The 144,179-nt window shown below is 39.1% G+C and overlaps 7 protein-coding genes across 8 annotated transcripts in view; 3 read left to right on the top strand and 4 right to left on the bottom strand.

The window, feature by feature from the left end:
* The window catches only part of aldh1l1 (aldehyde dehydrogenase 1 family, member L1), a 17,099-nt gene extending 16,707 nt beyond the window's left edge, over window positions 1-392 (top strand). Inside the window, 1 exon segment of the mRNA XM_018667521.2 lies at window positions 1-392. This exon segment is cut by the window's left edge and continues 177 nt beyond it. The gene's annotated coding sequence lies outside the window, so the exon portion shown is untranslated.
* A 2,360-nt stretch (window positions 393-2,752) lies between these two features.
* LOC108877472 (probable C->U-editing enzyme APOBEC-2) lies at window positions 2,753-15,339 on the bottom strand. Its single transcript, XM_018667525.2, has 4 exons — window positions 14,878-15,339; window positions 6,244-6,468; window positions 5,323-5,631; window positions 2,753-4,198 (listed from the first exon to the last, which is right to left on the bottom strand). The coding sequence occupies exons 1-3, from the start codon at window positions 15,105-15,107 to the stop codon at window positions 5,328-5,330; spliced, it is 759 nt and encodes a 252-aa protein (XP_018523041.1). The 5' UTR covers window positions 15,108-15,339; the 3' UTR covers window positions 2,753-4,198; window positions 5,323-5,327.
* On the top strand, window positions 8,949-66,233 carry LOC108877469 (dihydropyridine-sensitive L-type skeletal muscle calcium channel subunit alpha-1). Its single transcript, XM_051074756.1, has 44 exons — window positions 8,949-9,053; window positions 18,922-19,138; window positions 20,245-20,667; window positions 20,927-21,032; window positions 24,831-24,970; window positions 27,438-27,580; window positions 28,106-28,258; window positions 29,780-29,985; window positions 32,287-32,390; window positions 32,580-32,725; window positions 33,945-34,026; window positions 34,168-34,328; window positions 36,767-36,992; window positions 38,741-38,948; window positions 39,478-39,598; window positions 39,714-39,828; window positions 40,371-40,473; window positions 40,573-40,642; window positions 40,740-40,872; window positions 41,861-41,990; window positions 42,114-42,173; window positions 42,835-42,941; window positions 43,699-43,786; window positions 43,877-43,984; window positions 44,098-44,150; window positions 45,833-45,979; window positions 46,149-46,350; window positions 47,712-47,870; window positions 48,095-48,205; window positions 48,476-48,559; window positions 48,906-48,953; window positions 52,794-52,820; window positions 52,913-53,038; window positions 53,121-53,186; window positions 54,101-54,192; window positions 56,127-56,286; window positions 57,948-58,075; window positions 59,621-59,717; window positions 60,482-60,584; window positions 61,272-61,373; window positions 62,801-62,935; window positions 63,790-63,911; window positions 64,370-64,521; window positions 64,886-66,233. Exons 3-44 carry the CDS (start codon window positions 20,480-20,482, stop codon window positions 64,893-64,895), a joined length of 5,022 nt encoding a protein of 1,673 aa, XP_050930713.1. The 5' UTR covers window positions 8,949-9,053; window positions 18,922-19,138; window positions 20,245-20,479; the 3' UTR covers window positions 64,896-66,233.
* Window positions 66,234-68,811: 2,578 nt separating this feature from the next.
* optc (opticin) lies at window positions 68,812-80,270 on the bottom strand. 2 transcript variants are annotated; one of them, XM_018667523.2, is made up of 7 exons: window positions 79,724-80,270; window positions 75,959-76,186; window positions 73,403-73,559; window positions 73,118-73,276; window positions 72,825-73,027; window positions 71,137-71,232; window positions 68,812-70,341 (listed from the first exon to the last, which is right to left on the bottom strand). In XM_018667523.2, exons 2-7 carry the CDS (start codon window positions 76,175-76,177, stop codon window positions 70,174-70,176), a joined length of 1,002 nt encoding a protein of 333 aa, XP_018523039.1. In that variant the 5' UTR covers window positions 76,178-76,186; window positions 79,724-80,270; the 3' UTR covers window positions 68,812-70,173. The 2 variants fall into 2 exon arrangements, with proteins under 2 accessions (XP_018523039.1, XP_018523040.1); XM_018667524.1 differs by lacking the exon at window positions 79,724-80,270 and having other exon boundaries at window positions 75,959-76,258.
* A 594-nt stretch (window positions 80,271-80,864) lies between these two features.
* kiss1 (KiSS-1 metastasis suppressor) lies at window positions 80,865-84,007 on the top strand. Its single transcript, XM_051074546.1, has 3 exons — window positions 80,865-80,898; window positions 82,579-82,704; window positions 83,683-84,007. Exons 2-3 carry the CDS (start codon window positions 82,614-82,616, stop codon window positions 83,901-83,903), a joined length of 312 nt encoding a protein of 103 aa, XP_050930503.1. The 5' UTR covers window positions 80,865-80,898; window positions 82,579-82,613; the 3' UTR covers window positions 83,904-84,007.
* Window positions 84,008-84,488: 481 nt separating this feature from the next.
* golt1a (golgi transport 1A) lies at window positions 84,489-89,977 on the bottom strand. Its single transcript, XM_018667507.2, has 5 exons — window positions 89,820-89,977; window positions 87,874-87,965; window positions 85,196-85,374; window positions 84,822-84,885; window positions 84,489-84,684 (listed from the first exon to the last, which is right to left on the bottom strand). Exons 1-5 carry the CDS (start codon window positions 89,842-89,844, stop codon window positions 84,655-84,657), a joined length of 390 nt encoding a protein of 129 aa, XP_018523023.1. The 5' UTR covers window positions 89,845-89,977; the 3' UTR covers window positions 84,489-84,654.
* Window positions 89,978-90,594: 617 nt separating this feature from the next.
* plekha6 (pleckstrin homology domain containing, family A member 6) lies at window positions 90,595-142,277 on the bottom strand. The gene is given in 28 exon segments (XM_051074788.1): window positions 90,595-94,609; window positions 94,876-94,983; window positions 96,307-96,455; window positions 96,643-96,776; window positions 97,248-97,400; window positions 98,236-98,394; window positions 99,544-99,647; window positions 99,965-100,040; window positions 101,087-101,254; window positions 102,894-103,033; window positions 103,177-103,288; window positions 103,990-104,085; window positions 104,741-104,890; window positions 105,085-105,165; window positions 105,763-105,834; window positions 108,046-108,126; window positions 108,413-108,466; window positions 109,865-109,951; window positions 110,345-110,831; window positions 111,791-112,032; window positions 112,034-112,364; window positions 113,032-113,231; window positions 125,046-125,146; window positions 132,024-132,096; window positions 134,574-134,678; window positions 135,097-135,211; window positions 139,186-139,269; window positions 142,231-142,277. Coding segments are annotated over 27 exon segments (3,684 nt in total). The 5' UTR covers window positions 142,263-142,277; the 3' UTR covers window positions 90,595-94,609; window positions 94,876-94,885.
* Window positions 142,278-144,179: the final 1,902 nt, after the last annotated feature.

The raw sequence follows: 144,179 nt of genomic DNA, 5'->3' as shown, positions 1-144,179 counted from the left end.
CCGACTTAAAGTCATGTCCCAAGAGTTGGTCTCTCACTAGTGACTACTGTGCGTTAGCTAGGTGCCTTAACATACTAATTGATTACATAAAGACCTTAAATTTGTCTAACACATCAATATCCAGCCCTCTCAAAAACACACACCTGAGCCATGTTGTAGTAAATATTGTCCTGAAATATGCAAATGAAATATGCAAATGAAGTATGTTTCTAGATAGCCCAAGTAACTTCTGAGATTGTTTTGTTATCAGTGTGTTATCAGTGTGATTGAATTACCAGGTAGGATTTTAAACAGATTGCATTAATTTCTTATGGCTTACATCAAGTCAGAAAAATCTTAAGAGATATAACATTTCTAATTATTTTTATCAATGAAAACTGCTGAGCACCCCACTGCTGCAGACCTCTTTATTACTTTTGTCATTATGTCTTTTTCATTATGCATTTTAAATACATTTATTTGCTTGAGAAGATTGATACAACTCTCAAATCTGTACACTATATAAAATGAAAAAAAAAAGAAAAATAGAAATATATGAATATAAAGCTGCAGGCAGGAGGCAGTTAGCTTAGCATAATGACAGGAAACGGAAATAGAGCTAACTTGGCTCTTCTAGAAGGTTAAAAAAAACGGACGTTCTGGTGCACACTAATTCTACAGTGTAGAGATGGGCTAACAGCAGGCAAACAGCCTAACAGGAAACAAACAGAGGAATATAAATTTTAAAAGAAAGGCTATGATCAGGCCCAGGGGAAGACCCATATTAACATTGGTGCGGCTTTCAGCAGTGGAGCAACATCCAGGAACTGAAAGTCCTAAGACACTGATGTTGCTCTGTTTCTGCTTGATAGGTGGTTACATTAGTTTGCTGTGTTTCACAGAGCCAGTGGCTCAGTTTTGTTTTGTCCTGTTTGTATGTTTTCTTTGTGTAATGTTAGTTAGACTAGGAGGAGAGGTATCCGTATCGCTGTCTGCAGTGACTGTACTGGCTCTTAGAAACTGATTTAGTTTGCTCTGCATGTTCGCTTTAATGAATGCACCACTAGAATTTTCAAACCCACTCATTTTGAAAGTAACTTTGGTATTCCATTACAATAAGATAACTTTCACAAAAAACAAACAAACAAACAAAAACACCAAGCACACCACACAGCTGACTATAGCATAAATAAATAAATTTAAATAGATTACCTAAAGTCTGATTAATAGCTAGCTTCCATGCGGTGTTGGTGCTGACGTAAATGAGACAAGTAAGGCAGAAATGGTGTGGTCTGTTCCTCCTCACCTGTTTCACACAGTGATTATGCTGACTCAAAAGAACATTCCTGTAGCATGTCCACTGCTTAGGTATCAGATGCTAGCTTCAGTAGGGAGGAGAGGCACATTTCCTCATATGCTTGTACCACACAGGTCTCAGGTGCAGGTGATTCAGTGCCTTTTCCATGCTCGGCATTTGGGCCCATTCTCTCTCCAAGTGTCAGTTTCCTCATATTTCTACTTATAGATCCACTCCTGCTTACAGTGGCAAGATCCACCCAGAGTGGGTGCAACTCTGTGGCCCTCTTTCTTCTGGCTGAACAGGACACTGTTACAAGTCTGCTGTCAGCTTCCACCCATCAATGCGCTGCTGTCTTGCCAGCGAGAGACCTGCGTTGAAGGAGGTAATAGCCTCTCTCCTGAGAAAGGAGAGAGACTGAAAGGATTTCTCTCCCCGTACTTCTTAGTGTTCAAGAAATTGTGGTGAAATTGGTGTGAAGCCCATACTCAACTTGATGAGTGCTTGGCAGACATATAGCGCAGTCTTTCTTTTGTATGATGACAACCAGGCATTTCAGCTAGGCGACTGGATCTAACTGATGCATATTTCCTTTCACAAGGAAAACCTGACCTTTAAAAGTAGACATTTTCTCAAATAATGGAATATAGAATGCCACTCTGGTATATTTTCTGATCAAAATTCTTAAGTTGGAACAAGGTTTAGATGTTTGTGTATCTTACATAGGCTAACATCCTGACAATCTGAGCTTAGTTTGCTGTAGTTTAGCTGTGTACAAGGCACAGCTCTGGAATGTTCTGCTCAGAGCTGGTTACCTGCATTCAGGGCTGTAATGCTACTTGGGAGGCACAAAGAGGGACTACATAGGAGTATGGAATCCTGTGCACCTTAACTCTGGGAGCTGTCATCTTACAACAAATGTATATTGTTGCATTGGTGTTATTGTTTTTAGATAAGAAAAAAAAAACAGCAGCAAGATGATGCTTATAGAGGTGATGACTAAACAAAGTCCAGTGAAACAGCAAAATGTGAAAAATGAAAATGAGGCTCTTTAAAAAAAAAAAAAAAATACAGATATTCACTAACAGACCATTCTGATTCAGGTCTCACACAACTACATTGGGGTCATAAGGTAACTTCAACTTACATGTATTTTAGCTGCAGTTCAGCTAAATCTGTTTGTTTTGACCCAGCTGCCTTTAAGCTCCCACAAGTTCCAGTTTAAATGGACCCATTCTAAACCACTCTCAGCTGGTCAGATGGTAGGTGACAGAGTGAGCAACATTCCCATTAGACCTATCTATTACCAGTGAATGTTTATTTATTTATTTTGTGTCTACAGATTCTTGCGAGGAGTGACTGTAATTAAAAAAGGAGGTGACAAATAGAGACAGATACTGTAGAGTTGACGGATTTCATCAGCTGCATAAAAACTGATCAAATATTATTACTGTGTCAAAGAGAAAAATAACAACAAACTACTCAATCTGTTTATTAGTGAAAGAACAGAGCAACAGCAGTTAAATACAGATACATGATTTGGATCTGAACAGATGACTCTGAACAAAAAAGACTGAACTAGCCCCAGAGCCTCACACCATATCTACACAGGAAGCATAGTGTGAGCAGAAGCAGCAGCAGCATCAGCAGCAGCTTCAGTGCTCTGTTTGTGTCGGCACAGTATTGAGTTGTAGGTCACGTTTTGGAAGTGCTCAGAGCCCAATACACAATCACTGCAGTTACATTTACAAAACACAGGAAAATGGATTTTGATCACAAAGCTACATTTTGGGTCATGTTTACGTGCATATAGATGTAAGACATGCAAGCAAGACATTTTAATCAAATTGTTACACAGGGGCTACATAGCTGGCTATGTAACAACTGGATTGATTAAAATAGGATTAGTTCTATCAGATGTGTGAGACAGACGACTAAAAAATACATCTGAGATACTCTGATACTCTGATGCAGACACACAGTCAGTGGCCTGGAAAGCCATATGTTCAATGTGTGTCAGCTGGCTTCTGGTGGTTAGATTCAGTTCAAATGTATTTGGGAATATGCACTACATTCAGATTAAGTTCTAATGACCTTTTCACGTCGGGGGGCAAACTAGGAGCTGTCAGTCAATGTTTTTAAAACCTAAGTTCCCAAACAGGTAAACCTGTCATATAAACAGATATGAATGATATTCATTTGAACTTTCACAGTTTGTAGTGAGAGTGTTGTCCAGAAGACTAAAGGTGGAGTTCAGTTATTTCAGTGCCATCACTTTCTCACAGTGCTCAACTCAATACAATGTTTATCATAGTCAGTTAACTTACACAGTCATACGAACACACACACACACACATACACACACACACACACACACACACACACACACAAACCAAGCCCTACAGAGAGTAGGTTAACTGCTGCTGGGTTAACTCTAAATATGGAGGAACCTTACAATCAGGTCTACAAGGATCTGGACAAACCAGCATCCTCTGTATTCTATACATGATATATGCGGATAAGCCACAACATTAAAACCAGTTAATAGTTTTAATATTGTAGTTGTACCGGTTTCAGTGTTGTGGCTGTTAGTGTACAACACATATGAACATCTTGAAACCAGAAATATTCCAAGTAGTTCATTCAAATCACTTTGTGCAAAAATGTGCAAAAAACAAAAACTATTCCAAACAAGTAAAGCACTAATGTATGATAGCAGGATGATCCCAGAGTGGAAACCACATGTTGGGGTCACTGCTAGATGCTGTGGGCACAGAAAGTGTGTTTATAGCATTCATGAACACACTCAAAAAAAGGAAACACATTGACTCATCCACACACAGCTATTCTGTCACATCAACATGAATCATCTGTAAAGCAGTAATGCTGATGATCAGGGGGCACACACTCCATACTGGATCCCTGTGTCAACAGAGACAGAGAGAGAGAGAGAGAAAGGCAGAAAGACAGCCAGAGAGAGAGAGAGAGAAGGAGAGAAATGTTCATTTATTACACTCTAGCTAAATGTCCCATTTTATCAACACAAACACATGATGCTACCTTATCAGAAAAAACTGATGTCATCATTATTGTTAAAAGAGAAAAAAAACAACCTCAATGAACTAAATCTTTTTGACCATATCTTTCAATTTACACATTTCCTCTGCTTTCACTCAGTTCTTAATATTATAAAAGAATAATCTTCTTCTGCCTTGTTCTACTTTTTTTTTTTTTGCTAAGGTAGATGGGCAACTTCACTTGTCCAAAAAGGAGGTATATTAAATGAACAGAATTCTGTGTAAAAAAAAAAAAAAAAAGTGTCTGAGACAAGGATTTAAGATGTAATAAAATGCAATGTAATATACACCTTTGTAAATCAGCTCATGCCCCAGCTGTAGTGTGATCAACAGGGAAGCTTTTATCAAAAAATTTTGGTCATAAATGATCAAAAATAGGATCTGAAAAAATGAATATGAATATCCTAAGAATAGTAACATTAATAGAAGAATGTCTGTATATACTCCACCACTAATGAAAGTGCAATCCACAAAGAAAGGAGAGTCCCCCTTGACACCTCTTGATATTTTAAAGTACCTAACATATCTTGTTTTGACACATATACAATACATTTACTGTTGATTTATGCAACTCCTAATTATGAATTATGAAAGTTTATTCCATTGGAGTTCTAAGTCTTTTTATTGCTAACCTTGAACCAGATGGAAACACACAGAAGTATTTTTTTTTAACTACCTGGCTCTTAAACATTGCCTACAACTTTTCAAAAAATAAAATACAAAGTGTTTGACATAAAATATAATATGAACTTGTGAATAAAATAGGAAAGGAAATAACACAAAATAAGGTCCACGTGGACCCATCTTCCAACAAGTAGCACATCATATAATCGCAACATCCATAGCTCACGCCCAGCAACCTGGTAACATGCAGTCTCTCTTTGTCTCTCTCTCTGTGTCCTCCTGTTTGTATCCTTACTGTCAACATCAAAGGCAAGATGGCATCACAGAGTGTCCTTTAACACTTACTGTGGTCACTGTAGAATGTCAGCCAGCTTCTCATGGTAATATTCATAGTTTTCTTTGCAGTCCTCCCACAGGTTCAGAGGTTGATCCTCATTCTCCACAAACGTGTCCCAGGTGTAGGAGAAGTCCAGAGGCTTCATGACCCTCAGCTTACAGCCAGCAGCATGCAGGGCCCTCAGCCCTGCCTGGATCTCTGCTTCCTCCCACTCAAACAGCCGAGCAGCAAAAATGCTCAGCTTGATGTTTTTCCTGGCTTTCAACACCTCAGCAATCTTTTCTGCACAAGCAGTGCAGGGACTAGAGGACACATACCTGAAAGGATGGTGGCATAAACAAGAGAAAAAACATTGTATCAATGCATTTTAAGGATTAAAGACTAAGATGCATTTTATTTATTTCCATATTACTTGGATATCATGAAAATGTGTCATATATGTCATAAATCCAGTATTGCAAATCATTTAAATAGTAAATTACTATTCTAACAGTATAAATCTTGTGTATCTCTCACTCTAGTTCAACACATGCAATCACAATCATGAGGAAGACTGCTGACTTGACAGTCGTGATTTGCTCCAGTTCACTGAGTGCACTGCTCTCCAGTAGCCAGCAGAGGGTGACAGCAGTACCAAGCAGTTTAAGGTGCAAACTGATCACTGTCCAAACACACATCTGGCTTCAGAGGAATGAGTCAGATTTTCATTGCTTAAGCATAATGTTGGTTGTTTTTTTTTGTTTGTTTTTTTTAATTGCACCAGACAATGCCACATTTATTGTGACGGAGCCAAAGTATTTGATGTGCATATATGGCTACTCAATCTATAGCCATAAAGAAAAGAAGATACTGACTTAAAATATACTGCCTTTTAATTTGCCTCATTCTCAATGCCACATACCATCTAACAGTTTAAGAGGGGTATGTACCAGGTGATTGTGTATTTGAGTGCAGGGTCGTAGTGTGGCAGGCACTGTGTGAAGAAAGCTTCCTCAGCATGAGAGCCGGTATGCTCATCCTCCAGATAGCCCCTCAGCAGCCCATCGGCTGTGTTCCCTTTATCCACCAGATAACATAGGAAGGTCTTGTTGCGGCCTGAGGAGTATTCCACATTTTTAAACTGGAACTTAAAGATGTGCGGATCAATCCGGTCCCTGCAGTAAACAGAAGAAATTAAAGAAACATTGGCATATTCATTTTCACATTCTGACAAGATTATAATACTAGCAAGGGGGTGTTATTATCAGTTACTTTTTACTTATTCTCTGCAGTTCTGCAGTGGGGCCATTTCCCCTGTGACAACAAGCCAGGGCTCCAGACTAACTTTTTTTCTAGTAGCACCGGTGCTCCTTCCTGAAAATTTTAGGAGCACCAGCCCAAAAGTTAGAAGCACCACTTAAAATGCTGTTGACCATGCCCTCCATTCTACCTTCCCAGAGAGTTCAATTTGGTTGCCGTTTCTGCAGTGTGCATGCTACCATGGGCCAGTGCCGATGCAGTATTGACAGAAATGAATGCTGTTCTGTGCGAAACACCAAACCTGGAAGCTGGACACTGTTTTCATTGTGACTGGGGACTACTGTTCTATCAACACATTCTATGTCATTACATAAGTAAGAGTATTACGTTTCACCATTCATGCAGGGTGACAAGAGTAATACGCTCACATCATTCAGCAAGACACATTATGGCACCATCTAGTTTACTCTGGACTTTACACCATCCACACACTGCTCAATCAACCTCCACAACTTCACATCTTGTAGCCAAAGAGAATACTTCTTCAACAAAAACAAAGAGCTCAGATCAGTCTGCAGAGTCTTTTTCAGTCTATCCCTCTCAGATATTATTTTTAGATTTACTGTGAGATATCCAGAACCAGCTATTTAGTCACAGTCTTGTAAACTGTAGTGAGCCCACATAGACATCTCAAGATCATACTGTATTATATAGCAGCTATCATAATTTTTTAGCCAGCCTTAGTGACAACTAGGCTATGTTGCAGGACTTACTGATGGATATATTCTAATCCAGCTGTGACAGCAACAGTCAGTCTACTAGTGCCTTCACAACAAAGCTGGCCATCAATATCATCCCATTGGTGACTGTACAGTCATTTATGAAGCAGAAACAATTCATTCTGCACACACTGAAAAATATGAATATGTGACAAATAAATACTTGAATCTTGAATCATAACACGCAACCTGGACTTACAAACATTATGATAGCCCATGATTGATCTACCTCTGTAATGGCAACATTTTGTTTAAGCCCAAGTCTTAAAGAACATGGCTGGGCAGAGCAGAACACGGACGGAGAAGGAAATCTCCACCAGATGGTAGACAGAGACAGCCACTCAGGAGGCTGGCCAGGAGGAGTGGAGTGGGTTACATTACCCTCATTCATATCCTTAAAGCTAGAGCAGGTGGCCAACACAAGAGATGTAAGATGTACTTTTTTCCTCCGTTTTGAGTTCACCATTTCATTTCTATTTTATAGGCTAAAGGACTAATCTATTAAGAAAGGAAATGGTTGCCTTTTTGTCTATTAACAGTGCCTGTTAAAAAAATGTGCCTGTCGGCAAGGGCTGATTGCTTGGCCTGTGTTGGTCAAGTGTATAAAATTACCTGTATCAGAAACATGTAAAATGCACTGAATCCCCCTGGGATCAGGAGGGGAAGACATCTTCCATGTTTAGATGTGTAGGCTTTGGGTTTAGAAATCTGTTTACATGGTTTTATAAGTTGTGATCTTAGTAATTACAAACTGCCCTCCAATCCATGCACTCAAACAACTTGGTATGCAAGTGAAAAGCACAGTAAATACCATGTGACACAATGAAAGGGGGGGGATTGTCAAAACATAACACACAGTTAAGTTCTGCCTTTCTGAAAACCCTAGAATGCGTGTGCCAGTTTGGGTGCTGCCCTTGTTGTGTACTTGTAATTTTCCCTTTACAAAAAACAAATGGAAATGCAAAGTAAATGGATTGCACTTACACAGCACTTTCTAGTCATATCAACCACTCAAAGCACTTTACACTGCAGGTTGCATTCACCCATTCATACCATCCATCTATATCGTTGCCCAGCAATGGGCAAGAGGCAGGGTACACCCTGTATGGATCACCAGTCCATTGTTTAACCTATACAGACAAACAACCATTCATACTCACACTCACACCTACGGGCAATTTAGAGTCACCAATTAACCCAACATGCATGTCTTTGGACTGTGGGAGGAAGCCAGGGTACGGGGAGAATATGACCAGGGCTTAAACCTGGAGCTTTCTTACTATGAGGCCACAGAGCTAACCTCTACACCATCATGCCACCCAGCCCATTCATACACACATTAAAAACAGCATTTGCACAGGGCTCCCACAAAGCCCTGTCCACTAGGGGGCCCCAAAGCTGGGGAGAATTAAAATGACCTGTCTTTATCCCTTATATGCTTAAAAAATAAATGTAGGATATAAGAATAAACGGCAATAAAAAGCTGTGGCTAGTGTTTTTGGTGGCATAACTAATTCAAAATCGTTGGACTCCACTGTCACGCGGTGAGTGACGTCCGCCGACAGGTACGATGGGAATGATTGACAACTCCCGCAACTCATTCCCGCTAGTGAGGATATGAGTGGCAAGCGGAGTTATGGCATCAAAAAGAAGTTATCCTAGTGGGGTGGAAAAACGTAAGAGGAAGAAAACGGAGGAAGAAAGACAGTCAAAGGATAAAGGTAAGGCATTTATTCGTGATGTGGGGTGGATGGGTGGAGGTGTAACGCCGAGTTTTTAGCAAGTTTGTTATTTGTCCTGCTAGCTAGTTCAGCTAGCCTCGGATAAATGCTAGTTAGCCGGCTAGGATTTGTATGCTTATAAACCCAGTTTGAGTGTTTGCTTCATGAAAGTTGGCTAAAATAAAGCAAGTAGTTAACATGCTACATGTGAATGGACTGTGCAATCCTGCCATGGTACTGACTGACTGACTGACTGACTGACATCAGACCCGTTTTGTCAGATTGTAGCCGGGGTGGTGGTGGTGCTGTGCAGATGTCTGCTATGTCAGCGTCCAGTGGAAGTTGTTTCTCAAGATATTTGCCAATTAACATTACTTTAGGATTACTTATGATTAACTTATTAAGTTTAGAGTGTATTTTATAGTGTGCTACTGCTTTATAAATAACACTAATTATTTATTAAGTGACTAATAAATATTAGGCCTATTGTTGATTATTTTGGATTATTGTGGCAGTAGGTTATTGCTCTGAGTGGATTATTGCTAGCTCAACTGAGTTAGTTGCAGTCTCCCTCTTTGCTACACTTATTAGATTTACATTTGCATTTTTTATAAATATTCCATATCTGTTTTATTTATTGACATAGAGGATTGTTGTTTTCCTTGCATTAACATTTTTTTCATCAGTTATCTTGCTTGAGTGGCTCAACATAAGATGTTTAATTTTAATATGAGAGGTTATGAGAGGTTGTCATGACTGTAGTCTTTTGCTCGTGAAGTGTAATAGATTGTGGCATGTTCGTGGATCATGTAAGGGATTAGGAATCTCTCCATTGTAGTTTGGCAAACTAGGTCCCCCCAAACAGCATCTTGCATAGGGACTCCACAAAGCTAGAAATGGCCCTGTGTGATAGTCTCATTTCTTAACACTGCGCTTGTGTTTTGTCTTCCCCATTTTCCCCCATTCTCATTCCTAATGCCTCTGTTCCTGTCTTCTTCCTGTGCACTTGACGTTAAACAGTTAATGTAAGAGAGCTAGCTCTTTACATAGCTTAAGCAATTTTAAACTTAATCTGTACCTTACAGAGCATTTATTCATACAGATATTATATGATGTTATATCATATAATAATATATTATGTTTGTGAGTCAGTTAGTGCAAAAATGTGAGATACTGTGTCAAAGAAGCCTTAACTGGGTATAGTAAAGCCTTTTTGAGGCTTTACTATTTTGCACATGCACCATAGAACTATATGAGGTGACATACTGCACTGCCCACTGCGCCATTTTCTCCTCTGTAAAGTGTAGCTGGGCTTGACTCAGCATCTGTTTGTTATAACGATATTGCTGGGTGAAGCCCTGTTGTCACAACTTTGGCACATTAATATGCCACTAGTTTTACTACTCTAAAACTCATTAAGTTCAACATAAACTAGAGCAGATGTATCTGTCATGTCAAGAGAGTTTTAAGTTTTATAGCATACAGAAAAGAATGGAAAACATTGAATTATGAAAATGAATTAAAAAAATAACAGTGCACTTGCAGGAATTGGAAATAATTATCAACAACATCAACTGTAAGTCTGTTGTAGTTATTTGGCTGAAAAGTAAAATTACATTGATGTGGTCCTTTATATAGACAGCAGGATCTACAGCAAGATGAGATATAACCACAGCACCTGTTTGTGTTGTATGAGTCAGGCAAACATGAAGGATAGTGAGGAGGGTATCATGTTGAAACTAGGTCTGTCAGGCTGGGGGCAGCATGGCAGCAGCAGGCAGAGCAGAGCTAATTTTACACTGTCTGCATTGCTGAGACTTGAATTCCACTGCATTATAATTAGACAGGCTTTGGTATAACCCAGCTCTTATTAACCAGTACAATATTCATCTCTCTCTCTCTCCCTCTTTTGAGTCAGTAAATAACTTTAAACATCAGTATCAGTAAATGACTGGAAGGATGTGTGTGTATAGTTGTCTTTTGGCTCTTAGGCCTTGTTCAGACTGCAGCCCACATCAATTTTTTGGCATGTCCAGATGGTATCCATATTGATTTTAGAAGGTCTGGATAGCAAAAAACCACATAAAATGTGATTTTTGCAAATCAGAGCCATTGTGGAGATGGTTTGAAATGCGATTCCAAACTGGTTCTACCAATGCGTCTCAGTCTGGGCACTCTGACCACTTAAACTGGATTTTAAAGTGAATTTTGCACCATTCTCAATGCAACACACAACGATGACATAAAATCTAGAGGGACGAAGGAAGCAAAATCCATGCTGTTACTAGCAGAGTGCTATCAGAGAGCATAGTGTTTTTAGTATAGATTTATATCTCTCAGTTATATTTCAAGAGGATCACATCAATATCTTAATCACCTTAATGAGGATCTCTGGACTTTCAGGGCTGAGCTGCCAGCTGCTCCTGTCAGTCTGTGAAATTACAACATTTGCTAACTTTAGCTAATGTATAGTTTGTTCAGCAGCTAAATGAAGCCAATCAGATGATGTCATGATCATTTTCAGACAATTCATTTGTCTGACATGACATGATAAAATTTCCAAAAAAATTCCACATTTTTTTTTCTTTTATCAAATTTTTCAATATTCTTAATTGATTAATGTTTTGTGTCTGATATTGGTCCACGTTTAGGTCACCACCTGACTGTGATAAAAGAGCTGGCCCAGTGTAAGTCTGATCTGTTAGCGGTTTGTAAGGAGATAAAGGTGACCCAGCCGTCAACTTTCATCACCGCCCATTGAAGTATAAAATGATTTGAGTATGACTGAGTAAGAGCTTATTTCTTAATTCTTCTACTGTCATGATGCAACATACCAGTAGAATTGTGTAAAGTTTGCAAGTTCTCCTGTGTCTGTGTGGGTTCCCTCCAGGTACTTCTGGCTTCCTCTCCACAGTCTAAGGACATGCAGGTTAGGTTAATTGGTGACAGCCTTCTGACAGACAGGCAAACTGGCCAGGATGTACCCAGCTTCTCGCCCAATGTCAGCTTGGTCTCCAGCTATATTCATGGATGGATAAATTATTGAGATGACATGAATCAAAGTTGCAACTCCTGAAACTGCTGTGATGCAATCGACTGGATACATTAACTTTGTAATAGGTACTGGAACAGAAAGACAGTTCACTCACAGATTTTGCTTCACTTATGGGTGCTCACACAACAAGTCCTTGAACCTATGACACAAACACATTCCACACCTGTTCTCAACAAAAAATGATGGTAAACTCATGACAGCAAGAAGAAGAGCTCCCTTGTTTGTTGGTATGTGGTGCAATAACATGGAAAGTCAAAAGGCTCAGCCTGGAGCTGGTCTGGCTGCTGGTTCTGCTGCTGAGCCTGTGGTTAATGTTAATGTTTCATCATTCTCATCTGCCTGGCCTGATCCCCTGGTGAAGTTCTGACCTGATCCCCTAGTGAAGTTCTGAGGTTACAGCTCCAAACCTTGAGCTAATGTTTATGAACAGGATGTGATTTGCATTCTAGCCCCTGGGGACCTCAGGCACTGCATGTCCTCTAAACTCTCCAAGCACTACCAATCACTGATTAACTAACTGACTGACTGGTGTATTCACCAGTGCTTGACTGTTGACTGTTTGTTTGAATACTCAAGATTGCACAAAACAGGTGTGGGCAGAAAGAAAGTGAAAATATGTAGGATCTCCAGGATCCTCATTTCTATAGAGAGTAGTTGTAGGTAGCCACAGAGATATAGTGGTCATTGAGATACGTTTACTATATTTGATAAGGATGCAACCAACAATTACTTCCATTATCATTTCATGTTCATTACTTTTTAGAATTATTGATTAATTGTTTTGTCTATAGAATGTCAGAAAGTGGTGAAATATGCCAAAAGAGTCCAAGGTGATGTCTTCACGTGTCTTGAGTCAGGTCATGTCTTCACATGTCTCGTTTTGCCTGATCAACAATCCGAAACCCAGAGAGATTCAGTTTATGATAATTTATGACAAAGAAAAAGCTTTCTTACATTTGAGAGGCAATCTTTTCTTAAAATGACTACAACCATGATTAAATTATTAAAACAGTTGCAGATTCATTTCTGTTGATCAGCTAATGATTAGAAATCATTGAAGCTTTATTTTTGGTGCTGTCTTTTAAAATATTGTTGAAGACTAATATTTAACATTGATGCCCAAAATAATGCATTGTATTTTCATAGTTTTGTCTTTAAGGGTCAGGCCTACATATGCTTAGAAGCCTAAAACAAGTACAGAAAAGACAATGAGCTGACTGTGATGTAAAACTCTGCTGCACAGAGTAAGTGACATAATTTCGCTTTGACTTACAAAGCATTTTGACAAGTCCTGTCTGTGGTGCAGACTGGTTCAGACTGCATAGAAGTCATGGACATAAAGTAAGACAAACAACTTAAAAGACACTGTCTCATCTTTTATAATGTTGAATAATGATGATAATTAGGTACTGATGGCCCACGAGCCAGAGCATTGCTGATGTTTAAACAGCTAGTGGATTCCACTCACTGGTTTCAAACACTGCTATGGTTGCACTCAGCCCTACTCACACAGAGTTCAGTTCCATTCATACACATGTAGACTCTGCTAGGGACTACTCAAACTCCAAGAGTGACTCAGTCAGTTACAGTCACTACCCAACCAAAAGCTCAAGGCATTAAATAATTCACTCAAACACTAAATTGGTTCAGCTGGTGAAAACTAAATAATTAGATACAAGATGACTAGAATGGTTAATAGTAATTTAAAGTGGTAATCTGTCACAGCTAGCCAGTCTCTCAATTCTAACATATGTGCCTATTGGGGGAATGACATCAGCACTGTTTGTGCTGATTGACATCTCATTATTTCAGTTGTCCACCACTCATCTGTTTTGCTTTTACAGTAGGTCATATGTACAAAGAGGACAGGGGTTTGTATTCTAGTAGCATTAATTCTCATGTCATTCTTTTTTGTTGAGCTCAACATGCCACATTTGTGACTCAAAATGATAACAAATAGTAGTATTATAGTATATATATATATATATATATATATATAGTAGGCTGTGCATACTCCACACCTTTTGTTGAAGTGATAAAATCTTGTTCCCAGATGACTTAACTATTTGAAATGGTAGCCAAAATTAGACTAAACAACATAAATAATGCTTGTTAATTCAAACTCAGGCACTGAACTTGGAGTTTGTTTTGTTTTTTTTATCTTAGGCACCCAGGCACTTCATGAAGCTTTTTTCCCCCTCAGGAAAAGCATCCCAGAAGTCTGTATGGCTTTTATTTTGAAGGACTAAGACTTGAAAGACTTGAAGTGCTAATTGGTAGTCAACAGCAATAGTTTGCTGTAGGTCAGTTGGGTTTTGATCAAAATACTATGTGAAGTTAGAGGAATCTACATTTGGCAATTTTATAACAATGTACCACCCAGATTATGGGTTAGATTATATTATTAGACACATTACATGAAATGAATTTAGTACAGTATCAGTTTCTGTAAGTTACTTTTCCTCATGTTCACTATGTCACACATATGAATTTCATTTCTGCCTTGTGCTGGAAAAGGTTATGATTCACATCAGCACTGCTAGATGTCTGGCAGTTCAGTTCTCAGTGTAAGTTTGTGGGATCAGAGGATCCTCCTTGATGTTCACTGCTGTGATTTCAGAATTGGACTCAGACACAATAATGGCATCATCAGACAAACTGGCCATAAAGCAAACATATGATAATGATAATGATAATAATAATAATGTGAATAGGAATGATAATGATGTAAAAAGCCTCCATGAACCATACTTGGTGATGTGGACCTACCCTGTGATGATTTCAAATGGAGGGAGTTCCATTGGCTCCACCTGAAAATCTCCATTCTGACCATTTGCTACTGCACCACTGGCTGCTGCCGCCTCAGCTGACGGGGCCTCTCCATTATTCTCGGTCTTCTCTCCTTCAGACTTCGCTTCCTTTACATCCTTAGTCGTTTCAGCCACTTCTTTGTCTTTTCTCTCTTTTCTTTTCATTTGCATATGACTTTTGTCAGACATGGTGAATGAATGACTGTCTGGAGAGTTTGCAAGTTTAGGAAGTCTGTGTAGAAATTATTATGGAAAAAAAGATAAGACTTGAAATAGATAAAGACAAGAGATAAGGACAGAAGACTTGAAACAAAAAAAATGACTAAACAGAAGGCAAGCAAAAAGGAAGGGAGAGCAAGTGAGGAGGAGGAGTGGAATGGTAGTGAGGGTAGGGGAGCGCAAAGGAGGAAAATAGTACAAGGAGCTAACTAAAGAGAGACTGAGAAAGAGAGGTGGGGGGAGGTAGAGTAGGGTGGGGTTAGGGGGTAGTTCATAGGTTTGTGTACAGTTCATCATTTATCTCCTAGATGTCTCACTAGGGATATAAAAATAAATAAATGATGATTTGACAGGCTTTCAGATGGGAACATTGGATTCTGGAACACATACAAACATACTCAAGATAAAACTCAGCATAAAATGTTGTTTATCAGCAGCTTCTGTCTAAAAATATCAGTTTTAGCACTAGCCTTTAAAGGCTCATATGGGTCAAACCGTGGTAGACGCACATAGGCAGCTGCAGCTCACAGACCAAGCAGGTCTATTTAAAGACTTTGAAGGTGGGGGTGTCTAAAGTGAAAAAACCCCAGCTCTTCGCTGTAGACAGTGTGTGTGTATACTGTGTGTGTGCTTATCTGCTTTTTGACAGTCTAAGACTACAGCTAATGTTATTCACTAATCATACTATACAGGCAGTATTTGTCCTCTGTGTGGCAGTGTGCAGTACAAGCTGCTTACAATGATTCCGGATAAAGTGATGGCCTGATGAAAAATATTAAAAAGTTATCAAATAGTTTGCCTGATAACAGAAGAGTTCCTTGTCAGTGAGTCAGCATCTAACAGGAGTTTTGTGTTATTGAACAGAAACATGTAAAGATACAATATCACCTCTTGTGTATGAGTATTCCTTTATAGTTTGTGCCTTTTAAGGGATACATGCAAAGCTTCATGTAGATCACACTAACAGCCTAAGACTGATAGGATTATTTTTTTTTACTTATTTCAGTATTCAGAGCGATTACACATTGGGTTCCCACCACTGCTGATACTGGGAACCATGCTGTTTTGCATGTGTGACCCAAGCCTATGTGAGCTTAGACCCATAACTATAACTGTAGGCATGGCATTAACAGAGTCCAAGTGACCCATGCAAGTTTGGACTGTTTCTGTTCAATAAGGTAGGCTTCACATTTTTTCCAACTTTGTGTAAAAGTGCCACCTATAGTGGCCAATATGCACCAAATTTTGTACATAGATACATTCTGATATGACAGCAAGGTTCCTAAGTGAGTGAAATGACCCAGAAGTATCTCAGTGGTAACCATGATAAGAGCTGGTTGAATTCTCTAAATGTTAAGGAAAGGAGCTTCAGTGCTTCATATCTTATCTCCTTTAGCATAGGATACACTGGACCTTCCTTTATGAAGGGAAAGGAAAGAATGCCGCCCCACAATTCCTTGCATCTATTAGGTGCGTTCGACTTTATGCGGCGCTGCGCAGCTCTGACTTGACGTGATGCATGCTGGGTTTAAAACAAATGCATGACAAGTTAGGAATTCTGTCCTGACTTTTCTGCAGTTGCTTTTCTCTGGCTTCCACTGACTTGGAGCCACCTCTGTGACAACAGCACTTTGTCTGTCTTGTTTGTTTGTTTTGTTTTCTGATTGGCTCAAACCTTCCCTGACATCATGACGTGTAGTACGTTTTTATTCTAAGAATTCAGATCAGATATCTCCTGTGGTTATCTCCTCCAAAGTTGATCTCAGTTATTTGATCTCCTTCTTTCTGACAGCTCATGTTTTACATCTGTGCACCAACACTACAGTTTTAATTTCCAGGTAGTAGCTGTTCATCAGTTTAGTTCAGGAGTCTGTTATTGGAGAAGTAAAGCCCTTTTAGATCACATACATATTCTTCATATTTCACCTCTTTTCGCTCTCCAGGCAATATTGTGGCCCTTGTTTTTTATTCTCAAGTCTATGGTTCTTAATGAAACAGATTTTTTTACTAAAATCTGTTGCTCTCCATTTGTAACTTTTCCCCCATACACCTGAACACATTGCCCTGAAGGTTTATACTTTTAGTTTTCTTATATTATTATTATTATCATATTTTTCTGGCCTGAAATGTTTAGAACAACATATCTTTGGTTGAGTAGACAGCGTGTATAACAGTCATATTTTGAATAAAAAAGTACAGAACAGCTGTGCAGGTTTTCCACAATAAGATTGATAGATAAAAGTCAAGCACCGTCACTCAGTCACGCTGAGGGAAGTGTGTGTGACTTGACTGCAGTCGTTTCCTGGCAGTCAGCGGCAGTTCACATTTGACCATCAAGTCAGCCGCAGTCAGCTGCAGTTGATCTGGAACGCACCTATTATTAGTGTTGGACAGGAAACCTTATTGAATTGTAGCCTACAGCACTAAGTTTCTCACTGTACATCTTCCTTGTGTTATAAATAAAGTTGGTTTAAAAAAAGACGCCTAGTGTAAATGCAGTCGGTTTCTCTCGGCCTTATCAGTTCTCCCTTGCATCTTTCCATGACCTCATGACTTTTTCCATCGAGGTCAAGGAAAAGTGGTTAGCAAAGGAGATTTATTTGACTGTTTGACTGCAGCCTAAGTTTTGTATCAAAACTAAGTTTTGTATCAAAACTTAGTCCCTGTAATTTGTTAGATTGGAGGGATTGCAGATATTGTTACCAAGATATGCAAGTCTTTAAGTTTTGACAGAATTACAGGAAGTTGTTTCTTTAAAACTAATAAAATGCCATACACACTATGTTTTGTTCAGATTGAACTCACAGCCCAGGAGCAGTTTCAAAAAATAGGTTTTGCACAATGTGGCAATTACTGGCCAAAACACCCTTATCTTACTTATAGTGCCACCTGCCGGTGGTACCATTCTATACCTCCACTGAAAATTTCACTTGCATAGATTCACACTCCATTACATGGAATCCTTGATTGAGCATATTGAGCCAACAGTGTGCTATGTAAAAAGGATAGCGGATATATACTGGTCAATCCAGGTAGTACTTTTATAAAGTGGTTAGTTATCTCTACTTTTTTCTTTTTCTTAAATTATTAATTATTGTTAATTTGACATGTTCAGGCCCTCTTTACTTATTACTGAACTTCTCTTTTCAGTAAGTCTTGCTTACAGTGGGACCTGTTGTGTTATGCATGTGAAATCTAGATCAAATATTGGCATTAACTCAATAAAACTACACAGTTAAAGGAGCAGTGGGGGAATTAGTGGCATCTAGTGCTGAGAACGCTAATAATTTAGTTATACTCCTATCTGTGTGATATGAATATTATTTATTCAACATGCTTATCCAGCTTTGTGCTTTACATCTAGCAATGTCGCTGTAGTGTTTGTAATCTTAGTGTAAGGTGAGTCACTGTTACCTGTCAAACACCAGAGCTGCTATTGAATGGTTGTATATAAACTATATACAGGGGCATAGTCAGGGGTAAACCCAAGTAAACTCTGTTTATCAATCTCTTTTAAATAAAGCTGAGAGTTTACTCACCTATTTTCATATCAGTCAATGAGGGAAAACAAGGTGGGTAAAATACACTTTACCCAGTTTACCCACTTTTACCATTATACCCTAAGTCACAGTATCATGCCATATACACACAACATGTTGTTTTAGATGTGTTTAGGAAACACTGGACAGCTACAAACTGTAATCTGGACTGGTATTATTGTATTGCCAACATAATGTCATGCAATTTGCAAAGCCTTATCAGTATTTTTCTTTTTTAATTTTAGAGACTTCTTAAAGACATAACTCTGGAGGAGCACAGGAGCTCACCTCCCAACTCCTGGAGAAGCAGCTGCGGCGCTACCTTTTAATACCTTGGTGATGCATCAGCACAGGCATGGTGCCCCACCTTCTGCTGGACTGGGGGTACCGTGGTGTACTTGTAATGTAGCCATGCCTACAGACCAGGAAAGGAAATGCTGTGGCCAGGAGCCAGCAAACTGTGTAAGCTAACTACCTCACTTCTCCCAATACTGTGTTGAAGGTTTTTTTTTACATCTTCACAGTCAGTACTTGGAGGATGTGACAGCACTAGGCCAAGTTAGGGAGCCTGGGGATGATAACCAGGAGTACCGTTATGCAGCATATAGGCATTATATTTTTTGGCAATCTGGTTCTTTGGGAGAGGGAAACTGACGTGTCATCCCCATTTGCTGTGTTTGGTGCATCAGGGACAAGTTCCCTGATCTCCAAGCACATCACAGGTTGGATACCTGGTGTCTGCGTTTCCTCCCTGACCCTCTGCTATGTAAATACAGTACCACGAGTACTCACAGACCTGCATGTGCAATCATCAGGGCATCAAACCAAGTTTTACTTGTTCTGTTTTTCTAGTTTATTTATTGTTGCTCTTCAAACTACAGTATCTTCATTTGGCAGGGAAGGGGTTTAGAATATACTGTATGCGTCTCTTCTACTTTTCATGCCTTAGAGGGAAAATGCAAAATTGACACTGAACCAACAGATCTATTGAATGCTTGGGCATGCTATTGCGCTGGAGAAGAACAGTCAGTTTTGCAATCGGCCTCTACTTTGGCTACAGTTGGGGTTACACTGGGGCTGTTTGTGTGGCAGAGGGACTGTCTTCTTTTTGTCTTTAACTCAGTGCAATCAGCAATGAGATTTCTGGTTTAATGAAACAGAAACAGGTTCCCTCATGTGGAATTGGCTTCTGTGATGAAACTAAACAATTATGGGACACAGACAAAGAAAACTCATTTTAATGTGTTAAACCTGCTTAAGAAAGAGGATTTTTTTTGTGGTGGGTGTCCTATATATGCATTCTTTTAGCAACTACAACTGGGCAAAGTCTTGCGTCACAGCATTTTTCAAAGTTGACATGAGTCTGGTTGACTTGCAGTACCATGTTACTCTGCTTTAAATGTTTTGTACTTTCCTTCATGCTCTGTACTTCTACCCCTCTCAGTTTGGGACATACACTTGTAAAAAATATCATACACCAAGACTATATCTGAGCAAGTGACCTCTTTTGTTACTCCATGCTACAACAGCCATGCTCATTGTCTATATTTATTCTCTTGTCCAAACAGCTGTTCAGTAAGCTAATCTCTTACAAGTAGAGGGGACAGCTGCCATTCCACAGACTGGGACAGAGTAAGAGAGGGAGCTCAGTCAAACTGTATGAGAGCGATGACTGAGACAAGTTCAGAAGGGTTGTAAATGAGTGGAATGAGATCTAGGCAACAGGACTACCATATTTTGTAAAAAACTTCAACAGACCCTCCAATTCAAAGTAAATTTGGCACACATACTCTGGCGACCACAATGGCAGACAGCAGCAGTCCTCCATTGTCATCCTACATCATGGATGAGGAAACTCTGAAGAGAAAACAGAAGGAGAAGCTGAAGAAGCTGATGGCTACAGGAGGCAACCCAAGGCCTGCACGCTCTCTCCTTTTCTTGACACTGAGGAATCCCTTCCGCAAGGCATGCATTAGTATTGTGGAGTGGAAGTATCCTGCTGTAGTAAAGGGTCATTAGGTAGAGGGTGGATCAAACATACAAGCCAATGTTTCTTGTGATTGTTGCTACTGCAGACTATTTAATTTCAACAGGTTATATGTTTGGTGTTCTGTTTATAGCACATCTAGCTGTAGGTGTGTGAGAGAGTGCGTCAAGGTATTTGCTGTTTCCTTTGTTTGATATGGGAACATCTATATGTGAACTACTATAGCTGGCATGAAAGCTATACATCCTATACATCACTTTCAGACCTTTTGAAATCATAATCCTATTGGCCATTTTTGCCAACTGTGTGGCCCTGGCTGTGTACTTGCCAATGCCTGAAGAGGACAGCAACAACACCAACAGCAACTTGGTGCGTAAGCATGCTTGTGTTGTGTGCATAAATAAACACTATAAGTTTTTTTTTTTTTTTTTAACAGAATGTTCTTGGTTGGGATGGAGGCAGATGACCAGGGTGATGAGTTGGCGTTGGCGAGTTAACCAGCGTTAACCATCTCTTCCATTTTCTCAGGGTATCCCAAAAGGGATGAGGCAGGTGACAGTGAAGGGGGTAGGACATATCTGGTTGTCAACAGGCTGACATTGAATCTGTGATGTTTTCTTCATGGTTTCAAGGCTGCCAATGGGTGCAAAATTATAAGCTTTAAAAAAACGGAAAGTTGTAAGCCAGCTCTTGGAGGTAGAGAGGATGTTTGCATCCTGCACCTAAACTTGAAGAGGGCTCCACAGTAGAGGAGACCTTTCATTCTACCTTTGGAGACTCAAATAAGTCTGCATTCTGGGAGTGCAGTGGTCCAGTTGGTTACCGAGGTGCTATGGGCTTTGCTTGGGGCTTTTCTGTGTGGAGTTTGTGTGTTCTGCCTGTGCATGCATGGGTTCTCCAGTTCCCTTCCAAGGTCCAAAGACATGCCGATTAATTGGTGACTCTAAATCGCCCGTAAGTGGGGATGTGAGTGTGAATGGTTGTTTGTATATCAGCCCTGTGATAGATATATATTGGCTGAAATACATGACTGAAATTGTTTTTTTCTTTTTTTTCCTCAGTATTTCAAAAAGTAACACTAAAACTACAGGTTCTACACTTAATTTTGATTATAGCGATCATACAACGGTGATTATCAACTCAGTGAGTCAACTAGGGATTTTCCAGTTGTTAATTACAAGCAACATGGTCAAAACCATGAATAAAGTATGCTGATACCTGCAGGTTGTTTACAGCGACATCCAGAGGTCATATTCAATGAGGTGAAATATAAACAGTATGATTACATGACTACAGAAAGAGAAACAAAACACGTTCCAATTATTAAAGTAATATACTTTGTTAAAATTTTAAAACCAGAGTGGGCACATAGGAAGTCTGGAAAGCAAGACAGTTCCACTGATCTATAACAATATCGCTTGCTTATTATAAACTGGCCATTAGTTAGGCCATTAAGTGGCATGGTGGTGCAGTGATTAGTACTGTTGCTTCACAGCAAGAAGGTCCGGGGCTTTTCTGTGTGGAGTTTGCATGTTCTTCCTGTACCTGCACGGTTTCTCTCCAGGTACTCTGGCATCCTCCCATAGTCCAAAGACATGCAGGTTAATTGGTGACTCTAAATTGCCCGTAGGTTTGAATGTGAGTGATTGTTTGTCTCTGTGTGTCAAACTGTAGATAGACTGGTGAGGGTGTGCCCTGCCTCTTGTCCAGTGTCAGTTAGGATTGTCTCTAGCCCCTGTGTGACCCTTAAGGATAAGCGGTATATTTGATTAATTAATTATGGATGGTTGGAGGAGACACACAGAGATGGACTACTTTTTGTAGCACCTCACATGTCTAAATGAGGGCACTGGATTGGTGGGTAGGGAGGGTGATAAAAAAGAGGACGAGCAGCCATCTGGAAGTAATGAGTTGCATATTCACTGTAGCAACCAGGCAAACAAGAGGCCTCTGGCTGGCACAGGTCTATTGGCATAGCAGGTCTTAACTGACATTGATTATAACAGCACGGCAGTAAAGGCAGTAATAAGTAATCTGTTAAGTGAGAAGAGATGCACTCTACAAACACAAAGTGATCAAATGCAGAACAGCTGAACTGAAATATTTAATGTGTACAAGGTATGGCTATTAAATAACAAGACTAATGCTGTAATACAATTTTATTGAACAAAAACATTTTTCAGTGTCTTTCTCCTTCAATATACTCCCTTTCTGCATCAATACACCACTTCATTTAAGTCTTCCTCTGATCAAAGCAGTGCAGTCGATCTTCTTCGGACAGTTGTACCAGAACCTCTGTCATTCTTTTCTTAACTTCTGACACAGACTTAAAATGTGTTCCTTTGAACACAGATTTGATCTTAGGGAAAAAAAAGTCACATGGTGCTAGATCAAGCAAATAGGGAGAGTGATCAAGCACTGTGATTTGTTTTTGGGCCAGAAATGTGACATGCAGTGTTCCCCATTTAATGTATGAAAAGATTGGGCTGCTGTTTTGTTCAGGTGCACAAAAAAATTTATAATTAATACTTGCTCAACTTTTAAGATGATAATTTTCCGACGCCGTAGCAAAAACACATGCACTTTGATCAGTGAACTAAAAATATCAGTTATTGGAAACAGCAGTTGGGTATGAATACCTAACCTTTAATATATAACACTCTGTGTGACTGTCAACCACGTGGTTTTATCCTCATAAGCGCAGTCTCATTATTTAATAGCCATACCTTGTACACATTACACAGAGAGCACTGAAGAACACACACTTAACCAAACTGCTTTTAATATGGCAGCAGCCTTACCAAATAAATCACATTGCAAAAAGGAGCCTCAAAATACAAGGTGAGGGACATATATAAAGAAATACATCAACAGCGTGTTCTGTTAGCTAAGATAGCTTGAACTACATTAAAATAAATAAAATATAAATCCTGACAAAAATAATTCATAAAGGCATATGTACATTTGTGTTTAGGGATATGCATGCAGGAAAAAAAGTCCTGGAAGCTAACTAATATTACTCATAGACAGAAGAAGCCAGAAGCTTCAGTCACTTCTTGCGCAAGCCAGAGAATTGCGTGCAACTTTCCATGTTAACTTTTTGTTTCTATAACATGGTTTGCAGTGCTGTTTTGAAGACAATAACAAAAGATTCAACATCTGTATTTTGCTCTTTTTTTTTAGGAACTACTGTCCCCATTATAGTGTACCAGAGTCATTATTGAGTGACATATTTGATTGTTTGAGGTTGAGCTGATTCTGGAATGTGTAAAACATGATGATATTGTTAAAAATCACAACTTTTTGGGGCAAAACACCCATGTATGCAAAAACAGAAATGCCTTAATATGGGTCTCAGAAAGTTTCTAACTTGTAGATAACAGGAAAAGAATGAGGGAACAACTTGTTTTAGGCCACAGTGAACCATCTCACTGGGGGTCAGTGGTAGGGGGTGTGACCCCTGTTAGCAAAAATGCAGTGAATATTCAGATTGTTTAAACGTATACACATGACACCTACTCACAATATACATAATGAAAGCACTTGCTTGTTTACAAGAAAAGTTTTGGTCTTGAGACAAGATTAAGAATTACGGTTTGCCTTATATTGATCTACTATTTTTATTTGTTAGTTAAAACCCATTAAGTTATCTTAAGTAGGTTGTATCCAAGGACAAGGATACAAGGACAAAATCAGGCTCACATATCAGTTTAACACTAGTAAAGGGCACTGTCAGTGTGATGTGTATTTTAAATAGACATTCACCACATGCCTCTGCTGAAATGAGAGAGGCCATGAAACACTGTAGTGTTGTGGGAGTTTGTAAGTGACAAGAACAGATAGAAGTATGATGTGTAACATAAACCTACCATGAAGTTATCAGAAACAGCAGGGAGATGATATGACCTTTCAACCAACAGTGGAAGCCCTGAGAGAAAAAATTACAGATTGATGGATCTTGATTCATGTAAACACCAGGTTCAACAATGGAAATTAACTTATGGCTTTGAAAACATAAAGTCTGACATGTATTTTTGTAAATACATCAGAATGTAGTCAGTAAATTAAAACCAAAAGCTCTACATAAAATAACACTACTAGAAATTATTTTAGATTTATTTACAAGGGAAACAGAATAATCAAATAAAAGTTACTGTTGTTTTACAGGAAAGCCTGGAGTATATCTTCCTTATCATCTTCTCTATCGAGTGCTTCCTGAAGATTGTTGCCTATGGATTTCTTTTTCATGCGGATGCATACTTAAGAAACTGCTGGAACATATTGGACTTTGTTTGTGTATCTGTTGGGTAAGTAGATACATTTGTATTTGGCCCTACTAAGACATGCTGTTTTCCCTTGCTAAGTAGTGGTGAAGAGGAAGTGTTAGGAACATGAGGGCTCAGTCTTCACAGCTGTATCAACTTTGGGTTGATACCATTCCCTCTTCATTCCCATAGCCCTAGACATAGACACTAAAATATATGGTGTACTGTAATCAAGAGAGGCAGATTTGAAATAAGACAGAGACACTGATTGGGTAAAACTAGGCCTCCAGTAAAATATGAAGAGTTTCATTAACTGTCCCTGATAACTGAGATATAGAAACGATCCATTCTTCTTAAGAGTTGACATTAGAAGTCTTTGGTTTGCCACAGTAAAAAACAAACAAGCTATAGGCACGTAGAGCTGAGTATCATCAGCATAGCAGTGAAAATTTATTTCACGACTGCAAATGATTTGACCAAGAGGTGAAATATAGAGAGAAAAAAGCAGGCAGCCAAGCCCTGGCATACTCCATGTTTCACATCAGAAAATGTTGATGAGGTATTATACTGAAAAGGCTCAAAAAGATTTGAAGATTTGACAAGTGAGTGGAAAATGACTGAGATGCAAATCTTTTTAGTATTTTTTGAAAAGAATGGACAGTTCAAAATAGGCTGGTAGTTACGTAGAGATGGGCCTCATTTGTAGCAACCCTTTTCCTCTGTGGCATGCTATGCAGGAGTAGTTTCCTTCTTCCTGAATATTTTAGCGATTGATAGAGCATGTTAGACTCCCACACTGTGGGAGTGGTACTCTCCCTCGATATTTCTCCTTAACTTGTGATGTTTTTGGTTTAGTTTTATCCATAGTTGAGCCACTTTCAGTTCTACCGGCTAGAGCTAGATGGGCAGTGGAGCAAGATTTTTGTTGTTCTGCTTGCTCTTTATAATCCCTCAGTGGCATTTGTTGGTGATACTTCTTTTTCCCACTTGTATTCCCAGTTGTAATTAACTTTCATGTCCTTGGCCTTACAGTGTAGCCTTGTCTTGAACTGCTTGCCAATGTTCGGGGATTTTCTGGTTCTCTGTCTCAACCTTTTGTTCATATTATCACAATTTTTTTTTTTTTTCAGATGTGACTCCTGATTTGTATTTTCATTCTCACTAGCTGCTGACCCAGGGACTTTTCAGGGACTTTTTTTTTAGGTTGCCAAAACTTTCTTGTTTCTCATTTAACCTTCCTGGGACTCATAGTGAGTTTTCAAGTTTTGAATATTTGCACCACAGAGTTTATGAAATCATAAACCACTCTACCGATTCACACTTAAGTGAAGGTCCAGGATATGGTGTTGCAATTCCATACATCTAAGAAACACTCCAGGCAATCTTTAATTTTTTCCCCTCCATCCTCTGCTGTCATTGGGTATTATTACTCCATTCTTAGCGCATGTACCTTTCTGTGTATCTGTTTGAAGCTTGATTTTAGGATCAGTCAGAGAACAGGAAAGCGTGAAACTACAGGAGAGGGAAGATGTTGAGTTACTAACATGCCTTTAGGGGATATGAATACCTACAGTTAGAAAAGGAGAAGGTCAGAGCATCATGGTAAGTTCCCCAGCAGTCTAGGCTTATGCAACATAACTAGGAGGTGGTTCAGACAAGCCTGAGCCAACCTTAACTAAGTTTTATAAAACAGGAAAGTTTTAAGTCTACTCTTAAAAGTGCTAAGTCTCCCATTCTACAACTCTTGGAAATTCTAGGAACCACCAGTAAACCTGCATTCTGGGAGTGCAGTGTTATAGTGAGATAATAGGGTTCTATTCTGTTTAAGATATGAAGGTACTTGACCATTAAGGGCTATGTAGGTGAGGAGGACAATTTTAAAATCTATTCTGGATTTAACAGGGTGCCAGAGTAGAGAAGCTAACACAGGAGAAATATGATCTCTTTCCCTAGTCCCTGTCAGTAATCGTGCTGCAGCATTTAGGCTTGATTGGTCTTTAGAGACTTGTTGGGGCAGCAGCCTGATAATAATGAATTGCAATAGTCTAGCCTAGAAGTTGCAAATGCATGGACTAGTTTTTCTGCATCCTTTTGAGACAGGATGTGCTTGATTTTGGCAATATTATGTAGGTGAAAAAAGGGAGTCTTTGAAGTTTTTTTTTTTACTGTGGGAGTTGAAGGACATATCCTGATCAAAGATAACTCTGAGATTCCTTAGGGAGAGAGAAGGGACACAAGACCAGACTTCACTTACACACAGACATATACATATATGTATATATTCATATACAGTCAGTTGTCACATGACACCGCCCTTTATAAGAAATTCAATTATTAGTTAAGGGAAATGAAATTTACCAATGAAGCAGAAGCATTTTGGCATCTGTCAATAACAGGACAGGACAGATGTTCACTGTTTTTTACAGTTCGTAACTTTTAATGTTGGAAAACCATTCTAGCAAACATCTGATCAGATAAAATATCATATGTTGACTATGTATCTCTCCAGGTTGTTCACTGTGGTTGTGGATGCTATTAACCACATAAGTGGCGTGGAAGGTCCAGTGGGAGAAAAAGGTGGTGGCTTCGACATGAAAGCTCTGCGTGCATTCAGAGTCCTCCGACCACTCAGACTGGTCTCTGGAGTCCCCAGTAAGTAATTGGTCTGCTGTTGGTTTTGTCATGTCATAATCAATAAACTTTATTTTACTATTGTTATTATTATTTTTTTTGCAGTACTATTTATTATTATTAGTAACACAGGTTTAAGTCAGTGTTCTACAGTCACAACACATTTGCTTATATTATTCAGTAACCATAGGGGAACAACTGCTTGTTTGGAGAGAAAATGCAGTATGGGTACGGTACATACATTGCATTCAGAAAGTATGCGCATTACATTTGATGTTGCAGCTTTATGCTAAAAAACTAAAAAAAACTTTCTCTCCTTTCAAACCTAATTAGTCCAGCATACTTTCAGCTAGAAACTTCAGAAACAGCAGTTTATATTTCATACTTATTTCTGACAGTTTCTAAGTTTATAATGGGTGTCTATGGGTCTGAAGTGTGAATGTGATATTTCAGGTTCAACATTTCTGAGTACTGTCTGAATGCACTTTATGTGGCTCATGGCAATTGGTGTGATTTATTCCAAGATGCATCTTGTTTACCCCTCAGGCTTGCAAGTGGTGATGAACTCCATTCTGAAGTCCATGCTGCCACTGTTTCACATCACCTTATTGGTCCTTTTCATGGTTACCATTTACTCCATTATGGGACTGGAGCTCTTCAAGTGCAAAATGCACAAGACCTGCTACCACACTGGCACAAGTACAGTATTCAACAGAACAGAGTGGAATTAGTATTCAACACAATATGACAGGAATACTTGGGATGCACCAATCTGATTTGTGGATAAGGGCCAATACTGAACTTGTTTAGTAGATCATTGTGTAATTCTCCATTTTCTGGAAATATGGCTCAAAAGCAATCGCAAGCAAAATCTCCAGGCACACACACCAATCGACAAGACCATCAATTTTTTTGTAATATTGGTGATCGCAGGCCTTCGCACAGAGGCTGTATACATCATAAGAGGAAAAAAAATCAGCATATGGAGTTCATGAAGGCTTCAATAATAACCAATCTTAATTAATCTTCTTAATCTTGGTAATATTTCTTGAGGAAAACAGGACTGTACAGTTATATTAACTTCAACATGTGACAGAGCAAAATGGTATGATAAACCATGTCCACTGCAGCACTAAGGTCCAGTCACCGGTATCAGACACAAGAGATAGTAACCTTTCAAAGGCCAGTTTTTGTGCTATCATGACATTCTTCCCACTAGCTTTAATACTGGCGTGTATCTTCACATAGCTTAGTGTGGGGCCTTAGCCCACTCAACATGGAGGATGAGACTACATGGCTGAGTTGTGAAATCTGCCTATGGACCCAGACAATCAGCCCATTGGTCACTGCGTGGTATGTGACCAGTAGTGCTCTTTTCTCTTTCTCTGCCCTGTTTCTCAAGAGAGCAGGATTTTCTCTCTTTCCTGCTTGCTCTTCACTACAGCTAAGAACTGCTGCTCTCTGACTTTCATGCAGCCTATTTAGAGAAAAGGCCTGACTTTTCCTTAATGGCAGCGACACCAGTGCCAGCCTCAGAATTAAAGCAATAAACAAGTATTTTAGCACCAGCAAGTATGACACAAAGTCTGCCATTTGATTTTAGAAGCAACAGGAGCTACAAAGTAGAGTTAGCATTATGCTCCTAACTCTGCAAGGAGAACAACCACTGATCTCTCCATTAGCACTGAAGCCACACAGCCAGGACAACTGCAGCATACTGGACTTGCAAGGTAGCAAACTGGAGGTTAACCAGTTTGAATTAGCCATTTTGCCTTTGTCTGTTTCTTCACAGACATACACACCACACGGAGTCGATTCGAATAGATGTAATCTGTTTTTACTTTGGTATTCATTAAAATAAATACTTTTGAATATTGAATATGTTGCTTCTGTGCTTAAAGTTTAATGAGTATTGGCAACCTTTACTCTGTAGAACTCTAGATGATCCAACCCTCACTAACAAATTAATGGTTGGTATATTATAAGACTGAATTAGTACATTTTTCCTGTTCAGGATGGTGCCTCCCCAGGAACTTTAATGTTAATATAAGTCATTATAAATTTTATATACTTAAATATATTAAAACATTTCCGAGAATTAGTAACCAATAACTGATTAACTGTTATCAGCTAAAGGTGCCAAAGAAAATCTCTTACAGTCTCCCACATACACAAACAAATGCAGGCTAACCATTACCATTACCCTCTTCTGGCCTTCAGACATTATTGCAACAGTGGAGAACGAGAAGCCGGCTCCATGTGCTCAAGCGGGGAATGGGCGTCGATGTACCATCAATGGCACAGAGTGTCGCTCTGGCTGGCCAGGCCCAAACAATGGAATCACCCACTTTGACAATCTGGGCTTTTCCATGCTGACTGTCTACCAGTGTATCACCACACAAGGGTGGACCGATGTCCTCTACTGGGTAAGATATTAGTCTTGTCTAGAAGCACTCAAAGTTTTTACGGTCCTTTACAGTCAACTTTGAGTTAACAGTTTATTAATATAAATGTACAGTTACCACTCAACATCCAAAAACCAGTACCAAGTAATAACATATATAAGGCTTAACAAAATCCATCAAATCCACAACATAGTCTGCATTTGAGGGTCACAGGTCACACAGGAGTGGATTTTCACTTCAATTCCATCCCACAACCACAAAAATACTTCTGTCCCATCCCATTCCCTTTTTGTTGTTGTTGTTGTTGTTTTTCCTTCAGGCAATTACATGTCTTAAAAACAGAGTTTTGACACCATCACTCTTGACTCTTCTTTAACTCAAACTAAAACTTTGCCCAAAGGCTCTGTCAATAGTGTTTCCCACAGGCTGAGAATTTACTTAGGGTAGTCAGTTGCACACGTTTGCTTGCAGAAACTAATGCAGTTTATAGAGACAGAGTGTAACCCCGGTTATTTTATGTAATTACAATTTACAGATGTTCTGTTAAATTTCCCAGAGGCCTGTATGCCATTGGTAGACACTAGCTAGGTGGTTGCGCACAGAGAAACCTCTAGTTCCCACAACGTTACTGCAACATGTGCAACTCTGACAGGAGTGTGACAAAAAATTCTTAGTTTGAAAATGAAAATAAGTGAAATATGGCAATCTAATATAGGATTTAATTGAAAGCAAGATATTTTATCTACCCCTCCAGGTCTTGTTTTTTTTTCCTGTCCCCTCCTAGTCAATCACCCAGGAATCCCATGATCCCTGAAAAATTGTCAGTCTCTTGTCTGCATACTGAGGGAACCTCTGTTCTTTTCAAAGTTACCTTCTCAGCCAGCTATTATGACATTTTCCATCCCAATGCACTAAAGATCTTTAGGGGAATGGTTTCATTTTTGCAATACACATTTCAGTGATACACAGTGAACACTCCAATATGGTTTTACCCACAGTGTATGGACTGGGCATATAAATGAAATCTTGTCTCTCTGTAAGTGTCTTTTCTCACCAGCTTGTTTGTTATACTTTTGGCTTATGCCTTATGATATTCTGTTTTATTTCTAATTTTTCCTCTCCTCTAAATTTTCCTCTGTTTCCTCCTCTTCTTTTTTTTAATAGTTTACTTTTGACGTGATAAAAATTTTGAAGTTTCGAAGTGTTTTCTTTCCTATGTATGTTTTTTATTATTCCATTTTTAATATGTAAAGGAAATATGCTCAAGCTAAGCTGAGGCTCTTTGATGACATTACCTGAAATATTTGTACATGTTCTTCTGCATAGTAAACAAATAAGTATTTAGCTTCATGACAGCAAATGACAGCTTCAGGGGGTTGTTTTTGACTTTGAGTGTATGCCAGTGCCTCTTAACATATTTTTGATTAAAGAAGGATAAGTGTGGAGATTTCTCAGCCCAATGCACAGCAGACTTTCATTCCAAACAGCTGTTACTGCGGCTAGTGCATCAAAACTAATTACAGACTGAGTGGGCCTAAGTATATTTCCCCATTGTTTAAACATTACCTAAACGTCTACTGCAAATATAGAATGGATATTGCAGGGAAAGCAGAAAGCTCAGTTAATTTGTAGGCTAGTTTTACAATATTGTTCTTTTTGTCATGTTTTTGTCAATAGAATTTTGCGTTTTAGCAGTAATAAACACGTTTTAAATAGAATGCTCTTCCTGTCCTCCAAGCACGCACGCAAGGACCCACAGTCCGAAAACATGCAGGTCGTGTTAAGTGGCAACTCTAAAAATGCCTTTGTGAATGTGAATGGCTGTTTGACTGTATGTGGTCGGATGGGTTGTGTTGCACAAGTTGTAATCAGTTTAAAAAAAAAAAAATCAAGCTTGATGCAGCAGAGGCAGGGATATCTTGAGTTATGGTCCCTAAAACTGGTCGAGTGCCAAAAACAATCAATCCCAATCCAACACTGTAACATCTCTATGTGTTGTTGTGCCCTCCCTGCATGGTAAACATGTCCAGATAACCCTGATGACATCATAATAGAATGCACACAGAGCTTAGTGTATCATGACCTTTTTTTAATGGTAATTGGTCAGCATTGTCGTGTGCTGTGACCTTCTCTGTACGCACAAAAATGAAACTAATATTGACATCCTGCTAGAATCTGTGTAAGACACTTAACAAAAGTCTTGTCCCCATGCTTTTGTGCATTTCTCAGGTAAAGAGAAGTCTAGCAGTGGATTTTTAATTTACATATAAGTTACACTTAGCTATTTCTTACCCATTTCTTTGATAATTGATTGTCTGACAGGTAAATGATGCTATAGGAATGGAGTGGCCATGGATCTTTTTCACCACACTCATCCTGGTTGGTTCCTTCTTCGTGCTCAACCTGGTTCTTGGCGTGCTCAGTGGGTAGGATTTCTCAAAAACTCACTATTAGTCAATCTTACATTCATTTTTTTTTGTGTAATCACGATTTACTCTTTTCTCTGTTCGTTTGTCCCCACCATCTTCAGTGGCTGCTCTGCACATTATTTCTTACTGTTGTGTAGTTTTAGTTTGTTTTTTTTTTTTAGTTTCAGCTGTTTTGTTTCCCTCTAGTGAGTTCACAAAAGAGCGAGAGAAGGCCAAGTCCCGTGGAGAGTTTCAGAAGCTAAGAGAAACCCAGCAGCTAGATGAGGACCTCAAAGGCTACATGGAGTGGATCACTCAGGCTGAGGTCATGGACAATGACCAGGAGGGACAGGGTAAGAGACAAGGCACACAGAACAGAATACTTGTAGAAAAGAATAGAATATTGTAGAAAAGAATTAGACTGTGCTAGTCTGGTACAACTGTCAAAACTCAAAGTAGTCGCTCCCTCTTTTAAATTAGTTATTATTATTTCCAATGCCAATCTTAATCATGTGTTCCTTATCAGTTTTTACTGGAATTTTCATTTGGTGGATTTCATGTTTGTCCACATTTCTTTTTGCAGACCACCATTTCGTGGTGCATTGGAGCGTTTCTCCTTCAGTGTGTTTGTAGAGTGTCCTCAAGATAGGAACTTTTGCCTCTGCCCTGAAACATACAAAAAGTTTGTCAATTGTAATGTAAAGATACAGATTTGAAGGTGGTGCAGCCCTGTAACAAATCTTCAAATATTTTTTGCTGTCTTGTGCACTGATTTTCTGTTGTGAATGATTATTTGTCAGAAAAGTGTAAATATTCTTTCAGTGACCACTGTGTAGGGTTTAGTGGTATCAGTGAGAACTGAATACTCACTCCCTCACTCCTCCCTTTCCGAATGTGTAGGAAAGTCAGGTGACAAAATGGCATCAGCTACTGCATTGACTAGTCTGTCAAGTGAAGAGGTTTGTTTATATATCTACATCAGTGTTTCCTCTATTATTGTCTTGGGAGGGCAAACAGAACTGAGTCACATCACCAAGGCTTTGTTGCATAGGGCCCTAGGTGTTCTCTCTCTTTGGCTGAGGCTGACCTCCCCTCCCCCTTTAATGAGAATGGAGGAACTAGACCTGCCCTCTTCGCCATGCCATTCCTCCCTGATTTTTAGAGGGTGGTACGGGGACAGGGAATCCCTCCTAGGCCACCCACCTCTCCCAAGATATTTGCTGCCTCTAGAAACCATGGGAGTATCTGCTGTGACCAGATGTCCCCAGTTGATCAGGCCATGGATCTCTGATTTCACCTCTGAAATCCATCCTGGGCATAGCAGGCACATTTCAGACTGAAGACCAGTTAATTGGGGACAGTATGTGCAACTGGGCACATAAGCTGTGTCCCCAGTTGGAAAATTAGATTTTTGAGTCAGTGGTTAAGGTTAGGGTTAGGAAAGTAGTGATTATGTTTAGGATTAGGGTAAGTCTCCAGGTCTAAGTAAATTCCCCAAAAATGACTAAAGTAAACGTGTGTGTGTGTGTGTGTGTGTGTGTGTGTGTGTGTGTGTGTGTGTATTTTCATCAGGCCTTCTCCCCTTGGAAAATGGAGGATCACAGACTGGAAGTGTCAGCAACATGGACACAATGCAGCGGATTATCTATTACTAGTCAGTAGTATGTTTTTTCTTCAGAAGTAATATAATTAAATATTATATAAAATAATCAAGATCATCAAAGATATTGAGAAGTCATTTTAAGGGCACAAAATGTCTCTTAATTGACCTGGTTTTTCTTCCCTTTTTATGCAGTAAGCTGGCTCGTAAGTGGAATCGTTGGTTGCGACGTAAATGCAGAGTGTATGTGAAGTCCAAACTGTTCTACTGGTGGGTGATCATGCTCGTCTTCTTCAATACGCTGGCAATTGCAACAGAACATCACAGGCAGTCTCAGAGACTCACAGACTGGCAAGGTCAGAGCAGCACACACCTAACAATCCTACTTGCATCTCATCCTGTGCTTAGTATGTTACAGTTTTAATTGATCAGCCTCCTTTTAGTGAGAGTAAAAGAAAGTAATATAGTAATACTGGAAGTGTTACTATAGAGAAGACACATGAATACAGTACAATATGGCCACACGTGGGATCAGATGCAGAGAGAACTGTAGGGATTTCTAAGATCAGTATATTTCTGACTGTTGTTATGAAATATATCCAACCATCCATTATCTACACCACTTATCCATTAAGGGTGCGCGGGGGCTGGAGCCTATTCCAGCTGAGGTGGGGCACACCCTGGGCACACTCACATTCACAGCTATGGGCAATTTACGGTCATCATTTAACCTAACCTGCATATCTTTGGACTGTGGGAGGAAGTCAGAGTATGTGGAGAGAACCTATGTAGGCAAAGGGAGAACATGGACCAAATGATAGAAAACAGTATTTTGTCCACAGGAACCTGGTTAAAATCATCCAGTACTGGACAGAACAGAGGCTGTAGCTTCTACATGGTCTGAGGGATGATTTCTCAGGCCATCCTTTCATTTGTTTTGGGAATGATTCCTGTGGTGACTACAATGGGCACATGGATACAGAAAGCAACTTGATATTCTTTATGCATAGTCTTACTTTTACACTAGTGTAACATACCTTTACACAGAAACATACCCCAGTGCTCGTAGCCTATTGGTCCATTTGCAAAGGCCCATCAAATCTGTGGCCAGCTTGCTTCCACCTCCCTGAGCCATGGCTCTGTTAGAGTAATGAGCACAACATAATTGAAACACCTCAGTTTTAGATGTGCAAGACTGTTGCATTAGTTACAAGGCTGTCATCTTTCTGGATCAAAAACTACAAGTTATTCCTCACAGCTATGGATTGACATTCACAGTTTAATAATCACTTTCAGCACAGATAAACAGAATCTGAAAGTTTGCCAAATGATCATCTGTTCCTGCTCTTTGTCTCTTGACAGCAGCCCTGTTATTTGCAAACTTCTGGTGGGCTAGTATTAGTTATTGTGTGTAGCATGAGGACAGACTGACCCAAGCAGAATGTGTAGTCTGTTCAGTTGACTACTTGAGATAATATCTTTCCAACAAACACAACCTGAGCTTGGAGTAGTGTGTAGAGTGTTTTGACTGTGATCTATGTCAAATCTCAGTAGCTCGTCTGACATTGTGCTTACATTTGTACTGTTTTGCCATCAGCTTGTCAGTCATGTGTAAAGCACCAGCTTGTATAAAAGTGCTGTAAAAGTTTGTTGGATTGATCAATTGATTGAGCCTTCCCATTGACAGGTTATGGTTAGGAGATAGTTACATTTGTTATGAAATAGACACAGCTAGCTAGCCACCTGGAGTCACAACAGTCCCATAAACTGCAGCAGGTATTGATACAGTGTAACTGTTACAGTTTACAGGATTAATTGAATTAATGGACTCCTTCAGTATTTGGCATGGTCCTTTCTACAGCTGTTATTTCAATATCTCATACACATTTAATCAACATTGTACATTTTCTGCAACAAAATGAACAAAAGCTGATTACAGATTTCAACTGGATTTTGAATAAAATATTGAAAGTTGAATCTAAACTAATTCAGTAAGGGAGTATGGATTTGGATTTAGATTTACTAAAATGCCCTCAAACCAACCTTAAGACTAGTTCCATCCATCCATTCCTTAGCTATACTGCTTATCCCTTAGGGTGGCAGAGGGGCTGGAGCCAATCCCTACGGTGGACTACACTTTTTAATTTCATATTTTTTGATTGTAATAAAACAGTGGAGGGCGGTACGGTGGTGCAGTGGTTAGCACTGTTGCCTCACAGCAAGGAGTTTCCAGGCTGGAGCCCTGCTTCACCCAGGGCTTTTCTGTGTGGAGTTTGCATGTTCTCCCCGTGCCTGTGTGGGTTCTCTCTGGGGACTCTGGCTTCCTCCCACCGTCCAAAAGATATGCTTTAGGTTAATTGGTGACTCTAAATTGCCCGTAGGTGTGAATGTGAGTCTGAATGGTTGTTGTATGTATATGTTGGTCCTGCGATGGACTAGCGATCTGTCCAGGGTGTATCATGCCTGTTGCCCAAATAGGCTCCAGCCCACCTGCAAACCTTAATGATAAGCGGTATACATAATGGATGGATGGATGGTTGAATGGCTAAAACTGTGTCTTGTTATTTTCCATAAAATACAAGGAATGCTATCTAAATCAAATTTATCACTTTATAAATTGTTTTTATTAGTAACAAATTATTATGATTAGCTCATGAAAATGTATAACATTATATGGAAAATGACATATTTTCCATGCTTTTGATTACTCATATAATCTTAGAAATCACTCTGTCATTCTGTTTTTTGTCTTCCTCTTCATGCTTTTGGCCCAAAATACATCCAACATCGACAGACAATGCCAATAAGCTGCTGCTGTCTATGTTTGCCCTTGAGATGTTCATGAAGATGTATGCTCTAGGCTTGCCCTCTTATTTCATGTCCCTCTTCAATCGCTTTGACTGCTTTGTGGTGTCCACGGGCATTATGGAGCTAATTCTAGTACGCACGGGCATCATGTCAGTCATGGGTATCTCTGTGCTGCGCTGCATACGACTGCTCCGCTTGCTCAAAGTCACCAGGTGAGATAGCTTTGATTTTGTGTAAGTCATTATGTGCAGTGTGTATGTAGTGTATATGTTCATTATCCATTACATCCATCCATGATATCCATCATTATCCCAGAAAGTCTTCTTCAGGAATATTTGATGGTAGAACTTGTTTACTAATACAGCCTCTTTGTCTTTATTGTAATTTTTTTGTTTCACTCTTGAGTGATAGTTATTGTCTTATTCTTTGAGGTTTTCCTGTTTGATAGTTGATCCTTCAGCTCCCATGAAGCACAGTACACACAATATGCATATGGCTTAACAGAAAGTTTTAATAAAACATTTGAGATTGCTTATATTCATTTTCTTACTTTTATTTGGAGGTCAGCAACAACAAAGCTAATCAGCAAAACAAATTAATCAAATGCTAAATTCAGGGTTACATTAAAAAAACAAAACAAATCAATGCCTAGAAATATATAAACATACTTTAGGTTATTGAAGAGTGCAGCCGATGAAAATGTCTGTAAAGTGTTTTTATCTGTTTTGACTATATTGACCTGTGCAGGCAATAGTGGTGTATGGTAAATTACAATTTTAACCTTTGTCTTTTGTATCACCTCCCAAATTATTTTTATCCATCAAAGAAGATCCATTTAATCTGACTGTTTTACTGAGTTTAACATAAAACAGGAGAGAAGCGTATTTCATTTTTATATTGTCATTGTACATTTGACTTTGGCTTGTTAACAACTTTAGTTCAATTAGGTGTGATCAGTTGGAAGTATACAATGATATTTATAGATATAACATATGAAGGCAGGATATAAGAAAGGATCTTAGGAATCCAACATCAGACCCAGCAAGAAGGATAAGTGAGGATAAAAGAGCAAGGGTCACCATGACATAGGGCATATTGGCTTTGAAGTGTTGCCAATTTAGTGTAGAATACAGTCCATTTATTTACACAGTCCCACCTTGGCCTGCTCTCTCTCTCACTCTTGCACCCACTCTCTCGCTCTCTTGTGCACTGTCTCTCACACAAACACAACAGCAACTGTGTCAAAAGGTCTCATGCTGAGGACGCATGAAGGCAGGCTGGATCAGAGGTAGCACAACATAGTATCTAACAGTCCTACCAGTGAGATTAGTTATCCAGTTAATTTATTTGGAATATTTTCAGGCTTTAACCAGTGCTGCTTAGCCAGCTCAGATATAAGAATAATAGCATCAAAACAGGTTACACTTTATCAATATTTCCCACCAATCAGGACTGCATTCTTCAGTGACATTTCTCGAATTACAGATTTTAACCATAACTCCTCAGTGAACTGCCTCAGTGGAGGCATGAGAACACTTTCTATTTTCTAATATCTAGTTATCATGGATTTCCCATGTTTAGAAGTATGCTCTAACTGATATATGGTAATAAATAATAACTTATAAAAGAGTGAAAATATTAAACAATAAAAGTATTAAGTCTTTTTAATTGAAAGTGCAGCCCCCTTTGTGTCTGCTTAGAAAGAATTCTGTCCTTTGGACAAATGTAGTTGATGACCCCTGAAATACAGATGCATTTCCTTAATTTAATTAATTTCCCCATTTTCCTTAAGTTTGTATTATTTAAGAACTATGATGAAGATATGGTGTGAATGGGACATTTTAAAGTCAAAATAAACTTGTCAGTGCACTGGACAAACTATGCAATTTTAAAGTTAAAGTTAAAACTATGATACAGCTGTGAAAACTGATGCCTGTCCAACTGATGTTTTGTGCTGTAGATACTGGACATCTCTCAGTAATCTGGTGGCTTCCCTCTTGAACTCAGTCCGTTCCATTGCCTGCTTGCTGCTGCTCCTCTTCCTTTTCATTGTCATCTTTTCCCTGCTGGGTATGCAGGTGTTTGGAGGGAAGTTCAACTTTCCCAACCAACCAAAACCTCGCAGCACCTTTGACAGCTTCCCTCAGGCCCTTATCACTGTGTTCCAGGTATTCCAGGTTTTTTGGCATCCACCGTTTTGAAAGAAAATATATGTGTGAGCACCTCTAAGGCTTGAATGGGTCCAAAACTCTCCTGGTAGGAATTATTAGTAGGACAGATTGGCAGCTTGAATGATAATCTGTTTTTTGAATTAAAAAAAAAAATGCTGTTAGCTGATGCTAACATGCTCAGTTGAACTCTACACCAGACGATCGACTTTTCTTCTTAGTTTCAATCTGCCTGAATTGGCTTCTGATGCTAAGAGGTCCAAAAGTATACAGAACCACTTATCATAAATTTATCAGAATAAAGTGATTTCTCAAAAACAAGGTTGGGATTTTAAAATATGTTGAAATTGTTTGCAGTAATTTACAGTTACTCTTTAGTGTTTAATTATTCAAGAGAATCTCAGGCAGCAATGTTTAGGAAGACTGAGGTTGCCATAACAACTGTAAATTGTTTAATAATATAATTTTAATGTTTACATTAATCAACAAACAGTGATAGTGATGATGTATAAATTATATGTGTTTTCAGATCCTGACAGGAGAGGACTGGAATGCTGTCATGTACGATGGCATTATGGCTCATGGAGGACCCAGCATGCCTGGAATCTTGGTCAGCATCTACTTCATCATCCTCTTTGTCTGTGGAAATTGTATCCTCATCATGTAGGGGTGTGTGTGTGTGTGTGTGTGTGTGTGAACTCCAACCATGACAAGTGCAGTTCAGTTCAAATCACTGTCATAATCTTTGACTACGCTTTCATTCAGTCATCCTTCTAAACGTCTTTCTGGCCATTGCTGTTGATAATTTGGCAGAGGCTGAGTCTTTGACTTTAGCCCAAAAAGAGAAAGCGGAGGAGAAAAAACGCAAGAAAGCACTCCGGTAAGTCTTTTTATGTTGGCAGGAATTGGCAGGGCAAAAAATGTTGAATGTCTTATAATGTGTGGCAATGACTTATTAGCCTTCCATCAAACAATTTTTATACCCAATACACAGGGGTTTTCAGCCTCTGAATGGGACATATCATGAAGAGAAAAATTGTTATGGTTCTTTTGTCAGACCCACTATTCTTAACTAGACAGTGACTTTCTTCCCCTCAAAGCTGAGCTTTTATGGATTCCATCTATTAATTTTCATCTGAGTCAGAAGAAAGTAAACACTTGGTAAATTGATACTTATATGTAAATGTTACAGCTAGGATAATCAATGGCACCTCCTGCGTTTTCAGTTTTGGAAAATGAGAAACAATTAAACATTATTTACAGTATTTATTTTATAAACGTACAACCATTTTATAGTGCCTACAAAATAGTTTGCAGTTACAGTATGTAATGTATAGTTGTTTTGATCAGAATAACATGATGATTAAAGTTGTAAAATAAATGTAATCAACCATTTGAATCAAGCCCTCCGTCAATTTATAGGGCTAACATGCCTGACAAAGCAACAGAGGAGAAAGCAAATCTAGCAAAGAAGTTGGCTGAGCAAAGGGCCAAGGGCATAGAGGGCATCCCTACTACTGCAAAGGTGAGTCATCCAATCATTGACCATGTAAATAAATCTTGTAGTACTAATTATTACAATAATCCTTTCTTACCTTTCATCTGTTTATTTTCAAATCTGCAGCTCAAAATTGATGAGTTTGAGTCTAATGTCAATGAGATTAAAGACCCTTTCCCTCCAGCAGACTTTCCTGGTAAATTCCAATGCCTCTATAGTGTATTGTGAATCATTCTATTCCAAACTTTGAAAGAGAATGCTTCTGCTTATCTATTCCTCCTTCTGTTGGCCAGGTGATGATGAGGAGGAGGACCCTGAGATCCCAGAAAGTCCCAGACCTCGTCCAATGGCAGACCTGCAGTTGAAGGAGGAAGCAGTACCAATGCCAGAAGCCAGTTCATTTTTTATCTTTGGACCGCAAAACAAGTATGGTGCTAGTGATTGTTGGTGTGGGTAGTAATGAGAATCTCATCAAGTCAAATCAATTTTATTTATCTATATTTAAGTCCAATGTCACAATTCATATATTTTCATTAAGGGTCAACCCAACCAGTCAGTCAGAACTAAAGAAACTTCTTCTGCGAGAGGTGACAACGTCCTCAAGTATCGATAGCCAAGTCTGGTTGCCCTCGATTCAACCCTGTGTGGATAAATATTTAGAGGTTTCTGCCTGTGTGGTGACCACCCACAGACTAAGAAAGCAACCCAAGAGCAGCAGCATTTAAATGTGAGGGAAAAGTGATGCACTTGACATCAGGTCTTCTATTGGGGGGTGCCCCCTAGAGCAGATAAAGTCCAAGCTATTGTCAACTTTCTTGCTCCACCTACCTGAATACAGCTAGTTGAACTGACTTTATCAGCGTGTGATTTTTAATAGTGTTTTGTTCCCAACTTTGCTGCCCTTTTCATGAGCCCTAAGCTCTGGAAAGTCTATTTTATTATCAAGCTCCCAATTTTAGCGAGGCAATTGGACTGCTGTGGATGTGTGTAACATAGGGAGCAGAGCTCCCTCAGTTTGGTGAGGACATTTTGGTGTTGGAACTGCATATTATTGAGGATGAGCATATTCCATGTATGAAAACTGTAGTTGCCTATGCCCTAACTAGGGGCTGGGAGAGATCCCAGTGAAGGCTGATGAAAAAGAATGACTAGTTGAACTGGTTAAGTGGGACCTCGCTTGCTGTAGGGTATTAACCAGAGGTGTTTCATGTAGTTGTTCTCCTAACAGTCAAATATCATCGAGTCATACAGGCCATTGTGAATATAGAGAGACGTGAGACGTCTTTCCCTCCTAAAATCCTAAATTCACTCACCTGCTGTACAAAGACATCATGGTCTGGAAATGTTATGCCACTTTTTGACTGCTGGAGGCATTTCAGTTTCAATGAATGAACATGTCTTTTAACCATTTCAGGTTCCGGAAGCTCTGCCATCGTATCATCAATGCAACTACTTTCACCAACATCATCCTCCTCTTCATCCTGCTGTCATCTATTTCTTTAGCTGCTGAGGATCCCATTGATCCCATGTCTTTCAGGAACCAGGTGACAAAGTGCATACCTGCCCCATTGTAACTGAAATGTTATATTGTCATTGCAAAATTCACATTTTTAGCATTAACTTGATGTATTATATTGTTATTAATATTACAAATGTGACGTTTTTAGGTGTTGGCCTATGCTGATATAGTCTTCACTTCAGTGTTCACAGCGGAAATTGTGCTCAAGGTAATAATAGGCACCATAATTAATAATGTTGATGCAGGTGGGTGATTCCTTTTTTTTTTCTTTTCTTCATTCATTATCTATTCCGCTTATCCATTAAGGGTCAGGGGCAGGGGGCTGGAGCCTATCCCTGCTGTCATTGGGCGAGAGGCGGGTACACCCTGTACGGATTGCCAGTCCATTGCAGGGCCAACACATATAGACAAACAACCATTCACACTCACGTTCACACCTACAGGCAATTTAGAGTCACCAATTAACACCTTGGAACACCTTTGAGGCACTTTTTTGTTTACTATGTAATAGTATGTATATTCCTTCATGATTTTGATGTCTTCTATATTAGAAATAGTAAAAAAATAAAGAAAAACCATTGAATGAGAGGGTGTGTCCAAACTTTTGACCGGTACTGTATATTGTTTCCTTAATTGAATGTCAAATTTAAACACCAAATTTTTGGAACACTTCAGACAACCTCTGATCATTATAAAGGCAGTTAATAGTTTTGAGATGCAATGATAATAATTAGTATGTTTCTGATATGTTTATTCTAATGCAATGCCTGTTCAAAATGTGCTAGGGGCTGACTGATACCTACTGTACGAACATGTTTTTCAGTAGAGCTGTTGTTTTCATAACGTGATAATAAATATGTCATTTTCAGATGACGACATATGGTGCCATTCTTCACAAAGGGTCTTTCTGCAGGAACTCTTTCAACATCTTGGATCTTCTGGTGGTCAGTGTGTCTCTCCTCTCAATGGGCATGGAGTAAGTGAAGTCTAGACATGTACCTCATCACTTCTTACTGACTGACATCCTCTCTCTTAGACTTAGACAGACTTTTATTGTCATTCAGTATGCAGCAAGTGTATACAGAATGAAATTTCATTTGCATAGGCCTCAGTTTTTTACAGTTTCAGTGCAGTATTTGTGCAAAAATTTTGTAAGCAGAATATGAATAAATATATATATATAAATATAAATATTATATATGTACAGTAGGATTTTTGGGGTGTATGGCGATTTTAGCAGCAGCAGTATGGATTAAATATTAAATATATAAATATCTATATAAATGTACAACAGCAGTCTAGTGTGAGACTAGTAGCACTGAGTATTTACAGACAGAAGTTGAAAAAGAATTTTAAGTGTTTAACAGTCTGATGGTTTGGGGGACAAAGCTGTTGTAGAACCTGGTGGTCCTACACTGCATGCTGCGGGACCTCTTTTCGGAGGCCAGCAGGGGTAAACAGTCCGTGATGGGGGTGAGAGGAATCGCTGCAGATCTTCCTGGCAACAGAGTAATTTGGTCGGGAAATCCGAAACTGTCGTGAGCCAAACAGGGCGCTGCCATCTTGAAGTTAGTTAGTTACTCATTACATGAGTTAGTTACTCATGCAAACAACTCTGTTCTTTATCTTTTTATGTGCTGTATTTGATTTAGTAATGCCATGTGCCATCACACCATTAGACTAAAAAACAGATGCATCAGTAAATGAAAACAATGTGTGTGTGCATCATCTAGATCCAGTGCTATCTCAGTGGTGAAGATTCTTAGGGTGTTAAGGGTATTGCGGCCCCTGAGGGCCATCAACAGAGCCAAAGGACTCAAGGTATGAGGCGTTTTTGAATAGATTTCCAGTTTTACAAATGGCCTCAATCTGACCAGATTCATCATCTATTTGTAATATTTGTCTTTGTAGCATGTAGTCCAATGTGTGTTTGTTGCTGTCAAGACCATTGGAAATATTGTACTGGTCACCATGCTACTGGACTTCATGTTTGCTTGCATTGGAGTCCAACTTTTCAAGGTGAGAAGAAAAGCAAATAAAGTGACATACTGTTGCTTAGTACTGTATTTTGTAGTGTAAATTTCTGACTTTTTCTGTCTGCCTTTACATAAAGATTCTTGTTGCTTTCCCAGGGCAAGTTCTATTCCTGCACAGATCCTGACAAAATGACTGAAGAAGCATGCAAGTAAGGACTCTTTAGAACAGTGATGTTTCATATTACTGCTGTAGGCTCTTTATGCTTTTTAGATTTGGAAATCACAAGGTTTTTGCTTTTTCTTACTGGTATTAATTTAGAACGACGTTAAACTTGACTTGGCCTGTGCTCTCTGTATTTTCTGTGCAAAATTATTCAAAGGAAAAAGTTTAAAATGATTTTAACTTTGAAATTAGACAAAACATGCAATAAACAAAGCACATTTGACAAAGAAAATTTGAAATTAATTAGACTCAATAACTTATTCCAGTGCTTTTGACCATATCTCAGGTCATCAGCAGGTGAGTTTGCTCAGTTGTCATCATGTGTGACAGCTGTGAAGTCTCTGTATTAGCAAACAAGTAAAGATCCTGGACAAGAGACTGAGGGTGCTTTCCATTTGGCAAGCATGGCTCCTTGCTTCCCTAAATAGAGGACATGTGTTTGCCAAACCGCACATCTTTGTTCCTTTGTTCCATTTTGAAGAGACGGCAACTACCGACACACAAAATCTTCACTCTAAAATGTGTAGAAATAACTCTGTAACATTTTAAATGGAAAATGTGCCTTATGACTGCTGCCTAAACAATTAATAAAGACATACGCAGTGTCAGGGTATCAGAATGTAACTAACTGAAATAACACAACTAGATTATTGACTGAACAGAGGAGATGCAAGGGGGCAAGAAAAACAGCTGTAAATATTCTGAATAAAATATACAGCCTAATTAATTGTGAAAGACCACAGGTACAGTCAGTCTGTAGTCCTTTTCAAGTTTAGGCTGATATTATAGGACTATAATAAGAAGTGGGACTGAGTAGCTGTATTGTCTGTAGCTATGTATTCTGTGTTCTGAAAGAATTAAGATGACCCTGGAATGGAAAATAAGAAAGGAAGAAGAAAAGAAAAACATTTTGGCTTATGAGGAAGAACTACTAAACTGATCTGAGAGGAATGTTTTTGCGATTCACTCATGAACAGCTATTTTTTATTTTATGAGTAAACATGCTGATATTGCAATTCCTGTTTCTACAGGTATTTTTCTTACAGTATTATAAAACATGCATTGTTATTAAAACTATTGTGAAGTTTTTTCCTCTACAGCTGAGCACTCTTTTGCTATCCTATTAGATCAGCCAACCAATCATTACACAGATTCTGACTGAAGGAGTGTTGCCATTATATGCATATGGCATATACCTGTGGTTCCTCATCAATGTTCCTTCAGGATCTCCTCTTTCCATACTTCATGTACACACTTCCGTAATACAATTCACCAAGTGGAACTCAATGATGGCGGATCTCTGTCTGTTTGAACAGAGACATTACCATTCCACTCCATGTAGGACATGTATTTGGTCATGTGATGACAAGTGTACAAACTCCATCCACTGATGGTGCCTGTGATATGTAGTTGAAAGTTCTGGAAAATGTAACTAGACCTTGCATTTAAGGTCTGTTTATATTGACAAGTTGTTTCCAAGTTCAATATGTGTGAGTAATATGAGCTGTACATGTAAGTGAGTTAGGTTGCTCTCTGTTTGCTTCACATGACAATACACCACTGGCGTTGACTTCACCAGATACTTCTCCTTAAGGCAAAAGCAAGCCCCTGGTCTTTATTTGGATTTGAATGTAGCCCTGCATCTCACCTGTTTGTCTTCCCACTCAGAGGCTGGTATATAAAGTACCAGGAAGGAGCACTTCATGAAATGGAGGTCCGTAAGAGGCAATGGACCAACTCAGAACTAAACTTTGACAACATCTTCAATGGCATGCTGACTCTCTTCACAATTTCTACTTTTGAAGGATGGCCAAAGTGAGTCATCATTCTTTAATACTTCTATTCCTATTTAGCACTGACAGTTTAAAATTCAGTAATCTATCTAATTTATTCTCTATATGTATTTTAGTAACCATTATGGGAGAAATCCATAATCCAATGTGTCTGTGTGTGTACTTGGGGCTTGTCCTTTTAATTTTTTTAGGATACTATATAAAGCCATCGATTCAAACTCAGAGGATAAGGGCCCTGTGTACAACAACCGGGTGGCCATCTCAATCTTCTATATCATCTACCTCATCCTTATTGCCTTCTTCATGATGAACATATTTGTGGGCTTCGTCATTGTTACCTTCCAGGAGCAAGGAGAACAGGAGTATAAGAACTGTGAGCTGGACAAAAACCAGGTATGCTAACACACACTCGCAAATTTGTGCTAAACCTTGATGGTAGCACAATTTATGAACACCCATTAGACAAGCAGAACATACATTTGCAGAAATCACACAGCAAATCTGTGTGTTATTCAGTGTCAAAAAGCAAATGCAATGATGATGATAAAGGATTTTCTCAATGCCTCTTGTACCGCACAATTAAAATGCACCTGTGCAGAGTCAAACACTCCTATATCAGCAAAGAGGACACAACATAACTGAACACTTCTTTCAACTGCACAGTTAATGCCAGTACGGATCGAACCACCCATCTTCTGATTGGTGGGCAGCCGCTCTACCTCCTGAGCCACAGTTGCCATTATGAGTGTTAACAATCAACCCAGTCTTTAAGTATACTTTCCATTACATCTGTGTGTTGTGTCAGTGTGTTGCTGCTCACTGCCAGTTTCAACACAAATCATTGTCATTAAGTTTCCTGATGACATGACAGTGGTGGGTCTTGTCAATAATAGTGATGAGTCAGCATACAGGATGGAGGTGGAGCAGCTAACAGCATGGTGCAAACCCCACAATCTCACCCTTAACGTGGAGAAAACAACAGAAATGGTGATTGATTTCAGGAATGCTGGTAAGCACCCCTACATGCCACTGCCCATCAATGGCACCATTGTGGAGAGGGTCAGCAAGGTCAAGTTCCTGGGGGTTTACCTTGCAGATGACATAACCTCCTCTACCAGCACAGGCCCAACAGAGGCTTCACCCCCTCCAGAGACTCAAGAAGGCAGGGCTCCCGACACTACACTTCACCACCTTCTACAGGGGCACCATTAAAAGCATCCTGCCTCACTTCCAGCTTTCAGCTATTTTTTTATTTCTTTTTTTCATTCCTATTTTTCATCTTACATTTGTCTTCTAATGATTTTTTTTTTATCACTCTTACAGCACTCATTGCTGATGAGAAACAACATTTCACTTCTCCATGTATGCAAGTACTTAGTGAAATGACAAAGAAATCCTGAATCTTGAATCTTGCTTGACAACCATTCTGCTAGACATTGCTGTAGAACTACATTGTCTGGAAGAAGACTGATTATTTGTTATCATTTTTTTTTTTTTGCATTTTTTGTTGCTATTTGTTGTTTTTTTTTAATGAGACTTTTCCAGGTATAGGCAGTAAATGTTTTATAAAGCAATAAATCCCTTGAGGCAGTGATTTGCAGTGATTTTAGAACAACTAAGAGAGTACTTATCAGCTTCACTCATCAGTATCAGATTTTGTTTTACTCTCATCTGCATTTTGTTGCTATCGACCTCAAAAAGTGATCATCATGTTTGAAATCATGATTTATCATGTTTACTTTTTTCCCCTCCAGCGCCAGTGTGTGCAGTATGCACTTAAGGCCCGACCACTGCGATGTTATATTCCCAAGAACCCCTACCAGTATCAGGTGTGGTACATCGTCACCTCCTGCTACTTTGAGTACCTTATGTTCCTCCTTATTATGCTCAACACCATGTGTCTGGGAATGCAGGTATGAATACAACACACGTCACACACACATTTAACACTTCTGTCTGTCTCATGTTGGAGAGGAAATTGCGGTGTGGCAAAATTCAGCATGTTGCTCATAGAGTTAAAGAATAAAGAGAATTAAGCTTTTCATCTAAATTGCTTGCTGAGAACATACAACAACAGTCACTCTGTATCACTTTATATTAATGCAGCTGTCACAATCTGTACCTCTTTAACCCACAGCACTGCAACCAGTCAGACCATGTTACCCACCTGTCTGACATGCTGAACGTGATTTTCACAGTGCTCTTTACTGTGGAGATGATCCTTAAACTCATGGCCTTCAAAGCCAAGGTTAGTCACACCTCAACATATTACTACATTTCCAGATAAGTACTGTAAGGGCTGACTCTGTGATTCAGTGACAGTACATTTACTGAAAAATTGTGCGAGTGCATTAGTGGTTCAGCTCTCTAAGTACCCCCACATACACAGTTTACAGTATGGCAGTATGTTCCAATGGTTAAGAAACTAGAATATATATTGTGTATATGTTTTATATGCACAGTATATATAATGTATGTACGACACATACACATCCACAGCTCTCTTGTTTTCTCAAAGGGTTATTTTGGAGACCCCTGGAACGTCTTTGACTTTGTCATCGTCATTGGAAGTGTTGTGGATGTGATGCTGAGCGAAATTGATGTGAGTACTATGTTTTGCTCTCTCTTTCTCACTCTCTCTCTCTGTTTCTTTCATGCACACACACACACATACACACATACATTTAAGCAAAAACAGATAAGAATTTGTTCTCAGACAGCACACCAACTCAAGCAAAGACAAAGACAAGGATGATTGCAGCTCTGTAAGGCGGTGTCCTCCATAATGATGATGTTTAGCAGGTGATATTTACCAGGTTCAACATCTTAGTTTACCATGTTGGCAACATGAAATGTTTTTCTTCTCTGCTTTCTCTGTTCAATAAGCTGGTAGTTCCCTTTGTTTCCTCTCTGATACCACTTCATGAATTTGTGTTTCTCTCTCACAGGCGGCACTGGCCTCCTCAGGAGGACTTTACTGTCTCCATGGCTGCGCTGTAACTATTCACTTATTTCAGTTTTGCATGGCATTCACATGTTGCATGAAAAATGTCTGAACAAGGCCTGGATTGTCAGGTATATTTAAAAGCCAAGGCCTCCTCTCCCAAAAACATTGTAAGGCCGAGATGATGGTGAATCAATCTCAATCATCTTATGCAACAGTGACAGAGGCAAACAACAGTTCACCCAAAAATAGTACAAGTAATACACAATCAAACATTGACTGTTGAATCCACACTACTAATAAGAAAACAGGACACAACTGCTGATTATGTCTAAAGTAGTGAGACAGGCTGTGCAAAAGGGTGTGTATGAGAAAGAGAGGGTGAGGTGCATTCATGAGTAAGCAGCTGTGTGTGCATGTGTTGTGTATGGAAGTATTCAGACTACAAAATACTTAAGAGTGTACAAAACAAACTCTGAGATCTTCTCCAGCTGCAGGCCAACATCTGAGAGCTCACAGGTATGTATTTGAAAGAGCAGAATCAGATTTGAGATACACGCGTTTCACGTCTGCTCTTTCTGTTTCCTACAGCTGTTTTGGTTTCTCAGCCCTCAGGTTGAGAGGTCTCTTGCCAACCATTTTTCGACTTGGAAGCTGCAACAGGACACACCCACATCCAGACATTAGGGTCGTGTCTTTTTCTAAAGTCTTAACAAGGAAAACCCCAATAAAACAGCAACAATGGTTGCAACACCTTGCCCAGAAAAGGGAAATGGGGGTCCTCCCACTGGAGCCAGATCTAGGAGGGGAGCTCATTGACAAGCATCTGATCTGATTGGGCACAGCCCGAAGAAACAACACGGAGTCCACCACCCACAGGCATAGGGATTGGGGTCAGATGCATTGCAAGCAGGGTGGCAGGCACAGTCGTGGACATAGTCATGTCATAGTCACTCCTGGCATCCGTTGTCTTGGAGTCTCTAGTGTCCTAGGTAGTATTCTGCCTAGGGATTGTTGTTATGCTTGGAGGCTTCAGTGCTCACATGGATGACATTGGAGAAACTGTGAGGGTTGTGACTGAAGTGGAACAGCAATGGCTTCATCTGAACCTGAGCAGTGCTTTTTTACTGACCTTCTATGCTGGCCTTGGATTGCCACAATAAACACCATGATCAAGAATAAGATGGTTCATACGTGTACATAGTACTTAACTGTCCAGTTATTGTTCCCTCTGGGTTGGAGATGATTTCCTGCCCCAAGTGAAGTGTCTCCGTATCTTTTTTCCCGAGTGACAATATGATGAGTTGCAAGACAGACAGGCAGGATGCCTCCCGGGCACCTTCCATTGGATGTTTTCTGGTCAGAGACCCTGGGGTAGACCCAGAACTTGCTGGAGGCATTACATATTCCATCTGGCCATGGAATGCCTCAGGATCCCCTAAGAGGAACAGGAAAAGAGACACCTGGGATGCTCTGCTTAACCTGATGCCACAGCAGCCTGACCCCGGATAAGCAAACGCAAATGGATGGATGGATGAATGAACAAGGCAAACATTTTTGAACTTAGTTGATTTTGAATATATTGCTCCTCTGTAAGGAGTGACGTTTGACGAGGAGTCTGAATACACTTTATGTACATACTACAAATGAAAGTTAACAAAAAGCCACTTAAATATATAGCTACAAACAATTTTTAGTTAATTAATTTGATTCTGAAAATGGCTCTGCCGTAATGGCTTTAAAAGTAGATCATTTACAAACAAACTGAATGTGCTTTTAGTCATTTTGATTTTTAATGTAACACAGACACCAAATACTATTATTTGTCTCCATCTGGTATTTGAAGAATGCCACTGTCTCAGCTTTTACGTGGAAAATAGGACAAGTCTAACGGGATGATCCATAACTTCCAGGTCAAACTGAACAAGTGACACTCTCAGTTTGAGTTTCTGTTCTGAAAATGCAGACTGACAAAAGTAGCAGTGAGCAGTATTGCTGGCTTAGGGTAGTCCCTCTTATATCCTCAAATTATCTGTTGTGCTCAAAAATCTGATTCTGTTCTAATGAATACATGCCTGTGAGCACTTAAATGCAGACTTTGCAGACTGAGTAGCACTTAAATTTGTTTTGTGAATTCTCAAATCTTTTGGCATTAAATATACTTCAATAGCTGTACTGGAGTGCATATATAAACAGATGCCTGCATAGACAATCTAGGTCTATAGGAGCATAACTAGGGGGCAAGCCTGAGCCAGCCATGACTATAAGGTTTATCAGAGAGGAAAGTTTTAAGGCTACTCTTAAAAGTGCAGGGGGTGTCTGCCCCCTGGACCCAGACTGGAAGATGATTCCACAGTAGAGGAACCTGATAGGAGCCACTAGTAATCCTGCCTTCTGGTAGTGCAGTGTTCTAGTGGAATAGTAGGTAACTATGAGCTCTTTGAGATATGATGGTGCCTGGCCATTAAGGCTTTGTTGGTGAGAAGGATGATTCTAAATTCAAATCTAGGATTTTACAGGGAGCCAATGTAAAGAAGCTAACACAGGAGAGAGATGGTCTTTTTTCCTAGTTCCTGTCAGCAGTTGTGCTGCAGCATTTTGGATCAACTGGAGACTTTTTGGGGTAGCCCAATAATAATGAATTGCAATAGTCCAGGCTAGAAGTAACAAATGCATGGACTAGTTTATCTGTATCCTTTGTGTCTGACAGGATGTGCCTGACATTGGCAATATTATGCAGGTGGAAAAAAGCTGTCCTTTCTTCACTTGTGGTCTGGGAACTTGATTTCAGTTGAACCATGTCATTTATTATAGGATTAGTGTTAACTGTTCATCATTACTGTTAGTAAGAGGAAATTCAGTGGATGGAGTTGTACAAGGGACTGTAGCAAACAGAGTACATGGGCACCAGTGTAGTCTTCACAATACAGAAGGCCTAATACAGAAATGATGACAGAATAACATAACCATAATTGATGATGTGCATATTATGAGGCTTTTACGAACAATCACTGCTTGATTTTAGGTTTGATTTGATTTTAAGAATAAAATCTGCCTCAAGGAGCAGCTACATCAAGTTTGCTTTGTTAAATTAACTTCGACACAGAACACAAGTCATCAAATTGAAAGCTATTTATTGCACAGTAAGCTTCGGTTTCATACAGAACTATTACTGTTATCTATGTGCTCAGACTGGAAGCTATTGAGGTCTAATATTTTGGCTGCTACCCTTACAAATGTAAACCTGGGTGTTTTGTGATACTTAATTTTGTAAGAATGGCAATAGTGGCAATAGTTGAGAAAAACCAATGATAGTGAATAATTTTCACTCACATTCACTGCTTGTGTTCAGATGAATCTAATATTATAGTATTAAAATATGATTAATGTTTAACTTTTTTTGAACTAGGTTTTTCTGAGATAACCTCATAAGGCTGCCTGCTTAAAAACTATTTGGCACTAGTCTCCCTTTGGAAAGACCCTTCATATCAACAGTGACTTATGCTGAGTGGACTGATATGTTTGGTTAATGATAACAGTAACTGTTAGGCCCATACAAGTGCATATTGGTTCAACAGTCTAGCCCTAGTGTGAGAGAATTATGAATTATCCTTTTGCACTGTATAATCCTTTAACTGGAGATTGTGACAATAATACTTTTTTTCTAGCTTTTGTTCAGCACTAATACTTATCTGCATGTCAAATATCTTCTTTTATGTGAACAAGCTCAGGTAAAAGCATTTCTCCGTCTCTCATGCAAGAGTTTACTTTATGAAATATGTGGTTACGTTGACACTAACAAACTTTGCAACATGAGTGTGAAAATACTTTGAGCATGTAAAGCAATTTGTCAGAGGGCAGCAGTAGAAAAAAAATGTATCTGTCTCTGCAGGCAGTGGATCCCATGCAAGCTATTGCGGTGAGTTGCTTTGACTGTTATTCAGTTTGAGTTGGGTGGAATTAAGCAGTTGGCAATGTGTAATGTCCCACTTGTCCTCTCTCTCTGAGAAGTCCTCTGAGAATATGAGTGTATCAATCACATTCTTCAGACTGTTTCGTGTCATGCGTCTGGTGAAACTTTTGAATCGATCTGAGGGGATACGGAATCTTCTGTGGACCTTCATCAAGTCCCTTCAGGTCAGTATTTTTACTGAGCATCACTGAGATTCAATTTAGAAGTACTGTCTATCTCACAGTGGCATTGGTAATTTTTTTTCAGGCTCTTCCCTATGTGGCCCTGCTCATTCTCATGCTATTCTTCATATATGCTGTGGTGGGAATGCAGGTACACACACACACACACACCCGTTATTGATAAATATACCATGATTAAAATCATATTTGTTCTCAATTTTGATTTACTTGAAGGTGTGGATTAACTTACAGTAACTCGACACTTTGCCAATTTTCAGTTCTAAGTTAACATGCCAGTATTCTAGCATTTACTATGTGCTTTCAATGCGCTTATTTATCTCCTTTCACATAGGCTTATCTAATAGATTTACTTCCTTGTACTTACTTTAAAGTCTCCTTCTGCACTGAAGGTTTAGTGTTGTCCCTCACTTGTTTGTCACTTTATCTGTGTAACCAGCTACAACAACCAAAGGACAAATAGCTTCACACTGAGAACCATGCCAGTGTAATTTAAAATGTATTGATATTTTTTATGAATCTGGACATCAAAATCACCACTTGGGGGAGAAAGGAAAGTTAAGATGCACATAATCTTTGTCACAGTGAAGTTGGTAACTTACTTGCTACAAAATCTTTTCATCGATGCTGATTATGTCTAAAGTAGCATCGTTTCTATATCGTGTAGTGGAATGTGGTGCTGTTCTCTGTTTCTGAAATTGTCAACAATCCATGCATTACTCTATCTCTCCTATAGTCTCAAAACTTGTCACAATGTAAACCTCTTTCTGTTTAGCTAACACCAACAGCAGAAATTCTTTGGCTATAATTTAAGGGACGTGAAATTAAAGATAAGAGTGAGACAGAAATTAGTTGTAAGGAAGAACTGATTTTTGAAATTTGATCGCATATGGTGTTTTGTTGGCAAGAGGCATTTTACAAATACAATAATAAACTACAGGTTTGTAGGTTCCATGATATGAATACTGTGGGGCGAGGAAACACACAATTTAAAGCAGGTAACACGAGATGAGTATTATCATTAACCAAACATTCTCTTTTCTACAGATATTTGGTAAAATTGCATTGGTTGACGGCACACACATCAACAGGAACAATAACTTCCAGACATTCCCACAGGCTGTGTTGCTGTTATTCAGGTTGGTGGCTGGTCTCTCTCTATTAAGGGTTCAGAAAATGTATTAAACAGCACTCTCTCAGCAACACTAGTACTACTCCATGCTTTGTTACATTTCCTACAACCTTTGGACCAAAAAAAAAATCATCATCATTACACACCAGACAATCAGTGAAGTTAGCATTTACATTTGTAGCGTATGTCAGGGAGTGTGACCTAGACCTGAGGTTTTTGGAGCTTTAGATGGCTCAAAAGGTAAGTTAATTGTTATTGCATTACAATTAGTGATACAGAGAAAGTCAGAGAACCAGCAAAACTATCCTTTGCTATCAAGTAGGAATGCACACTACTCAACATTTAGTGAGAATTCTGTAGACATAAAGTACCTTTTTGACTGTTAGATAAAATAACTACAGAAAGTTAATGGCCTCAAGAAAAAATTGCCTTAGTGGGAAAAGCTCAGGCAGTCTCATAGGCTTTGAATACCATGATTTGTGGAAAGCAGTGCTGGGCACAAACAGTAGTGTTCCAGAAAACCCCAGAAGGAGGTTTTGTGAATTATAGGCAACAAACTGAGGAAACCTACTTAGATTTGTGGAGGAAACTGGCAGTAGCAACAGAGTGGAGTAATTCCTGTGACACCTGCATAAAACAATTAATACTTCATTTTACTGGCGCAATTATGGTTAAGTGTGCCACATGAGGTAGAAATCTATATGAATGAGCATGAAGCAGGGGACTGTGGAGGTTCTGTCTGTGAGCAGGTAGGGAAAGCAGGGGCCATAGGGGTTCTGGGTTGAGCAGAACTGGATATCAACAGTGACTAAGCAGGTGACATCGAGGGTTTGGCTGGATGTGGCTGGTTGGAGCTGTTGCAGATCTGAAGCACAGGGGGAAAAAAATGAATAAGTCAAGGTCCACAAGGGCAGGTAAGGCAAAAACATACAAAACCAATCTGATGTTAGTTGGCTATAGCATTTATAATAATAATAAAATATAATATAATTTAATAATTATTAAGATTATAAATGCTGGATCAGATTGAGATCTGGGGGGTTTGGAGGCCAGGTCAACACCATAGGCTATTTTTCATGTTCCCTGAGACACCTCTGAACAGTTTTGTAGTATGGTTGAAGCATTATCATGCTGGGAGCCCTGCCATTGGGAAGTGCTTTTGCCATGGAGCGGTGTGCTTGGTCTGTAACAATATTTAGTTGGTGGTATGTGTCAAATTACCGTCTAGACCAATACCAGAATCCAAGGTTTCTTAGCAGAACATTGTATTGTTACAATTGTTACAATTCACTTCACCTGTCAGTGGTCATAATGTTATGGCTGATCGATGTATATACGTATTGGATAAAAAATGTGTTAAATTTGAGAAAGAAACATTTTATTTATAAGCATTTTTGAGACAAATGGTCATGTGACAGTAACATAAAGTCATCTAATATGCATTGCAGTGTTTTTAGAACGACATCAGACTATGTTTTGGTGTGGGATCACTGTATTTTCCTTCTTGTGGTTTCCAACAAAGCATTACTGCTTTGCATTCAGACACAAGAAAACCTAGTATTTCTTTGACACTTCAGTCTACACACACCGTTTGCACTGAAGTTGCACCAGTGGAGCATGGTCTAACTCTTAATAACAACTTACAATACAATATTGTGTTGTTAGCTGGTCTTATTGAATTATTTGTAACAAATGTCCAAAATGATCTGATAACAATTTTCAAGAAATTTACAGTGGGATAATTTTACATCTGTCAGTAATTGTTTACAGGTTAGCTCACATATCATGAATGGTGAATCTGAAAAGTGATCACATTATAAAATCAATACTCACAGGAGAAAACTGCATTTTGCACAGTGGAAATCTGAGTACTAGAATAGTGACAAATTGGCTTGTCAGTGTGAGTATCCGGATAGAGGTGTGATTGCATCTGTTTTGCAGATGTGCTACAGGAGAGGCCTGGCATGAAGTGATGTTAGCGTGTATGTATGGGAAGAGGTGTGACCCCAAGTCGGACTACCTGCCCGGGGAAGAGTACACGTGTGGATCCAACTTTGCCATCATCTACTTCATGAGCTTCTACATGCTCTGTGCCTTTCTGGTAAAATAACGCACACATTCAGATGCACTCAACACACATTTAAAATCAACTTTACACACTACTTTTGGCTTGAACACTCTGCCTTCACATATTCAAAATGCAGATGTCTACACTAACTACTTGATAGCTGGCATTTCACTTGTGTCAGTGTGACTACACGGAACATATAAGAATAGGAATGTGTCCTCTGCTCCAAAGATACTGTCCCTTAGTTTAGTACAGGTCAGTCCTCCACTGAGCCACAGTTTGAAAAAAAAAAAAAAAACCCCAGATGAATCCAACATCATCCAGGCTACTGCTCATGCTGGAGTGTTTCTGATACCTTCAAATTAAACAGTCAATAATATTTATTTAATTACATGATTTTTGCTCAACACTGCCATCAAATAGACCGGGTCATAGTCTGTATGCAGACTCCTCTCAGCATCAGCTGAATATGCAGCGCAGTGTGAGCAAGTTTTTCTCTTAACTAAGTGATATGTGCATAGGACAGAAAGTAGACTAGGGACACCTAAAATTAATTAAAGAAGATTCCCACTCTCTTTGGTGGCTTTCCAGCTGGTGTCATTCTAGGCAACTTCCTAGCTAACCTGTACCTGAAAATGGCCTTGACCAAGATAGTGTATCAGTGAGATCTCATACTGCTCCAGGAACAAGTTTGTTATCACTTCATTTATGATGGTAAAGGTGGTGACCCGATGGCTGAATGGTTAGGGCGCGTTCCACGTGGGTCCCAGCATTTCCTGTCTATCTCCACTGTCGCCATCAAATAATGGCATCAAGGCAGAAACCTGTGTCATCACTACACAAGTACACAAGAACAAAGTGGACCATGTTACGGTCACTACTTAATATATTCACTTTTTTTTTAGAGAAGACAGAAGAAGGAAAAAACAAATACTACATTCCCATATATCACCAACTGCTTTACTGTATTGATAAGGTAAAGAACACTTAATACAACAAAAGATATTGCAGTGGTGTAAAGCGCTAACAAAAGATTGATATTTGCAATTTGGAAAATCATTAATATCATTAAAAATCGTTAATATTATCTCACTGAAGATTCACTGTAAAGTTAGAGGACTGGTGCAGCACTGTCAGAACAGTCCTCTCTTGAACTCAATGAGACTTTTGTACTGTTTATTAGTGTCTGGTGTTTTGTCTTGCCTTTGCCAGACAGTAGATATCACTGCACTGAACAGTATCAGTATACAGTTTTCCATTGCTTTCTCTGACAAGCACAATTTATGACTACTATACCCCTGGAAAACTCACAACCTGGAAAGCATGTTGCATTACTATTCAACAACACCAACATTAGTAGCACAGCAACTATACATTGTATATGGAGAGTTTTTGATTACTAAGATTTTGATGTTTATTGATTATTTCTCTCATTTTAAAATACTTGAAATGTAAAAAAAAAAAAGTAGCTGATCTAAATGTCTAACCTTTGTGTGGTGGCACAAAAGGATAAAGGACAACACTTTGCATACTACTGCAATAAACAAGTGAAAAATACATAATAGTGATGATAAAAATAATCAGTATTTTTGAAACAAAAATGTTTTTGATAACTAAAAGAAGGAACTAGCAGCACCACAATAATACTCACACAAACATACAGTAAAGACAAATATTGCCTCTATCCTTCACAGATCATCAACCTCTTTGTGGCTGTCATCATGGACAACTTTGACTACTTGACACGTGACTGGTCCATCCTTGGCCCCCAGCACTTGGATGAGTTCAAAAAAATCTGGGCTGAATATGACCCAGAGGCTACGTAAGTGTTTATTTGTCTATGTATATGGTTCTAACAGGAGTGTAGGTGAAAAGTACTGTTTATCTTTGCTACCAATTATTTCATTATTGTGTTTCCAAAAGGAATGTGGATGAGGATGGTTGATCTTGTGATCTGAGAAGATGTTTCTAATTATTATGGTTTATGAGCTGCTGTCATGTTTTGTTTTATATGTCCTTACGTAATTATTGTGTGTGGATTCAACTATCTGTGCTCTAGAATCACTGACCAATGGTTAATGAGTTATTGCCAATATTCCCTAAGCCCCGCCGCTTGCAAAGATATTTTGGTAGATTGTGGAAATGCCGTTTGACCAATCAAGTCAAGTCAAGTCAAATTTTATTTATATAGCGCCAATTCACAACAGAAGTTATCTCGAGACGCAATCCACCTCATTTATAATGGAAATATGTCTGTCTGAGTCCCAAAGCTGTATACCATATTTGGTGTCGATAAAGGTCAAAATTGAAAAAAGTTCTATTCATTTTACTGTTTTAACATAATGGTAATTAGCGAAAAATCAACAACACATTGAGCAGCTTGTATGTCAAATGTCAAGTCAGTCAGACCTTTCAAAAATCAAAAATACAAGATATACTAGTCTCTACCTACTAAACATTCACCAAAGCTACTGTGCTTTTCTGATGATCTCAGATATCCTGAAGGACAGTAAGTAAGACTCCAGACACTGCTGACGAGGTCTGACCAGTGAAGTCTCAAACGTATTCACTTTCACTATATCGCTTCCCTAATTTTACCAGCTGTTAGTTAACTGTGTCAGTACACTACTATTATTTTTTTTATTTTTAAGATTAATGTTAATTGAATGCTTTCCAAAAATTGGAAAATGAAAATCTGAGTGAGATCTGCTGCCGTTTATTAATGTTCCACATCATTTTTTCAAAATCATTTTGCCACTGAACCTAATTTAGCCACCAATTACTTTTGTCACCGTAATGTAACTGGTAAAACAACTGGTAGTACTAAGTAAACATAATTTCAAGGAGATGGCGGCAATCAAACTCTGATATACTACAGTCTACCCTGCCTTCATATTTCAAGCAGCACAATATGTTTTCCACACATAAGTGATGCAAAAGCATAAAACGTTGATAAACCACAATCAGGGTTGTTTCCCTGCTTCTGCTGTGTTATTGGCCAGCACACCTGGGGGTGGTTGAAAACATTACTGGTCCTGCTAAGATATTCCTGAACTGTCTGCTCTTGCAATTTGAGGGGAGGTTCCGCTACATATCTATAAACACGTTTATGTAACGTATAAGTCAGTTGTGAATCTGTTTTGATGTCCCAATGATAAAACACATTATCAGCTGAATTCAAGATTTCACAGTTTTAAATGTTGGTGTCACGAAGCCTCAAAACTTAGTAATTAAGAACTGCTTCTTTGGCAAGTTGATTTGAATTTTAGTGGCCTGGTCGTGCTGATAAACACATACTGTATAACCTTTATGAGGTAGTATGAGGTAGTTCCAAGGTTTGAGAAAGATTGTTTTATTTTTTTTACAGTGGGCGTATTAAGCACCTTGATGTGGTGACACTCCTACGGAGAATACCTCCTCCTCTGGGATTTGGCAAGTTTTGTCCTCATCGTATTGCCTGCAAGGTGAGAAAAATGTTCAGCCTGATGCCTGCTGACATACTCCTAATGTCATGTGTTCAATTAGAAGATGGTATGTCCTAACTGATCTCTGTGGTTCTTCAAGTCCAGCTGTTCTTTGTGAATTGCCAATTCAGTACTGGGCTTCATCCATCAATCAATCAATCAATCAAACTTTATTTGTATAGCACCTTTCATGCACCTTTCATACAGGTTAGTGCATTTCAAAGTGTTTTACAGTCGACTGATAAACCAATAATAAGACAAAACAAATGATAAAAGACAAAACAAATACAATGCTGAACATTAAAAATCTGAATTTTAAAACTGTAAAAGCAATAGTTATAAAGCAAAGTTAGTTAAAACTGTCAAAAAAATGGTTTAGTTAAATAATAGATGCCAGACCTACAGATTATGTATACTTGATTACTTGACTGTGATCTGTGCTGAGTTATGGGGGTTCAAGAAAATAGTAATTTGGTACTAAAAAGACTGTAACTTTGGACCTACTTGAGTTGGAATGCATTTTGACACAAAATGAGGAGTGTGGATTCAAGAAAAATTCTGAACCTTTAAAGAGGAAAAAATGAATGGAAAATGTATATGGAATATTTCATTCAAAAGGGTTCATAGTCATAATAAAAGGGGAAATTAACTGAAACTGAAAATACATGCAAAAAACACATTTTAACATTTGTAAGTAACTTCTAAAACCAACTATGATTTACATGTTGTCTTGCATGTGTGTGTGTGTTGTTTTGTTTTTACAGAGGTTGGTCTCCATGAATATGCCTCTCAACAGTGATGGAACAGTGACCTTCAATGCCACGCTGTTCGCCCTGGTTAGAACTGCGTTGAAAATAAAGACAGAAGGTGGGTTATGAACAATGAATGTGTATAGTCATTTTTATAGTGATTTCTAGTGAGTATGAGTTGGAAATGTATTAAATTAATTTTCATAGCATCTATTTCAGTTGCGGCAGGCAGCTGTTTTCAAAAGACACAGTTAGACACTAGCTGGTGAACATAGTTGAACATTAAGCAGCTAAACAGCCAGATATTTCCCTCAGTTGATAGAGACCAAGAAGAAAGAGCTGAAAAAGAGGGAATACTGGACTTACATTCATCACCTGCAAGAATGTAATCAGACAGTGGTCATGCTCATTACATACCCTTACTCTACTCTGGATAACAGCACTAAACATACCATCATTCTCGCAGGGATGACACACCACCTTGCTCTTGCAGGGGAATTTGAGTTCAGATCCAGTCCTGATCCAATCCTTCAATAAAGTGCAACCACTTTTTCGCACTGGAGCTGATAATGCGCACAATAGCAAGGATGACTACAAGAAAGTAATAAGACATCAAACAATTCAATCACAATTTGACAGTTTTCTTCCCACTTCCTGCTCCCTCAATGAGGATGACCTGAATTAGGCTGTACCAGATATTAACCACATATTTGACAATGTGACATATTTATCCACACTCTCCTTTAATTGTCTTGTACTTAAGTAATTTCCTTTGTCTCATTATTATACTTCTTCCATTGGTCAGGTAATTTTGAAAAAGCCAATGAGGAGCTGAGGGGAATTATCAAGAAGATCTGGAAGCGTACTAGTATGAAACTACTGGATCAAGTCATCCCACCTATTGGAGGTCAGTATTCATGAGGTTTAAAAAAAAAAAAAAAAAAACACTCAAAAAAAAAAAAAAAACACTCATCAGGGAACACACACATCTATACATTTTGACAGGTACAGGGTAACAGTAAGCACCCACAAAGTAACTTGTTCCCATTTCCTCTTTACCCCCTGACTTGACAACATCTCAATGACAAATGTTTTTCTACAGAATTAAAGAATTGGAACAAGATGGCAGTGTGTGGGGAACTCTTTTCTTGCAAAGCAATAAGAGATTAGATTTTATCTCAAGGAAGCAGCGATTTTGTAAATTGTACCAGGTCTACCATACTGTAAATACAGTATGTTTTGTTGATATTGTTGTGTGAAAGTGAAAGTTGGCTTGGAAAATTTCCTCACAGCTTTCTTTCTAACTAATTTTCAACTGACAGTGACGTGATCTGACTTTCAATATCCCAATACACAAGGGGTGAAAGAGTAATGTTACATTAAATACATTGTACTCTCCAACTCACTGCTCGGAAAAGGAGGAAAAGGCAGAAGAAGGCATAAGCATGTTATATGTCAGTAATGCTGAATGGTAACTATTAAAGGCTGCAAGATAAAATGTATTGAATTATCAGTGTATATGTGGCATTCCCAGGTAAGGAAGGTACCAAGCTCTTATGTCCAAAACAATAACACATTTTGTCTGTGTAGACACTTCGCACCTCGGGCATACAACTGATTATCAGTCATAAATGTATAACTACTTCTGCATTGCTTTAGAGAATTAACCAAAAAAGAGGATAAAACTCAGATAATTAAAGACAAATGATCAACAATGGTGACCTACCCTGGTTTAAACCAGCCACCTGATACCAGATGAACAGCCAAGTTCCTTTAATGATGCAAAACAGGGCCACATGTTTTGTCACTGTGAAAAACAAAATTGTGAATGAAAAGCTAAAAATCATGAAACTGAGAGCTGAAGTATTGATCTTGGAACATGAAAAAATAACATAAACAAGCTAGTAATACATGTCTCAAAAGTTCAATAGAAATTACATTTTGATTAATTTAGGCATTCATAGATTTTTTTCATTTCATATACAGTTCTCCTAATGAAAAATATGTTTTTCCCAATTATTTTTTATCACATTTTTTCCCCAGCTTCAGATCATATTTCAATATTTCAATGATATTTACACATTAAAATTCATAAAACCTCAGAATAACTGCAAATTTTTCACTCAAGTTGAAACATTTTCTAGTTGCATTGATGCCTCATTACATTTGTACTGCCTAAAATTCACCTTGCTTTCTGCCTGAGCTCACCTTTATACGGTAAAGTTGAGCCTGACAAGTCTGAGGTGATCACTGTGCAGTGGTTGTGGATTGAGCATTTGAAAACTATATTGCATGGCTTTTCCACACTTTGCATGCATTTATGTGTTTTAACAGATGATGAGGTGACAGTGGGAAAGTTCTACGCCACCTTCCTAATCCAGGATTATTTCAGGAAATTGAAGAAGAGACAGGAAGAGTACTATGGCTACCGGCCCACCAAGAAAAGTGCTACGCATGAAATACAGGCAAGTAGTTAATGGTATTGAGTGAATTATTTGGTTATTCTTTAATCTCAGGTAATTCAATTCATTTAACTTTAATCCAAACTGTTAATTAAATTCCACATTTGTTTCTTTAATCCCCTTTAAATTAAGGGCATTTTCTGTCATTATACATTATACTTTGGGAATCCTGTGGAGTTTTTCTCAGATGAAATGCATTATTGTGCAAAATTTGCAAATATGAATACAGCTGTTACAGCTGTAAACTTGATTGCTGGACCTATTGCCTCCCAACCACATCAATTTATATTACTCAGCAGTTAAAATACACAGGGAGAGGACAAACATACAAGACAACAGTTTTCATTATTGATCTGTCACATCAGTAACATCTATCAGGGCTTCACAGCTGCACAGATATTATTTAAAGTATCCTCACATCCCACTTGTTAGCAAACATTTTGCGAGGCTTAATACATTCTAGAATTAAATGCACATGGCCTATAGCCAGAGTGCATACATAGTGCGTCAAACTGTGCAGGCAAAGCTGAAGCAAGAGGTTTTTTCTCCATCACTAGAGCCTGTGTCTCTGTTGGTATTTGCTCATTGTAGCACTTACAGTTGTACTGCAGAAGCTAAGAAACATCACGCAAGTCTCTTGTTAGCAGAAAGATTGGTGACGACAGTCTTCAAATGATGAAAGAGAGGGTCAAAAGTCAAAGTAAAATACACAATGTACAATTATGAAAACACATAAAGTCCCTCACATCTAATGTTGTAAGGTATGGTCTCAAACATACAGACATGCACATTAGGCCTGAATGAGTTTCATTCAAGAGTTTCTTTTTCTAGCCCTGTCTTATGTCTATGTCCATTAGGCAGGACTAAGGAACATTGAGGAAGAGACAGCTCCAGAGCTCCATAGGACCATCTCTGGAGACCTAACAACTGAGGAAGAGTTGGACCGAGCTGCTGATGAAGCTGCTGCGGACAGCATCTTCAGGGTAAAAGGACAGGATGGAAAGTTGAATGGATAGGTGTGGAGGGTGTAGGGGGTTGGGGAGTGGGAGTAGGGGGTGGATGGAATGATATGCGGTTTTACAAACAACTGAACAACCTTCCCTGTTTTCACTCAAACAGTAGTCTGGGAGAGCCTGTAATCTGAAAACAGTGGCAACCTGCTATTGGAGTCAGTGCTTATATTTATAAACTCAGATGTACATTTTGTTGTTTCTAAACATCAAGGAACAAAATTTAGGAATTTGATGGTACTTAATCTCTTTAATTAGGGTGTAATAAAGCATGCAGTACCACACCTCCAGGCCAGGCCTATCTGAGCAACTGGAATTCCTCACAAATGAAAACATAAGGAGATGAACAAAAAATTAAGTACTGACATGTGTGACGTATGTGTCAATCATGAATATTGCTCACAATAACTGTGCTATCTCCTACAAAACAGAGACAAGGTAGTCTTTTTGGAAACCACACCGACCCTTTTTCTGTTGAGGGTGAGATTGCCAATGCCCACCAGGCCACCAGCCAGCGCCCCCTGCAGATGGCAGAGGGAGTCATTAACAACAATATTAACACCAACAGTACCACAAGTCACAGGTCTGTGTGATCATGCTTATGTTTGGTCATCTATTAAAATTCTACTAACTAATATTACAAATATACATAATTCTGGAATTAATCTAATGCTCAAAAGTCCAACTTCATACCTTTATAGCCATATTTTATTTGTCCCTGGGGTGGGGGAGACAGAGTCCACCCTTCCACTGATTCGGTTTCTCAGACTGAATTTCTGGATCCCAAACTGCTTTGCTGCCTGCTCAAGTCAAATCATGTCAATTTAGGAGTTAATACATTTTGTCGTATTTCAATTTTGGGTAATTGAAAATAGCAACTGAAACTGTACACTGTTCTTTAGCATAATGGTGATCACTGTTTCATTCCTTTCCCTTTCTTTTCCCAGTCTTTATTAACAGAGTTGGCATCTGACCAATGACGCAGAGTACTTCAAAGCCATGACCTTTGACTTCAGCAACATGGAGACTGTAAGAGCAATCTTAGCAGACATGAAGGACACCAGCCTTCTTTCATACAGTATAGAGGGTTAGGCTTAGGATCAGGGGGAATAACTCTGTTAACCATTTATACTGTATACTAAAACATACAATACCACAAAACACTGCCTGCTACAGAAATTAAAAAAAAAAAAAAAAAAAATCAATACAAGGCTGATGTGAACTTTTTAAACAGGCTGTGCTGTGTTTACAAAACTCAAAACACAAAAAGAATGCAAATTTTCCCTTAGACCTTTAAACCCATCCTGCGGTATTTTGATCTGTTGATTCACATAAAAGGTGGATTAATAATTTTTATGCCACTTGGAGACACTGGAACAAGCTGTAAACACAGTATTGACATATTTTCATTTTGAGTTGTGTCTCTGTCTGTGGAATAAATTATTTACTGTAATATTATTGGACAAAAATCTGTTCTGTTAATTCGTTAGTATGAGGTTTATTAAGACAAATGCCCCTGGACAGATGAGAAATTGTGTCTCAGCTGTCTCTGCTGACTGCAGAGAGGATGTTGTAGGTACAGGGTGAAATGACTAAGTAGCAGAGTAAAGTAGTATAGCGCAATTAAAACTTTCTCTCATATTCACCCATCATGATATAGCCACTATTAGGCTGTGGGTGGATCATCCATCCTCACACAGTGGTTATAAACATATGAATGAAACCAAGAGGTAAAGATCAACAGAAGGTAGGTTGTCACAAGGCCAAATACCACACTCACCACTAGGTGACTAGTGGTGACTCAGTGGTGACTAGAAATGGTTAAAAGACTTAATGTGGCTAATTGTATGATCATATTTATGCCAAAAATAAATGAATAAATAAACACAATCAGAACAATCAGATTAAGCCACATAAAATCAAACAAATATCAGACTGATTACAATATGAATAAATATGATGCCTGTGAATATTCTGAATATGACAACATCATAAAAACAAAGTGGTAATTAATAAACTGATTAATGACTGATTCACTGAATATGATCATATAAGAAAACCAGAACTACTACAAAATCATCAAAATAACAATTATGAAGATGAAGAAATGACCACAGAACATTTTAGTTGTTTTCTGAAATGTTTCTTACAGCAGCAGAACATAGTTCTGTTAGTGTTTGGGCTCCAACCACATCATCACTCCCCACAAATACGTTTACAAAGAGATATTGAGGAGTGTATAATAATAATAATAATAAAAACACATCTCCGATCCCCCTGCAGACTGCAGATGGATTCTGGGTGGTGGTATTGCTGAACAATACACCACCCAGAATCCAGAAATATGGATGCAGGGCAGCAGTGGCATTGACAGACAAAGGGAGCTCCATTATTGTCTCTGCAATTCTCTAGTTCAGTGAAATAAAGTGAAGCACTCACAAATATTTGTTACTGTTGTTTATACCCAACGGCAATGCAAAGAATGCACTATACAACTATTCAAAAGGTTACACAAAAACTGCAGTTCCTCTCTCCTGGTGCTCCCTGTCTCATCTTTGGTGACTTCAATCATTGTGAACTTTTATTACCCCATGTACTTCCCCACCAGACTGAACAAAACTATTGACCTATGTGATGGCTCAGCCAAAGGTGCATATAAATCTGTAGCTTTGCTCCCCTTGCCTCTTGATCACAACATGATCCCTCTTATCCCAACTTACAAGGCACTCCTTAAAAGGGGGCAAAGTAGCTACTAGGGAAGTGGACTGAAAGCCAAAATAAGACAGGACAATAAAAATAATAGGTTAGATACCCTGTCTGCAAGAGCAGCGAACATAAACCCTTGCAATGCATGTTTTTAGTTAGTTTTTGGTAAGAACGAGAGGCTAAAATAATGAACTAGGCTATGGAAACAAGGCTAGTAGGGTAGCAAACAGGCTACAATCTAACACCAAGAAAATGTTAAGATACAGGTAGCAAATCAAAATAAAGCAAATGTAGCAGTACAGAGAGCAGGAGCGGCTAGGGATATAGAAGACAACAAGAAGGAGCAGAATATAGTTGTCTCATGAAAACCATGGTGTGCATCAGGAAACAGCACTGCATGCTGTATTTTAGGTACCTCGACCTGTTGTGGGAATAGAAATTGGATCAGAGATTAAAACAGACTTTCCTGCTTTAGGAAAATTTAAAAAAGATGGCATTTGTCAGATTTAGTTAACTTGACCTGTTGGAAAACTTTGATAGGAGTTCCCATGTGGCCTGTTACATTACTGATAGTGAAATGAAGTAATGGCAGTAAACTGTGGAGTTGTTTTTAGTGTCTTCTCTGGGGAAACCATGTGTGACTATAATAAAGAGGTGTTACATTCCTAGTTACGGAATCACCAGTAATCAGTGTGGAGGGGGAGAAATGCAGCAATGGACGTAGGCTGGGCACTGTTTCAGAAAATCCTTCGTATAGGCCAGTTTATCTTCAGAATCCCTACAACACTTTTCTATCAATGAATACATTGGTCAACCTCTAAAATGATTAACTTGTTGGAAAATAGAACAAATACACAAACCTAACCCTAAATGCTCTGCATTATACACCTTGTTTAATCCTTCCTCATGAGGGGCTTATTTTGGGATACCATGCTGTTTTTGGCTGTTTTTGGTAATTATTCATCAATAGCCTCTTCCCATAAGTCCAACCTTTTAGAGAAACTGAGGTAGATTCATATTTCAGTGCTGTGAATGCATCTACACTGGCCAAAGAGTGTGTGGCCTTTTTTTTTTTTTACTCCAGTGTGAGTTTGCAAGAAAAGCTCAAGTGCGCTTCTTTGACAATTGAAGACAGCTGAAAGGAAGGTGAAAGGTGAAGGCCACCTTCCATTGTGCTTACGAGTTAGTGTCAGAGGCATATAGGCAAAAGTTTGGAAACTGAAAAACTGCCACTCAGACATAGAGATGTAGATATAGAGTTTGTGAGGGAGAAAGTTTAGGGCTAATTAGTAAATGTATCTTTGTTGCTTTGGGCATTGCTTAGTTCTGAAGTTAATAAACTGCTGCTCTGAAGTTTGACCCTCACTGTGCAGCTGGTCTTTCTTGGGAATGGGGAGAGAGAAATGACACACAGCGTATTATGTCTAGGATTCCCCTAGACCAGGGACATAACATGGTATTAAGGTTACTAATTTAATCATTGTATTTATTTATATATTTATTTCCTGCTTCTCTTGCTTATATTCATATACAAATAATGTAAAGGTAACTACTAAGCCCAAAATTGTTATTACTATCATCATTTCTGTTTATGACACTGACCACTGTCCATATGTTTTTTACAGCTGTTATGGTTACTGTTTATTTTGTTTTTGTGTGTGTCAGTCAGTGACAGTCTTGATGGTGAAATTAATGATATGAAAATGTTATTATAACATTCTATATACTCATCCTTTGAGGGTCATGGGTGGCTAGAGCCAAGACACTGGTCCTTGTTTACATCCAGGTTGTTGCTGCTAATGTTGTTAAGACTGTGTGGTGTTTGTATTTCTCCTAAGTTTTTCATATATTTTTCTGAATGAATATAATGCCAGCCAAAGGCCATTGTTCCAAGTAATTAAATCCAAATTTAATGGATATACTGTAGCTACATTATAGTGCCAATGCAAAGTATTCTAATTTTCACATAACCAGCTGATCATACAATCCTCTTTACACTTGCAAGTTGTAAACCTGATACATGTCCCCATCCATTATGAATGTGAACACCCACATAAAGGGCTCTAAAAGTCTAGCCTCAAAAACTTGATTGTATAGGTGGGCAGCCGCCTGAAGTGGACACGACTAAATATAAAGAACAACACTAGAGTAATAAAATCCATGAACATGTGTTTTATGTCATTTTATACTGTAAAAGTTTTCTTGACAGTGGCACAGAATGTCATAACAACATGATTCTAACCTTTCATATGTACATTCATACAGGTATTTGTATTTATTGTGAAAATGTAGGAATATACAGAAAAACAAACAATTTCATTTTTTCGTAAAAGGTGTCCTGGAACATTGATTTACCATTGATTGACACAGCAGATGGCATTTCTGTATAGCAGGAGATGTGTTTCTCTTTCTTCTCCCATTTATAATAATACTGATAATTACAGCTGAAGTACGCAATATAGTTATTCTAACAATGGATTAAAGACTGTGTAATGTGAAGGGGGTTGCTTGTGGTGTTGAACCCAGAGATTATAACCAGTCTCTGATGTGTTTATGTATATATACAGATACACACACGCACACTTAAGGTCAACCACATACACTGATCAGTCATTACATTAAAATCACTGACAGATGAAGAGAATAAAATTGATCATCTTGTTACATTACATTAAGTTCTGCTAGGAAACCGTGGGTGCTGTCACTCATCTAGATGTTACATGACACATGTCACCCACCTAAACCATTGTTGCAGACCAAGTGCATACCCCTATGGCAACAGCACATTGCAAAAAACTGCTCAGAAAAAAGAGGCCAAAACATTGGCGTGGCCTCCAAACTCCCCAGTTCCCAACCAGTATTGCAGTGGATAATTGTTGTGCAATTCTCTATGTGTACTGAATCTGTCCCTAATAAACTAAATGAAAATGTCAGTTCACCTCAGTTCTACAGAGCTTTCTAGCCTATTTCAGATCTTTGTTTTGGTTTCTACATACTCCACGCTTATGTTTTCAGTCAAAAATGTCTGATAAATATACTATCCACTACCTACCCAGCACCAACTAACAAACTGACAAAGTTAGTGACTAGCTCATGAATACAATGGACCATTTAACAGTTAATTTCTTCATCAGGTGGACACAAGCATAACTCCCAAATTAATAATAATGTTACTCTGTGTCTGCTGGTAGTGTGAATAGCCAAGTGTTTGCTAACACATTAACCATATACAACTGTATAAGACTTTATAAAGCCAGAAAATCAATTAACAGAGATTTAAAAAAAAATAAAAAAATCATTCAATCAATAAAATCATTGTCAGGCATGATGTTTCACACGCTTCCTTCTTACAAATTCTATAGATTGTTGGCATAAACTAGCATTGAATATTTAGACAAACCATGTAGTGTTGTAAACAACCCTCAAATCCCATATAATTTTACCCACACTACCAGTATTCACACAAAACCGCCTCTACTCTTATATTATTTCTATCTACTTGGGCCTGAACTATGGTGTCTGGTAGCTGTCAGTGACTCCCTACAGGCAAACGTGGAAGGCAGATGTAGGCCTGGGGAAACAGGTTGATATTGAGAGGGTTGCCATCCAGACGGATATCTTCCAGGTTACGGCGGATGAAGTTACGATCATGGAGGTTACAGAAGGTGTCCTCATGCAAAGACTGGATGTTGTTGTTCTGATTGTGAAGAAAAAACATTGCAGTTGATGTCTTAACACTGAAAAGTGTTATCATTCAGCATTTGTGGAGGGTTAATGTTGACCCTATGTAGTTAAATCAGTATTTTATCTTTCAGTTGTATCTTGACAATGCGGCCTCCCAAAGAGTACGTTTATATTCTTCAGACTTTGTTTGGGAGGCTGGGGGGTATGGGGGTGTGGGGGATCTTTTGCTGTCTGAGATACATTCACCAAGGATTGTTAGTCATGCTTACAGTACAATGCTTACAAATTGCTCTCTCAATTTGGTCTCCTCTCTTACGGCAATGCAGTATTGCATGTCATGAACTGTTTCCCCCTACAGTCAGGCAGAACATCACTTCTTATACATGGCTCAGCAATTTGTGACATGAACCTGTGTCATATCACAAATTGCTGAGTTCCAATAATTTTACTTGCCATTTTTACAAGGCTGTTCAGTGTATTTTTCTACACAGACTAAGTTAACATGCAAAACATGCAATATATAACTATAAAAGAAATTAATTTCAACCGTGGTAAAACAGACAGCATGGAGGAACAAGACCTTTCTTATTTTCTTAGAAACTAATTTAACATGTTCAACAACTGCATTATGGATCCCAGCTTGCTGCTAATAAAAATTCCCATTCCCATTCCCACCTCATTGTGTTCTGTTGCAGTAGCTGGCAGTTTATATTGTTTTTAATTGATGTGTGATCTATCTGGTTACCTGGCTGAAAGCTACATTTCACTTTAGAGACAAAGAAGAAGCATGCCATGCGTGTGCTTGTACCTGCAAGTGTAACACTCTCAGACTCAGTGGCAGTGGTGTAGGGACATAATCCAACTTGTTATTGGACAGATAGAGGAATTCCAGCTGGCTCATATCCTGCATGCAGGGAAAATAAACACATACACATAACACAGTAGTAAGTACATCAAAGCAACTACAAGACAGGTACCAGGAGTCCAGAGAGGCTGCAGCTTCAGCAGCTCCAGAAGCAAAAACTTGGGTGTGGGATGATTTCAGGGAGGCTACGGAGAAAGACTTTCAGTTGTCCTTAAGGAAGTTCTGGCAAACCTTTCAATGTCTCAGGGAGGGAAAGCAGAGCTTGGCTCAGACCAACATGTCCTCTGTGGAGGAGTTCGGGGAAGTTGGGGGAAGCCTCACCCATATCCTTAACAGAGGTTTTTGCAAGCTAAGTCTTCTTCTCAGCATAAGGTTGACTTAGTCAAACTTTTCCAGAACTTTCAAATGGCCTGCATTAGCAGAGGATGACCAGACATTACTCTGTTGCCATGGAGTGTTTCAGTTGAGATCACACAACAACATATTAAAGGTGTTTATATAATATTTTTGTGAGCAAACCTTTGGCTTTGCAATAATAATAATTTAAAAAAAAAAATCATCACAACCAAAAAAACTATTTTGAGATTTGACACCAATCAACTGAGGCCAAAACTAATTAATGGAAAGTAAACTTGTTTGCATTGCAAGCTAAGTATCAGAGATCAAATATGAATCAATTGAAATCAAACCTATTTCCATTTCAAAACAAAAACCATTACAGAACATTTTTGCCTTTGCTTGCAGATCATACATTTTTTATTGCACTGCCACAGGCTTTCCTCTTGGTGCAGATGTTCTTTGTATGCCCTATGTTTACTGCCAGGCTAGGAGCTCACACATTAAGTGCAATTCACTGACGATAGTTCCTCTTGTAAATTTGATAATGTAATAGCAACTATGTCAAAGGGATAAAACAGAGAAGCTACCTAGCTACAAGTAAACACTAAAAGCCACATGCAATAGCGGTTTTGCCTGTATGGTGCCCTGGTAGCATTTTGTGGTCTGATTGATTTTACTAATTGCATTAGTAGGCTACTGTAGAAGTCCCCTGTTAGATGGATTCCCCCATTCCAGTGGGGAGACTTGAGGTTAACCTTCCCCTGCCCTCCTCCCCATCTCCCACCATGTCTGTGAGATCTTCCCAGCATGCAGAAGCCTGCTGCTTTTTTTTTTTTCTGAGCACCCATGCACCATCCCCTGACAATATGCTGCCCTGGCCGGTTGCCCATGTTGCCCGTTCAGTCTTACAAGGAAAAGAGGTATGTGCACTAAATGTTTAGTAAAACAGATTCACATTGAAGAGGGCATCTTACTGAGACATTTGGTTGAAACACTACATTTTCTCATTATGCAGAGTTTCCAGGAACCAGAGAAGAAAGTTTGAGAGGCACTAAGGATGACTGCCATGGATAGAGTATCATTCACCTTAGATGCCTGTGTGGGGCTTTCAGTGTATGGCTGTTAGGTGAGTCACTTTTCACAGAGAAACATGTTTTGCTCATGAGTGCAAAGAGCCATTTATGTTTTAAATGGTGCTGGGACTAAGCATTCTTAACAATCAGTGGTGTGTCACTTATAAATCCAATTTTTTGTTGTGTTTTTTATCATAAGCATATATGCAGGATATTAACCTTGAATCCCTCAGAATGTAACCCACGGCTGGTCAGCTTATTGTTGCGCAGATCTACGAATTTCATGTTGATTGGAAGCTCAGGCATGACTTGCATGTTGTTATCAGCCAACAATAACTCCTGGAGCTGCGTCAGAGAGTGGAACACATCCTCATCCATCTCTGAGATCTGGTTCCCTGTTAGATCAATGGACTGGAGTTTATCTGTAAAAAAAACAAAACAACAACAACATTCTTATTCTTATACCGTTTTTCTGTACAGTAAATTTCAGAATATACAAAGTGGTTCCTCACTGAGGTTGATAAAGTCTGAGCTCTTGACATGTCGGATCTTGTTGAAGCGGCTGTAAAAATGGGTGGTGTCTTTGGGCAGGGGTGGGATCTGATCCAGGTTCATGTCATCACAGTACACACTCCCGCTAATACACACACACAGTAGGCAGGTAGGCATGCCTGCACACAAACACAGGGAAGACTTTTTAAATACATAAACTTGCAAACCACATGTATTTATACAAATGCTGAAGACTGTTGAACTTTTTGACAGTAGATATACACCCAGTTTATACTTTGACCTACCCAGGCCAGTCTCAGGACCAAAGAGTCCTGGTCCGATGAAGTCAAGGGAGTCAGGAGCTGGAGGCAGGCTGGGCAGGCTCACCCCCTCCTCATAGTGTTGAGCTGCAGGCTGGGTGGCAGGTGAGGGAGTGTCTCGTGCTACAGTGCCCACCTCAATCTGTCCTCCCAGGGCAGCCAGGAGAGAAATAAAGAGAATTCTTGTCAGATTCCAATTCATATCTTTTTCACAGATATTTTATTACTAAAAATAAGCAACATTTTCAGGTTCAATAAATGGGAAAGCTGTACAGCAAATACAGCCAGTTCATGTATTAACAGTGACTTTAAAGCTTAAGCTTAAGTTCTCACCTTCCTCCAAGTATGTAAAGTGTATTCCAGATTGTGATGGCACCTTGTGACATCACTGTTGGGTGTGGGTATTATGTTTTAATATTCCTTGTTAATATTATGCTTTCGTTCCCTCTTCTTTTTAAGTGCTACAGGTGGAGAGGAGGGAATGTCCATTTTGCCAAAAAAATGTACAGTACAAGACCATCCATATGCTGTTTTCAGTTTGAGAGAGCACTGCAGCTAAAGCATGAACTTAAATTTTGAGCCTGGTAGAAGTTAGCGGATGGATTCAGTATTTGAATCAATTCACTTCTAGATATCTAGACAATACAGTTTGCTTTGAATTTTGGAGCTTACATCCAAAAAGCACACCATTATATTATGGACAACACCCATAGAAGCCCATAGAAGAGGCATGGCAGAGGATTTGGTGATGCCAATCAAATCCAAGAGTATACTGCAATGTTGGTGCCAAAAATGAGTGTGTCCAGCACAGTCTGCCATCCATCTGCTCAGAGCAGGTCTGTAGCATAGTGCATGTGTGTCCCATTTAGTCACTTTATTTGGTGAAGGCACGTGCACAAAAAGCTCCCTTAAATCACACAAACCCCTTTTTTCATGTTTTGTTCATTCTGCTCTGTATCCACTCCTTTACACTGGTACCAAACTTGCCATGTGAAGGCAGCAGGTACCTGTTCCATCAGCATTCTTGAACTGCAGTGATGATGAGCACTGTTAAACCACAGTTATGCACAGCAGATCCACTGGTCCAATTTGGTGCAACAAGCACAAGACTGCTGTATTATTTTTGCTGACCAATTTTGATTTAGTTTTAGTCTTTTGAAACACATGTTGACTACTACTGGTCAAATTTCTGTTTTAACATGTTACTTATTTCAGTCAATCAGTCAGTAAAAAATTGATCTCATCTGAATTTTTTTTGTCTTCAAATTTGAGGCTACAGCTATCGGCAGCTTTGTATTGTCACAATGGTTACAGGTGTCATTCTCATTTACTAAAAGGTCAGTGGAAAAGGCTCTGTATATTTGTTCACACGTGCAATGCCCTTGTCCCTCTGCTCTGCAGTAACACCACGCAGTGCCTCCTTAGTAAATCCAGTCAGCATTATAATCTCTGAAGTTATTCCTGCTCACCTAGTGTCAGCATTTACATAACTACCTCTCCTCTCAAATGCAGAGCAGTGAATCATTCAGAAGTCAATTCTGTTATGCCCAGGACACACTACCAGCATGGCAGTGAGATGTGGGTCTTGCTGCAGAGCATCATCTCGAGTTTCCACATCTCACCTATTTTTATATATGATGTGTGCAGTTCCCTAAATGGAGGGAAAAGATCTGTTGATAGCAACATTACATAACACTGACAACTTTTCACCATCACTGAAGGTAAAGGTAATAATCTGGTGCGCTTTCTCTCTCTCTCTCTGTCTTTCTCAGAACAGACTGGAGAAGGTGGGTCTTGACCCAGGAACATTGATCAAAATCGAGAAATGGACACTAAGGGATGGGAAAGTGGTTAGTATGTTTTTCACTACAGCCAGCTTGGGCAGTATGGTGGTGTAGTCGTTAGCACTGTCACCTCACAGCAAAAAAAGTTGTGAATATGAATATGAATATAGCTTTGTTGTGATTGTAAGCAGGGCAAACAACAAAATTATCAAGCCACTCTGTTGGCGTTAGGCATAAAAATACAAGAATAAAAACACAGAACAGTAAAGTATAAAATAATAATATAGCAAGTAGTATAACAGAACTCTGCACAGACAGGCATGTCATGTAGCCAGAATAAATAAATGCCATTACTGAAGCAATGCTATAAAAATACAATGAACACAATTCAATAGGTCTCCAAACACTGCAGCCACAACTGAGCCACACGCATCATCTCCAGCAGAAGCATCAATATTAACTAATGAAAAAAACATAAACAATAAAATATAGGTAAAATGCATTTTACTCACTGAAACTAGTAGCTATAGATGCAGTTTGCTAGCCCTGACCAGTATGCTCTCTGACCATTCAATCAAATTACATGAGATTGTTGATGTTAGCGAAGGCCTGCTAGAAGGCCCTGGCCTCGCCAACTTGAAATCTGATTGGTTAAATCAGATGGGCCCACGGGGTTTCATTGCCATTCATTTTTAAATTACCACCATTGATAAAAAGTACAAATATGAACTGCATCCCATCTGTTTGTCCCCCTCACCTCTTGGTCCAAGTCATCATAATCGTAAGTGTCTCCATAACTGTTGACGTCCAGGTTTTCCCATTCCATGTCAGTGTTCAGGTCATAGTTCTCCATGTCAAAAGCTTCATCATCTGTCTCCCCAGCAGGGGCTGCCATGCCAGGGCAGCGGCTGAGGCAGATGAGGCCCAAAATCAGAGCCACCATCAGAGACTGCAGAGACATCCTCAGCTCAATCATGAAGACTACCTGCTGGCATCAAGAGAGAGGAAGAAAAGGTGTCATATACCATTATCAATATAATCACTGTCATTGTCAAAACAGAGCCACTAAGAACACTAAGAATATACTGTTGATACTTTACCAGTAGTTAGTTTTAGTTTTCAATAGATTTAAATATGTGTGATCTTAAAACAACAAAGTAAATAAATAAATGTTAATAATAAAATACAAAAAATTCAAAGCAATTGCAAAATTCTGAGGAGTTGCATTTGGGGGGTGACTTCCTGGCTACAGTGCCAATTTATTAAATGCTCTGTGCACAAAGCCAGAAGTTTTGCAAATGTTCAGCTAAAACGTACTGTTGAATATCAAAGAACTTTTTACTTTTTTGTTGTAGCTTTAGAAAAAGTGGTTTATACCTAACAGATGGATTATGTGAGTTCCTACTGTCAATTTCAGAAATTAAATCCCATCTGATTTGAGCTTTATTTAGTGTTTCAAATGAACTCCACCAAGCAATTGATGCTGGCCTCTGCTCCATCTTAGTCCTGTTTGACCTTACAGCTCCATTTATGCTGCTGAAACATTTTATTCAATTGATTCACTAATTACATTGAAAGCAACTTGGTCCTGTCTCTGACTGGCATTTGTTTGTTGAATTTGAGCCATTTCCACGTATTAATCTGTATAATGTGTCATGACCCCGTCCCCTGTCAGTCTTATTATGCTTTATTTTGTAATTACTTTCCTTGTATGTCTCTTGTGTGCTCCTTGTCTGTTTTTTTTATCTTATTAGTTAACTGTTCCCTAAAGACCTGTCCTGGACTGGCTCCATATCTTTGTCATCTTCTAGTCTGTTTCCCTGACTATTACCAACCCAAGCCTCAGCTCCAAGTTCCCAGTTACCAGCCCAAGCATCAGCCACTGATTTCCAGTTACTAGCCCAAGCTTTGGCCTCTGGTTTCCAGCTACCAGCCTCAGGTTCAGCCTTATATGGCCAGTTCATTCAGAGCCTCTGCTGCCCAGTGACCCAGTACCTCCACTGCCTAGCAACCCTGGAAATCAGCTGCCATGCAATCCTGAGCCTCAGCTGCCCCATTTCACGATCAAGGCCCAGACGGCTAATGAGTCAACTGACCCGACTGATGTCTCACCACTTCTTGAGTTGACCGGCATGGCCTATGTCTCATCTGTTCTAAAAACCAAGCTGTCAAGTTAAGCCAAAGGAGCAAAAGTATCTGAATAATTCTGACTTATTTTTTGATAATCCTGCATTTTTATTCTGAAGATTTTTGACAGTTTTAGAGTCGTCTGGCCGACATTAGCCTCCTCTAAATTTATCCAGAAAAGGTTCAGTAGGCTACATAAGTGTTTATTTTTCCTCAGCCCGCGAGAGAGGCCCACAGATTACGCGACTGCCTGCAGAGAAACCTGCAACAAACTAAGTCTATGAGTAAACTCAACTAAAGCTGAACTGCTGAGACACCAGACATGGCGTCCGAGAGATCCCTGTGTTTCCATGGTTACCAGCCAAGTCTGCAGCTGCTGCAGCTCACGGTAGGCCAGTCTTAACATTCTACTCCTGATAAGGGCTAATGATAAAATAAGTACATTTTTAATTTCCCTATCGATATAGACATATATCGACTTCTCAAAATTCGATACAAATAGATTATAGTTACAGACTAGAAATTATTTGCTTCCACCATATCACTCTGCTCATTTTACTTGTTGTTGACCATAAACCATGCTAATTTGATCATCCTTACGTTTCGGTAGAATTTTAACTAAATCCACAAAATTTGACCACATTACACCAATTTTAGCCTCCCCTCACAGGCTTTCTATCCACGCCAGATCAGACTTAAAGGTGTCTCTAATGACATTCAAAATCTTGCCCCTTCACACCTACCTGATCTTCTAAAATGATTCAAGAGTTTAAGGACAGAGGGGCCCATATGCCATACAAATTGTTAAGCCCCTTGAGGCAAAATTGTGACTTGTGATATTGGGCTATACAAATGAAATGGACTTGACCTCCTCTGGTAGTTTGTGTGACAAAAATTGAGAGATGTCAGGGTCCTTAGGCTTTAGCTTAAAGGACATGCTTTTGAAAAGAAAAGCTGACAAAACTGCTTTCCACAACTGCCCCTAATGACCACCACAGCGGGTGCAAGATGTGCAGTCTGAATGTCAACAATTCTCTGGAACTCTTCCATTGCTTCAGACATGTTGATTCTGATCATCCTGATTCTGATTGTGGCTTTATGTTGTTGGTTGCTCATTTTTTGTTGCTCATCAGTTGGGTTTTAGCTCAGCTAAGTACTTGCTCGCCTTTTCTTTCTTTCTTTGTTCATATGTCACATACATCCACTCTTCATCATTGGTTGTTGTGAGTTAGTATGGAAAAATTTTGCTTGCTTTCTTTCTCTCTCTCTCTCCCTCTCTCTCTCTGATAAAGAAATTAACAACATGTAGATGATTAGATAGATAATCTTTTATGATCTTATTATCTTCATAATTAACCTAGGAAACAGCATCAAAAATACAGTCAGTCTCAGCACAAGGTCCATTTAGTAGCTACTCTGGAGCTTTCAACTCCTTGACATGGTCAGACAAACTGCATCAACTGATCAAGATTGTGTGATAGGAAGCTCAGAAGATTGTTTCTCAACAACAAATTGCCTTAATTAATTTATTGCTCTAATTTATCGATACTGGAAAAAAGGTCTGAATCTGGTAATGACTAATGAATAAGATCTGAACTGAGAGGAGCAGCTTATGTAAATCTAAAGGCTGAAATTATGACATGGTGAACTGTTGAATTTGGATGTCCTCAACTCATACTGTTGTGTTTATAGTGTTGCCAGTGTTTTCTTTTATCAGATATCTGGACTATTTGTTATGTTCATCAGCCTTTCTTAGATTTGAATATTAGAGTTTAAGAGTTTGAATATTAGTGTTGTCCTGGTCCCTTCCCTAATTAGTGAGTCCAAGGAACATTGTTGGCTGTTTGGTCAGAATGCCAGAGGAATGTTTGCTTTGAAATCTGACAAGACTATGTGAATGCTGGCCTGCTGGGACAGTTCTACGGGCATTGGTGCAGGGTTTTCCATTAGTTACATCATAAATGGATTAGTTATTCTTATGCTACTGATAAAAGCACACAGGTCCAACTGCAGTAGATCTGAATGGTAACCATCAGGACTCTCTTCCAACAGACTGGAGTTGTAGATAAAGTACCCACAATTTCACAAACAAATGTTAATTTCACACTAACAGCTCTTAATCTTGCACTGCTTACTGTGCTGTGAGCTGCACACAGAAAGAATTAGGAATTCCAGCAGTGATTATATGAGCCACAGCAAATGAGACAAATATCAGAAATAACACAATCAATCTCTTTCCCATTTATTGTTTTCATCCAGGAGCAATGGATTACCCATCATAGCAAATCATCATCACTGTCACAGAGCCTGAACTGACTCAGCACTTGATGAAACATGATTTTCACCTGCCTGAATAACATTAGGAAACAATTGACAATAATTGCAGAGAACTTACTGCTTTGTTTATCCTGTGTTCCCCTGAAGACTCCACAAAACTTCAGTCCTTCTAATCCTGTTGCTATTAATGGCTGCCTCATTCCCTGAGGGCTCTCAGACTGGTCCCCTGTTGTTTACTTGGCCTCAGAATGGATTGTGGACAATGCCTTCTTATGTGGGGAAAGAAGGGGGATGACGTGGCAGAACAAGAGGGGGGTTGTGCAGGTCATTTCAGTCAATGTGTACTCAGCTGTCACTAGTGTCCCCCTCAACATAGACACACGCAGCCACAACAGTCGCCAGAATCAGTGCAGCAGGTTTTGATCAACTATATACAGTAGCTTCAGCAGCAGACAAAAACAGTATTTATGAACTCACTCTGGAACTCTTTTTTTCTATATGCACATATTTACATACACATGTACACTCACCGAGCACTTCATTAGGAGCATCATTCTAATACTGGGTAGGGCCCGTGTTTGCTCTCAAAACAGCCACAGTTCTTTGTGGTATAGATTCTACAAGATGTTGGGGGCATACTTTTGAGAATGGGCATTCATATTGCAAATCTCTCTATCCACCATATCCAAAAAGTGTTCTGTTGGATTCAGATCTGATGACTGAAGTACACTGAACTCTCTGTCATGTTCATGAAACCTTTTTGAGGTGACTTCTGCTCTGTGACATGGTGCATTATCTTGTTGGAAGTAGTTTGCTGTGGTGTGTCTGTGTCTTCCTTAAGCTTGGGTCCTCTACCAGAGGCCTTGGAGTTTGAGGGTTCTATGCAATATCAAGCATATATTTTTAGTGTCTATTATTCAGCCCACTTCACTTTCATTGTGTTCTTATTGTCATGACCTCCAGGCTTTTGTATTGACCGAAAACCTCATTTCATGTTTGTTATAGAAAAACCAAAGTAATAACTAATTCATATCTGGGTGCACACATGGGAATCAATGTTTTGATATTTTACTGATCTTTGTAAAATATCAAATCTGAAAAGAAGAGTTGGATGAACAGGAAGGATACGAGGGGTAGTGGTGCTGTGTGATTGTGCTGGAGCACATGTGGCACCACACACACCACCAACCAGCGATCAGTGATGGTGACGCATGGGGTGTCGCCGTACAAAAGAGACCTCTGGACCAGTAGGGGGACAGGAGGTCTCGTTCAGTGCTCGCTCACAGCATACAGGTAAGACCAGAACATCACATTTCATATTCCCTCTTTGGTCTTTGTTTGGTAATATGATGATGAGGTCAGGTGTTTTGTTTTATTAACATTTAGGCAGAAACTGTTTATAGTATGTATGGTACTAGTCTGTACAGTTCAAACATTATGAGTGCTTTCATCAAGTCTAGTTAATGGCAATGTCAAATTTAAATTGAACCAAATATTATATATTACAGGTTATACATTTTCAAACAGTGTTGTGGTAGTTTAGTAGAAACTGTAGCTATGGTGAGGTTACAATTACTCCTCACTGAGAATAGTTAAGCTACACTACCATCAGGGCTGTAGCTAGCTTTTTTTTTTTTTTTTTTAAACTATTATTATTATTATTATTATTATTGTAACCTCACAGCTACACACAGAGCACAGAGTACTTTCCAAACAGGACCACTGACGTAAACAACAGGCACTGATGAAATATTGATCAAAAAATTGTTTTTCATCTCTGCGGGGTGTGTTGGTGCTGATATCGGTGTGATGCGTTCCACAGCAACCAGGGTCCAGCTGCACTCAGTCTCTCTGAAAGTCAATGTAAAAGAAAGGGGATAGGACACAAAAGTGTGGGAGGGATGGATGGATGGGTGTACCATATGGTGTAATATGATCATACAAAATCATCATGCTTACATGAAGCATATAAATTTGTGTTTGATCAAATTATTCCAAACAAAATGACTTAAAACAAACCTGGGGTAAAACCTGGCATTCAATTTTAGAAACAAAAGTGTGTAAATTGCCTGTGGGGGGGTTAATATGATGCAATGAAAAAGCTTAAGAGACTGTTCCTGTTGCAAACGAATGGAGTGCAGCACAGTATTGTGGATGCAGCAGGTGCACGCAGTAACTTTTGGAAGTCAGTATTCTGTGTTTTGTCATGTAATCAATATCTGGACCTTTGTCAAAATCTGTGAGGAACCAACCTTCATGTTGAGGATCATCAGCAGTGATGAGAGTTGACTTGTGATGAGAGACTACGACCCAGACACCAAACAGCAGTCTTTGCAGAGGGAAGCCTGAAGAAGGTGCATCAGGTCAGGAGTACAGTACATCATCACAGGGGGTGTCATAGGACATTTGGCACAAACAAGCTAACCTGTGGTGCGAGGGCTACTGAGTGCTTCATTATCACAATGCTCTAGCTGCACCGACACAATTATCATTTTCCAGCCACCGTACTCACCAGTTCTGGTTCCCTGTGACCTCTTCCTATTCCCTAAAATTAAATTCAAGTTAAAAGGTTGTCGTTTTGACGCAGTGGAGCTCCAGTTCGAGTTGCAGAAAGTTCTTGATGCTCTTACGTGACAGGACTTCCCGGGTGAGTTCTTCGTGTGGCAAGACTGCTGGGAGGGTTATATAGCTGCAGAAGGTGATTATAAAGGGGATGGTGACCAAATTTAAATCCAGGTCCAGTTTTTGCTTGTTAGAGGAACAGTCTCTGAGCTTTTTGATTGTACCTTTTACCCTACTAGAGGCAAATGGATCAATCAGGCTTTGAATGTGGTGCAACCATTTAGCTTTTCCCATTTTCCCTTGCAAGACTGATATTTGGGTTGACCTTGCAGGAAATGTTTATAGGCCCAAAATGCCAACCTAACCTTCCCTGGGATTAATAACACTCCAGCCATTTCTGTCTGCTTGCAGAGGAATTTCTCAGCTCTAACATACTGATTGTGACAATGCCATGGCTCATTGTTGCTCTGATGATGGCTGCTTTGTCAACAGAGGTCTACACCACCGGCAGTTTGAAATCCACCCACTACAGTAAAGGTACAGTAAGAGTTCTAGAGGCTTGTAAGAGCATTCTGCAAATACAGATTAATTACACTCAGCAACAGTACTGTTTTGTTAGAGCTCATAGCCTTACACATGTAAGTAGGAAGGACATAAATGTGATCACCTAAAAAGACCCCTAAGGTTGAGTTATATACATGAGATCCAGTAAATGACTGACAGTGTGTTTGGTACAGACAGATGACAGTGTGTTCATGAGACGTTTGTCCAGCACCATGTGTATCATCCATCATCTCTGATAATGGTTCCTTCCTGAAAAATCAAATTACTGTCTCTCTCAGTTTATAACACAACTATTGTACTTTAACAGTATCCAAGCCTAAAGGGCTTTACACATACAGCACAACACGAATAAACAATGCAAATGTGTGAAGTACTCACCTGCAAGCTGAGCTCTAACCTAGTCAGTCCCAGACATATTTTAGGATGTTGGTGGAGCAGTTTGAGGTCCTCCTTAGAATACCAGAGATATATCTGAGGAAGCAGAGGATCAACTACCACTCTTGTTGACCCAGAGCAGCCTCTGGCAGTCTATGTGCTTGTGATGCCTTTATTCACAGTATGAAAGCTCCCTGTGTAATATTTGCATTCTGTGTGAAAGTACCTAAGATAGCATAGGTATATACTTCAAAAACATGTTGACATGCAAAGTAGAAAAAAAATTGCCTCCAGTGACATCAGCGTCCAGTGACATCAGCGTCCTCCGCATCGGACACTGTACAACATTTTTGTCAGGCTGAACAGCACGTTTATGTGTGAAACTGATGGTCTGATCTCTGGAAAAATCCCAGTTGAAGCTCAAACCAAAAAGAGCAAGTAAACGAAAGCAAAAAAAGGTTTCCTTTGTTTTCCTTTAACTGTTGAAACTGTTTCAGTTTTAATAACGAATTTATGAAAAAGTTAACTAAGTCAAAAACATGGAAGTCATAGATCTTTGTCTTGTTTGTCCCTCAGATCAATCAATACTCAAAGCCCTGAGAGATTTAAGCCATGCATCAATGCCACCATCAGCAAATACTGGGAATTTACGTGCTGTTGAAATCCATTTAACTGATGGAAAGTTTCTCAGGACAGGATGGTGGATCCCAAAGGTGGTCCTCCCTCAGACTATGAAGAAACGTCAAGATGTATCCTCATACAACCTCAATTCTTTTGGTCTACGTTATGGAAAATGACACAAAACCTGATGTCTGTTGTTATTCTGTGTTAGGTCTGATGTTTTCACAGATTAAATTCATTTGTATATTCAGAGTGAAAGAAAATACATAATGTTGCTCAATAAAAAAATCAGTTTCAAAGACTATTTAAGGATCTGTTTCCTTCATGTTACTCTACACATAAGAAAGGGGGGAGCTAAACTGCACACCCCCCAGTAGATTTCCAACCAGGATTTTACAAATTTTGCAAAAGTATTGTTTTTTATGGCTCAAACAAAAAATTGCAATGAAAATCTGAGCTAACCAATAAATACATACCTGCATTAAGGTAATTCATTAAATAATTATTAATTATTATTATTATTATATTGATTCATATTACTGTTATTATTACACTAGTGCACAGGATGCAGCATAGTTTTTGCCTGTCCTTTAATCTGCCACCTTTTAATGTAACATGTGGAATGATGGTCCCATGAAGACATCCACAGGGAATATTATACAGTAAGCCTGTGTATGTGAATCTTTCAGACTATATTGGGAAATTCATTTTTCATTATAAAAATGAAGATTATAAAAAAAACACTAAGTGAAAACAGCATCTGTACAACAAGATTTTCTTTTATTTTGTAGCTTTTAAGCATTTGACTTCTTGGTTATTAATTGTAACCTAATATGGTACAAAATACAGTACATTGTAAAAATAAACTACTCTTACTGGTCAACCCCCACCCCTCTTCTCTCTCACTGCTGTAACATGTTCCTCTGCTCAGACCATGGAGGAGCTGTTGGAGAAAAACTGACAGAAAAAGAATAGATTTCATTATCTGCCAAATTCGTGCAGTCACATCTCTGAGATATTTCAAATTGTTTTATTTCTACTCCTAATAATAATCCTATTAAGTATTAATCTACTGAGCCAAGAACAAAACATACGGCATTGAGGAAAGGGATATTAACAGCTGACAGCACAAATCCCAAGACCATGGGGAAGAAGGACCTACAGCAAGAAACAAAACAGTTTTATTGTTGAAACACTACATCACATCAATTACAATCTGATATGATCAGGTACTGTGCATTATGAGATACAGACGAATTAAGAGATGACTGAGTTTAATAGCTTCAACAAATGATCGACTATTGTATATGCATAATTCAGTTATGATGTACAGTAAATTTATTTTCAGAACATGGCATTCCCAAATCAAACAGGCAACCTTATTATTATGATTATGATTACTGTTATTATCATCAGAGACAAAGATTAATTTGCAGCCTTGTTGTTTTGTTTCATTATCTAATCTTACCTGAATAAAAGCACAAAGCCATAACTCTCCACCAGCATTCCAATGATTGGCCAACGGCACAACACCAGAGACACGCCCCCCAGGAAGAAAAAAGAACCTCGAAACTTGTGTCTTTGGAAGAAGAAGTGGGCTGTCCTTTTGAAACCAGTGATGAATGTCAACCCAGTCAAAAACAGGATCTAAGGGGAGGGCAATCACACAAAATATTAATATTATACACATTGTATAATAATAATATTAAACACATTGTTGCAGTATGACTGTTTTATTCTGCAACTGTCTTCTCATTGAAATCATTTGACTAATTCCTACCACTGCATTATGTGTGTTGTCCAGCAGGTGTTGCTGAGGTATTCATGATTAACCTGTTAACTCTTTTGCATAACTGTAAGAAGATGCACAGATGTAACTGTATGTGAGAAAATCTGTTTTCCACATGTGTTTAATGGATAAAAAGCCTTATGTCACTCAGAGATTCCTTAGAGCAGTGATTCTCAACTGGTGGACCCAAAAGTGGGTCGCGGGCCTCTGCCTGGGCAAAAAACCAAAAGGGGGTGGGGTGGGGGGGAAAATCAGCGTGTCATCTATTCACACTCCTTAACAGTAAGTGGCAGTAGGTGGCAGGTGACACCCGCCATTTCACCATAGAAGAAGATCCACAAAGTTTGTGCTAATTGAGCATGGCGAAACGCAGGTGCGACGCGAGAGATGTGGCTTTTCTCATGTTTAGGACAAAGGAGGACAAAAACCTCAATGTGTTTTGTGCGGCGAGGTGTTGGCACGTGAAAGCATGAAGCCGTCAAAACTGAAGCGGTATTTGGAAACAAAACACCTGTTGAGTACTTCGGAAGACAACTTCAAGACCCGAGGACATCACAAAGGTGTCTCACTTCTTCGTGCCCGAAGCAAGAAGCAGGCACTGCGTCTTACCTGGTAGCACATAGTATAGCAAAGTTAAAGAAGCCCCACACCATTGCAGAGGACCTCATCTTACCTGCAGCCATGGACATGGTCAGAGAGGCGTTGGATGAATCCGCAGCGGATAAACTAAAAACTAAAGCAAGTCATATTTAAACATGATCCCCAATGCCTGTCATGGAGGACAGCAACTGGACACGGCAGGAAAACAATGTAATGAAGAAAAGGATCATGACAGATCTGAATAAACTTCTGGAGAAACTTTCCCGAGAAACAGAGGGATGACGACTGGATACACGACCCCTTTGGAATCAGCATTCACGAAGGTAAGCCTCTCCCAGTTCTGGTGCAGCACTGTGATGAGTATCCTTCCCTTGCCACTCGAGCAGTAGAAATCCTCCTGCCATTCAGCACTACCTATCTACCTGTCTCTGTGAGTGTAGCTTCTCAGCTCTGGTTCAGCTGAAGACAAAACACAGTGACAGACTGGGCATTGAGCATGACCACAGAGTTGCTTTGTCTATTATAACTTCAGACATTGAGACTTGTCAGGAGCAAAACACATGGCCAGTTCTCCCATTAATTTCTCCAAACTCAGGTCTTTGGTGTCACTGTTACACCTTAGGTTGAAGTGAGTGCTGCTTAATTTTCTTGAAAGCACAATGTTGTACAGTATTTACCTGCTGATAAGGCAATCAATCATTTTGAATTGCACTTTTTGTTTGATTTATTAGTTTATTTAGTTTTTGGATAAAAAAAACTGCTACTGAAGAAACAGGTTTTTTTTCCATAGTGCAGTGTTGGTTGTCATAGATTCAGTGAGGATTCTCAGCTAAAGCTACATAATTTGAGTTTCAAAAAAAATCCCAGTAGTTGCACTTTTTTATTTCAAGTATTTTGCATGAAAACACAGAGTCTGTTGGCTGTAACTGAAATGCTCTGATTATGTCAGCCTTGTGATTAATGCTTGAATAAGTGACTGAATAGTTTTAATAGGACATTGTTACATATTCAGTGAGTGGGTACTCTACTTCTCAGTAGTTGGACTTTATTTCGTGTTTGTGCTTTCATGCACAAACATGCTGAAGTGAAGAGTTTTGGTTTTAATCAAAATGCAGCTAATTGAGCGTAAAAGGGAATAGTTCCTTCTCCAGCATGGCCTCTTGTTGATTGTTTTTGGTTTAGTTTTTTTGTGTTGGCATACTGTGATATTCTATTCTACTATCTCAGGTTCAAACTGCACAATCTTTTCATTCAATAAATTTGAGAAGAGGAAATTTTAATATCATTTGTCATTAACGATGTGATGGTAAGCAGACAGTGAGAACACTGATTTGTAGTGAGTTGAGTATGTAGTAGAGTATGTAAAATCAGTGTGAATCAAATAAACACAAATACCACAAGTTAGTTTTGTGAGAGAAAGTCAGTCATGAAATGTATTTACTCAAGTACTATACTAAAGTGTTGAGGACATTTTGTACAGTAGTTGTATATCCTTTTTATCTTACTTATATTTACTTATATTATTGCACTTTTGACTGTGCTACATGTATTTGACAGCCTGAGTTACCACTTTGATCAAAGTTGCACTTTATTGAACAGCTGACACAGCTCACAATGACTGCTAATTTATTCTCAAAGGTTGGAAACTAGTAACTTTACTAGTAACTGAACTAGTTTTGTATTTGACTGATGATATGAGTCAGTGATGGTATGCTGTTGACAATGAGCAGATGTGTGTGGCATGAACGATTACTCACATTCCCAAATGCCAGCAAGACAGAGTCAAAGTACAGCAGCACACCAAAGAGCAGGAAGAATAAACCAAATCCCATCACACCAATACCAATCTCTGCAACACAAATATAGAAATGAGAAATAAGAAAATTACAGCAAGACCACAAACATCATGGCTGTATTATAAAAACAATATAACCTGCAGTTCTAATACAGCATGTCTCATTTACAGCAGAATGTAGACTTGTGATTTAAAAGATAAGGCTTACATGATCCTACATTTTTCATAATCTTTTCTCATTTCTTATCATAACAAAATTCATGAAGGACCAAATGTAACACTATGTTGATCATACTTTCAGTTGTTTCTGACTTCCTGAACCTGTCTTTGTAGATATCTAAAATCTTTAAAAATGACTCACAAATATATAGTTTCATTTGTAGTAATGTGTGAGGGACAAAAAAAATATCAAAATAAACTGCAGTATGTGTGTTGATGGCAATTAAGCAACATGTCAGCCAGTAGTGCAGCAGTGGGGCTCACTGATGTGTTTTCAATAGGACAGTTTTTTTGGACAATAATGTGGGCACAGTGAGATAACAACACTTGTATTTGTCTTTTCATAGGATTTGTTGATAATGATAATATGTTATCCTTCAATATTAGGAGGCATGTTACATTACTGTAACACCACTACTTTTGGCAGTGATGGGTAGTGTAACAAATCGCTATTACTAAAATTTAGAGTAGCTCAATTTAAACTCAATACAGCAGACAAATGCAGCTGTCATTTGACTTAACAGTGTTGCAAATAAGTCATAATTCAATTAATTAGCATTAAAGAATACTTGTGACAAATATATCAAAATATTTCAGTTGTGTTTTATTGTTCCATAACCTACCTTATCATGGTGATAATGCATACAATCAAAGATAAAATTTGACAGTTGTCGTGTTCCCACATTCAGGAGTGTCAGTAACGCTTAAAATAATATAGCTATATGTGCATTAAAAAGAGAATTGGAGTATATATTTAAAAGTAACTCATATGTTACTTTACTGAATATCTGAATTAGTTTTCTGCAGTAAAAAAGAAACTCAGTTACTGTGACTAATCACTCATTTTCAGTAACTTGTCCAACACTTAAAATATCTTTGAGCTCCCTCACACTTCATTAAAATCAAGGAAATACATCTATGATCATGATCATGGTCACACACAGCCTCTCTTGCTTCTCTCTTGGTCTCTCTCTCTCTCTCTCTCTCTTTCTCTCTTTCTCTCTTCTCTTTCTCTTTCTCTCTCACTCTCTCACTCTTTCTCATTTTTCTTATTCCACTTAAAAGCTCAAGGACTGCACATATTCACTGTTTTCATTGTCTTTTGCTGATGAAGCGTCATTTGTGGTACTGTGATGGAATAATCCCATTTCATTGTTATGCAGGCTCACCTAAGCAGTGATAACATGCCATCAGCAGCCACGTCCTGCTTGCATGGGCAGAAACTAATCAGCAGATAACCGGTTTAGTTAACTTTCTATATTGAGCTTATATTGTTTTTTTGTTTTTTTAAATCAATCCAGAGTCTAGCTACTGAGGAAAAAAAACTCTCTTCTTGGATGTTGCGATATACTGAGACATAGTAGACACATTGGATAATTAATCATGACAAAGTGCTCATAACTCTGTTGACTAATGTTGTAGGACTACTTGTAGTCCTAATTTTACCACACGAGCCTCAGTCAGTTCCTCAAAGTGCTTCTGTGACAAATGTGAGTTTAACTGGTAACACTGTGCTTTCAGACATTACACCCTCTTATTATCCTGTAGTTTTTCAGCTTGAGATACATTGTTTCAGCATGCATGTTTTTATATTCAGAAATGAAGCCACTACTTGGTGCTCCATGAATCACTCAGAGGATAGCAGTTTACCCTAACACTTCAAAAGAGAGGAACTGTGAGAACACTTACTCTGGAACTCTGTGATGGCCACCATGGTAATCCGTTATGCCTCCCCTCCTCTCTAACTTGTTGGCTTTGGTTCACTTTGTCTGTAAAGAACATATGAGTCCTCGCTTTTTCTCAACTGTGACCTTTGTGTGTTGATGTTGTCACTGTGTAAGGTGAACATTAACCAGAGCAGGCGCACACTGACCCCGTCATAAACACTAGGGATTCTCGGGTAAAGGGTCAGATACCTGGATGATGTCATCAACCATTGAGAGGCATTCAATGCGTTTGTCCCTTCTCTTCTATACTTCATATGACTGTCTTTAAAAGTTGCCCGTCTTTGATCTTAATAATTTTACTGATAAATTTGTGGAGGACTTTGATTGTAATGAAACTTGTAATCTGTAGGATTCCTTTACTTTTACTTTCGTAAATTATTTGAGTACTTCTAACAAACAAGAAAGATAAGAATTGGAAAGAACAAATCAAGCACGTATAGCGGGAGAGTGAGTTTTTGTATTATATTTTGTTCTAATTTCATATCACATATATACTGTCAGTATGCTCATTTTTTTTCTTACAAAGTGCCTCTTATGAACCGCTTACAAATGAACCGCTTTTTCTAAGTAGCTTTAGTTAACCAAACTAGATTTATCCCTAGTATAGCTTTGCTGTAGTTCAGCTTCCTCCAGTGTGAGGTAATTTGTACCTTGCAAAGCCAGCTTTCCCAAAACTGTTTAGAGCTTGATTTTATTTGTGTATGATTACTGTAAATTGTGAAAGAATCCACTCTCTCTATGTTTTTGCACTTTATTCGTTCAGACATACAGCTTGATATAACAAAGACTGTAGATATCATCAGGGAGCCTATTGGTAATGAATGGGCTGGACAGGTAACCTCAGTAGACTTTTTGGCAGTGAACTTCATCATTATCAAGTGGATTAAAATAACAGCAGTAAATATATCAGCATTCCAGACAGTGAGACATGTTTTATCATTCAAAATACTGTGAATTCAGAAGCATCTAGAGAAACACATTATTTGTATACATTCACTTTATTGCAAGGTTTTCTGAAAGCAAGCGTATTATTTGTCTTTTTTTAAATAATTTGCATAGTTCAAGCAGTTTGTCTTTTCACCCAAAGTAGCAATGGTTACATGTAATAGTAGGATATACTGTAACTGAAATCCAAAATTTTATATACACTGGCCAATGTATATAATGTATATAGTGTCTATATTCTTTATTTTCATCATTCACAAATGCTACATCTAGTATCAAATATTGGACACCATCCTTTTGGCTGTCATTTCTTAACACATTAGATCCCAATTGATCAAAAATATCTATATTCTGCTCCTTTAAACAATCCTCCAGAGCATAAAATAAAAACAAAGTCCTGTCTGTGAAAAATGCAAAACATTGCGTAATCAGGTGTAAAAACTGAACCTGTCAACTTGTCGTTGAATATCCATGCATCTAAAAAAATATGTACTGCCTCTTTTGAACTCATTCCCTTTCTTAAAAAACTTAAAACAAGAAAAAATAGAAGTATTCTCTTAAGTACTTGATTTGTTTTTGCGTAGTAGGAGCTGTTAACTGCTTTCAGAATAAAATTCTATTTTTTTCATTTTCTGTAACATACTGTCTGTGAATCAGACTATGGACATACAATAGCTTTCTACAAAGACAGGTCACTTGAACATTTAAGTGTGTAAGGGCAAACAAGCATGATGTTCATATACAAAACAAAGGGTAGGGGTGTGTGTTGGGCGGAGGTCAGAGTTCAAATCAGGAGGAAGTTGCAAGGAAGAGGCATGGGCAAAGATTTCAGAAAGTGTTTTGAACCTTAGGGACCAAAAGACACTAACATTACCAGCAGTTGGCAGTCACAACTCCCCACCCATACAGCCACATACTTATTTTCCTTAATAAAAACATTGTAATTGTGGCATAAGTCAAGTTTTGATATGTTTTCAGTCATGTCACATTTTGATGTATTTAAAATTTTAATTGTGGAACAAATATGATTGAATTCATTCATAATTAAATAATATATTTATTTCCAAATGTATTATTTAATATTGGCCATTCCATTCCACTTAAAGCTGTAATGTGTAAAATTTCTAACCTCAGTACCATCAGTCATTGTATTTCCTCCAGATTCAAACTCCTTTGTAAGTCATGTCATTAACTTGTCCATTCATTACAACATATAAAACATACTGACATGTTTCAGACTTATGGCACTGCATGATTGGATGAAATGTTACTGGGATATGTTACAAGACAGTATTTTCCAGTATATAATTCCTCTCAAATGACTGCATCTTCAGCTAACTCCTCTTTACACAGTTTTTCTAGCAGGATTACTCTTCTAAGGTCACTTCTATTTTCACTTTCCACATACAAAATACCATTTACAAATGCATATCCAACATACTTTACCTATATAAGTGTAGATAATCACTGGGGCTTGAGCACTGTGATAAAATCAACTGACTTTAATGCTTAATGCTAAAGGATTTAACCAAAATAAGGAGTTGCACACAGTGGTTGGAGGTGAGGTGATAGTATATATTTCAGGGTCCAACTCTATGTCAGATGAATTACATTCATATGCAACTGTTCTGGATTAGATCTTTACGCTCAGTGCCAATGTTGTGTCCCAAAATAGTTCAGAACTGTGAGATTCGTAAAGAGCACTGTACAGAGATGGTGTGGAGGTCAGGGTTTTCATCTCACTTCCTACTAGTAGTCTGTGCTAACATTTTTCATTGTCTAACCACCAGATGATCACCATCTTTGTCCTCTTTGCCAAAACCTACTAGCACTTTAAACTTATTATTGTAGTTGCTACAAGTACATGCTGAAAGAATATTGTATTGAAAAGAAAAAAAAATTCTACCATGACAAAGCCTTCCACACCCTGACTCTGATTTCTGAGTAATTTCTGTCTCTCCTTTCAGGCTTTATTGATGTCCTCGCAGACAGATACTTCTTGACATCTGGGGCAGACAACTGTGTCACTGTGATATACCTAACCACGGTAAATATATACCCCACTGCTAATCCACTGTTGGTGTTAAACTCTATTTTAATGCTTGTTTCACCACATTGAGGGAAAACATTTCATTTCCTGTGTGACAGCTCTGGTTTGAACACTTTAGACAGCAGAGCCATACAGACAGTGAGTCCAGCCACTGTAGATGTGTCTGTCTTAGTGTTTAACAATACTCCACCAGGCAGGAGAGACAAAATAACCAACTAAAAGAAGTCAAGGATTCCAGCTTAAACAAACTTACATGGCTTCCACACCAGACGGTGAAGTCAACACAGCACAGAACAATGTCATTATTTTCAGAGTAAGTCTTAGCTGTGCACACTGCCTCCAGGTTTTGTGGCTGAAGTTCAACTAAACTGAATTTTGGCCCTAATATGCTGACGTCTCTTGTAAATGGCATTGTGGCACTGACAGCAGGTGGATGCTACGAAGCTGTTTGTCTCAATGTAGAAGAGAATACAGCCTAAATTATACTTCGCACCACTGTCCCTGCATAAATGTCATCAGCTTTTTCATATCTGGGACAACCATGCAGACTGCTGCCCCAAAATTTGTAACCACGCAGACGACATGTGCCTACAAGCATGCCAACTGTAACTGAATAACAAAAATCTCATAAAGAAAGCAAATATTAGATAAAATATTAATATTTTGATTCTAGAATATGTAGTTGTTAGCAGCTTTGTAAGATGGGTCATCATTTATGATGGGTTATGATCTTAAACTCTGAGCATGAGCAACATGACTGTACATTTGCATTTTTTTTGTTGACAGATGGCTGAATTGAAGTTGGAACATCCATGTGACATTGTGTTTGACCCAGTCAGATGTATCTAAAGCTAATGGTTGCATATGAGTGTAATTGATAGCAGACATGCTTGATAGGATAGGAATGGTGTGGTGGATTGAGGTCTGGGTGAAACAGGCATCACAGTGAGTTCAGAAGGAGAGTCCCCAGTTTTTTTTTTTTTTTTTTTTTTTACAAAGGATGGGAGGCCTCTTGTTTCAGTCAGTTGTCCAAGTGTCAGAATATGTCTCTATATATACCCTCAGTCTGTCACCAAGCCTTACTCCTCACTTAGCCAGAGGCCACTAGTGGTTTTGAAGGTTGATATGGATATTAGATGATAATGAACATCCTCTTTTGGCTTTTGGTGTCCAGGAGCATGTTCATAGCTTCTCTGCAGGTTTTAGTGAGACTCTAGTTGACCTCAATTACGTTCATCTGGCCTCATCCCAAACTCTTTCCCTTGACTTATCTCTGTAGCTCTTTTCCTCGTTCATCTTGAACATACATCGTATACAACGTTCCCTTTAGAACTGAGCAAGATCAAACCTTAGTACACAAACATTTTGTCATTATGAGTGTAAAACATGTCATCATCAACGTAGTTCATCAGTAATCTCAACTTTGTAAAATGTCCTGAGCTAAAATATGTAGAAATATTACACAACTTGGAGCTGGTAAGAGATCTGCAGCCTTCCTTTGTGCCACAGGAAACAGTAGGAGGCTGTTGTGAGCTGGATGAATGGGAGCTTGGGCGAGTGAGCTTACAAGTCTTAACAGCGTCCGTCTGTGTTTGAAATTTGCTCCTGCCTCCTAGAGACCTCATTTGACAGATTTCCATGCTTTTGTTGTATCAGTTTAGGTGCTAAAAAAATAAGTCTTTTGTCTGGTGCCACTGTTTGTCCAGTGAATCCTCAGAAAGATGCTCCATCAAATTTGACAGCAGCCAGGGCTTGAGCTACAGAATAGGCAAAGAAAGATGTGATATTAGATATACAAGGATCATTTCAGATTACCTATGTGTCACTTGACATAAACTTGAGGCTTGCTATTAAAATCCTATATTGGTTTATTATAAAGTATCATAGCATAAACACCAGAAGGTGAAGTCAGGTGAATCGTGTGCAAGAAGAGTCTCAGACAATGTGAAGTGTGCAGATCCTATCTAAACAGAGTGGGGAAAGAAGGGCACTGGTGCATGCGGTGTGGTGAACGGAGACTTACCTTGTAAGACTCACACCTTCATGATGTGGGCAGAGTTGGGGAAGTCAGCAGAGGAAGGGGGAGGGGCCAGGCTGGTCGGGGAGGTGGGGGGACTGGGGGCGCACTGTGCTGGAATGAGATGGAGGGAAGTGGGAGGAGTGAACAGAGGGGAAAAATGGAAGGCGAAACAAGGAGTGAGCCGATCAATGGCAGAAGTATGGTGAAATAAGAGGAGGGACTCCTGTGCACTCAGACGTGTGACTGTGAAAACATAGACATCTGTGGACTTTTAAGGTAACGAAAACTGTTCAGTCTGTTTTCCCTGGATCACCATGTATCCTTTAAATACATGTCCAGATTAGGTTCAGCCACACGTGTTACTCCCCTTCTGTCCTCCGCACAAGCATGACTACGAGCTGATTGAGACTGCAGTGAAGACACTTTTTTTTTTTTTGCAGAACACAATCTGCTCAGACTACTTACTATAATAAAAGAAGATTAAGTTTTCTGGACTCAAAATGAAGCTGTAATGCCATGTGTGAAGAAAATGTCACTAAGTTTACAGGTGTTTGATACTAGGCCAAATAATGGAAAAATGTAAATGCAGACTAGGAGATCACCAAATTCATCTATGCAAAATTTCACGGCAGTTTTTTCAATATGTGTTAGACCATTTAAGTCTTAGCCAGTCATCTTATATGGTTTGGTTGTGTCATGAACCTTGCAATTGCAACTTAAAAGTCCACATATTTTACACTTTTCAGGGTGACCTCCGTCACATGTCTGCCCTTATTTTTCCTTAGATAAAATGGATTATAAAATATATTTGTTACAGAACTACTATAATATACTATAACTTATGACATACATACAGCACAGTCCAGTTATACAGTTCTACAATACACAAAGGCACTCTGAGTGCTACAGTGTATTATAGTTTTAAGTGTTAAGTCAAAGGCAACTTGATTTCTTTTAGGCTCCTTGAAGATGGCTTCTTCAGTTCTGCTTCTTAGAACTGAAGAGGCCTTTTGGATGAGAGGTAAAATGTTTTCAAGGAACCTAAAGTCCAGTTGCCTTCAACCCTAGCTCTTAAAGACTACCATGACCTGGATGACTGTGAACCTACACATATATTAGAGCTCCCACTTTCAGCTATACATTTTTCATGAGAAATGTGTTCCATGATATTAAATGTTTATGACTGTGAAAGTATCCCAGCAGATTACATGTTAAATTAAAAGACCATGGCAAACTTAGGATCTTAAACAACAGATGAAGATCAGCACTAAATTTTGGATGTGAGCTGGATGAATCATGCAGGTATGTGCACGAGGTAGCATTGGGAGTAAATACTATGGCTTAACCTGTGCTGTGTGCCGTGCAAATTTTAATGGGAGAGGGTTAGTGACATGGCAGTTATGTTAATGGCAGTCATGCAGAGAGAGTCCTCACCAGAGAGAATGCGGCTACGACGAGAGGCCTCAGCAGCCAGAGCACAGGAGATCTCAATACGCTTTTCCTGCTCCTGCAGCTGCTGCTGGGAGCTGACTGGAGCTCCACCCTCCACTGGGCCATCCAGAAGAGGAACCATGTTCTGCAAACTGACAATATAATTTGTTATTACTACCAATACTTCTGTTTTGTTAAACACAACAAATAGTTTAGGGAGAGATGAGCACTTTTTGTTGTGATGGAAGGTGCATGTTTTAAAATTAATTCAAATATTAATTGTATTGAAACACAGCATAGAAAATGGATAAATTGATCTTTTTGTGAGTCAAAACCTACTTTGACTTGGCAATGAGGGTCTTGATCCGCTCCAGTTTCTTCTGCTTCTCCTTCTGTTCCTCAGGGCTCAGAGGAGTATTGTCCTCTGCATCCAGGTAGCGCTCTGGGATCAGAACCTTTTCAGGAGTCATTAGCTACAACAAAGATGATGCAGGTAAACATGGATTCACACACACATATATGTTGCGTACATGCACACACATATATTGATTGACCAGTATAGTATGGCCCCACAATGGCTTAGTGATCTGTCCAGGATGGCCCAATGTTGGCTGGGATTGGCTCTAGCCCCCCTGTGACTGTTAAGGATAAATGGTATAGATAATGGATGGATGGATATAATATGTCTTTCATAGCATTTAAACAGTGAACCATTATTGCTTTGCATGTTTGGACTTTTAGAACAACTATAAAAAAAAAAGATTAGTTTTAGTGATTTCTAAATAAAACATAGTTTAGTTTTCCTCATGCATTTCCATATTTGTGTCATGTTTTTCTTAGTTTTCAGCAGAAATGTTGTGCATGCATACATGTATACACAGTATACTCACCTCTGGGTGTGAAAGGGTGAATGAGAGACTGATGCATCAACTAACTGATCTTACCTCTTTGCTGACATCCAGGTCGTAGTGTTCGGGTTCTACCCGTAGCCGTCTCAAGCGAGCAATTTCTTCCCGTGGAGACTCCTGCCCCTGGCCTCGAACCGCCATTTCCAGGTCTTTAATGTCAATCTCATGAGCTGTTAGCCGCCTACGTACCTGTCCACACACATACAGATATGAACAAAGATACAGATACGATCAAATCGTCTAGATACAATTAAGCTCAAGGATGAATCGCCACTTCATATATATATATATATATATATATATACACACACACACACACACGGATATACATACACATATATATATATATGTGTGTGTGTGTGTGTGTACTGGCAGCACTCTTTGGATGCTCCAGTGACAAATATTTGAGGCATATACATGTACAGGAAAAAGTAAGTCACACTAAATCTATCCGTGTGAGAATGTTGTCGGTATTTTCCAATCTGACGAACAACTCTGACTCTGAGAGGGGGGCACAAGCTTTGAGGTAACCTTTGTCAATCCGATGATAGGTCAGCTTACCAGGAAAAAATACAAATATTATTGCAGAAGCCTGGATGCAGTCCTCATTCATTCAGAGCAAATTAACTGTCAGTAATATTCCTAGTCTGCACTATCCTCATGGGCTTCCACTTGCAAATATGGTAAATTGTATATGACAATATACATGAGAAGTATAATATAAGAAGTATGCAGTGCATCCCTTTTTGAACAATGTTAACTGAGTTTTGTCCTTACAACAACAATGTGAGTGGGTGTTATTTAGGGTTAAGCTATTTTATCTATGACTGAATGATCATGTTTTATGAACAGTAGTTCTACCTTGCAAAGTGTTTGATGTGTACAAAGATCAAGGCTTTCTAGTTCTCTATAACTGTCATCTTAAAGATGAATAGCTGGGAGTATAAACATATGAGTAGGTTTTATTCTATTTGCATTTCTGTATTAAAATCGGCAACAGAGATCATCACATGCTTGATCATACCACTTTGTAGTTGGCTGGAGACTGGCCACCTGAGAGGTTTAGACTCCGTCTCTTGTCCCTCACAGAGCTGCTCTGGTTGCGGCGGATTCGCTCATTCTGCTCCTCCACGCTCATCTTTGACTTTATCTCTGCAGGAAACACAGCACTCTTTGGACGCTCCTGTGACAAAGATGTAGCATAGAAATACACTTTAATTAAGGCAAGATTTCAGTCCAGTGCTACTGTGCCACTTGGTAACTATGTACCCAAGCAAACCAACATCACATGTTCAGTCAATTATATAAAACAATAAAACTTATCAAAACATTATTGTAGCACTTTCTATTCTTCTTACCTCTCATTTGTGTATTAATGTTTTATGCTGTACTTCCTGTTTTCAGTGCATTATGTAAAACACTTTGAAGTGCCATTGTGTGTGAAATGCTGTACATTCTTGGTGAATGGCACTGCTGAATATTTTCAGTTTTTCTTGCTTGTCGTCTTGTAACAGTGTTTAGTAATGTTTAAATGTGTAATACTGTGCTGTGGTCAAATGTATTCTGAGACCATAAAAGTAAAATCTGATTTGATCTTGAGATATCAAATTACTCTTGCATGATAAAATGTACATCTTTCTAGCCATGCCTATCCCCTGATGACAGTTAATTAAACTCATGATCACAAGGGAAAAAAGTATTAAATTGTTATCTGAACATAATATAAGCACTTACATATGGCAGTGTTTACAACTAGATTTGAACCACTGGGGCATCCTTACACTTTGATTAGGAGAGTTAGACTTGGCTTACACTTACGAGGCCATTATGACTAGAAATAAATTTAAACATTTACCCATATCCAAAAACAACAGACATTTTGGCTGAACTTTCATGCCATTCTTTAGCTTGTTTCAGATGTTCTTTCCTATGAATAATATCCTAAGTATCTGGACTTCAACATCGTAACCCCCTTAGCTACATGAAGATTTATTTTCATGTTATGCTTTTTATTAAGTTGGTAAATTGGTGGTAATCAGAGTGTTATATGGTTCTTTCTATCTTGTATGTATGCTATGTGAAAATCTGAGCTCAAGTGATCGAGAGTTCTTGTACTGGTAATTATCTGAAGAGTAACACAAGGACAAGTTCTCAGACTATATATGTGAGTATATGGATATACCCATGGTCCCTGCTCAGTCACAGGGTTCTTGAACATAATGATTAAGTTAATGTTTCCAATGTTTTGTTTGGCTTGAGGCTACACATTTGTGTATGTTGTGGTTAAGATAGACATTTGGATGTAATTTACATGTAGTTTAAGTTGACATACCCTAGAGATTCCATTAGGCACTCTGCCATTATGCCGGGAAACTCCAGCTGAGCTGCTGTGTGATTCATCTGTGGGGGACTTGGTTCTAGGAGGAACAATGCCAACTGTCGAAGAATACAAGAGATAAATTCAGAACCATGGGAAAGAAGAGAGAGCTGAATTCTCAGTGCTATGAAATGTATGCACATCTTGTCAGTCTCACTCAATTAAATGATACAATCACACCTCAAAAGACCGAAATCTTAATTGGATTATGGGCCTTCTTTCATCTGTAATTTACAAATGTCAGTATGGGATGTCATCAGTGTAATCCCTTGCTCCATGAGGTTCTGTGTACCCACCCAATTGCTGGATTATGATCATTAACTGAGAAAGGAACAGAAGCATTATCGTGTGGAAACTTGAGTTTAGGTTGTTGTACCTTTATTCATGCTGGATTGTCTGTCCTGGACCTGGTCCTGCGTGTCACTGATATTGCTCTGTTCTCCAAACTTGGGCTGCAATATGGAATACTGACATTATTATGTCATGCAATCAACATTAAACCTAAAAGTTGTGAAAACTTTCAGTACACATCCAAAGATGAACAGAATGCATTAGATAATGCATTATTGTGTATAGGGATGGGGGCATTGTGTTAAAACACCTGGTATACCTGTAATGGCAGAAGCAACAAATTACTTGCAGACACAGTAATGACCTGATCACACCAGCATGTATGGCAGTGAAATTTCAGACCAAAATCATCTCATTTCAATGGAGTTGCAGTGACCAGTGGATTCACACTCTTGGATTCAAGCACAAAGAGTGCTAAACTGTGGTAAATGCTGAATATCCTGTTTATTCCAATTGCAAACTTATTTTTCCTGGAGTATAAACTGCTCCACGAAAGGGATGCAACAAGGTTTGCAGATTAGCCATGAGACAGGAGTGGATGGTACAAATTTGTTTTCACTCTTTGTCCAGTGGAACACTGAGTCACAAAGCTTCAAGCACCTCCTATTTAATGACAATGCATGACTGATTTTCACTGTGCTGCTTGTGTGTGCTGGTGGGACCATGTATTGACTAGCATGACTACATCACTACTAAGACATGGCACAAACAGGCACATAGAGAGTTTGACAGGTGATCTGTGGCTGTAGAGAACCCCACACTATGTCATAGGGCTTATACCAAATGCTGCTCATCCTTGCTCTTAGAGCCAAAGCACCTGCAGTGCAGTTTGAACTGAAATGTACTGTGTCTAGCTACAAATCCTTTCTGTTAGAGCATGTAGCTGACATGAATTTTAGTGGCAAAGACATTAAAAGAGCAATGGGGGAGCAGCCACTTCTGGAACACATGCTTTAGGAGGTCAAATACAGGTTGGTGATGGAGACACAGGGGCAATGAGTGGAGTGCTTGAGCAAAAAGCTGTTCAGAAAGAGGAAGAACGTGAATTTGGAGCGATGAATGGTCTGTGGTGGCTTATGAGGTTAAGAAAAAATGACACTGGACAACAGTTAGGGCTGGGTGAAAGGAGGGCTGGACACCCAAATACCTTTCTGATGTGAGAATCTTCACCATCAAGGTACTCATCATCGATGCCCAAGCTGCGTAGCCACGCGGTGCTGTCAAAGGGCAGGGGGGGGATGGAGGGAGGGGAGGTAGGGGAAGGCTCCAAAGGGTAATAGGCCTTGGGGAGGGGAGGCCTTGGGGGAACATTTTCCTACATCACCGTAAGGGCAGGAAGGAGGGAGGGAGGGAGGAAGGAGAGAATAGACAGGAGGAAGAGAGAGTGCTGCACATCAGGAGGAGCGATACTAAGCCAAGTGAGGAGCAGAAAGGACTCATGGGAATGATGCTGTGGAATGGGGTCTTGATCCCATGTTAAGGGGTTAGACATGAAAATTCCCAGGTGGCCAATGAAATATTTGGCCTGACAGCTTATGTGAATATTTATATCCATGCAGTCCATGAGAGGTTCTGTGAGAGAGCTACAACATTTCAGCAATCAACTTGTATCATGCTCAGGTACTACACAAAACTGAAACCAAAAAGATAATTTACATGTTCAATTTATATATCTGAATATATTTAATTTGGCTGACAGGAAACTCTCAACATGAAATTTATAAACAGGTCAAGAGGTGACCATAATGTCGCATACTGTAAGTGTTTCTATGAAAGACTGACAGCAATGGAGGACATGCCTCCTCTATATCTTAAGATATAAGATATAAGATATAAGATTATAAGAGCACAAGTGAACCAATAACTTACTGTAAGTAGCCCCACATTTCTTGGCCTCCATCTCAAGCCCCATGACATTATGATGGGGAGAATGTTGTCCTTGTATTTACAATGTTACAAATCAGAACAGATGGAATTGGGAAATATCTGAATCTTAGAATGTCAAGATTAACTATGAAGTGTCATTTTCTTTAGAGATGGCTCTGCAGAAACACTTTATTTGAATGATTACTGGTTGAATCAGACTGTGTTGTGGCACAGATCAGTGGATATTTGTCAAGTTTCAGTTGATTGTTGGGGTAAGTAAGTGGCCTTGCACTTTCACCATCATGATATGATGACAGAAAAGGTAGCTGGTGATGGTGTTGGGTTTCAGGGCTATCACTGCTAAAACACGGGACTGAGTGTGCATAAAGACCTGGGCCATAGCATAATGATAAAACATCAGTCTGACAGGAGTCTTGGAAAGGTAGGATCTTGGATTCAGGCATAGAGCAACGTCTGTTGGAGGACAGGTTTCCATTATGGTATCCAGCTGAGAACTGAGATGGGTAAGAGTCTGGATACACATCTTTTCTTAGGCCAACCCTGACTTCTTGGAGGCAGCCACTTGAGGATAACCAACTAACCTCCTGAGGATCAGAGTGGGTTTGGACTGTGTCTGAATGCTTATTGGTATATTTGGAATCGTGGCATTTTACTTGGACAGTACTCTTGTGTTCTTCTGCTCTAGCTTTGGCTTGATTTATAGGTTGGTCAAAGTTGGTTCTGTAGCTGATGTTCTGGTCTGTTTCCTCAATCACAGGGTCTAATCTACCCAAAGACTCCCTATGGTTTTGGAAAGCTAGGGAGGGCTGGGGAAAGGTGTGTTCATAGGCTTCACAACCATAATAATTTATGTGTTCTGTATGCCAGCTTGTGTCAGACTCCCTGTAACTTTTGGGTCTACACCTAAGTTTAGGGTCAGTTTTGAAATGAGGTAATGTACATGACTTTGGGCGAGGTTTAGGGCTTAATCTTCTACGCACTTCGGGGTTGGTTCTAGAGTCTGAGCATACACCTGTGCCAGGTTTTGGATTGGGATTGGTCCCCAGCTGGGTGTGTCCGGTGCTTACCTCCGGGCCCAGCTGTTTGGTGGGGGAGGCCTGGGAGCCGGGCACTGGGGAGAAGGGGCTGAGTGGGCTGGTGAGGCTTACTGAGCTCAGGGGACTGGCTGGACTATTGGTGCTAAAGGAGCCTGATGCACCGCTGGCCACTGTGCAAGAGAAACAGAGGAAAATGGGGGTGGTGGGGAAAGGATCGTTAGAATATAATGATATTGACACTGTATTTCCCATTAAATTGTTAAATAATTAATAAATAAATAAATAAATAATTATTTTCCAGCTGATGTGTTACCTCTGTGCTTGGCTGTATCAGTGCCTCTGGATGAGTTATTCTTGTGCAGTCCCTCTAATACATCCTGGACTCTCCAAAACTCTTTCTGGATGTGCCTACGAACAAGTTCACTCTGCAGACAACAGACAAAGTAATATGAGAGAGGGAAGCGAAACAATTTCCTGTTAAAGAGGAATGACACTTTAATTAGCATGTACATAGAAAAACTGTGTCCAACCTAAGGTATGTGCCATTACAATATATAACCATAGCTCAGACGTCATTTGATACAGGAAGGTTTGTTTGGTACACAGCTTTCTTCAGTTCAGTATGCCTTTGAACCAAAAAATTGCTGTACAATAATCCTAATGCACCCTAATTAGGTATAAGTCTAAGCATACTTATAACAAAGTTTTCCCCAGGGACCAGAAATGTACCAAATCATGATCAGACAACTAAGTCACATTGTGAACCACCGAGTTTGTGTACATTTTACACAGTATTTTTTATTTTTATTTTTAAATTCATCCTGACATCTTTGTTTTCACTGAAGGCATTTCACTAAAGTTTAACATTAAGTCAAACACCGGAATTGTCAACCCACAGCCAATGAGTACTGTTGACCTTGCTTTCCTGTTATATTCAAAGAAGTAATGAATGTATCAGGTCAAGGTAATATACAGCACACCATAACTCTTACACTGTTAAGAAACACTCTCTGAGCCATCTCTGGAGAAAAGAGATCCTGAACATGTACTTTGAAATGTCTTAATTTACTTAATGTACATGATGTACATGTTTAAAAACAGGAATGATGACCTTTTGACCATTTACCTGCCCTCCTGTATTAAGCTGCTCCCATAGATCTCCATGGATGGCGTTGGCCTCATCCTCTAATGCTTCAAACTCCATACGTGTGGTGGTTAAAGCCTGACAGAGGTATAAATAAATGCAGCCATCCTTAGCAAATGTTTAAAACTGTGGCTTACATAAATTAAGCCTTTCTGATATTCTTTGACTCAACCAACCATGCACTTGATTTCATATTCAGGCCATCATGCTCCTCAACCTGTCATAACAATTTTTGTCACCAAATTAATTGCTAAGATATGGAGACGTGTCAACAGTGGCAGAAACATCTTTATGACAGAAGAACATGAATGTAACTGAAATGTATATTACACTGTCCATCACTCCATATGCATATCCAGCAACAGCTAAGGCAGTTCAGCAAAGCAGCTCTGATGGATCTAATGGTTTACTACAGACAGTTTTGCTCACAGCGTGAATGTTCAATTTAATGTTAAATTCCAAATCGCTTTAAACAATGTGGTTGAACTAGAGATTCTTTTAAAACATCGTCCACTTGTGTGGTTGCCCCATTCTGCTGTTACAGTATTACATGACTCAGAAATTACATTAATGACAAAATTGTGTTAGAAATGATAGAAGTAATGGCCAGAGTAAGACCAAGTTTGTAAAACTACAAACACATATTTGTCAAAATATAAAGACAATGTTTGCAAATTGCAGCAAGGTGTTTGAATAACAGATAGGATCCTGAATATGTGATTCACTGTCTTACACTAGAAGCCTGGGAGAGCTCCCCTCTGATGTTGATGAGCTGGTTCTGCAGGGTCTCCTTTTTGAACTGCAGCTTTTCCATGGCCAAGGGCTGGTTATGGTACAGCTCCATCTCCTGATGAGTTGCCACCAGTGCTTCCTCTAGGCTGTCCTGGGAACAGCAAGCATTTATTGCAGAGCAGTTGTACTAGATTGCAACAGTCATGTATCTTTAAATATAACAGATTCCCACAGTTGTTGTGGTAAGATTTGTTAAAAGCACAGATAACTTCATACTTTTTTCATTATTACAATACAAAACATTTCTTAAATGCATGGTATAATATTTCGAGTAAAATGATGTACCTTGTCCATCCTCAGTCTGTGGACAACAGCTTCATGGTCTTTCAAAATTCGGTTCTGTTCACACAGTCTACCCAAGAGTTTCTGTGTCAGACAGGACAGGGGGTGGTTACTGCGTGTATTTTGCAGAAACAAGCGAGAAAAGATAACAAAGTGAAAGGGTACAAGAATGTGTCTGCATGAGTACATGATGACAGTCTAGGGCCAAAAGTATATGGAAACCAGAGCATTACACCCATATGTGACAAAGGAATATTCATTTTTAATCTGCTGCCATTCCTCTGGTTTCAATTGTGGTGTTGGGTGATAAGGTCTGTCTCACAGTTTGTGTTCCAATTTGTTCCAAAGGTGCTGGATGGAGTTGAGGTAAAGACTCTGTGCAGGTCAGTCAGCTTCTTCCACATTAAACTGGAAAATCCATTTCTTTATGGAGTTGTGTTTGTGCACTGGAGTACTGTCATATTAAAACAGTAAAAAGCTAAGCACAAACTGTTGCCACAAAGTTGGAAGAATACTGTACTGTGGCATTCACATTAGGAGCCTAGACTGCAGATCAAAATATGTAGACAGGGATGTTTGCATATTTTTGGCCATGTAGTGTATTTGGGAAAAAAAAAAAAAAGATCATCTGGGAGTTGAAGTGTATTTTTATGTTTATAATGCTCATGCAGTGTCTCTTACACTGGTTTCAATCTCATTGAGTTTCAGTGTAGGATGTAGCTCTCTGCTGTAGACATCATGGAAAGGAGGCACCTGCTAAAAACAATATTGAACAAATTATTTCAACATCAATTAAACAGTATAGACACTAACTGCTCCAATGAGAGGAAAGCAAAAGTTGAATGTTTACATTCTGTTCTTTATTCTGAGGGATGTAAATCTTGACTTATTCATAAAGTCATCAAGATTGTTATTTAAGAAAAGATTGTGTTACAATGAGCTATAAGTGATTTTTTTCGGGCTGAATTTACATGTTTTCTGCAGTGGATAGCAGGTGATTAAATTTCCACAGAAATACAGTATGACATCTGTCAGCAATCAGATGTGAAGAACTCCACTGAGCCATTCTTTAGTCTGATAAAAACAACATGTTGGTATACTGATAATGCATACCTGCACAATGTCTCTTCTGTAAATGCCATTTGCTTCTTGAGAAGATGAAGAACTATGTTGAGATATGTCAAGATATATCTTGGGAGTGTGGCAATAAATAATGTAAGGAGATGAAAGGAAAGTTGTTTCCTCTCCAGCCACCTCAGGACCCTTCCACCATACCCTGAATACAACTGATACATCCACACTGAATGTGATGAAGGGAACAGAATGTTGTGTGACTTAATGAATTATGATTGAAAACAGTGATGCCTGAAACCAGTCATTATAAAGGCACAATGTAAAGCACCATATTTGTGGATATGACAAAAAACAATTATTCTTAATGGAGTGGAAATACTGTTTTCAGTTTTAAGTTTTCATTCTTAAGTTTCAGGGGGTCAGCAACACTGGACAAAAAAGGGTGAGAGAGGTGTATTGCAGCGGTGGGACATCTACAGGGACTGTAGAGACAAGACTAAAGGCCTCAGTATGCTTCGAACAATGTACTTATCTCTGGCAGAAAAGTGAAAAGGCAAAGTCTCTTTTTCATTCTTTTCCCAACTGGGAGACTGTCCAAAAATGTGCCCCATGGTAAATAACTAATCAAGTCAAAACTAAAAGGACACGCAAATGACGGTGGGTTTTCACCCTCCCTTCCACCTTGTACAACTTGGTTCGTTTTAAGTCTGCAGTGACCCATTACCCAAATAATATGAAATTTATTTTTCTAAAAACTATCAATTCATGCATAATGAGAACTATCCTTTAATGCTGCATCTTTTTTGTTCAGAGTTATGATTATATACTGTTATTAAATGAAAGCTAATTTTCAATGCCTAGTTAATCATTTATCTGTTTACTTGTAAAAGAGGAGAGGTGCCAGGGTGTGTATGGCTCCCTACAAAAATGGTTTTGTTTTAGCACTTAGGTTACAGTTTACAGAGGTTATGGTTTCGAGTTTATCATTGCTATGAATGATTTGCATGCAGCCTGAGAGGAAATGCTGCTTGAAAGGAAAAACTCAGGGCAAAGCAATATTCACTGCTGTACCTGATGCTTTTGGCATGATTTCACAGTAACGCTAGAAATATGCTAGAAAAGTATCTGTGAAGGTTCATGTGATACAAACGTTATTACTATGCCCAAGTCTCAAGGGTCCATGGGTTTCACAGAGATGTCTGTAAAGCCTGGACTGTGTCCGCATATCAAGGCCTTTGAGGCCTTTGATTGCTTTGAAGTATTCTAAAATGTACAATTTAGTGAACAGCAGGACAGACATGCACACAGTTCTGATAATACTGAACTGACTGTTTGTAATGGTAGACATGTTCACATGTGCACATGGCACATGTTTTCTGCATATAGAGCCCAAGCAGTCAAAAGATTATGGTTGTACATTGAGAAAATATCCTATGGGCCCTCACAAACATGAATAGATGATGAAATCCATGTCACACAGATATTCACAGACCCACACAGACCCAAATAGCTCAACAGAAGCAGAATGTGTGATATGAGCAAAACAGGGAATAATGGAAGAAAACATAACTGTTGGACTGTGAGTGACAGTATGGACCACATACGGACGAGACAAGAAAAGAGAGGCAGGCTTGGATAGGTATGAAATATCTGGGTTTATTAGTGGTCTATACGTGGCTTTGTCCAGGCCCGGAAAATGGACTAAACTAGACTAGACTAGACTGACCAACAATGGCTCAGATGTTCCCTTATTAGTCCCAAAGTCAAAAAGGTCATTTCAGAAGAGAGCCTGGCCAGAAAACTGAATTTACGGTTAAGGTCTAAAAAGCAGTTCTGATGCAGTGCAGCTAGCTGAAGCCTGCCTCCCTGTGGTGCTCTCTCCTCCCTTACTTGTACACAGAGCTTTGCTGATGTGGATGAGCGCTCCACCATTCGGGCAACCGTGCCAATTAGGTGGCTTCCCTCGAGCACCTGAAGATTCATCTCAGGTTACAGAGACCTGACAACAAACTTGTGTAACAGAATGGCTGAAACAATACTGGAACTGTGTTAGGAGAAGTCTGGCAATACTCTCTTAAAGCTAATTTACAGGAAAGCATCCTTTGGGAGGAAAGATGAAACAAAAGGAGAGGAGACTGTATGAGGGAATAAAGGAGGGGGGATCTCTGAGGCTGACAATGTCAACACTGACTGGGAAACACAGTGTGTGAAATACATAATGGCAAACAATATTGTGTGCATTTGTGTGTGTTCCTACCTGTTGGTCTAAGTAATCCAGGTTGCGCTGGAGCTGAAGGTCTAATATGTCCTCCTGAGCCAAGCAGCAGCAATAGTGACACACATAGAAATCACATAGACACATACTGTACAGATAGAAGGCTTTCAGATAAGACAGCAGCAAAGCAAAGCACCACAGCCAACCTGCCAATCACACTGGAGGTTTATAGCTCCTGGATATGTGAATATATGGCCAATTTTTTACTAAAAGATTGGTCTGGGGTGAGTTTAATCAGTTGTTGTGAAGATGGTTTAGTTGATTTTTTTTAAATCTTATTTTATTTTATTTATCTATTTATTTATTTTAAAAAGAAAGAAAAAAGAGATACTGAAAATACAACCTCCTGAATTATGGTGTAAGTGGTAGTTAGACTTCAAATGAATACTGGTCTGTGTGAGTAGGTTCCTGTTCACTGTGGTCTTAATGCTCCTGTCAAACTCCATCCACAGATGAAGATCATAGGATATGGTAAACTAAGCTAAAGCTATTTTTAGAACTGCTTTTTATTTTTGGAACTACTGCTCTAAGTAAAAAAAATAATGGGTCAAGATCACTGCTCAAACACCGCTGTTTGGTCACTAAAATGTATTGGGTATATTTTTGAGATTAACATTTTGGTGAAAGCATTTCCTCATAAAACACATAGACATAGACAAGTTTTTAAAGTTTCTTGATACCACCATATAGCCATGTTTGTTAGTTAGCAGTGTTTTTCTTCCCAGCTTTTTGTTGAAGCATTGTAATGTGCTATGTGTCTTCTCAATCAGTGGATTGACAAGACAAGATTGTCAGTGGATTGACAAGACTACATGAAAAGTGCCTTGAGATGACTTTTGTTGTGATTCGGCGCTATGTAAATAAAATTGAATTAAATTGAATTGAATAAAGCCACATGTTCAATTTGGTGGAAAAATGTCTAGCCATGTGTTTATTTGTTTTTTTTTGTTTTTTTTGTTTCTTTGTTTGTACTGGAAAATTCACCGTTTCTCTTACATCAAGTTGCTTCTAGTTTCCTATTATGTTGAATGTCATGGGACTGCTTGGAAACCCTATACTCCATTGAGCATGGGCAAAATTGCTGGAGGTCTCTATTAAGTCATGTTTCTCTTATGTGTAAACACACACACATCCAGACACTCATACACATATACACACAAGTGTGGTGTTAAGGACAGAACAGCTGAGAGGAGTAGAAGACAGAAATGTCAGCAGAAAAAGTCCCGACAGAGAGTGATGTGTGCACGGTTAGGACAGATTGACAGAGGACAGGTTTGCAGAAGTAACCAAACAGCTTGCTGCAGCTGCAAAGCAAAACTACACATAGCACGACTTATAGTGCCATAACTGCTAGACTGTGCCTACCATCACAGGTGTGACTGCGTGTGTTATCAAGTGGGTCGATATGTATTATAGTACATCAGCAGCACATACCATTTTATTGTGGATGGAAGGGGATACAGGGTAGTTATGGTGGTATAATCCTTGGCTTAAGGACCTCCTATCGCCAGGGTAGTCATACTGAAGGAAGGAGGAAAAGTAATATGGAAAGAAGGAAGGAAGAACGGAGATAAGAATGAATGGAAGTTGTTAAGGTTGAGTAAGGTGAATATGGAAACAACAGTATATGAAAACAAAACATCTCTTTCTCTCTCTCTCTCTCTCTCTCTCTCTCTTTCTTTCATCCCTGTTGAATATTTGAAAATCTTTTGTTTGAAATTTGACATTTGAAAGTATGTGAAATTAAAAATTCTGTTTTGATTTTGGTCCTTAATTCTAATCCCCAGTAGCACACTTCATTTCATTCACTTTCCTAAAATCAAAACTTCCATTCAATCTAATTAACAGGAAAAACATTAATCTACCTGATCATTGAGTTACTGTCATATATACACAGAAACACTCATCACTCACCTTTGGTGAGCTGAGAGATCTCCTCAGGCTGTAGACAGATGGATCAGCATAGATCATGTCATCCCTTATCCTCCCTGGAAACCGATCAAAGCGGGCAGATAGTGACCGAGCCGGAGAAGCAAAGTTGGGTGGCACCGGTGAGTAGGGCCCCCCTGATGATGAGGATGGTGACCTGGGCACAGACCTGGAGCGTGGCTGGATAGACAGGCGCCTCATGGATGTTTCCATTCCACCATAATACTGTGGCCCCCATGGGTCCCTGCTTATTGGCGGTCCATACAGCTGGTGGGGTCCATCCCTCAGTGAGAGACGTTTCTCCTCAACTGGCCAGCGTCGGTCGTATCCCCCCACAGCAGAGACAGAGCAGATGCTGTCAGGTCGGACACCTGGTGGATACAGAGGGTACTCCTCCACATACTGGGGGCCACCAGGGTAGCCATAGTAGTCAGCTGAGACCCCTCGGTTCACTGGGTAGTAACGAGATGGGCTAAGGGGACACGAAAAGATGGAGATTATTTACTTATCAAAAGTCTTGTATGTCAAGTCATAAAAATAACCCCAAAGACTTGTAGTCTTAGACTATTTAAACCAGTAGCAGCTGCTCTTATCTATCAAGTGTAGCTTCTGAATTTTGTTCAATACAGGCTAAGCTAAAATGCAGAGGGAAATTACACTACTATCTTGGAGCCTTACTGGCCTTGTTATTATAATCTGTGATAGAGTTCACCTTTACTTACTATATTATGCACATGGAAATTAATTACATAAGCCACTTTATGAAAGAAATATTACTAATGAGACAGTCTGGATGTGTGGAAAATCAATTTCCTTATTCATAAGATAATGTCAGACACAGTGTTCTCCCTCAAATGAGTCCATGGACTATGGTGCACTGAGGTGCTAAGATAAATAACTTTAGCTTTCTCTGGACACTCTGGATCTTAGTATTTGTGGTTATGGTGAACTGAAATTTGAAATACCAAGCAATGTTATAGTTTCATGATGGTCCTTGTGTTGCAAACTAATAAACTGTGCTGGAGGTGAACATTAAAGCCAATATATAATCTTTCAAATTAGACAGACAGCTCCAATGAAAATTGGTGCCACAGAGTATTTGTGTCTCTAAACTACAACTATGAGTCTTTAGAATCAGATGTGATCCAACACATTAGGGCTTGAAAGTTTCCCAACCTTAACCTAACCTTTCACAATGTTACTGCACGCCATGAAAATAATAAACAATAATGTATGATAAAGAGGACAACCTCCACGCACCGAATAAAATGATCACTGTAAATGACTTACAGTACAGAAGCACCATTAATACCTTTAAAGTATTCCCATGACAACTAAGGCATCATCTGAAACTAAGTGCAGAGAACAACACAGAGGAGGACCCAAAGAGAGATACAGGTGTTATGTTTCTCCTCTTCTCCACGGATCTACCTGTTGATGTCCTCCTGGGAGGCCATGCCACGCCGCTGGTTGACCCACTGCTGCAGCTGGGCCATAGAGCTCTTCCTTTGAGCTACCCTCTCTGGAGCTGTCCTGGGCACAAAGCCTCTCCTCAGCACTACGTTCTCCTGCTGCTCCCTGGGTTCGTGCAATGGGCCGACACCACCCTCTGGGTGTCCCTGAGTGGTACGATGTCCACTGGGGCCCCTGGACGGAGGGTGTTTGATATTGCTATTTTGGGGCATAGTGTTGGAAGGGCCATAGTTGCCCCAACCATTTGGATGATGATTTAGGTGAGGTGGGGTGGTCAGTTCCAGATCCTCCTCCCTCATCTTCACCTTGCCCTCCACCTTCTGCTCGTCTTCTGTCATTCTTTTTTCCCTCCTGATCAGAGCGGGGGGTAGACGGAGGGGGCGTCTCAAGGCTATTGACCCCATTGATCTTAGGGTGGTTGGGCAAGTCACTGTCAGTTTCATTGTGTGTTTGTGTGTGTGGATGCTGTTGTGGGTCAGGTGCCTTGGTGACCATAGTGTGGTTGAGATTGCTTGTGGAGTCCAAGTTTGTTCTGTGAAGTGTGAAGAAAAAAGAAACCATGAAAATATATAGGCAACTTTGTTTTCTTTCAAAAAAAGGTTACATAAGCAGGAGAAGACTAAAAACATAGAAATCTCAACACCAGGCCAAATAACTAAGTCAGAGATGAAATAATCCCCTAAATCAGGTTTTAAGAATGAAAAGGTCATTTTTCCTTTAAAGTTTGTCTTCATGCCAATACCTGGTTGGGCCAGACAGTTTTCCTTCATCATCAGCACAACAGCCAAGAGGCTACTCAGCCTCCACTGACTCACAGCAGGTAATGCTATACTCACCTTTCATCTTTTGCAATGCTTGAGTTTGGTCAGTACTTGGAGTATATGTATGTTAAAATTCTGAGCAACTGCATACCATTACTTTTTTACTCACTTTCTAATATATGTAGGAACACATTCTGTTTGTACCTACTGTCTTTTTCTGTATATTTAGTTGGTGAGTGTTGATTTTATCAATACATTCTTCTTTTTTTAGTGTTTCTGGAAAGACATGTAAAGCTAGTGTGGATTTCTTTCCCATCACCTTGTTGCTGTAAAATTGGTTGGACACACCCAGTCAAATAAAGTCAGGATATGATATATGCCTTTATGCTTTTTATGTACTATGTCTTGTGCGGTTCAGTGCGTGTACATCAACAGCACCTTTGCGTTGACTGAACATTGACTTCTGCAGCCTCGCTCATGGCTGTAATCCACTCCGTCTGCTCCTCATGGCTGTCTGTGCTGAAGTAGTACGTCCTGGTCCCAGCGTGCTCCGCCTGCATGCAAAACACAATCGAACCCTTCAGCTCCCTGTCCTCATCCACCTCCTCCTCCTCCTCCTCTTCCTCCTCCAACCACACCTGCAGAGGAAGACAAAACAGAGAAGCAGCACATACTGTAAGTGATACATTATAAAACATCATACTCAACATCCTTATCATCTTCATCAGCAGTAACTTCATCTCCTCATGCAATGAAGAAGCATGATTGTTAAGATATGCAGGTAAAGGGTAATTCAAGTTTATTACAACTTTGGGTTTATGACTATAATTTAGTCATTTATGGTAACTCCAAAGTAATTTCTGAGATCTGGGAACTTGATAAAACCATATTCTCTTGATTTCAAAAACACAAAGAGTTAGATGATGTGATGGATTTTTGCAGTAGTTTGGGGGATCTGAGGATAGATGGTGTCATATACTGTACAGATTGTAAAGCCACTTAAGGAAAATTTGTGACTGTGATACAGGGTTTAAAAATAAAATGGGTAACAATTTTACAATTTGTGTCCTTTCCCTGACTTCTTTTTAGCAATTGACTTTGTGAGTAAAGTTGTTGTTATTGATAAAATTAGCAGACATAACCATAAATATAACTTGTGATAAACCAGAATTATCCTTCAATGATATCTGTGTGCATTAAAACATTACAGGGTTTGTAAAGGTGGTATTGGTAGCAATGACAGAATCACAGGCTGTATCTTGGCATGCAGTGAATATCTTAACAACCCCAAACAGATTAAAGCTAATATGCATGAATCCTTGTGCAGATATCCAACCAGCATGCAGACATGCAGTGCATCAGACATAATTATGCATCCATTGCAGACAAGACAGTTCATAAAAAGAAGAGTAGTAAAATTTCACACTGCACCTACTGCACTTTCAACCACAACAGGACACGGTAAGGGTCAGCAGACCTCACAGGGGTGGATGAAGATGGGAGGGAGAAAAGACAGTGAGTTGTTAAGGCTATGGCTTTGTCTTGTTAGAAGACACAAATTGTTTGAAGAGGCATTTTAACTCCCAAAAGACCAGCTTCACATTTACTTTGTGAACATCATTTAGGTTCCTGATGTTCTCATCACCATACTCAGTGTGAAAGGCCATACAGGTTTTACTTACAGATCATTGTGTGTTGTTAGCACTTCCACATGAACAACTGACAGTTAACAAAAACATTACTAAACACCTCCTTATGAATACTATTTGTATAAAAGTCATTAATAAAGGACAAATCTTGTGTGGGTAGTAAAGTCTGAAACAATGCTAATGTGACCTCATAGACTGTCCCATATTGCTTAAAAATAAAACGCAAGTGATAAAACATAATAATTATCACAGCTAAATAGGAATAGAAGCAACTATAATGCCATCTAATTACATAAAATGTAAGTAAAGACAATTTCAGAAATCTACCACAAGAGGGCAGCACACAAAAAGAAGTTGGAGAAAGATAACACTGACGCATTAGCTGTGTCCTCTTTCTCTGACTTAGTGGCCAATCACCAATCAGTGATGAAAAGACCTTAAAGTACCATTTCATAAGATCTGCATTACTGCCTGCATGTAAGCTTCAAAGTAAGATAGAACTTGTTTCCCGAAAGATTTAATAGACAGTAGTACACAGGTACATAATGCCCTTCTCTGCTGTATTACATGTATCACAATGGTTTTAACATCCAATTAAAATATTTGATTTATTTACATGTTCTAACTTTTTCTGTAGTATGTTCATGTTGAGAATGGCTTCAATCATAACCACTCATTATCAGTCATATCAACTATTTGGCCAAAGGTTGTATATTTCAAAGCCCCACTGCAGAGCTTCCACTGCAGAACTTACCCATCTTAGTCCACACAGATACTGTACTTTCTGTGCTTTTACTGATTGCTACTAATGATATATAATTCAATTTGGTCTGATCTCATTTCAAGCTCATGTCAATTAATCTGATCTGGACCCAGTCCTGCTCCTGTTTTTATCAGATTCTCAATAACAACACGCTTCAATCTGATTTCTGATGAAAGAATGATGTATTTTTGTGCGTGCGTGTATGTGTGTGTGCTTGCGCAAGGGGAGTGGTACTGCCATAAGAGAGCAGAAGGAAATGATGTCACTGATAAACAGAAGTCATTTCCTTCCACGGTGGAGCACTGTGAGGCTCCACCCTCAGCAGTGACACTGGGTGATGCGATTGGGTGAAATGGCTGTATCGTAAGTGGCAGCAGTAACCTAGCAACAGAGGTGGAGCAGTGGGAAGAAAGAAAGAGAGAGAGGGTGGTGTGTGTGTGTGTGTGTGTGTGTGTGTGTGTGTGTCAGAAGCTTTCTTCCGTCATTGTCCTTCCTTTGTTTATTCTTTCAGGTAGTCAGAGAGGGAACGATGGATGAAGGAAAAAGGACAGGTGACAGATATCAGTATCATCTTTTACAAGTTCTTTCTTTTGAATCATACAATCATTGTGATAATTTATCATCACATTCTATTCTCTTACTTTAAAAAACAAAACCAAACTAAAACAAGGAGTAAAAGCCAATGGGAAAGAAGCAAAAAGGGGGAAGGAATGAGAGAAAGAAAAACCAAGACAATAAATGAAATAAGATGATCAGATAAGAAATGTGAGATAGGACAAAATGAAAAAGTGGTAGAGAACAACAGGGCAACAGAGGAAGACAGGAAGGAAGGTAGAAACTAATGGAAAGATGAATGAAGAAGGGTTTAAAGGAAGGACAGATAGAAGGAAGGTAACAATGATGTAAAAGTGAGTTGAGTGAGAACAAACTGTTAAATGAAAACAGTGAAAAAAAAAAAATATAAAGTGAGGAGCAAGAAGGAAGACACAAAAGAGAACAAAATAAAAAATAAACAAAAGAAAGATTACAGAGAAAGATGTACAGTGAGAGACGAAAGAAAGGAAGAAAATGAGGAAAGAAGTAAAGGAACAAGCCAGAGAACAGAAGATGAAGAAATACTGTGAAAAAAATATGGATCGGTTGCTAAGTCGCATTCCTCTATACTGAGTTCACCTTTTGTCTTCATGTGCGTGTCTTTACCAACATGCACATATCACTCCTTCTGTTCCCTTTTCAATCAACCTGGGAGAGAATCTTTTTGCATCATCCTGACAATCTTCTGCAGGTACCACAGCATTTGTAACATTCAACAGGGATATGCGATCACAAAATTTCCACCTCCATGAGGAGAACTCCTCTGTGGGACTGAAGAATGAAGAGTAAAGTGGAAGGAAAAGTGACACCATCCTAGGATGGGCTGTAAACCAGTCTGTAACTGGAAGACACGACACTGACCTGTACGATTACAAAACCTTCCGTATTCAGCCTCACCTGTCCCCCTTCCCAATTAGGTGTTTTTAAATTTCTTTTTGGATGTAGAAATTTCAACAGTTTCAACAGACTGTCCTCCTGGAAAAAAAAGGAGAAAAAAAAAAAAAAAAAACTGCCTATAGGTCAGGTGGAAGTCAAGTGACATGGTATATGGAAAGCCCATGTTAAGAAGAGATCAGCGTGGCTGGATGAATCAACAAAACAAAGGTGGTTGAGTTTAAGTATGAAAACAGTTCATGAATTTTAAAAGATGTGGTCACTGAATACATTTTGTGTCAAAGCAATGAAAAAGTGATCCACTCAGAAATCAGCAGAGAAAACTGTGAGTTAGAAATCTAGGACATGCTGCCACTAACAGTGTCTTGAGAACAATCTTGTAAATTTATTGCTGTTTTATATTATTCTGTCTGTTTGGCTGTGTAATGCATGTGTTCACGATCCATTCAAATATCAAAGCTACTCTGAGTGAGGTGCATGGTTGTTACTTTCTGCAAGTTCCATTAAGGCTCTGCTATATGTGTGTTATGCTGTACAGTGATACTCCCAATTAAATACGGCATTCATGTTTAAGTACTTCTCTTTGTTGACAAATCTCTCCATGGCTTGGCACCTCCCTACCTATCAAATCTGCTCCATTCCTACACACCTACTCAATCTCTTCATTAATAATAATAATAATAATAATTATTATTATTATTAATGAAGGGGGGGGTGTCATCCAAATTTAGGCACACACAGACACAAGAGAGAAGGATTGTGTCTGTCTGCACATCTCTCTGAACTACAGTTTCATGTACACTGTGCCTCATACTAATATGGCTTAGGTACAATAATAAATCAATACAATTGTTAAAATGCTTGCTACTGATTAGCTAATAGATGTCATTAATTAAAATGCACAAACATTATGATTTCTTCGGAGTCTGCTGCTAGCTTCCTGATATACTGCCTACACCATTTCATTTCATTTTTATTTGTTTTGCTCGTGGTGGTGCACTATTCCAAAAAAAGTTGAATGCATCTGAGAATCCATACAACCAGTGCCTATTTATATGCAGTGATGGGAAATATCTCTTAACTTATGTGGTGCTTGCTTTAACTCCTTGGATAGTTTGAATTTGATGGTAGCAATACATCACAATTATGAGCTAATGTTTTCACAAGCCACTAATGCTCACATGTTGCACAGTGCTTCATCTTCAAGTTCTTGTTCTGAATGTAAAACGTATATGTGTGTGTGTGTACATGTGTGTGTGTGTGTGTATGTGTGTGTGTGTGTGTGTGTCCATCCAGCTTGCCAAGTGCAGCCTCCAGGAAATGCTGTCAATGTAGCCATTCAGAATGCAACAACACTCACTGTGAGCTATTGAAATGCTTCCTTGGTTGTCCTTACACACAGTTTTCACTGTGCAGGTACAGCGTATGACTAAACATATCACCACAACAACTACACTGACTTGTACATGCATGATATATATATACATTGTCATTCCATTTTTGCTTTTGTTCAAAGTTGATCATTTCTTCACAAATTCAACAATTATTAGTTAACTTGCAGTTGTACAGCCTCTGAGTCTCTGCTTCAATATAAGACAGAACAATCATTTTGACAATTCAGCTCCACTTAAAACATTAGGAGGCAATAATCAAATAATCTACTAAAATTTGGTCTTGCTTAGGGTAAAACAAGGATGGTCTGCCTTGGCATACCTTGAAGATACCAATGGGTACATAATATCACTTACTGCACGAATGTCCACTTCAGGACAACTTTTAAAAAAGGTACACAAATTTACAGTATGTGCTATGGCAAATCACAAATCTATGTGAGCTATTTCTTCATACCATGATATCCCATGCCGGTATGATAGAAGCAGTGTGTAGTTAAGACAGTTAAGTGGTAAAGCAGGCGATAATTTGGCCTAGATGTAAAGCAGGTCAATTGTGTCTCACGGACTGTCAACTAATTTCTACAAAAAAAAAAAAAAAAAAAAAAAAAAGATTCAGGTGTAAGAACTCACAACTTGGTGATAGTTCTCACCAGGGATGGAACTGCACAGAAGTTCTAAGCCAGATGACATACAATGAACAGCAGCTTGTCAGGAGAGTAATATTTCCATGTGCTGCTGAGGGCAAAGAATGGTGTATTAGTCTGTTCCTCTGTCCTTTGTTCATCTGTTCTGCAACAAACCTCTACAGATACTGCTCAAATTGGTCTGAAGTTTACTATGTATATTGACAAGACAAGAAATATCAAACTTAAGTCCAGATAGCCATGAAACTGCACCCTGAGTATTCCTCTGTTATGCGTTTGGGAGAAGATCAGCAAGCAGTGGACACAATAAATGTTGCCTCAGTCAGTGACATGAACACATGGAAGGAGTGAAAGCAGCACAAAGGCCCCAAGGAATGAACACTCTTTTCACAGCCACCTGATAGTTCTGGTGAACTGTTTGCTGACAGGAAGGGCAAGGCTAGGTTCCACTGCACACACACATGACGCCTACACACCCATAGGTGTAATACTATCACTCTTCCTGTTGAGTCACAAATACACACAAACATATAAAGTCCATGTTTAATAATTTACTCGGTGGTAATGAGAATAAGGTATTTAAGAACCTGGGTTGTGAAGAAACTTTTACAAGATTGTGAAATATTCAAGGTGATTGGTTCTACACACCCACATCTGCAGATGTGTTTGAGCAGCATTTCTTTTGTAGCACACACAAACACAAGTTTGTTTTTGTTGGAGAATTTATACCCAAAGGGCATGAATTAAAATTTGTAATGGTTACATTTGGAACTTGGATTACAAGTCCACACCATAGTTTTGGTCTGACACGTAACAAAGCCTTCAGTTGGAAAGAGATTCCTCTCCTTACTGAATTGTCTCCTGGCTATAGCCACACCTCTACAGGGTCAGGTAGTAAAGCTGCAGGTATAACAGGTTTTGACAGCTCTATGACTGAGCCACTGATTGAAAACAACACTCCTGAGCAGCAGAGATCTCTTCACTGCAGCTGAACAACTCACTAAGCTGGATGATATTTGAGATTTGACACAAGATTGAGATTAATTTGTCAGGTAAAATTTGAAGGAATCTAGATTCTTGTCAAAGCCACTAGTCCTGCAAAGATAGAGACACAGTCAGACTCAACTGGATGAAAGATAAAAGATGAAAAGAACGTGATTAGGAACTAAACGTCAACATTGCAGACCTGCATATGACACAGGTCTACTCAACACACATTGAACCTGCGTGGGACCCATTCAAGAGACGACGGTCACCCTGCTTTTCACTGTCAACAGAGGCTCCAGTCTGCAATGTAGTTTCAAACACTTCACTGATAAACCTGACAATTACACAGAATAGCACTGAATACTTTACTCCATAAAAAAATCTGTTTCTTCCTCTGTCTGACCACCTACACACATCCTATTTCTTTGTCAGAGAGTATGTTACATGATATTTATATGCCAGTATCATTTCGTTAAATTTATTTCTATTCCTGGTAGTAACACCAGTTCACCAAAACTTGGCAGTCTCCAACCTGTGGCCAACCTTGGTCAAGAAGAGGGTTGTGATGGACGGTCAGGTGATGCTTCAGCAGGGGCACTGGCAATTTTAGACTCTTATAAGGAGTGCTCAAGCACAACGTGTATCCCTAAATAATATACCCCTAAATAACAATAGAAATTTTGAGTTTGCATCTGTGGTAAGCAGTGTGAGGTTAGTGATATTTTATGCGTTAAATATCACAAACCTTTAATTTTTTGTATAAACTGTATAAACTCTTTTGTCACAATGGACACAAGTTTATGTATTTTGTTGACTTAATAATGGCTTGGCGGAGTCCATCTTTCAGGGTTGGATGTGATTTTGTGTGCAGTGATTTCAGCTATATTGAAAAATGATCACTCAGAGAGAAAGTTAGAGGCTCATTCGTGTCTAAGTTGAATGAGGCGTGTGTGTGCCTGCGGTGGGAAAAATTTATTTTGCACTCCCAGCTGGCCAGTAGTGGCGACTCTCCTCTACAGAAAGTAGCTAAGGTTTGTCAAAAAAAGTTGCTAGATTTGGTCCTGGGTGGTTTTTTGAAATAAGGTTGCTTAAGGGGTCTCAAAAGTCAGCAAACCTAGTGACAAAGGTGCTAAGTTGACAACACTACCTGTAAATGCCCTCTGCTGATGTAATAGCATCCATTACTAATGGCCAACTCCAACACTCAGCCTGCCAACCAATGGTAAAACATCACTTGTATCCTATTTTCGACATGTTGTTTCTCTTTCAGTCAGGACACTCCAGTCAAAACTTGGACATGTATCTTATCCTATACAACTCCTTTGTTGATTAAAAATTGGCTCCATTCCCATAACATTTATGTTAAGTTTATTCAGAAATGTATCTCCAAAGAAGCAACCTGGTAATCTAGTAACCCCCCCTTACTGTATATTTGGACAGATGTTGGCAGAGGCAAAGCCAGGGTCTGTTTTGTCTCCCTGTTGTCTGTGGGTGTTATAAACAGAGGTGGTTGGACAGGAATCACCAGACAGACTTTGAAGGAGGCATGCTTGGACAGGACTACAGAAAGTCTGAGCCCCACCTCTATGCCCTAAGGGAACCCATCCAATGAGAGAGAACATGAGGAGCTCACCTCAGAAAAACACAGGTTCTTCTTTAGTTGGCCAACATACACAGTATGTCTCAACCTGTCATGTCTCTGACATTTTTCTGTCATTATGTAATTGATAAGTTAAAGTATACCATCTAAACCACATTTGCAATTAATGACCAAAAGAAGACTCAACAGAATACTGAGAACAGAATACAAGTTTTTTCACTGAGTTCCCTAGAAAAGACACAAGTGTTCATAAACACTGTACAGTAAATACCTACAGTATGAACTCTCAGCTGCCATCAAAACAACCCTCATGATTCACGTGCGTTCCCTCCACTCCCTGTTAAACTGGCATGGCCTGCCTATGAGGTCAGCCTCAGCTTATCTAACATCTCTAACATCTTCCAAGTCATATAGCGACATGCAGAGTTTACTGCTTTATAGTAGTTGGTATATAGAGGCACATATACAGTACATCATGGCATGCTATTTGGGAAATAATTGAAGAGACAATAAAATGTAAAATTGAGAAAGGGTGCAAGCAACACATTATCTTGCAACTGTCACAACAACAACAACAAAATTCTTGTTGTTGTTGTTGAGTCATGGTTTCGTGGAATCGAAGCCCGACCTTGTAAATAAAAACATTCTGTCAGTGTATTACTTTGGGCCAAACATGTACTTGACAGTATTACACTAATGTGTATTACATTACACCAGATTTACTTACAGTGCATTTTCACGCCATTAAATGTAATCATCATCACATTTGCAATTAAGAAATGATTCACAATGCAGTTTATCCATCTAAAATATAATACTACTACATGACTACGATTGACATGTTAGATATAGGTTTGTAAGTTTTTGTTAAGCCAGTGGGGAAATGGTGACTTGCTGTTCTCAAGCTACAATAAGCGGTGTATTTTTGGACTGTGGCTGCCAGGGGGAAAATGGTTTATGGCAGAAATCCTCAAGTATTTTTTCTGGTCTGTGTCTGTTTCAAGTCCCAAAATTCTCATGACCCAGGCAAAAACATAGCTGTCGTGTGAATCAGATTTTGTGTAATTTACTTTTGATCTCTGTTCTTTTTAAAAGAATATAGGAGAGCTCCAAAATAATTATGGTAAAATAAACATATCCATAAATGAAATTTGAAATGAAAAAGAGCCAATCTTGAATGGGACCTGAGGATAGTCAGACCTGATCTGAGCAATCGTGAAGATAATCAACCCTGTTCCAAAATGCAGTCAACCTGCCCAGACCCAAATAGAGAGAGAGCACTGGCAGCAACACAATACTCTAAGAAAATAACAACCCCAGAGCAGAACAGCAATCACACGACAAAAGAAACAATAAAATAGTAGAGGAAAAAGCCTTACTACTGCCATAATTCCACTGCAGTTTTTCAGTATAAGAGAAGCAAAATAATAACAATAATATTAACAATAAACTATTTTAAAATGCTTGTATCACTACACAAATTTTCCTTTATAATATCAAACCGGTTGCCACAACCTGGCAGCCTGATGTGCCATCAGCCTCACAAACAAAGTCAGAGTCAACAGATACTGCAAACAACCGTGAACTGAAAGCGGGTAAAGTTCAACATCAACTGAAAATAGGTACAAAAATGTTGCAATACCGTGATGGCACATATGTTAGGAATTTCAATGCACACAGGTGTTCTGCACTGCTGCATGCTGTTTGGTGAACGTTTCAGTGTTGACAAGAATTTCACACTAAATTTACTGAATAGTGCCAAGTGTCAAAACAAGTTGGAATGTTTGCCATACAAAAGCAATGTTGTGTAAAAACAAATATCAGAATGATCAGAAACTGTGAAAGTGTCTTGTTTGAACATTCTGAAAAAAGTCATGAAACATATTGATTTGTATTGTAAACACATTGAAATAATCTAATGGAAAATAATCTTTCGGAAACATACTTATTTGCTTTCTTTCTAGCTTAGAAATAAAGACTGTGTAAAGGCTAGAAGCAGGCGAAAGAGCTGGCCTGACCCTGTCAAAGTTTAAACATACATTTACCCATTCTGCTGATGGGAAATGATTTTCACTATGCGACTTTCTGCTGCAACCAGGCTGTAACTATCACTGTCAGCTTGAAAGAATCACTATGGACATCACTTTTTCAGACTCACTTTGATTCAAAGGACTTGTCACAGTGTTTTATATTTACTTTCTTCTATGATATTTTACATCTTATCTCTATTTTTATTTTTCTCCACTATATTTATAGCTTTACACTTGTATATATTTGATATATTTGATCTTTTACCCCTGCTGTATTTGAATTATAAAGCGCCTTTGTAACATATTTTTAAAGTGTGCACAAATATAGATCATTGTTAAAACTATTAACAGCATTATTACATAACTGCCAAGTTCATGGCAGTGTGACTAGCAATCTGCAGTGATACAGGACAGTAAACAGTACTGAGTGTCCAGTCAGAACATTAACCAACAAGCATCACCCTTACCCTTGGCAAGCTGTCAACGCAACACTGAATATATTTGCTCAGTCTGTCTCCACTGCAGGTGTGTGTGGGGAACCTATATACGCGCGCGTGTGTGTGTGTGTACACTGGGTATATACACTGGACTTTGCACCAGATCTTGCACTGGACATGCAAAGCAAAGAAAGAGAACAAGAGAGAGCACTAAATGTTCTGAAAAGAGAAGAAAACTGATAATAACAAACAGTGATTGCAGTAAGAGAAGGGGCACAGAGAGAGGGAGAGATAAGAGAGAGAGATATAGACAGAGAGTTGGAGAGAGAGCTGTCACTGTGTGTGTGTTTCATACTGATGCTGAAGGGGAAACATGGCTAACTCTCCAACTTATATAAAGCTTTACTCAGCAGATTCAGACTCAGCTAACCTACATTACATCCTCATCATCTCATCTTTATTCAGCTCTGACAAACATTGCTGACAGGTGGCTGTGTGCGGCTGCCGCCTCTGGGAGCTCTGTTTATCCCCAACAGTGCTGCTGATGTGATTCATCAGGATCTGAGGAAACACAGCCTTGATCTGTTTGTCAGGCAACAATGCAATTTATCTATTTTTGGACATTGATTGTCATTACTTCCCACAAAAATATGTTTTATTACCAATACATAAAACCCACAGACAGAGGCAATTATAGGATCAGACCCTCAACTCCTGATGAGAATGTGACATGCACACAGTTCCCTGAAAACGTGTTCATTGTGGAGTCTTGTGAGTATTGGGTTTCCAAATTATTGCAAGGGGATGATTCTTGTGCACAGTTTTGGAGAAGTAACAAAAATGTGACACAAATCATCATCAGCAACTTAGTGTGCACAATATCAACATCAAAAATAAGAAACAGGACTAAGACCCCAATCAAACATCAACATCTAGTGGAAGTCCTAATTCAAGGTCGCCTCCCTAACTGGAAAAAACAATCAACCCTCCACTCTGATGAGACTGAGAGACTATGGTCCCCAAGGGGCTCTTTAATAGCCATAAATAACATCATGTGACTCAACCATGAAGCCAGTCAGCTTCTATCAATCAGCCAGAACCAAACCAACACCCTTCACTAAGCCACAGCGATGCAACCAAGGAACAAGTTCAAACATCAGTAAATCCTGCTTTTGCAATAAGCAGTCACATTGCACAAGTAGGATTCTTCAAGGGTTAGAGCAGTGGATCTGTGAGGAACTGCTGTCACTCAGGGAACCTACAACCTTTCAACACTGCAACAGAGAACCTTTCTAAACATGTCAGTTTGTGCACAATGATGGTTTCTTCACAGGTGCAAGACTACAAAGAACCAACTTATGTTCCTCTATAGACCATTTGTTTCCCACTAATGTACATCTTGTACAATTAAAGTCATATGTACTAAGTCATGTTCTCCAGTACACCAGGGTGTTACTGACCTTAAAGGCAAACTTGCGGGTGATGTTATCCGAAGGCTCCACTCCTCCGATCCGGAAACTGAGCAGTGGCAAACTCCCTAACACTGAGTCCTCCTTCTCATCTGTGAAGAGGAAAAATTAAAGTGTGAAAACATCCCTGGAAGATTCAGAGAAACACAATAACAAGTATTGTGTGAGAGAAACAACAATTACAAGCCTGAGCCAGTCCATTTAACCTGCAGGATAAAAGACAGAGGAGGAGTGTTTAGAGTCCAAACATGAGCGCGCAATCAGAACAGTTCTCCTCCCGGGATACTCTCTGCTCCCACGGTGACAGCTTCCTAGAATAGATATCCATTATGGTGCAAGGGTCTCTGTGATAACCAATAATGTAATGGCTTTTTCTCTCACACACACACATACACACCAGTATCCAGTGGTGATAAATAGGAGTGCTGGAGAAGGGGAGCTGACTAAATAATGGAAGGGGCATAAAATTTTCAGCAGTTAGAAAAGGGATACACTCTGTATCTTTATGCGTCCTCCTACCTTTTATTTCCCGAACGAAGCTCTGCACCAACACTCAACACTCTCTGCCGCTGACTGTGTGTATTTATGTGTGGGTGTGTGTGTGAGAGAGAGAGAAAAAGAGAGAGAGCAAACGAGGGCAAGGGAGCAGGGAGAGAGAGGGAGAGAGAGAGAGAGATCTGAGGGAGGGGGAAGGGCTTGTGCAATCATACAATATGGTGATTCCTGCTCTGTGTGTGAGAGCGAGCGAGTGTGTGTGTGTTTGCGCGAGATAATGATCAGCCCATGTGACTCAGTGTTGCAGGAATCTCGGCCCCCAGCCAACTGTACCTGCTGCTTGTCTGCACCAATGAGACTTCAGCCACACACACACATACACACGCACGGCCACAAAGGGACAGCATAAACATACACATGTATGTCTCTCTCTCCCTCGTGTCTCGCAGATACATTTCAATTATTATTGAAGTTTGCATTTATTAACAAATGCATTGTGTTAGAATATCTGAACAGGAAGTTAAATTACGTAATGAAAGTAGCAAGGAGGAAAAAAATCACTTTATGATGGTGTCCATGTTGAGACATCCGTCTCTTCAGATTTCTGCTTCCACCCAAATATAATGGAGGTAACTGAAATATGGAATTTTTTGAGCGTCCAGTATTAAGACAGCAGCATATAAACAATTCATAGATCTTTTACAACACGCTATTAAGTCTGACTGGATGCAAGGACATTTTTAAGGGTTTAATGATAAAATGTCAATAAGTCAATTGGACTCATTTTGGAGTACATTTTGTGACAGCCTTTGATATCAGACAGACAGGCTATAATGTGAGAAAATTCATCTATGTCACCAGCCAGTGGAACATAAGAGTTGTGTGTTATTTGCATAGTTCATATTATACCTGCGCATTATCTGACCCAAAGCATATAAATAGAAAATAATATAGGACCAAGAACAGATCCCTGGGGAGCACCACTGGAGAGAGGGGCTGGGGATGAGGAGAATTTCCATTACAACAGAGAGAGATCTGTCAAATAGGTAGCAGCAAAACTGGGTAAGAACAGTGTCCTTAACAGCAACACAGTATTCAAGGTATCACGGTCGACTGCGTCAAATGCTCAAATCAAGCAGAATTAAAATTGAGCAAGCCCCGCAATCAACAGCAAGCAGCAGATCATTTGTTACCTTAGTAAGAGCTGTTCCTGTGCTTTGCTGAGCACTGAATCCTGATTGATATTAATCAAAAATATTGCTCTTATTTATGTGAGAGATTAATAGAGAGGGCAACAGACTAATAAAATTTCAGACGTTTGAAATTGGCCTTATTCCTCTGAGCCGTATATACAGCTCCATTATTTCCAAAAACTACTGAGTGACACTGTTGCACAGGGTGACATGTTTCCTCATTACCATGAACACACACACACACGCTGCAGTTTAGTTTAACACAGTCCCACAAAGACACCCTGATCCTGAATGCCACACTAATCCACCGCTGAAACCGACAGTACCTTCAGGTGACATTAGACTACAACAGGACACTTGATGAGCTTTTATGAGTTCTTGCTGCCTTTTTTTTCTTTTGTCATACTGGTTCCCAAATGTACCTACACCGATCTGCCACAACATTAAAACCACTAACAGGTGAAGTGAATAACTTTAATGTTACTTTGATAAATGCCACCCAACATTGTTGTAGACTAAGCACACCTCCCCATGGCAAACACACTCCCCAATGGCAGGGGCCTCACCCAGCAGGACAGTGCTCCAACCACACCACAAAACTGCTCTAAAATGGTTCACAGAACATGACAAAGAGCCCAGGGTACTGACCTGGCTTCCAAATCTCCCAGACCCAAATCTGATTGAACTTCTGTGGGATGAACCAGAACAAGCCAGATGTTGGAAGCTCCACCCTACAACCCACAGGACCAAAAGGATTCCACTGCCAGTATCCCGCTGCCAGACACCACAGGACACTCTCAGAGGTCCCATTTCCATGCCCTGACGGGTCAGAACTGTTTTAGCAACACAAAGGGGGGCTAGGCAACATTATGCAAGTGGTTTTACTGTTGTGGCTGATCGGTGTATATGTTGGTCAGATTAGCAAAGAAATCAAATAGTAAAAGGAGTAAAAGGACAAACGGCTCTTCATATAAAAAACTGTCACTCCAAGCAAGAGGCTCTGGACAGGATTCAGATGACAGGAGGAGCAGCCAGTTCACAAAAGAACAAGAGGTCATTGTGGCTGTTATTGTAACTAAGATGGGAGTGAAAACCAATGTAGACAGTCTGGATGTTATTAAAATCGCTGACTAGTGTGGGTAATGTTAAAATAACCCCACTGTCTTTTTTAATATTTTGCAAAGCTCTAACTGTAAATGTGTGCTCCTGACTTCAGCATTCAATTATTTAAGCCTATGTGTGTTTTCTTGAAGGTTCAAGGTCCTATTTGTCAAGTGCACAACAATTATGGTGCAAAATTTTTTAAAAAGGTAATATCTCAGGGTAATAACATCATTTTTTACAAGTGAAATTTCAAACCAGATTTGAATCTAGTCAAAGTGAAAAGATATCTGAAATATCAGATTTTTACTGAAACACTAATATGTTTTTATCTAAAGAGACACACTTATATAATCACTGGCTGTGCCTTGGAGCAGTCAAAGACAGCCCTGTAAAACACAACTCAGACAACAAAAGTCCTGCACTTTTTCTCCTCCCCTCATGCCCATTTTTTGGCCCTTGGTCCTGGCTGGCATAGCAATCACAGTGGTAAATTGCACTGTCACATATTCCTCCCTTCATCATTCTCTCTCTCTAAGCCTTCTTTTCCAAAACACAGCTGGGCCAGGCAGAGAGGGAGGCAAGGCTGGAACAAAACAGACGTGTTCAGAATAAAGAGAGAAGCCCCCAGAACAGAAGGAATTATTGTTAAAATAAGACAGAAAAGAAGAGAAAAGCGTGGGGACTAAAAGGCCATGTTTGCAATTACAAGTCTGTGAAATGATCAAAACCTTAACATGGTTACTTTTTCTGTTACAAAAGAAGACAAAATGGACAAAGAACTGTGTATCAGCAACAGAGAAACAGTGCACCATTTAATCCTGATGGGGCCATTTTGTTGGTGGTTCTACTCTTATCACAGCATGTTTTCTGTGTACATCTTGTGGGACTATCCTGGCTTTATTGCTGGAACCCTGCATGAGGTTTTTCAAGGTTGCCAACAGCTGAGAGGTAGAGGACAAACAGGAGTGACAACAAATCACTGAGACATGAACCCCACAGTACTGGATAGTTAGGACAAGAAAAAGATCCCTGTAGTCATTGTAAGACTAGAATACCACTGAATATTCACAGACAGAGAAATACACAACACATTGATTTGGAATCACATCTGTTTAAAATAACTGGAACTGATACTCTTACACAATTAAATAGTAACATTTTTGATAAAAAACATGAGTGATTTAACTTAAAGGCTTGACTTTGAAAACTTACTGCATCTCACCTATTTATTCAACTTTGGATTTTTGTTCAAAATACACTGCCTAATGAGTTAATTATGGAAGTATATTGGCATCACTGATTGGAAAAAAAAATATGGTATCTCAAAATTGCAGGAAAACAATTTTGAGATACAATTTTGAGATTATTATGGTATTAAAACACATACCATAATAATGAAAGCTGCATCTCATAATTACAAATGTATGAGATCTTTAGTCATTACATTTTAGTAATAAAGTTATTTTATAACTTTATTACTCATAACATGGAATCTCAGTCTAAAGATTTGTAATTTTAAGATACTTTTTTTTTCATAACTAGAAGTTATGTGGCCTTAATTGGATAATGTACTTTGTACATGATCTTTTAATAATGGGATATTCTGTAATTTTGTATTTCCTGTATCTCACATTATGAAATAGAGAGCTCATGATTGATTCCAAGATATGAAACTGGTACTTAACAGATACAGATATCCACAGTTATGACATAAGGTGCCCAGTTTTATGTCTTTGGTGAATGTAATGCACTTGTGAGCAATAAGTCAAGGAACCATAGAGATGCTTGTAGCTGTGGCTTATGATTGGCTCTGTGCACATCTGTGCACATTTTACATCACTGCCACACTGACTGTTAAATTAAATTAAAGTTCAAGGCTTTGATAAATTATTCCTGTATTCATGTATAAAATCCAGATCCAAATGTACTGTATATTCAGTTATACTTCCATCTGCTTCAGATGGCAAATCTGAAGCAGATCAGATCAGATGGCAAATCTGAAGCAGATCGAATAGTAAATAATTCAGATGATTTATATTTAGAGAATATACTAATTTGCTCAGGTTATCTGGAAAACTCATCTCACATGTCAGTCAAACTATCATCTGTTGTTCTCCATGCCAGTATGTCTTCCTCCTGCCTGTTCTCTCATCACTTTCTGTCTGTGTTGACTTTTTTGTTGCTTGTCTGACCTTTGGTTATGGAAATGGAATTTTGGCAGAAGAGGGTATTAACATCTTTAAGATTCTGTTAAAGTTCACTGGTGAGTAAAAGGTTGAGAGTACAGCCAATGTTACCATGGTGACATACACTGTTGAAAAGAGAACTACTGTCATGAGAGCACAACCAGGCTGCTGCCCAAAGTTAGCTCAGTGACCTGATAATGTGCATATGAGAAATGCCTCTGATGAGTGCACATTCACACATATTCACACGCAGACACACAGAAACACTGCATGCTTTATAGAGTAGTATCTCAGTATGGATGAAAGATTAATGTCTCCAAAATTGTTTAAGCTTTGGTCATTTAGATTACAGCATAATAGAAAGTTATTTAAACAAAAACATGTAATCACTGCCAGAACTACCAGTGATCTAAACAGCTAGATGAAAGAGTGATTTCATTCATTAATATTCTCACATCAACACCAAGTCTGAATGGTATGCTGTCAGTATATTGCAGGAGTAGACTGGCAATAGTACATTTAAAGCCCACTATTTGAATGAAATATACACCATCAGCCACAGCATTAAAACTACTGACAGGTAAAGTGAATAATATTAATCATTTATTTTGACTCTTTACAATACAAAGTTCTGCTGGAAGACCTTGGGACCTGATATTCATCTGGATGTTACTCCCCCAGCAGGACAGTGCTCTCACTACACCACAAAACTGCTCAGAAATGGCTGAAGGAACACAACAAAGAGCCCAAGGTGTTGATTTGGCCTCTAAATCCCCCAGATCCAAATCTGATTGGACATCTGTGGGATGCACCAGAACAAGACTAGACCGTACTCTTTAGATTATTAGAATTACAGAGAGAGACTCAACAGATCCCACCATGAGCAGCACTAGGCGACAGTGGCAAGGAAAAACTTCCTTTTAAGAGGCGGAAACCTCAAGCAGAACCAGACTCAGAGTGGGCGGCCATCTTCCTCGACCAGTTATTATGCAAGTGCTTTTAATGTTGTGGCTGATCGGTGTAATTAGGAGCTATTTACCATGATCAGCTTAGCCTGCAATAATGACATACAGTAGTGCTACAAAGTTTCAGACTTCACAGGAAGATGACTTAAGTCTCAGTGTGTGCCATAGCTAACCTGTGACTGACAGCTGAAATGCACCCAAGGAACAGAACAAATAAATAGTTAGCAGGCTTTGGCAGTTGTGTAGTTAAATCATGGTTTAAACCCAGAGGCAGTCCTGGCTAGATTTGCGCCCCAGGCAGACCATACCTTATCCCTTATCCCTTATTCCTTATTCCTTATTCCTTATCCCTTACACCCCACCCCCACCCCCACCCCACCCACCAGTACCACCAAAAAAGGTTGAGTTTCGTTTTTTTGTTTTGTTTTGTTTTTTTGAGGGCACTCCCTCGTGCGCCCTCACACAGATTGCGCCCTGGGTGGTCGCCCACATTGCCCATAGCAAAAACCGTCCCTGTTTAAACCTCTGATATGCAAGCAGTCATCAAATGTTTGACACCACCAGGTGAAATACAGACAGTCTCAGCAGACAGAAGTCTGATTAAACACAGTAAAACATTTTGCAGCATTACAAAGAATTAAAGTAACCTACTGAGAGTAACCAAGATAGCTGACTAGTTTTTGTCCTTGATTTTATTTTTACTAGTATAATGCTGTTTATCAACACTGAGATTAAAGTCACTACCATCAAATATTAAAGAAAGTTTTGCACAAACATTATTTAGAACCTACACAAATTATGATATCTCCACTCTATTTATCAATTTTGAACTTTTGCATGACAGACACATCATCAGTATGCTGTATGTTTTTGTTTTAACAGAGGCAGGGTGTTATGTGAACCAACAAAATACTGACTCTAACGCCAGAAACACATTATCTAAACACAACACAGCTCCTAAATACAAATCATATAAATTGAAAATCATTGAAGCAGATGGATTAGAGAATAGAATGAAGCACAAACCTTTGTAGTAGAAGAGACATCTGTCAGTGAGGACGAACCACCTCTTGTTCCACTGCTTCACTCCGCTGCTGGCCTGTAGGAACACACATCATACTCATTCATCATCATCAACAACAACATTACCCTTTTTATGTTCATCACCCTATTATTATTAATAAAGCCCACAAAAAGACAAAAATTTAAAAATTGAAGACAGTGTAGCCACAGCCTGATATGGCTTCTGCATCCAGGCCACTGAACTCCATTGTTGTCCATCTAAGACGTAAGAAACATAAAAAGTGTGTTACTGCTGGAGTGGGAGATATATTCCTGCATTAATATGAATACTATCACCACTCTAGAGGGATGAATTCTTTGTTGATTTTGGTATCTTCAAGAGATTTCTTATTTAACCTTTAAATAACAAAAGGCCAGAGCTGCTGGTAAGAAAAATGATTCAAATTTGGGCTGATGTTAAAATAGAATATACTTTCACCACCTCAGTCCCCATGCTTGTAATTTATGCCATGCAGAGTGAAGGTTACCCTACTTTCTGTTTCAGTACTGTACACTGACATTGGATGTAAAGCCAAATGTTACAGTGATCTAACATATGTAGACCAGGTCTCCAGACTGCAACCACTCAATCATATTTTGCAAACATTTTGGAGTGCAACTAAATTTTATAGCTCGGAGCACCAGTGCAACCCACAAATATGCTCTCTGGTCGGGCCCAGTGTTTCATACTCATTCTTTTTCTAAAAAGATAAATAAAAAAATGAAAACAGTTCTTTAGTAATGAAAAAGAACCAGTGACAGTATAAGGGTCTGGATAAGATAAAGATAAAATCCTAACAATACCCCCTCCATACAGCTGGTTATTGGCTTCACCCTGTCTTCGGGAGGATGAGCAAATGACGGTTAAGTCCCTTCACTATAAGTCTGTTTAACCAGTGTTATTTTGTGATTATTGTTTTTTTTATGTGGGATCACTCACAAAAATGTGAAGGATTACTTCATTTTCTCCATATTAAAGTACAACTTAAAACACTGATGTAGATTTTGATAATACGTTTTCCTTTAAAATAAAATGACACATTATTATTTCTGTAAATTGTCTGTTTATTACCAAAGCCAAACTATTTATCAGTGATACAGTTAAGATGGAAAAATAAAATATTAAAATATTAATGCGTTTGTGTTGAATGTCAATTTAAGTGGTGTTCCTATGTTTTATGCTGTAAGGAATTCTTAGAGCACCAGAGCTCCAAGAAGAAAAAGTTTGTTTGGAGTCCTGTAGAGTGTCAGACACAATACCACAAAAATATAATCTACATCTTAAACATTGGAGATGAAATTTTGAAAAGGGCACATACGATGTGACATTCACACAGTCTGTAACGCATTAGTGTAGAAACTTACTTTAAAAACTGCCCTGCTCCACTCTGTTCGCTTGCGTTTGCGATTATAATCCTTCCAAGGGGCTTTGTAATGCATCATGGAAACTGGTGGCATATTTTCGGTTAAAGATAAGTCGATAAATCCGTGTTTTGCGTCCTCATTGATGCATTATTTATTATCAAAACCATTTTTACCGTGTTCTGATTAATGAAATTCATGGCAGCTGTATTGACTGTATAAACCAATCATAAACTGTGTTGGTGAACCGTGCGAAAACAGGTGATCCAATGAGAGTCACAATATGGCGGATCCCCGATTTACGGACATTAGTCGACGTTTATGCTTTGTCCTTAGCATTTAGAGATCTAATGTAGCATAGATCCACACTTGAGAGATAAAATAATGTGCCATAGTAGTAATCTGAAAGCGGATGATGAGTTCGTGTGCGCTTGGAGAGCCGCTAGTGCGCGCAATAAAAATGACGCTCGCAAAGGAAAGACGCCAAGATGCGTCTCTGCCGCGATAACGACCTGGGGGAACCTGAGGGAGTTTTTAGAGTTTTTGAATATAGAGGTTTTGGAGATAGTGGTGACCGTATTTTTGGACAGTTTTGTGCCCTGGGAGTGCAGCGTGTGCGTGATGTAGCTCTCTGCCTGATCCTGGTCAGAAACTATGGTGCAGAATGGCCCGAGTGTTTAAAAAAAAACAAAAAACAAAACGAGTGGACGCATAGAATATAAATGTAAATGTTTCTGCCTGTGTGTGCACAGAGATTTTTCTTTTGTTTGTTACTTGAGACCTTGGGCTACATGGATTTAGACTCCAAACACTAGTGCATAGATTTTTTTCTGTTGAAAAATGAATAAAATTTTTATAAATTTTAGTTCCGTTTTCTATTTATAATGTCGTGGCAATATAGAGACATACATATTCAAATAGCCCTGGTTGTGCTGAAAAAAATGATATAAGTTACTTGCACTGACAAAAGTGGCCTGGACCTCAGAGGGGTGTACACTGACTACTCTATTACTAATCTGGTTTATTTGTTCATGGAATGTGAGTTGTAGTCCCTAATGTGGATCGACTTTCAAAATCACTGGACCCTACTATTCCTAGCGATTCCATAATATACTATACTATTATACTGAGAGTAGAGAGAAAAGGTTTAACCTGCTTGTACAGCCATCCCTGTTTGGTGACTTCTGCTTTGGGATTCCTGCGCATAGAGTTGGAGCGCTTCCCAAACATCGCTGCCTTTCTGGGAGTACGAGACACCTGCACATCAGCAGAGATATGGAAAGAGAAGAGGGTTTATACATTTGTATTTATTTATCAAATAACATTCATCAAGTACCAAGGAATATACACAATAAAAGCAATGTATAGACATACACAATAAACAAGTATACATTTCCATCAATAGATTTTGAGTAAATGTTCACATAAATGGTGAAGAACATGCTCATAAGTGTGTGTCCATCAGTAAGCTAAGGCCATCTAAATGAGTGTGATCACACCACTTTAGGCCGATAAAATTAAAGGCTCTTTTTGAGCCCTAAATTTAATCAATTAATTCAATCAGTGGCAGTTTATTTAGGGACCACGAAAAGCATGCTGCAGTAGAATCAGTATATCAGGCCTAAACCTTTCTGTGTGTGTGTGTGTGTGTGTGTGTGTGTCTGTCCGTGCTCACCCGGGTGTAAGGTTGGGCTTCTGGAGACAAGTCTGACACCATATTGGCACTTTTGGAATGAGCGATCCTCTCAGCAGCAGTATTCACCTTCCCATTCATATCCAAATCACAGTTCCTGGACAGAATAGCAAAGGCAGTCCTTTCAGTGCATCAGTGAATTTGTACTTCCACTCCTTATTGTCTTGTAGCCTGCCAAAAGCACTGTCACATAATTACTGTGCAAATGACAGATGCAACAAATCTGATTTGGACTGATATGTCATTGCCAAGACATTGCCAAGGCAATGACAAATGTTTTGCTGTAGTTTGGAGGGCTTGTTGTGTGTTTCTTATTGAACCCAACCAAGTACAGTTCAGTTATAGTCAGCATGCCCAAGTCTAGCTCATGATAGTGGTCTAGTCCTGTCTAGGTAATTTCAGTCTAGTCTGCTCCAGTGCATTCTTAATTTGGTTAGAGAGAGACGTCCCTACTCTAATAGCATTTGGAAGCTCATCCACCATTGGGGAACCACTAACAAGAACAGTGTGGTCTGGAAATGTAGCAATGTGCAGGGATGGCAATGCCAGAAGACAATCCTTGGGAACACAGTGACTGAGAAGTAGCATAAGCCTGTATTATCAAGTTCAAGTAGATGAGTGCAGACCCAGAAGTCTCTCTGTAGGCATACATTACTGACTTGAATTTGATTCAGATGGCCATTGGCGTGCCAGGGGAGGTCAATGGGCAGAAGTGACATGTGCCCTTTTAGGCTGATCACAGACTACTTATTAGTTGGGTTTTTGGTGCAATCTCTGTGAGATCCAACTTCAGAGAGCCCCATTTTTGATGTCCTGGAAAGTGGGTGGATTAATGCATATACTGCATCTCAAGTCCATTTTTGTTCTTTACATTTCCTGGAATGAAACTGTGCTGTAAAAGTGTGCTGTTCTCCTAGTCTGCAGTAATTGTAGTAATTGGCCAGAGGTGCCTGAGGCGGCACTGCTGTCTTATCACGCTGATGTGATTATCTCACAGATGCCTAGTCATTCATTGAAAGCACAGTGTATAGGTTGTCTTTAAAAATACTGCATCAATATATTTTATACTGATATACACTGATCAGCCACAACAGTAAAACCACTTGCATAATATTGTGTAGCCCCTGTGTTGCTAAAACAGTTCTGACCCGTCAGGGCATGGAAACAGGACCTCTGAGGGAGTCCTGTGGTGTCTGGCACTGGAAATTAGGTGGCATGTATCAAAGTAACATCCAGACAAATATCAGGCCCCAGGGATTCCCAGCAGAAGTTTGTATTGTAAAGAGATGATTAATTATTAATTAAAAGTTATTCACTTCACCTGTCAGCGGTTTTAATGTTGTGGATGATCGGTGCATATTATATTATATACTTGATGTACAGTATAAGATATTTTCTGCTTGTATCAAACATGTCTGAGACTAATATTTCCATGGTGTCCTTGCCGAAGTGCAGTGTCTGAAATGCCCTCTAGCCGCCTTTACATGCCAGCTGTACTGTCAGTGACTGCTGCTGTTCATGCTGCATCCAGTACATGGTATGAATCACCCAGTGGAAATGAATCATGCACTACTGCTGCACTGGATGATTCATTCTCTTTTCTTCACAATTCCACTAATTCAGATAACCTATGGAAGTACTTGGTGAACAGAAGAATTGTTATGAAGTTGAAGAGTATACAAGCAAAGCAAATAGTGATAATGCATATTTACAGTTATATGCAAAAGTTTGGGCACCCATGAGAAAGATACAATCTTTTGTTGAGTTCTTCATTGCAAAGAAGTAACTACTACCCTTGCAGGGAAAAAAAAAAAAAAAAAAGCATTCTTCAAATGCAAATGCACAATTATGGAAGTGTATTTTTCACATTATAACAAGACTGAAAAGTTTCAGGTTATAATATAATAACTTTTATTGATATAACATGAAAAGTTTCACATTAAAATGTGATAATTTATAATATTATGCAACATTTCAGGTCATGAAGTGATATGATGAAATGAGAAAACTATTCACTGTACACTGTTTCCTCATTTCATCATATCACATTATAACCTGAAATGTTTCACATTATCATACAACATATTGTATTATACAAATTCATGTTTTAAAGTGATAGTCTTCATCACTTATAACAATGTAAATATTATGTTGTTAGAATGAAAAAAAATGTGTACCTCATGAATAAATATTTTGTTATAAGATTAAAATTTTCATGTTACAAAGTTATAGGTGATCCATTTTTCATTTTCTGGTGTGGCAGGTGTATGGCTTCCCTACACTATAATGTTTTTTTTCATCAACTTAAAACAGAAAAATAAATGGAACAATGCTCAGGAAGTCAACTCAAGTTGCTCTTTTCTACTCATATGACATGCATCACTCTCCAATCTTCTAACATGCACATGCCCTCTCAATTTGGCAATCAATGTAAATTGAAAAAAAAATCCCATTGCTCCCTTTGAATGCCTCTGCTGCCCTGTATCTGCTATCATTCTGTATCCTATCATTTCAAACCCACCTCCACCCCAGCATCCAGGTTTAAAATATTTGTTCATCACTGCACATGTAAACATATCTGCAGGAAGTGATGAGGTCAGAGTCTAGACGGCAAACTCCAAATATGCACTTCTCTGCATTTCAAACACGAGATGTCTGACTGAATCATAACTGTGGCATGTGCAAAAGTTTGGGTGCCCTACTACAAAATGAAAATGTGTTTGTAGACATTTTTGCTATATTATTAAAGATCTCTCTTTTACAAAAGTATTCAGACCCTTACTTGAGTACTTTGTAGAAGTCCCTTTGGCAACAAGTACAGCCTCAGGCCTTCTTCAATAAGTCTCTACAAACTTTGCACACCTCATTATGAACAGTTTATCCCATTCTTCCTGGCAGATCCTCCTCACATTGTTTCCACACAGCATAAGCGATTGCACAACCGTAATTCCTAGAATGCTATGTTAAGGGACTTGTTTATCTCCTACTTCAGAGTAGATACAGTCCCAACACAAGAGAAACTAGGAGTGACATGACACAACTGTATGGTTATTGGTCTGGACATAAGTGTGCATGGATTGGTAGCCATGTAAACAGGAGCTCATAACAGCTGGTAACGGCAAATGGATTGACAATGAAATCATGAGACAAATACCTATGCTGGAAATACAACACTATTTTGACTCATCAAAGATCCAACCACAGCATCCACCATCTTGTTGTTGTCATAGATACAGTTGTTGTATGTCACACTGAAGTTACATTGTTATACTAACTACCAGCTGGCTTACATCACTTCAGTGTTTCTATTGGTGGTGAGAATGCAATTATAAAAAACTATATTGAAGGTAAATAGTTCTCAGCGAAATCCAAAGTAGGCAGTTCCTCTCAGGAAGTCCCCAGAACTGTTTGGTCCTTTAAATGCCAAGTCCAAGCAGGCTGTCATATGCCTTACATGCAAAGTGGCTTCTATCTAGCCACACTACCATAAAGGCCTGATTGACTGAGTGCTGCTGATATGGTTGTCCTTCCAGCAGGTTCGCCCCTCTTGACAGAGGACTACAGAGGTCTCAGGGTTACTGTTTTGGTCATGGCTGTTGAATTTTCACCCACTCTTCCAGTGGGTTAAATATTTCACAGCTTAATTCAAGCTGTGAGATAATTCTAGGCTGTCTTGAACACAAAGCATGTTTAAGATTTCCACAGAATATTTGATGATGTTCAGGTCAGGGGACTGTAAAGGTTCCAACAGCTTCAGTTTGTGTGTCTTAAGTGGATCATTGTCCTGTTATAGAAGCCAGACTCACGTTTTTGACTGATTTTTTGATTGACTAGAAAGTCCCACTTTTCATGTCTGTTTGCTGCCAAACACAAAACTGAAAACATTTACTTGGACTAATCTATGGATATACATTCAGTACCACCTAAAATATCAAACAGACCTGTGAACAGCATCTACTGTGTTTGCCTGCGTACAAGCTGATAGTTGAATACTTTTTCTTCATTTATAGTTGTCTTTCTTTCTCTATATGGTATATTACTGCTGGTAAGTTCTGGTTATAGGTTACTTACTGCAGATAAGAGTGTACTGGTGGAGGCTCTTCCAGCTGGATCGGGCTCACTTCTGGTCCAGCTGGTCCATTGGGGTCATGTTGACTGAAAACAGATGAAGGACAAAGAGGACAGAGATCAACACCAAATGATAAAGAGGACAACACAGGATGTCAATCAAAGCTATCCATTGTTGATTGAGTTTATCAACAAGATCAAAGACAAAAGTTGACTACAACTTGGGTCCTAAATTTACAGTTCCATCCATCTGTTCTGTTCTGCTGGAATGATGGATATGCCTTGCCAAACTTCTTTCTGGTGATGTAACCAGATGTCACTGAAAAAAAAACCCTGATATCATCATTTAACTTGATGGTCTAATGTTCTAATGTTCCCATTGTTGATATGATTGATGAACAAAACTACAAAAACTAGACAGTTATCACAATTATCCATTGAAAGCATATAAAAAGGACATTTTAAACTACCTGAATATCAGATAGTTGGGGGGAGGGTATACAGCCACATTATTGATTTGTGAACTTCAAGTTGAAACATGAGATACATTTGTTTATAGCGACAGTGACAATCCTTCTTGTTGCAATAAAAACACAATAATGTAACATAAGTAGAGAACTCTGTAAACATTGTCATCCAAAAAGTCCACATTAATGTTAGATGAAAAGATGGAAAAAGATGGAAAAATAATTCCAGGGGTGTCTTACAGAATCTTTCTGTAAGACAACCTGCAGCACTGTGTTCTGATCTGTGTGAGTGTGAGCATATGTGTGTGAGTGGTTGTGCGTCTTTCATTTGGTGTCTAGCCCAGTTTCTGCATGGGATATTTTGTGTCGTCCTCATCCACACAGTGTACAGTTTCGATCTCGGTTTCTCTCTCTCTGATAGATACACTGATAGTGGTTGCTAATTTGAATTGAGTGAATCACTGTAACATAATCACAACAGAATAAAATCTAACCCACAAATTATGCTCATGTCTAACAAATCTGAATTTGCAAATAAGTTTTGTGGGAGGCATAATTTCATTACTTTTGTTACAGTAGCCACTCACATTTCCTGATTTGCAAAAAATATTGCCAGCAAACATCCACGTAACCAGGCGGCATTTCAGAATGTACCTGGCAAAGAACACCACTGGTAAGTACAGGCAGTTTGTTAGGGACTGGGTTGGTTACTGCATGGCTTCGCAAAGTAATTGATTGTGGATGTGCATGTCCTGGTTATGGACCACATGTCTGTGTGAGACACAGTCAGGCAGGGTAGTGCCTGCCTGCTCAGGGATAACCTACAAACCTACATAGAGGCAGGTGCTGGATAAACAATAAAAATCAGGCAGCAGGATCCACACACTGTGTCTGCTGGAGGACAAACAGGACAGCTGCACACTTCGCATGGCTCACTAGTGAAGTGTTAGGAATGCACAACCTCAGTTAGCACACATAACCACAACTCTGCCAGACATTAAAGGTAAAGTTCCAATTAGGTTCCTGCTAAGAATGAAACATCTGCATCACTCTTTTACCCTGGGCTATGCGGAGGACACCTCAGAAGAAGTGGTAACAGGGATATCATCATTTTCTATGGATTTTTCCCTCTAAGGTGTGACTAATACTTTCTAATCTCTAAACTAATCTCTTTGTAATGGGAATGCACAGACAATGACACTTAGCAGCAAACACCAACAACCCCATGAGAAAGTCTGTTATGTGATAAACCACAACAGTGATGCAGAATTTAAATAACTGACAGTTACAGAGACCATTTAGTCTTTTAACATTCATATATGGCTTGTGAGTAGAGCCAGTAGAGTTAAATTGAAATTGCAGTTTAAAAAATGTTAAACTGTTAATTATTATTTACACGGTTAACAGTGACCTACTAAGCTGCAGGTGAAAGTTTAAGTCTGTAACCAGTGATTTCCCCAGCTACTGTATAATGACAACTGTCAGCAGAAAGAAACCCTCAGTTGTTGTTTGATAATATCCCAGATAGCAAAAGTTGATTGTTGTATGGTAAAAGTTATGTTATTACATTATGGTAAAAACAAACAAACAAAAAAGTCAGTATATTGTTACGACTAAAAAACCTGCCTCAAATCAATATTTTTACAGCAGTCACAAAATGCCATTGAATCAACACTGTGTCTGGTCAACAAACATTTTAGACAGGCTGGGATGCATCCATTTAGAATAAAGCACTTCCTCTGTGTGCTGCATGTTTGGTTTTTGTTTATATGCAATAGAAGAAGAAGAAGCAGAGAAGTGAGAGATTCAAGTCCTCTTGCGGCTTCAGCTGCTCACTGTTCTGAGTTTTAATGTTTTAACTAAGGAAAATGATAGGTCAGTTGATTTGTTTTTTTTTAAAAAAGTAAATAGACCAGGAAGTTCAAGTTGTTTGGCAATAAATGGTAAATTAATTTGTAACATGGCTGCATTTGTTGATAAAAAATGATTCCATGTAGCTAATGTTATCCATTAACATGTCTGATACCAGCATTCTGCTTAATTTATGATTTAACATAGCCTCCTTTGTGGTGATTATAATAAGCATCAGCTGGGAAGGCAAAGTGGACAACATTAGATAAATCTAAATACTATGTACTACTAATACTACTATCTACTTTAGTTTAATCTTGTTTGTTAGGAAGAAGAAGATAAATCATACTATTTGGGATTTTTGCAACATATGTTGACACCTGAACATGTGAATACTGACAGAAAAACAAAACAAAACACTGCACCACTCTAGAACACACCAGCCAGACACACACCACCACATGATTTTTACACACACACACACACTCTGACACACTAAAACATACACACTTACCAACACATTGTACTCAAACTGTACATCACTGTGCATAAAGCACGCACATTGCAGTGCTTATGGTTTCCCTGTGTTTCCTACTTGCACTGCATTGCAGTCATCTCTGACCTCCAAGCTCCTGGCCATCCATTCCCCCATCAGCCTCACCTCCTCCCCTCCTCCCCTCCTTCGTCTCATCCTACCCTGTGTCACTTCCTCTTTTCTCACGCCGCTTACCTGACTCTCCTGTCCACACGGAACTTCAACATCCTCCCCCGGATCAGTCATGTACCAACAGCGCAGGAGATGGGATGGAAAGACGGACAAATGGAGTAGAGATGGAGAGATGAACAGAGAGGTAGAAAGCAGCTGGGCGAACGGAGGAGAGGAGGGAGATACACACTGCTGTCCTCGTCTCTCTCCTACAGACTGCATGCCTCTCTCTCTCTGCTTGTTTCCCCACCTGTCTCACCCTCTCTCTCCTTCGCTTTATCCCCCACCTCTTTATCTTTCTTTCTTTCTCTCTCTCCCTCTCTCTGTCTCTCTGTCTCTCTCTCTCTCTCTCTCTCACACACACACACACACATACTCACACTCACACACACACACACACACACACACACACACACAGTTGCTGCCTCCTGGCTGAGAACTGCAACACTCAGCTTATTCAGTCCCCTCAGTCTGGCTGATATACACTTTATCTCTGTCGTGGTCTCTCTTTTTCTATCTTTATCTCATTTGCTGTCCACCTCTCTCTCTCTCTCTCTCTCTCTCTCTCTCTCTCTCTCTCTCTCTCTCCTGTCACTCTCTCTCTCTCTTTCATTGTCTGTAAATGTACTAGCATCTCTCTTTCCTCTCTTGGTTTTCTCTCAAAGGGCAATGCTTGAACAAAAATATGTGGTCTCAGCGAGAATGATTTTTTTTGTGTTTATGTTTGCATCTGTGTGCACACACACACATCTGTCCAGAGTAATGGGAGAACTCCTGGCCAGGAGTTCAACAACATCCCCTCTTTAGGTCAGGAATGAATGTCTGATCAGCTGGAGCCACAGAGTTGGGTGCTTTTTTTGGTTTTGTTTTTCACTCCATTAAGAGTAGGATGGAGAGGACAGAATAAAGGAGAAATTGCAATTCTAGTCTTGTAGAAAGAAAGAGCAGAGTCTGACTTTGACACCAAAGACCATGTTTGCATCGTGTCAACTTCTCATGTCATGGTTTCTTTTAACCATGCTCATAAATGTGTTAGCTGTGTTAGTATGTTAGCTTCGCTGCAGCTAATGTAACACACAGCCTAAGTGCTCAGTCATTCACTCTGTATTGTGATATTTGTCATTACAATATTTGCAAATATTTGCTTTCATAACTGCTTTTGGACACTACTACTTCCACAGAGTGCCCTTCAGCATAGCATCAGCTCCTGAACATTTCCAATAGAGGATGTCCATCTTCTTGACAGGCTATACAGGAGTAGTATGTCACATGGATGACATTCTCATTTAGGGATAAGACCAACACCAGCATGACGCCAGATTGATTTCACACTGGCTGATGTCACATTTAACATTAAGAGGTGTGAGCTAAGAAAATGAAAAGTTCCTTGGTCACATCCTGTCCTCAGATGAAGTGAAACCAGACATAGACAAAACAAAGGCTGTCAGAGAGATAAAAGAGCAATCTAACACAGGTGAAGTTGGCTGCTTCCTCAGAAAGGGAAATTTTATCCAAAGTCTGGAATAGAAAGATAAGCCGCTGCAGGACCTTGTCTCAGTGGGTTTGAAGCTGTGCACAACAAAAGGCTTTTGATCAGCTGAAAACCAATCTTACATCATGCAACCCCACCAACAAAGAGCTGAAATCATCTTACAGCTCTTTGTTCATCATCTTACAGACTATGTCATCTCATTTGGCCAGAGAGGCTGGCCAGACTATAGCCAACTCAATAGGCCAGTGAAAGTTGACTGTGCTTACTGTGGATTGCTGTACTGGCTGTGGATTGCTGCTCAGAGGTTCAAGGCTAGTCAGTCCCAGGGCTATACACAACTCTGTCCTACATTCACGAGTATGAGGGATATAAACGTGCAAAGAGCCAAGGCAAGGAAACAAAATGGTGGTCTGGTCTGGGTAGCCAATTAAATTAACTGGTGAGAAGCTGCAGAGCATGCATCAAAGCATTCAGTTCTCCA

The sequence above is a fragment of the Lates calcarifer genome, linkage group LG12, assembly GCF_001640805.2.
Source record: "Lates calcarifer isolate ASB-BC8 linkage group LG12, TLL_Latcal_v3, whole genome shotgun sequence".
NCBI classification, from domain to species: domain Eukaryota; kingdom Metazoa; phylum Chordata; class Actinopteri; family Centropomidae; genus Lates; species Lates calcarifer.
The sequence above is the reverse complement of the archived record's forward strand: the minus strand, read 5'-3'. Positions and strand labels throughout refer to the sequence as shown.

Excerpts from the sequence above, each read along its gene's own strand:
- kiss1 (XM_051074546.1), top strand. The coding sequence starts at position 82,614 with ATGCCATGGCTCATTGTTGCTCTGATGATGGCTGCTTTGTCAACAGAG. Across the intron at positions 82,705-83,682 it reads ATCCACCCACTACAGTAAAG|ATCAATCAATACTCAAAGCC; the intron begins GTACAGTAAGAG and ends TTTGTCCCTCAG.
- LOC108877469 (XM_051074756.1), top strand. The coding sequence starts at position 20,480 with ATGGCAGACAGCAGCAGTCCTCCATTGTCATCCTACATCATGGATGAG. Across the intron at positions 34,329-36,766 it reads GAGACTCACAGACTGGCAAG|ACAATGCCAATAAGCTGCTG; the intron begins GTCAGAGCAGCA and ends CAACATCGACAG. Across the intron at positions 39,829-40,370 it reads AAACGCAAGAAAGCACTCCG|GGCTAACATGCCTGACAAAG; the intron begins GTAAGTCTTTTT and ends GTCAATTTATAG.
- LOC108877472 (XM_018667525.2), bottom strand. The coding sequence starts at position 15,107 with ATGTCTGACAAAAGTCATATGCAAATGAAAAGAAAAGAGAGAAAAGAC. Across the intron at positions 6,469-14,877 it reads CCATTTGAAATCATCACAGG|GGACCGGATTGATCCGCACA; the intron begins GTAGGTCCACAT and ends TGTTTACTGCAG. Across the intron at positions 5,632-6,243 it reads CTCAAATACACAATCACCTG|GTATGTGTCCTCTAGTCCCT; the intron begins GTACATACCCCT and ends CCATCCTTTCAG.
- golt1a (XM_018667507.2), bottom strand. The coding sequence starts at position 89,844 with ATGGTGGCCATCACAGAGTTCCAGA. Across the intron at positions 87,966-89,819 it reads GGCCATCACAGAGTTCCAGA|AGATTGGTATTGGTGTGATG; the intron begins GTAAGTGTTCTC and ends TTTGTGTTGCAG. Across the intron at positions 84,685-84,821 it reads ATATCCCTTTCCTCAATGCC|TTTTTCTCCAACAGCTCCTC; the intron begins GTATGTTTTGTT and ends TTTTTCTGTCAG.
- optc (XM_018667523.2), bottom strand. The coding sequence starts at position 76,177 with ATGATTGAGCTGAGGATGTCTCTGCAGTCTCTGATGGTGGCTCTGATT. Across the intron at positions 73,028-73,117 it reads CTCAGACTTTATCAACCTCA|ATAAACTCCAGTCCATTGAT; the intron begins GTGAGGAACCAC and ends TTTTTTTTACAG. Across the intron at positions 70,342-71,136 it reads TGAGAGTGTTACACTTGCAG|AACAACAACATCCAGTCTTT; the intron begins GTACAAGCACAC and ends CTTCACAATCAG.